This window comes from Magnolia sinica, chromosome 2 (assembly GCF_029962835.1).
Source record: "Magnolia sinica isolate HGM2019 chromosome 2, MsV1, whole genome shotgun sequence".
Taxonomy (NCBI): Eukaryota; Viridiplantae; Streptophyta; class Magnoliopsida; order Magnoliales; family Magnoliaceae; genus Magnolia; species Magnolia sinica.
Genome location: NC_080574.1, coordinates 139,416,723 through 139,533,754, shown reverse-complemented (window position 1 = coordinate 139,533,754; position 117,032 = coordinate 139,416,723). Strand labels below are relative to the sequence as shown.

Below are 117,032 nucleotides of genomic sequence, written 5' to 3'. Positions count from 1 at the left end.
CGTAGGGGTCCACCGTGATGTTTATTCGTCATCCAACCTGTTAATAAGGTCAAGGGAAAACATAAATATCAGCTTGATCCACAACATGTGTGGCCCCTGAGAAATTTTCAGCGGTAAGCTTTCAATCCCCACCACTTCCTGTGGTGTGGTCCACTTGAGCATTCAATCCGCTTCCTTTTTGGGCTGATGCCATAAAATGATCTGTCAAAATGGATGGATAGCATGGATAAAACATATACATCATGGTGGGCCTCATAGATCTGCTAATAGGACCGTCCGTCTCTAGCTAGGTCCCTGTGGGTTAGTACTTAGTACCCAATCCGCGCGCGTGGGCATGTTGGCGGGAAAGATTGCACCGAACCGCAGGTTTTGGTAGGTTCCCTGCAGGTTCATCTCTCTCTGTACATCTTTCTCATGGGAGCGAATCAGGTGCCGTGGGGCCCACCTTGATGTATCTATCCTGTATCCATACCGTCCATCCTTTTTTACCAGATCATTTTAGTACATGATCCAAAAAATGAAGCAGATCCAATTATCAGGTGGACTATACCATAGGAGATAGTGGTTATTGACCCTTAATGGGCTACAAAAGTTTTAAAGCAAGCTGACATTTGTTTTTACCCTTCGTCTAGGATTTTGTGACCTTATTAACAGATTGGATGGCAAATAAACACTACTAAAACATAAAGGCGCACCCTAAGAAGTTTTTAATGGTAGGGTATTCAATTACCACTGTTTCCTAAGGTATGGTCCACCTTATATTTGGATCTTCATCATTTTTGGAATCATGACCTAAAATGATCTGTAAAAACTGATGGACGGCATGGATACAGAATAGATACATCAAGGTGGGCCTCAGGGTAAGGGCAGCACCGTCTTGGGTGAGGTCGGGGTCTCACCTAATCCACTCACCTTTCTCATACGCTGCATCACACCCCATGAATGGATTGACCTGATTTTTTGACCAGATCATGTTCATGGGTGGGCCCATCTGATGAGCGACACGTGCGAGATGCCAATCGCGCATATGCCACAAATACTTACTCAATCGTTCTCAGCACGGATTCCCCTGAGCACCTGCCTTTATTTTCTAGCCACTTATTATTATTTTATCTAACTAATGCATAAAGCGCTAACTAGACTGATAGGCTCTACTTCCAATCATGTGTCTGCCATACACCACGAGTGGCCGCGATTAACAAACCCCTCAGTCGTACCAAAAAAAAGAAAAAATAAAACGAGTAAGACGCTTTGCGCCGTATGGTCGGGTTTTCGAGTGGGCCCCATGGTTTAATAATCCGGACTACGGTCTGTTCTATCTCAGTGGTAGATGGGCCATTCCTGAAAACTCTCCTAAATTTGAAGATCCTGGCCATCAATCTTGAGCCCTTTTTTTTTTTCTTCTCGTGCGCGTATTTCATAGGCCACGAGTTGAAAGGTTAGGATTTTCCTATCTCGTGAATATTTGGGTGGTAGATCATCCACGGTGATGATCAACCAACCAACGGTTCGGATTACTAAAGCGCATCCCCTACGTAACTGAAACCCATGCACAGTTTGCAAAGACCCTGGTCAAGGATCAGTCCTCCGTACCAACATGGCTAGATATTGCTGTCGACGTATCGTCAAAAGCTACTGTCTGGATTAGCTTTTGCAGATCGTGTTTTGGGGACCAGAATCCTATGCTACATCTTTTCTACGCAGTGCCTAAGACACCCAAAGCTCATTTGGGTCCACCGTGTTTTATATCTAAATCCACTCCGTAAATCAGCCTGAAACCCTCATTTTAACTGTCAATAAAAAATATCAGATTGATGAAATTCTCTAATAAGCTACACTGATGGGAACAATGTAAATTTCTCCTAAAATCTCTAAGTTCACTTGTCGTGGCCTGACTGGGTTTTGGATCAGGCTTATTTTTTGTATATTTAAGTCATCATTTTGATTTACACCTGATTAACAAGCTTGATGTCAGATTAACACCATCTGGGCCCCACACACAAACATGTTGTCGCAGTTTTCATCCCCATTATTCGATGTTGTGTGGCCCACTTGAATTTTGGATCTGAATTATTATCTTTTCATTTGTTCACATAAATGATGATAGAACGTAGTAGATGGAGTGGATTTTACATATGCAACATGGTGGACCCCACAGAGCTTGGAATGTTTTACGCGCTGTGTAAAACAGGTGTTTTCGTAGAGGAGTGTCCTTTCGTGGGGCGTTCGGGATCACCAAAAGCCAAAAGAAAAATGCTGAGCACTTTCGGTGAGTGGGGAAAGAAGGGGCCCCACAATCAAAAGCCCTCAAAGGATCAATCAATACCAGCCTTTCTTTCCTCGATACCTCTCTCAGTCTATCATCTTCACTACGGGAGCGGATTAGGTGCGACCCCAGCCTCACCCAAGACGGTATAGTGCTTACAGTAAGGCCCACCTTGATGTATGTTTTCTATATCTACGCCGTCCATCCGTTTTAACAGATCATTTTAGAGCATTCACCCAAAAATGAAAGAGATCCAATTGTCAGATAGACCATACCATAGGAAAAAGTGGTGATTGACTATTAATGGGTAACAGAAGTTTTGAATCAAGCTGAAATTTTTTTATGTCCCTTGATCCAGTTATATGTGACCTTATCAACAGGTTGGATGGCAAATAAACATTACGGAAACATCATTGTGGGCTCTAAGAAGTTTTAATGGTAGAGCGTTCATTACAACTATTTCCTATAGTATGGTCCACCTGAGATTTGGATCTCCTCATTTTTGGGCTCATGCCCTAAACTGATCTGGAAAAATGGATGGACGTCGTGGATATGGTATGTATACATCAAGGTGGGCCCCATGTTAAGTGCCTCATCGTCTTGGGTGAGCCCGGGCCGCACCTAATGCGCTCCCATCATTACTTTATTTCTACTCTCTTTTTACATTGAAACAATGAAAGTCCCTAAAAACCACTTGTACATGACATCAGTACCATCGAAACGAAGATCACTTGCTATTAAAACGAAAAAAAAGCTAATCCACTCATAAGGTGGGCCACACCTTTGGCATTAATGGAAAACCGACAGTCTGACTCGATACAGGTATGGCCCGCTAGCCTAAGAGAACTGATCACCTGCATGCAATAGTACCACAACTTGTGGTACTGCACCTCTTTCCTGCCAATATGCAACTTGTTTAGGAAATCAGGACCATGAAAAGATGGGCCTCTTCATGTAGATCATCTTTCTCGAAATTCGAGCTGATCGGCTCGCTTTGTGCGCTACAACTGTATGTCGACTCAGACCGTCAGTTATCCATGGATTTAAACAGTGTGTCCCACCTGATGATCGGACGGCCCTTTTTTTTTTTTTTTTTTTTCTTTCCATGTGATATTCACGGCGGGCCCTATTTTTTTCGTGGTACTGATTCCAATACAAGTGGTATGTTGGCGGGGAAAGATGGTACTGTACCAAAAGTTATTGTACTTTGGTTGGGGTGCGCTCCAGTAGTACACGTGGGACCTACTAGTGTATGAAGAAAATCCAACCTGTCCATCAGATCCTGGACCATGTGTTACACTACCATGCCGAAAGTGAGCCCGATCGAAAACTCAGGTGGGCAACACTATAAGGAAAGTTTTGGGGGAAGACGTCTACCTTTGATGTGCAGAAGGGTCCACCTTTATTTAAAACAAACTGATTGTTTTTTTCACCCTTCATCCAGATTATTTAAAAGGTCTGAATGGACTGGATGACATATAAATAACACAGTGGGCCACCCACGTAAATCATGGGTGGCGTTCCTTCCCATCGTTCCCTGTGCTATGGCCCATATGATTCCAGTACGGTAATTATTTTTTGGGACTAAAGGTAAGGTACGTTGGTCCATCCTATGGTCGGTTTAGATTTTGTGCATTCTTCATGTGGACTACACATCTCCTTGATACCACGGTAACTTACAGTGGTACTGATACCACTGGAACGCTCTCTCTTTGCCTGTGGCCTGTGGGTGCTCGTTATAGTAAATCGTGATTTTCGCAGGTGGGGTTTGTCGTTTTCACGGTACATTTCCGGACGCGGATTGGTACTACCCCGCCTTTTACGAGCTGGGGGATAGGATGGGGCTCTGAGGAGCCATTTTCATGTATGGGTTTTATCCGCACCGTCCATCCACTTTTCCATATCATTCTATATCAGGAGCCCAAAAATGAGGACGATCCAAGGCTCAAGTGGACCAAAACATGAATATTAGCTGGATCCAAAACGTCAATGGCTCCAACGTGCTTTCAACGGTTGGTGTGTGTGGTCCACTCGAGAGTTTGTCTCTACCTCATCTTTTAATCTAAAATGATATGGTAGTACGGTAGAGCCTCTTCCCTGATTTCCTACGCAATTGACAATTTGGCGGGAAAGATGTTACCGTACCACAAGTTGCGGTACCACTGTCTCACTTTCTGTAATGGGAGAATCCCATTCATCCAGGTCACACAATTATCAACTTCAACACTTTCTAGAGATAGAAAAATAAATGAGGCATTTTTGTAATTTCACATCATTAGATCACTAAAATATAAAAAGAGAGTGATTGCTGCAAGACACCATGGGACACACCTAATTGGGCCCACCTACGTGAGGCCAACGTGATCGGAATAATTCTATGGGCCCATCATATGGATGCTGCAATCGTCCATTGATATCGGCCGTCTGATTGGTAGGCTTCAAATGGACGGCTAAAACAATTAAGTAATAGTTCACAAGATTTTCTCTTGCCTTGGTGGTAGACTCACAAGAGTTCCACCACCGGGTCAAGGATTCGAATGCACCGGGTCAAGGATTCGAGTGCACGTAGGTGCGAAATCCTACAAGGGTGGTGAGTTTGTGAAAAAGAAAAGCTAAAAAAAGAAAGAAAGAAAAAAGGAAGAAGTAATAGTTCACATTCATGGTGGGGATGACTGGATGAATGGTCCAGATCACGCTCGAGTGACATGGATGAGCCTAAGCATTCTGTCACATGGGACGCAGCAATTTCTCTCACCATAAACTGTACGTTTTCCATTCCCCAAGATGATTTATTTGGTTGGGGGAAAGGATTCAATTTACAACTTTTTTTTTTGAGTTCCCAATGATTCGGTCGACATTGCACACGTGTAAAGGATCCGATCATTCCTGCTACAGTTCCATGTTTGAAATCACCAGTTAAAGAACATTAATCATCCAAGTGGGCGAATCCTGACAGTTGATATGGACTAAAGGTTAAAATAAAGTGGACAGTTCACAAGCTGGGCAATCTCCATAAGGGCCCGTTTGGCCGGGTGGATTGGAAGAGATTGAATGGCATTAGGGTGGATGGCATGGATTTCTAGGTAATGATGGTGTTGTCAGTGGATTGTCTGGAGATCCATGGGATTGGTATATCCCTGGATTGCTATATCCAGTCTGTTTGGCGCGCCCGGCCAATCCCGGTATTAAACCTTCTCATCCCTTCTAATCCCTCACACCAAACACGTCCCAGGCAAATTTGAAGGATCAGGGTGGATTTGATGGGATTTAAATGTAATGATAGTGTTGTCAGCGGATTGTCTTGAGATACATGGGATTGGGATCAGATCACCGATTCTGTTTGGCACGCCAAGCCAATCCCGGGATTTGACTTCCAATCCCTTGCAATACCATCCAATCCCTTCCAATCCGACCGGCCAAACGGGCCCTAAGTCTCTCCTCGTGATTGCATTAGATGGAATGATTTCATGTTTGGAAATATCGTAGTATTTTCATTGTCCAATTCTATATTTAGGATCAAATTCTCTTCTCTTGAAAGATAAATTAAAAGTATCAAATAAATCAAGTTTTAGTAGATTATGGAGTTCCAATCAATGGAACAAATTTCAGAATTGATGCAGGCCACCTATACACATGTGTAGCTTGAATGTCTCATATGTAGCAATCTATGTATGGACAACAAGGATAAAAAAACATGCATCAACGTGAGCCCATTGATATAATGAATTTCAAAATCAACCAAAAATCTTTATGGTATTTATTATTGGGACTGGATGAAATAATAACTAGATTAATTCATTCCTTCCCATGGTTTTCAAACGACGGATGAATGCAACGTAATGCAATTCCATTAGGCTTAATCTGACGTGCCCAATGGGCCGATTTTTCATAAATATAAAATATGCTAACAAAAGTTTATAAATTAATTTACACAACCACAAGAAAATGTACTTACAAGGGGAATTGAGGAGACAATGGTAAGAAAATAACACACCAATTTACACAAAAAATCTTCTCAATGAAGAAAGAAAAAATCATGGGGCTGCTAATCAACTCTACTATGAAAAAAATGAGATTATAATTTTTCTATAAATTATGTTCTCATACATACAATAACCCCTTCCACCCTAATCAATGGTTGGACCTAGGACCTATTTTAATTGTCTATTTATGTAATAGGTCTTGACTTAGATGACAAAAATAAAATGGATGAAGATCTTATATTCAAAGCTTTCAACCCTTCCATTATTTTACCCTTTTCATTAAAATATGGATGGTATGCTTAACCTTTGACTAATCAGAGGGTTAAAATATTTCAATTTCATACTTTTATTTTTAATCCCTAGCCTACATCAAGGCCCATGATATAAATGGTATGGGTAAATGAAAATCGCCCTACTCCAATAGCTAAAGTCCCCACACTTCAGCCCATTTCTTTTGGTTTGTTTGTTGAGAAATAAAGTTCTCACTTGCAGATCTCACCATCCAACTCTGCTCACATGGAATGTGAGTTGCTTATTATGTGTCAAAAATCAGGATCCTTTCACCGCGTGAGGATTATCTTCTTTTTAAGAATAGTCATTGAATTCATAAGAAAAGAAAATCTCTTAATTATTAAAAATAAAATTAGTATTATTGATGAAAAGTTGTTTATAATAACAACCATATGTAATAAGTAAAGAGATCATAGACTCTTAATCTTGACTCTCAGACAATTTTTCCAAAATAAAGTTTCGCAAAATAGTAAAAGACCTCTAATTCTATCTAAACTCTTAAGTATATCCTCAAATGACTAAATCAAATGCTATAATTGACAATCTATTTTTGAATTTTTTTTTTTTTTTTTTTAAAGGTAGCAAAAGTATATTTTAAAGACACACTGAAAGGCAAATGACTATACAAAGGGAATGCGATAACCATTCCAACTATTTACATGAAGAAAGAATAAATAACTCCTTTTCCATTTTTAAAATCCAAGGTCTATTCAATAACCTAACCTCATCAGTGGCTCAAGTTTCTAAAACACCTATTTCTTTCTTTCAAAATAGCTCAAAGTCCATTCAATAACCAATCTTCTGACTTTCGGCATGACCTAACCTCATCAGTGGTTCAAGTTTCTAAAACACCTATTTCTTTCTTTCAAAATAGCTCGAAGTCCTGCCAACAAAGCACAAACACCATGAAATTTGTATCTGTTTTTGAAATGCTCCCCCATGCCCACACAAAAAACATAGATCATTAGAAATCAAATAGGCCCAAGAAACCTTCGAAGTGATTGTATTTTGTGAAGTTCCTCCAAGGCCAAAGATATCTGTGTGTTGATCTGCCAGTATGTAAAGCTTGTTGTCAGCATTCTAAAGAGATAGACTGCACAAACATAATAACAGGATGCAGATTTATAGTTATCAGAAGTTAATAATCCAGTTGAATTGTCCATGATCCATCTGAATATATATATATATATATATATATATATATATATATATATATATATATATATATATATATATATATATATATAGGCTAGAAATCAATCAAATGCACAATTCGGGCTTGGACATCCTTGATGATAGAACTTGCCTAATTTCCGCAAGATACGAATCATACGATAGAGATGATGGCCCCCCATGAAAACATCCGGCATGTTGCGCACGAGGATTATGAAATTTGAATTGCTTGAGATTAAGGGTTCTCTTAATACCAAATGTACCAAAATGCAAATCTAAGTGAGATCCAGGCTGCACATCAGGTGGAGCTCATCATCAATTTATTTGTGATCGAGAAAACAGGCCAGTCCACTGCTCAGGTTGGCCACACGTCTGTGGTACTCAAAATGGGCCAATGTATACATTTTCTCCAACCGTTCATTTTTCTCATACACGTGTGAACCATATAGTGGGGATTAAACAGTTACCATTGAAATTTATTAAGAAGCCACAGAAGCTTTCGATCCAGTTGATATTTTTGTTTTCCCTTCATCCAGGTCTATATGAAATTATGAACGGTTGGATGGCAATTAACCATCACGTGGGCCCTAGGAAGGTTTCAACGGTAGGTATAATTACCATGCTGCTTCCTGTGGTGTGTTCCACTTGAGCCTTGTATCTGCCTCATTTTTGGGCTTACACCCTAAAATGTTATGAAAAAAATAGATGGACAGTGTGGATAAAACCCACACATCAGGGTGGTCCCCTCAAAGCCCCTGTCTATTCCAGCTAGAGAGAGGTGGGCTAGCCCTACTCCAACCCGCGTCCTAATTTGATACTCTCTCTGCGTATGACCCTTGATACTTCGGTCCTCAGGCAATATTAATTGGTTGAGCAATCTGCAATTCCAATTTGTCTTTTAAAACAAGACATCGGTTATTGTTCATTTTGAGCCGTCCAATAGCTGTCCAGCGGCCACTTGTTAGATGACAAAGTAAAAGTCAATAAGGAAAACGCTGGCTGACTATGCTTCGCTGAACAACTTTATGTAGATGAGATCCACACTGTCTATCAGGTGCACCACCCACCGGCTGTTTGTCCTCTATCAAAACATCATAGGGGTACAAAACTCAGGTGGACCTCACCATATGAAAGAGCATAAAGTCAGACTTAAAATGTTAAATTCACGGGGGGCCACGTAATTTTCAAAACAAAAACATGTTTTCAGTCCTGGTAATTCGCGTCAGATGAACAGATTGGATGACATATCCATAATGGCCTGCACTCAATCAATAGTAGGTGTCCATTCCAATTCCTTTTCATGGTGTGGCCCATCTGAGCTTTTGCCAGGTCTGATATTTTAGTTCCCGTCCGGGTCATTAAAAGCCCAGTATTAAAAACTTTCTAGAGTCGACAGTAACGTTTGATTGACTATTCGACCTGTTGATAAGGTGAAACAGACCTGGATAAAATAAAAAACACAAATATAAGATTGATCCAAGATTTATAGAAGGTTTCTAATGGTCGATAATCATTGTTTCCTACAGCGTGGTCCACCTAAAATTTATATCTGCTTCATTTTTGGGACCACAACCTTAAATAACCTGACAAAACAGATTGACGGCGTGGATATACAATGCATGCATCAAGGTGGGCCCTACTGTAAGGGTCACACCTACATCACTGGTTTTGGGGTCGCAGCCAAGTCGCGGTCGTTGACTGGGTGTATTCATGCACGTCAGCCCCATGTGCGACCTTTAAGTAGTTGGCACGCATCCGGCATATCATATGCGGTCAGGCTAGCAGGTCTTGTTCATGAGTAGGTCCGACAGTGGGCGGCCTGAGGCCTTACTAGCCTATTGTCAGCCCCACGTGGGGTTAGGTAATACCGGGCCTATTTAAATATTGATACTGCCGGCTAGTTCTGGCTCATTCTTAGTCCCATTCATGTTACACCTAAACTTATATCTATAATTTAGACAGTTAGTCTGAATTGTTTTCAAACTATATGTCGGTGGGAGAATCTGGACTGCCCTCTTGAGACCTCTGAGCACCTACCTAAGAAAAGAATAACGGAGACCCTATTTAAAGCGGGGACCCTCCAAAGCCAAAGTTAGGCTAAGAATTTGGGTCTAGTTGTGTTGAAAGATTTAGGGTGAGAGATCCTGCATATATTTTTATGTAGTTGGTCCTCTTATTTATAGTGTTTATAGGACAAGGTGGTCCACAATTTTAGGCATGATCTTAATTAGCTATTGGGCGAGATATGCGTGAGTGGTAAATGTGAGCAGTTATCTTGAAATTACGCAATGGATAGTTACATAAGTAATAGGTATCAACAATTACCCTAGAGCCCTGACAACCTGAATAAAGCCGGCCTGAACTAAGTCGAGTCAAACTTGTTGATCAATTAGAATTGGGCTGAGCACCGAGCTGAGTCAAGCTGAACCGAGTTGAACTCAACATTTAGTCCATCAAGGATTGTTTTAAAGGGGCATTTGGCGCATGGGTTTAAATTGAATTTGGTGGGAGTAGGTTTTAAGATCTCATGTAGATTTGGATCAAATTAATTTTTGGGCTCATACCATAAAAACCTTCTAGGGCCAACTGTGCGGTCCACTTGAGATTTGGATCAAACTCATTTTTAGGCTCATACCATAAAATGACATGGAAGAATGGGTGGACGGCATAGATGAAACACATACATCATGATGGGGCCCACAGAGCACCGACCGGTAGTGGTAAGATGAGTAGCCAATCCGTTTCCTAAACATGAAGTGCGATGGCCTCTAAGCCATGGGATTGGATGACCAATCCCTAGCACAATATAATCATTACATTTTGGTAATTTCATCTCACTTAAACCCATCTAATCCCATGCTAGTATTGGGAAGGATTAGGTTGGATGGGATTAAAAAAAAGTAATTATTACATATGGTAGGGATTGTCCCTTGTTACCATGTGATAAGCTTAATTCCATGCTATATTTGTAATATAGTGGTGCATTGCATTGAAATACCCGCCATCATTTGAAATTATTGAGAATAACACATGTATTATATCGAAATCGTTTGTCTATTTTATAACCTCATTTTATGGCATGGGCCTAAAAATGAGGCAAATCCAAAACTTATGTGGCCCCAAAGAAATTTTCAATGGTAGGTATTCAATCCCTGTTGCTTTCTATGGTGGGGTCCACTTGAGCTTTAGATCTACTTTATTTTTAGCCCATGCTCTAAAATGATCTTGAAAAATGGGTGGACGTGTGGATATAGCACACACATCATGGTGGGACCTACACAACTTGCTAACATTGAGTGGAATTAGCACATGACCCAATGCAATTCCATCTAATCTAATTCCAAGTTTTTCCATTCTTCCTAAACATTGAGTGGAATTGGCACAGTACCAAATGCAATTCCATCCCACCTAATTCCATCTAATACCATGCAGCAAACGCCTCTAAAGAGCTTGGGAGTTCTGTGTTAGTTGAACCGAGCTGAAGATTGGACTATCTTCCCATCAGCCCTGTCCACCCTCAATTGAGCTCTTCCTCAACTTCACCGAGTAAATCACCTCCTCAACTTATCCTCAGGGTAGTGAGCCCTATTAACTCTGCGTAAGAGGGCATAGGGTGTACGCTGGTCAGCCCTGAGGACGGTCGGAGCAAATAAGTTATAGTGCTTTCAGCTGCACTGAACACTTGCACAGTCCAGTCCATCGATCTGTAGTGGTCGATATATCCACCACATGTATATGCACTGTATACCACGTAAACATGAGGAGCGGATTAGCTGTTACCCCAACCGTGTGGGGTCTACCTTGATGTATTTGTTGTATATCTACTCTGTTTACCTGTTTTTACATCTAGATCTCAAATCTTAAGAAATCCAAATCTTAATGAATGACCATTAAAAATTCCGTGGGTGTAAAAAGTATTAGATCAAACTGAATCTTTGTATTTTCCCTTCGTCAGGCCTTCTTGATATCAACTGCTTGGATGGGAAATAACGATGGGCCCTTTGAAGATTTTAACGATGAGGCATTTGATCACCACTGTTTCTTATGGTGTGGTCCACCTTAGATCTGGATCTGTTATATTTTTGGGACCACGTGCTAAAATGGGTTGGAGAAACGGATGGACGTATGGATATGAAATATATTATCAAAGTAGGCCCCAAAGTAAGGGTAGCACACGTCACCGCTAATCGCTCCTGTGAACATGACACTGACGTTGTAAATATTAATTATTTATCAGTGTCCTTGGCTTGTTTGATTTTTGAAAACCCTTATAAATGCCCATAAATAAATAACGATTAATTGCATTTGTAATTCGTGCATCCTTTTCCCATGCGACGTTGACAAGTGCACCTTTGGAACATCGTCTGAGGTGGAAAATAGAAAAATAAAAAATAAAAAATTGTGGGGCCCATCGTAATGTATGTGACCTATTCCTGTGGAAACGGATTGGCTACTCCCCCTGCCACCGGCTCCGTGGCTGATGATAGGTGCTCTGTGGGTCCCACCATGATGTATGCATTTCATCCATTCCGTTCATCCATTTTTTTAGATCATTTTATAGCTTGCTTCAAAAAATGAGAGGGATGTAAATCTCGGGTGGACCACACCACATGAAAATAATAGTGATTGGATATCCACCATTAAAATCCTCCTAAGGCCCACTATACTGTTCATTTGACATCCAATCTGTTGATTAGGTCATATAGGCCCAGATGAAGAGAAAAAACAAAGATAAGCTTGATCAAAAACTTTTATTTCCCCAAAATGTTTTTAATGGTCAACCCTCATTTAACACTCTTCCTGTAATGTGGTCTACTCGAGATTTTGATATACCTCAGTTTTGGACTCGCACTATGAAATGATCTCTAAAAATAGATGGAGAATGAAACACATACATCATGGTGGGGGAGTAGCCAATCCGTTTCCTATTCCTATTGTTTATCATTTTTACCGGTTCATTTTGAGGTATGGGCTGGAAAATGAGACAAATTCTAAGCTAAGTAAACAACAATCGGGAGAAAGAGTATAAATTAAACACCTACCAATGAAAACTTATTGAGGCCCAGAAGTTTTGGATCAAATTGTTATTTGGGTTTTCCTTTTATTTGTCTTTAAAACTGTATGAACAAGTTAGATGAGAAGCAAATATTTACGTGGGCCTTAATAAAGAAATTTGTGTTCTCCCTTTACTTGTGTCTTTATGACCATTGTTTCAAGTGACGAGCTCAGCTTAAGCTGCAAGTGATGTGTTCCGCTTAAGCTGTCAATCTACCTCACCTTTTCTTTTCCTTGTAAATTTACTCTATCCAAACAAATATTGATTGCTGACCAACAATATCATTTAGGTGTCATTTGATCATTGAAAAATAAGATCCGAAAATCAATTTAAGTATTAAAAACTTAAAATATTAAATTATAAATTTAAAAATGTTTTAGTCAAAAATAAAAAGAAATTTTAATGTCCCATCACATTCAATACCTATCTTCCATTGTTGAGCTCCACCTTCAATGTGAACAGTCCACCACACGGAGCCTATATAAACAGTGAGAAAGCACCTCCTTTGACATGAACAGTAAAAGAGAAGTAAAAATGCCATAAATTAAAACGTTAAAAATAATTAATTATTAATACAAGTAGCTAACTTAAGTGAAAAATAACTTAATTACTTAATATAAGTAAAAAATAACTTATTCAGCTTGAGTGAGGGGGAGTAGCTGGAAAAAAATTAAAAACGTTTTTAATAAAAAATTAATATAGGTATTTAATAAATTGAATTTGCCAAATAATCTAAAGTGACGACAATCATTGAAAAATCATATTATAGGGATAGATGCCCCAAATATGTTTTATATATATATATATATATATATATATATATATATATATATATATATATATATATATAAAGCCCTTTTGTACCAGTCAATGATTCATTCTAATTACTAGTTAAGAATTTAGGATGTTGAAAATATCATACGACTCTTATAAATGCAAAAATTAAGTTTTTTATAAAAAAATTCTTTGATAACGAGTTTTATAAAGAAAACCCTTTTTTACCAGTCAACAATTTTTTCCATCCAATTGTTAAGAATTTAGAATGAATAATCAACGGCTTAAAATTCTAAAAAGAATCACTGAACTACCCCATCCAGGGCATGGAAAAAGGATAGCCATAGAAAATAGGCCAAATCAAGGATGGGTTAAATCGTCCCATCAGAGTCATTTTTGCACCGTAGCCCATCAAATGTGCTCCAGACATAATGGTCGGTTCAGATCAATCGATTGGAGTGTAAAACTGAACCCATCCAACTAGGAGCAGTACATAGTGTTCCCAGATAACTGGAGCATAACTCTAACGTGACACGTTTAAGGCACGTGTGGGTGGGAATTTCACGCGAGTCGCTATGGCAGGGCTTTTCTCTCACTTATATATAGAAGAAGAGGAGAGGCGTTGGGAGGAGCGAGCCCCTGCCTCTGAAATCCGGGCAGCGGCAGCGAGGCGAGGGAGGAGGGATGGGAGCCGAACAGCTACTGCCCGAATCCCTGCCCGGGAAAGTCGGCCAGCCTCCTCTCATCTTAGGACTCCAACCTTCTGCTCTTGTCGATCATGTCGCAAGGGTAGATTGGTCTTTGCTCGCTCAAATCCCTGGTGACAGAGGTGGCTCTCAGCAGGTATACGATACACACAATCATCGATCTGGACCGTCCATTCATTTAACAACACTACTGGCAAGCCATGATACAAAAATCAAACCGACTGGATGACCATTCGATCTGGACCGTCATGCTTGCGTGCTGTTGATCAGATAGTTAGGATTGTCCGGTTGGTGAGATCTCTGTATCGTGGCCATGGAACTGTTGTTTTTTTTTTGGCCCTCATTATTTACGAGATTGCCGATGCTTGCGTTACTTTTCATTAGTACTTTTGCGGTCTTGGAACAAAGTAAAAATCAACAGAACCCGTTTCAAATTACCTCTTTTTCTTTATTACTTCAATTCTGCTCTATGTTTTTCGCGTACTGAAACTGAGCAAGTGTTGATATTTTTGAATTCTTCGTTTCTTTCAGGGTCAAGTGTTTCTTTCCCTGATCCGTATGATGGAGTATATATTTTATTTATTTATTTTGTATTTTGTATTGGAATGTGGATTTTGATTCCCGTCTTAACTTTACGTCGCAATTGATAAACTCTTAAGTGGGGCCCACCGGTATGACTGTGCATTCAAGATCCAACGGATAGGGCTGATCTGGTAGATCAAAACTGTTGATTATGGCCCACAAAACAAGATTTTTTATTTTATTTTATTTTATTTTTTGATTTTATTTTATTTTTTTTATTTTTTGTGCCAAATCACACATGGTGGATGAGAGTGGTTTTGTTGGTTACGATGCTGCATTGCTGTTTCTTTCATTTACACTGCTTTCAGATATGCAATGGACTTTGGTTTCAATAATTAAGAACTCAAGATTCAACAAAGTGGAGGTGGATTGTCATAGTATTCTTTCAAAAATATGCGTTAGTCTCTGACTCTCTTGATGCCATTGCAGCTGTTTTTGTGTATAGTCCAACTTAAAATGGAAGTAATCACAATTCGGTACTAATTATTCACTTTCGATAAAAGGGACTGATGCAGCTTTGGATTTTTCAGTTTGTTGCAACTTAGTTATTGCAATCTATATTGATTTTATTCTTACATACAAATGCAGCATTAGATTTGGTTCCAGTTTTTCTTCCCCTTTTCAAGTTTTTCTTTTTCTTTTTGCTGCTATAAATAATTCCATACTTTATTTCCTTGCATGTTTGTTTTGAGGAAGGGTAATTGCACATCTTTTCGCATAAGAGTTTCCATGGGAACAAGTGGCAGATATAAACAGATCCAGATTCTGGACAAGTTGTCTGGCGGGCTATGTCATGCATAAGTGTTGGACTCTCTTAACACTGATTGTTACCAACCCCGTTTTAGTACTTCTTGTGATCAAGCGGTTAAGATAGCATGTTGGCTTGACCGTGGCCCATAGATGCCGTGCCGGTTGGATGAGTGGCTTTGTATATTAAACATGTACGTCATGTGGCGTTATTGAACTCTGTACGCCATGTGGCGTTATTGGACTCCGTATGGTTGTGTGTGCCCTGGAAAGCCAATCCAATCTTGTTTCTTGGAACTGGGTCATTAGTGATCCCTTTTGAATGCGGACATTGGTGACTTAGTTTTATGGAAACATGGACGTGATTTTGTTTAGTGGGTAGGTTACTGTAGGTTTCTTACGAAGTCTCTCTTAGGCCCTTGGGGAAAGAATAAAGTGGATACAACAACCATGATGGTTACACTGTTGTTGAGTACCTTAAACTCCACAACCACTCTCTCTAGTTTGGGCTACTAGGAGTGGTTTTTGGTTATCCTATGTGAACCCATGGTGAGTTGTGGAGATACCTCATTTCAATACTTGAGGTCTTGGTATTGATCCCTAGCGGGGGTGGCTAACATGGAGTTTGTGTACTGACATGGGTGGGTGTGTACTAACAAGCTAAACACCACACCACACCCCCCCTCCCCCCAGAGAGAAAAAAAACAACCCATGGTGAGTTTGGATGGATTGATCTCTACCATCGGGGACTTAGCTGCATATGCTCTTCACCACATGGGAATGCAGGTCTCTGCTGCATTGGGCATATTGCATCAAATCACCTACCAAGAGGCCTATTATGCGTGGCATGGTTGATTTGATCATGCACCAACCCTGACTTATCCTTAAACCTAAGGTTACAAAGGGACTTCGTGTTCCTAGTGTAATGGCTTCGGCATGCTTTTTGATGCGACAAAATGGTTGACACAGGGTCGTGACTGGGTATGTGCATTGAAATACAGTTGAAGTCTGACGTACTCCAACATGGGATTCATCAGTCACCCGTGAGTCCGTGACTTAGTTTGTGGCTTTATCTTGCCTATTAGATTCTCCATCAAGCTAAAACTAGCTGGCCATCGTCCCAAAATTATTTTCGGAAGGATTTACAATTGATTTCAATTGTTAGATCTTTTGATTTCGTTGTTAAAGTGTTTTAATCAAGCTTGATGGAAATTTAATGGTTGTTTTTTTTTTCGTTTTTGTTTTAATGCTCCATCTCTTCCACTAGCAGGTGATTTTATGTCAAGAGTGGATTCTATTGATAATGGAAGGATTTGGGTCCATTAGGGTGCATGGGATAGGCAAGCATATGGACGTTTGATGTTATAGGGCATACTGAAGTCTATAGGGTTAAGAATTCCATATTGTTTCCTAACTATGCTCCTACTGGGATACCCAGTCACCTCATGTATAGGAGCATGTCCCCAAGGGATAGGCATCCCTTGCTTGGACTTCCCATCAAGGAGGAGAAAGAAAGTGTTAATGGAAGGGGATATGGCCCACCTAGTGTTTGCTGTCTTGTTAGAGCTCAAATATTTTTTCATATAACTGATATGTACAAGAAATATTTTGTTAGAATAAAAAAATAAATAAATTACATTAGCACTGATGGATGGTTCCATGCTATTGCACGGCCATGTGATAATTTGACCATTCTCCTGGATCCATTTCCTCAAATACCTTCTATTGTGGATGGTTCATGATTTCTTCTCTTCTACCACAATCCTATAGTGTGATAAGAAGAAGAGTTTTTGCTTTTCCCCTCATTGGAGATAGATCAGGGAGAGATCTTTTTCATTGGAGAAGGAATGGCATAGAATCATCATGATATTGTTGCTAGAGAAGGTATGATATCAACCATTTGTTTTATTTCCTTTTTAGAAACTTAAGTGCATATGCATGGGGATAAGGGGTTTAACTATGGATTTTTGAAAGTTTATGCTTCTGCCTTCTGAAAATCCATCACTTTACTCTCTATAATGTAATTTTAGAAATGCCATTTTTCAAGAATATGGAATTTCATCAGTACACAACTCTTTAGCAGCCTGCAATTATCTTCCTTTGTCACAATCTAACATCATCTTAGGAGACCTTACTGTTGAAGTATTTATTTTATTTTATTTATTCCATTGTAATGCTGAATAGGTTGCAATCGAGGACCTGGAGCATATATTGAGTGAAGTGAAAGCCCACACTCTCCCATCGGTTGATGACCTCTCTCCTATAAGAACAATAGCTGGGGGTAGTGTTGCCAACACCATTCGTGGTCTGACTGTGGGCTTTGGTGTTTCATGTGGATTAATTGGGGCATGTGGGGATGACGAGCAGGGCCACTCGTTTGTCCATAACATGAGTATTAATGGTGTGAATCTTTCGAGATTGAGAATGAAGAATGGGCCAACTGGGCAGGTTTGCTGAATTCCAAATCTCATTGAAACCCATTGTTTGCTCTTTTCTTTCACTAGTTGGCTTCTCTGCAAGAAGTTTCTCATATCTACTAAATGCTCATCAGTGTGCTTGCTTGGTTGATGCTGTTGGCAATCGCACCATGCGACCCTGTCTATCTAATGCTGTTAAGCTTCAGGTATATGGGCTTTTGTTAATTCCATAAATGTATGTATTAAACACACTTACAAATCTTTGTAACTTGCTAACCTTGCAGCCAAACGAATTACTCCGGGAGGATTTTAAAGGTTCCAAGGTAATGTATTTTCTTTCCTCAGAATTTTAAAATTGAATCTTGGTTTTCTGAGACAATAACTATCGACGAGCCTTTCGTTGAATTACTGCAGTCGTTGATATGTCACTATGTGAACAGTGGCTGGCATTGCGATATGGATTTTATAATTTAGAACTGATTCGTACGGCAGTTAGAATTGCCAAACAAGAAGGGCTCTTTGTGTCCATGGATTTGGCCAGCTTTGAGGTATATTTCAAAGTTATTTGCACTTTCCTATTTGGTTTCTTCTTCTTCTTCTTCTTCTTCTTTTGGCCTATACAACCTGATTGTGGGATTAAGTATTGCATCTGATGTTATTTCGCAATTGTTGAATGTCGGCAGATGGTTCGAGACTTCAGGTCAACCCTTCTAGAGTTATTGGAGAGTGGCCTTATTGACCTTTGTTTTGCTAATGAGGATGAAGCAAGAGAGCTACTAAGGTGTAATATTCTTAGATTTTGATTGCCCTTTTGTTTATGCATATTTCGATACGGTTAAATATTCTCACTAAGAGAAAATAATAGAAGTCGTAGCATCTAATGCCACCAATCAGCAACTGCTTTATATTCATGCCACCATATTGTCTGAGCAATGTAACTTTTACACTGATGTCTGCCAGTTCTGGACCCAGATGTGAAGTCTTGGACACCAAGGAGCCCTAAAAGGCCAATGATTGACATGCATCTATGGTTGCATGACAATATTGCAAAATTGAGCTTTGCTAAGCCCACCTATGGGTACAAGGCAGATCCTGTACACACCACCTCACGTGCTCTCATGACATGAGGGCGTGAGATCCGATCCATCCATCAGAGGTGTACCAGTACATAGATAACCTGGATAAAAATCAGGTTGGTCTACAATTTATGAAACAAGTTATGAAAAACTATGCTGAGTTTTCTAGCATGTCCACCTGTTTCTAATATTATGGCCCACCTGCTGATTGGACCATATGTAGTTTTGGGGAAGAACATGTACATGGTGAAACAAACCTGATGAATGGCTTGGATGTTACACTGGTTTGCCAGGCTGGCACATGAGGTGGGGTGTACATGAGCTGCCTTGTGTCTGGGCTTAGCAAAGCTCCTAAAGATGTACTGTTATATAAATATCAGTTCAGAAAGCAGAGATACTGATGTTCTGAAAGATGGATCGGATCATAAAATCATACACGGGCTGTTGAGTCAAATAGCTAAATGGCAAGATCTTTTATTATATTCTATTATTAATAAAAGAAAATGAAGAAATTCTTAAAATATAGAAGAACAAGTAATGATAAAATCAACCGTAATCTAACATTTTGCGTCAAATGTTGGTCGGTCTGTAACATTGAATGGTATTTATATGCATCCATGATTTGTGCTAGTATCCATGCGATTTGGAGATTTGGTATTTACTAGTCATTTTGCTTCTCCAATGCTTCCAGGGGCGAGTCGAATGCTGATCCCGAGACTGCTCTGGGATTCTTGGCCAAACATTGTGAATGGGCTGTGGTGACCCTTGGGTCTAACGGATGCATTGCAAAACACAGGAAAGAGGTTTGTGTTATTTGGTATTTTAGTACACATTAGCAGCATGCACTTGTATATGCCTTTTGCCCTTGTGTAGTTATGAGCATAGCCACTTTATACATGTTTGTAATTTCAAGTTTCAAACTTCGAAACTCAACCTTGGTTCAACAAGGCCCAAATCTGAAGTGATTATTCAAAACTTATTTTATTGCTCAATCAAGTTTCAACCATTGTTCTAAAACTCTCTGACTTGACTTGAAACTCGGCCGAGTAAACTTGACTCAGTGAGATTTCGGCTCTAGGAAACTTTGTACGAGGTCTGACTCGTCATAGAGTTGGAGAGACTCGTGGAGTCAGCCAGATTGCTTGGTTGACTTGACATGACTCAACTGAGTCGAGCTGAGTCACTCGCCATAAATGTCAGGATTTATTGAAAATAAATATTTTGGAAGCAAGATTCCAACCCCAACATCACCTTTAAGCGAGGCGATGACCTTAACCAGTGAGATATCAATAGTGTTGTTACATTGAGTTACATTTTATATTGCTTTTACAAAATCTAACTATTTTAAATATCTCTCAACAATCCTATTATTTCAATTTATAATAATTAAATATTGAGTCGGGTTGATTCTTTGAGTCAACCCAACCCGGTTGAACATTGGGTCAAGTTTTCAGGTTTTTGAACTATGGTTTCAGATTGAAACTCCTTATGTAATCTAATTCTTTTCCACCTCTTTGAGTTTTTTTTTTTTTTTTTCCCCCTTTTTACTACTCAATCGAGCATTGTATTTTTTTTTTTGTTCCAATACTTTGATCCTAGGATTGAGTCAAGTTGATTTTTTATTTTTTATTTTTTATTTTTTATTTTTATTTTTAACACACCGAGCACTCAGTTGATTTCTTAAGGTAATTCTACACCTTCAGCTTTCAACGTGGGAAATATTTTTATAACTGTTTTCTTTTTGAAAGGTTATATAGTGTTTCATACTTCTATAGTGCTAGATAACGATGATAGTGTTTCAGATTGTTCGAGTTCCAGCCATTGGAGAAGCGCAAGCAACTGATGCAACTGGAGCGGGTGATCTCTTTGCAAGCGGGTTCTTGTACGGGTTGGTAAAAGGGCTGTCCCTTGAAGACTGTTGTAAAGTGGGTTCTTGCAGCGGTGGGTCTGTGATTCGGTCTCTGGGTGGTGAAGTAAGACCCGAGAACTGGCAATGGATGTATAAGCAGATGCAAATCAAAGGCCTTCCAGCTCCTGATCTCCCTAAGCAAATGAGATTTAAACCCTAATTTGTCGTTTTGGGCCACGGCATTGTTTCTTGCAGAGGGCAGCTAGTGTTGCATTTTGGGGTCTATAAGTACTAATAATTAGTAGGATCAAGTCAAGTGAGATGGGTAGAATCTCATGCGTTGTTGCCGCATGAAATCTTCTGTTTCAGGTCCCACTTCTGCTTTTGAATCTTGCGGTTCTGTAGACAATTTGCGCTATAAAATGGCTGGTTTGTACTTTCGTTTGTTCCTTTTGCTGTCCTTTTCCTGCTTGTGGTAACCCAGTGTTGATGATTTGAATTAGGAACTAATTTGTCGGAAGTAATACATTTTCACAGAGCTTGCTGTACTTAAGCCTTAATGATGGTGATGCCCTGTTCAGCACTCAGCAGGTGGCAGGCACATTCATGTCTGCAAGTAGTGTTTGATAAACATGTATTCTTGGACTCTTTGCTCTTTTGAATAGCCAATTACTCGAGCATGACCTTCCATGTGTGTGCTTGTTGCTCTCGTCAGCTTTTCTACTAATTGACCTTCACATGACCCTCTTTTGATTGCTTGCCTTTTTTTTTTTTTTATATTGACTGGGTGGGACCATGTTGTTAAATCAAGTGTATAGTTTTTAAATCAGGGAATGGATCGCTGATACAGGCTGGGCTGGTTTGTTTTGGGCCCATGACAAATTAAGGCCTTGAAGTTATTTCGTGGGCCGAACTTGGACAGACCTTCCCACAATTTCGTGAATGCTGGGGGGAGGGTGTGGCAGAGACTTTAGTGGGTCTCCATTCCTTGATCGAGGCTGTTCATCTAGTTTTCCAATTTGGATTGGTGAAACTGCATTAAAAAAAGGTATCAATCTAGCCACCTTACTGTTGGCTTGCGAAAGGACGGCTAAAAATAAATCTGCTCCGGGTCCATGCTCATGCGATAACTACTGGATAGATAGGATCGTTTGCCTGTTAGTTCATTTTTGGTCCATCCATGATCAACGGTGTGGCTCATTGGGCGAACAATCTGGATCACTGAAAGGTGGGTCCCATATGGAGTGCTGGCCAGGACAAAATTCTCATCAATGGGTCAAAAAAGCATTGACGGTTAAAAATTTAGGACCATCGGATGATGTTGTGCTCTCAACTTACCCGGGTGAATCATTCTATCTAGCCGGAGACGTGTGAGGTGGGCCATGTCCCCAAATTAACACAGTTGGATGATCCTAACCATTTGATCGTTAACTCCAATGTTATTAATTGGAAGGTTGGGATCATATATTGATAGAGATTAACGACCGGCTCCCATCCACATTGGAACCCATTGGATAATCCTAAGTGTTTGATTGTTGCCTTGGACAGTTAAAAAGATTTGGAACCAAGATCAGAAGTTTAACAGCAAAAGTTTATTGATTGGATGGCTAGGATCATCCCACGAGATAGAATATTTGATCCTGCCTGATACACTCTGGGAAAACGAGATTAATGGTCCGGATAACTAAAGTGGCCCACGATGTACATTTCTCATTTGGGGGCCGTATTATTGTAAACCCCACTTCTGAAGGGTAGTCTCGACATGGACATGATACAGAGGTTTCCATTACATGTACGCCCCCGGCTTCTGAGTTCATAGTCTCCAGACCGTTCATCCGCTGGATCCCACTTTGGATGGACCGTTCCTCAGAAATCTCCCCTATTGAAAGATCCTCGCGATGTATCTTAGGCCCCTTTCCACTGGCCATCTATTTGCACGTCCCAATTTTCACAAGGCAAAATGCGTGGTCACTTGGGAGTGTGGCTATTGGCTGATGTGGATGGAGGACTTCATGTGGAGTAGATCCACCCCGTCCATCATGTGTGCCACCCTGTCTTGGCCTAAGGCCATAAAATCAGGCCGATTAAAAACTTAGGTGGGCGACACCACTAGGAAAAGTTGAGATGAGAAGACTCACCATTAAAATCGTTCAAATTGAATGCGGGGTCGATCTTAGTTTGTATATGCAATCCATTCCACTGATCCGACGTGCTACTCCAGGATGGACAAAATCAGGACATTCCAACACTACCGTGGGCCGCATCACGTGAGTTTAAATCTTTTAGGCATGATTTTACACTGTTCCCAGTAATGTGACCTAACTATGTCTTGGATACTACTGATTCCTTGGATCCATGGTGAAAAATGTATCTTATCACCTGTTGGACGGGGTGGATCTCATATAAATTCTCCACCATTACGCATGTCCCAGCATCCATACAAAGAACCGATTTCAGTAGTCCGCGGTCTACAATACCCAGCCGCAAGGTTAAAAAGTGCGGAAAAAAAAAAAAAAAACCCCTCTTCACCTTGACATTTCACCTTCACCCCCTCCATTTTCTTGAAGCAAAAGAAATCCATACCTATTACAAAAGCCACAGCAGAAGAGGGAGGGAAAGCAGCCACACCGACGGCCACAACAAGAAAGGGATACAAAACAAAGAAGAAAGAAGAAGAAGAAGAAGAAGGTAGCAGCGCAGAAGAATCTAGAAGATGTTCCGAAATCAGTACGACACCGATGTGACGACGTGGAGCCCCGCTGGCCGTTTGTTCCAGGTGGAGTACGCGATGGAGGCCGTCAAGCAAGGATCGGCCGCGATCGGCCTTCGGTCGAAATCCCATGTCGTCCTCGCCAGCGTCAACAAGGCCAATTCCGAGCTGTCGTCTCACCAGAGGAAGATCTTCAAGGTCGACGACCACATTGGCGTTGCCATTGCCGGACTCACTGCCGATGGACGCGTCCTCTCCCGCTACCTCAGATCCGAATGCATCAACTACAGCTTTGTCTATGAATCTCCGCTCCCTGTCGGCCGCCTTGTCGTCCAGCTCGCCGACAAGGCTCAGGTCAGAAAAACCCTAACCCTAGATCTCCTTGATTTTGTAGGCCGCGGGAGTTCGGAATCAAGGTATAGCTGCAGCTCCCATTCAACAGAAGACAGAGCATAGCCATAGTTCAAAAACCTGAAAGATCAACTGACTCGATGTTCAGCTGGGTCGGGCGGACTTAAAGACTCTATATTTAGTAATTTATTAAAAACATTAGGATTACGAATAGGAGGCCGAGTTCCCTATTCATTCAGGAACTTGGTTTGTAGATGACGGGACTTGTGGTTGGTCCATTCAAGCCATTGATCTGATGGCCCCATGATGGATGGACAATTCCTAGAATATCCTCGCAATTGGTCAACTCTAACCGTTCCATTGTTGGCATGCAAATACATGGTGGAAAAGACCAAAGATTCGATGGCAAGGATCTTCCACTTTGGGAGATTTTGAGAGAATGGTCCATCCATGATGGGGGCTGTCAGATCAATGGTTTGGATGAACCAACCATGGGCCCCACATCTACTAACTAGCTTCCCTGCTCGGAATGAATTGGGAACTTGGCCTCTACAAATAGATACCTAAAATAGTTAGTATTAGCATTTAACTTAAAGAATATGAAGTAGAAACTCAAAGCGTCAAGCCACTTAATGACAGTCCTGGTTACTGATTCTCCCCATCAAACCTTAAAATTTTGTTAAAAATAACATTGTTACTCACTTAATGACTCAGTTCAAGACGTGTCAAATCAACTGAGTGGTTGAGTTGATTCGACAAGTCAGCATTGAGTCAGACCCAGGACTGAGTTTCCTAGCAACTTTCTTGAAATCTCGCCGGTTCAAGTTGACTGGGCTGAGTTTCTAGTCAAGTCAGCGAGTTTTAGATCTATGAAGACAAGTGGGCCCCATACTTTCCTCTTGTGCGAGTTCCATGGATTAAGCTAGATTTGTAGCTCTACAGGCTACCATAATTGGTTCCCCTCCTACTGAGATTCTTTTGTGGTTGGATTGGATTTGAGTGGTGCAAAGTGATAGGTCATTAATTTTTTTCAAAGGAAAATAGGAAAAAGAGGATTTGATTTTGAAAGATGGCATTGCACCAAATATCATAAAATTTCATGATTAGTCCATCTAATTTGACGCAAAATATCATGAAATTGGTGCAAGCAAATGCACCCTTAATTTGGTTTTTGGATTTGATGGTAAGGGTTTGATTAGGTTTTGAGGCTTAGGAGATGAGTATAGGATTTTATTTCTTGAATTCTGTAATGGTTGGATTGCTTATCAGTAAGAGAGTAAATGAGTTGAATTATGATTCGTCGCAAGTGACGAAAGTGCTTTTCTCTGGTCATGAAAATCAGGAACTAATGGCTTATATCAATAAACAAAATGTTTAGAGTATAGGATACTAGTGTAGCTTTCATACTATGGATAGCTACTTAAATGGATTCATGTTATCTGTTAAGATCTCGACAGATCTCTCCTCATCTCTTCTATATATTCCTGTTATTCTCAATAAAATACACAAATTACACGTTCCATGATGTTGTCTCTTGTGTTTAACACAAAAGTGATGAGATTTTATTCGAGTTTTTAGAAACTAAGATAGGATCGAAATGCATTTGGAAGTATATGTTTGCTATCCCCGCACACTCACTCTTCCCAGCCACCTTTACATGTGGCACATGTTTCAATATGACAAGTGTGAAAGACATCTGAGCAGTGCATGAGGTGGCCACTACCATGAAGATGGCCATATTCATTGATCAGTCTGATCCACTGTCAGGTGGGTCACCTCCATACCAAAAGAATGGGCAATTTAAATAAAAACTGTCAACAATCCACACTCAATATCCCATGTGGCCTGCATGGTAAGGCCATGTTATGCACCACTTCATTTTCCCATACCTGTCTGGGTTGACAAGCGCTGTGTAAAGGTGGTTGTAGGGAAAGCAAACCTTTTAGAAGTACTTCCAACTAGAAGATGATTACTGTGGACATGCATTTGTAATTTTGAAGTTGCAGGGTCCTTCCAACTAGGTGCGACTGCCACTTTGAATTGCACTTTGGATTCTCCCTGCTCCCGCCACCTTGAATTGCACTTTGGATTCTCCCTGCTCCTGCTTCCTGCCTATTTGTACTTCTTTACGTTTTGAAACAGACGCTTTCCAACTCCTGCACCCCAAATCTGTTTCTGCTTCATTTCAGGCTTCATTAAACTATATGTTTACTTATTAGATTGTGAGGATTCATTAGGAAAAAAAATGTGGCCAAATTTCAATACCGGATGCCATTCACAAGGGTTTTTCAGATATTTACCTTAGACTTATAGTTATCTTAGATTAGGCTAGATTGAGTTTCTCGAATTTTTTTAGAAGAACTGAATTGTGGGCCCGGCTCCTGGAATTTAAGTAGACTTTAGTTGAACTTTTCAAGTGAGAGTAAACATTATGTGAAGAAATTGCGATGCTGCTTGCATTGTATCCGTTGGCAAGTGCACTGAATAAATAATAGAATTCTAGGTTATATACTTGATATCCAAAATATAGAAGTTATAGAACAAATGTATCATATGATCTGATTAAATTGTGCTCAAATTGATAGAGGATTGAGGCTGGTCTGTGGCTCATCTCTAAGGCTGTCAATGGGCTTGGCCTGGGAAGAGCATGTTCAAAATGAATGGCCCTGTCCCAGCAAGGCCAGCCCAGCCCAACCAGTTGAAAATCTGGGCTCAAACCAAACTAGGTGTGGTCCTCCGTTGATAGCCCTACTTATCCTGGCTTGTCACCTAGCCAAATCAAAATCAACTTCGGACATGAACCAACTGTACCCCCAAACCATATCTACATTGTTATAGGGGACAGTAGGAAATAGGCTTGGTTTTCCTGGAGTCAGTGGGCATTTAGGCCTTAATGGGGGGTAATAATACCTTTTTCTTTGAGCCATTTATAGAGGTAACTCAAATGCAATCAAATGAACTTTTTCTCTAAACTCCGAATTGTGGAGGTTATATTTTGTAGTGGATGAGATAGAGAGGGACTGATTTTGAACTTTTGCTTTCTTGTCAACATTGAGAAAGACTTATGTCTGCCCCCTTGCCAGGGAGGGTGTTTGAAGGTCTTCCCTTTTGTATCGCGACTTCGCTGCCTCTTCTTTCATGCAAATTTGTACCATTTTTGTATTTTAAAAAAAGGCTTTTTTTATTAATGAAGTAGAATCGTATTGGTTTTAAGGAATGTTGCATGTACTAAATAGTGTTGTAATAGCGCTGGGATGTTGTACCTCTTTGTATGTTCTAACGACATCATATTATTGGTCTCTATAAAGAGGTCCAACCATAAAGATTGGCAACTTAGTAGAAATTTTTTTGGGAGATAACAGCCACTTTAAGTAGAAATGATGAATGGTTGAGCAAAATAAGCCCTGAATGGTTTGGGTTGCTAGCAGAACCAAAGCCCATGTTTCATTACTTGTGCTGGCTAAGTCAGCCATCATTCAGACCCATGTGCCTTTGTCAATGTCCCTTGGCGATGTAAGGACCTACCATCCAAGCCAGTTTTTCGAGGTGGTTTTTTGAGACCCGTCATTGTCGTAGGGTTCCTAGGTTCCATTTGTACTCAGCAGTTCCAGCAGTTGATTTCATTGTACTGGGGATGCTTGCCATATCTTTTAAAAGCTTTGACTGGGGGGGATTCTTTGGAGATTGGGGAATATACAGAGATCTCGCCCATTGAGTCAATCAATTCAATTGCTATTTTCAGAGCACAATCCCTGATCTTGTTGGCATGTTTGTAGATTCCCAGCTTTTACATGAGACACCTCATTCATCCGAGCAGGCTGATTTGGATTGACATGGCGTGTTGTGATTTTCTAAAATAGGCAGTTCTCAATTTATTTGAGGCTGCAATCTATTTGTTGACATGTTCCTTTTTCTGTATCTTTTTCTTATTAATGAATTTGCTATCTTTCAAAATAAAAATAAAAATTTGTTGACATGTCATGTTATGATTCTCCAAGGGTGTCTACCTCAGTTGCCTAGATAAGGAGGAACTTCAATCAATTTAATACTACTAGAACCCCTTGAGAGAACAGAGGATCAGTCGTGAGAACAGGCTTGTATCTCTTTAGCTCGTTTATCTCCACCAGTTTTCTTCGTAGTCAGTTTTTAGGTATCTTGTCGGCCTGCCTAACTCATCCTGTGTGTTGCCAGTAGAAGCCTTTTTGCTTTTGCCTTTTTGTTTTGTTTTGTTTAAAGTTTGTGGGAGAGAGTTTCGATCCTTGCGCTTGACAAGCTTTGTTTAGTGTGGGTAGCGGAACTGGTACTTCTGCTGTGTGATACCTGAAACCTGCTGTGGTGCTGAGTGTTTATTCAATTAATTAAGTTTTTTGAGGTTATGCATCAAATTCTGCCCCCTTGTCTATGGTTCCATCATGGGACCAAACTATTACACATACCTGCATACCTGCATGGTACCACCAGTGTGAACAAGGAATCCCTCATAGTATATAAAAACTTTAAAAAGAAGTGAAGGAAGTACCATTCCTCTCTTTAGCTAGGTTGGTCCATGTAATGGCATCTTAACCTCTAAATCAAGTGTTTTGATGAGTTGGTGCCATCATTGTCAAAAAAGGAAGTAGCAAGAGGGGCTGAGGCATACGATGGATTGTATGATAAGGAATTCTGTAAAACAGATATTCCTTTTGATAGGGATTTTCCGCCCTTTTTTTGCTTTAAAAAAATGTGATGGTAGTGATCTCCAAGATAATGAGAAACCCTTATAAGATATTGGCAAAAAATTTAGCTTCAAGATTTCGTACGGTTATAATTGAAGTGACCTCCAAATCGCAAGGGGCATTTGTAAATGGGCGTCAGATTGTGGATAGTGTGTTGATAGCACATGAAGTAATTGGTTCTTGTAACAAAAGGGGAGTAAAAGGAGTAATTTGCAAGTTGGATATTGACAAAGCATACGATCATGTTGATTGGGATTTTCTAGATTATATGTTGGGTCGATTGGGGTGTGGTCAGAAATGGCAATCTTGGATTCGGGTTTGTATGAAATTGGCAAAATTCTCGATCTTGGTAAATGGTTCCTCAAACAGTTTTTTACAAGCATCAAAAGGGCTACAACAAGGTGATCCTTTGTTGCCATACTTGTTTGTGGTGATAATGGATAGAGTGCGGTCGGTGTAGTGAAAGGTCTTAAAGTTGATAGTTCTCAGTTTCAAATATCTCATTTTCAATACGCGGATGATGCTTTGTTCATGTGCGAGACAAATGAATTAAAAATAGATAATTTGCGTGTGATAGTTGTTTGTTTTGAGGTGTTTTTGGGATTAAATCCGATAAAAGTGAACTTTTAGGAGTTGGTTTATCAAGGAAAGAGGTAGTCTCCTTTGCTTCGATTTTCAGGTGTTAGGGAAGGTTCATTTCCAACCACATATCTTGGACTACCGTTATGTATAGGAAAGCCAGCCAAACATCTATGGGATGAAGTTATTGAAAGATTTCAAAGTAAGCTATCAGTTTGGAGAAATAGACACATGTCTTTGGGGGGCAAGATTAATGCTGATTAAGGCAACAATGTCCAATTTATCGGTATATTATATGTCATTATTCAAGTGCCCAAAGGGGGTAGTCGATAAGCTTGAAAAGATTGGATTTCTTATAGAGGGGAGCGGAAGATAAACATAAGTTTCATCTTTTGAAGTGGGAAGAAGTATGCAAACCTTGGGATCGAGGGGGAGCTGGGTTGAGGGTTTTGGGAAAGTTGAATTTAGCTTTATTAGGTAAATGGGTGCAGAGATTTGGGGTCGAAGAGGGTGGCTTATGAAGGGAGGTAGTGAGTAGGAAATATGGCATTTAAGAGGGATCTTGGTGGATACAAACATCATCATTGTATAGAGCATCGTCCCTTCGGAAAGCGGTGGCCTTTTTAAAGGACAAGGTTTGGGAAGGAGTGGGGTTTACTTTGGGAAATGGTGAGGAGATAAGGTTCTGGGAAGATGTTTGGCTTGGGGAAAAAAGTAGAGGGAGAGTTTTCCCTTTTTAACAAGATTATCATTGGAGGAAAACTTGCCTGTGACGAGATGTTATTCTCTCTTTGGTGTGGAAGTTATTTGGGTCCCTCTTTGTAGGACGAATTTGTATGAAGAAGAGTTGGAGTATTTGTGATTATTGGAAGTTTTGAGTGATTTCTCAAAGGGACTCGATGAGATGGTTAGAAGAAAAGTCTGGCAGGTTTTCCGTCAAATCTTTGTACCGAAGGATTAGTCGCAGTTTAAATGATTCTGAGGTGAGTCACACAGCTTATCTATGGCAATATGACGCTCTCCCGAAGGTAGTGGCTTTGGCTTGGTTAGTGGGAAGAAATACAGTGTTTATGGTCGACAATTTGCACAAGAGAAGAATCCCCCTTCCGAACGTGTGTCTATTATGTTACCAAGACGAGGAATAGGTGGCTCATCTCTTCCTTCATTGCGACTTTGCCAAGAAGGTGTGAGATACTTTTCTTGGTAAATTTGGAGCTCAATGGGTTATGCTGGCTTCTATCGTTGTTTTCTTTTTGTCTTGGCATGAAGGGTGCATAGGAAAGATAAGAAAGAAGATATGGCATTTTTGTCTTTTGGCTAGGATCTAGGTAATATGGCAGAAGGAATAACCAGTGCTTCATGAACTGTATAGGTCTTTATTCTGAAGTCTGCAAGTCGGGAATAGAACTATTTTCAGAATGGGTGATCAAATCCAAAATTATAGTGGCGGATCAGTTCTTGACGATTGGGCAGCTTTGTAGCTTTTGTTTTTTCTTGTATTCTTTAGGCTTTTGGCCTCTTTAAAATAAATTCATCACTGTTCAAAAATAAAATAAAATGTAATGGTAGGGAAAGCAGTAGGATAGAAACGTATCTACAAAATTAAAGAGGAAAAGTAGAGACATATACCATATGAGGTGCATCATGGGTTTGGACTAGAGGGTCTTGGTGAAAGATGGTAGATTAGGAAAATGTAGAGAGAACTTGTAGAAACTTTTGAATGAGGATTTTGGCATGGGAAGTGCTGATGAAAAGAAAAACCAGCATAGGGAGAGAACTAGGAGCCTTGGACCTTGGGGGTTGAGAGTGCATGTGCATCATCATAAAATTCACATGAAGGAAATACAAGTGCCCTTGGTAATGAAGAAGGTAAAGGCCATGAGAAGTGGTGATATACCTGTATCAGTGTGGAAGATACTTGGTGAAGCTGGATTAGTTTCTCACTTTCTCTAGCGAGCTTTTTCAACAAAATTTTGTAAAGAAAGAAAATGTCAGGTGAATGGGGGAGAAGCATCGTGATACTTATTTGTAGGAACAATGGAGATGAACAAGTTACACCAATTATCATGGGATCAAACTTGCAAGTCACACTATGAAGCTTTGGGAAGAGTAGTGTGGAGCAAAGAGTAAGGTAAGAAACAAGGGTATTAGAGTATCAACTTAGCTTCAACTCCTAGCCTCCTACTTAGACAATTGACGGAAAAGTATAGACAGAAGAGGAAGGATATGTTGAAGAGTACATTAACGGTTTCTCCATCTTGGCGATACTGATAACACTGGTATTCTAAAAAATTCCAGGTATCGGTGATGTATCTCCAAGTATCACCAATGTATTGATACTGTGTAAATTTTAGGTTTCGCTTGCATTGCCAATGTATTGATATCGTCAATATTTTCGACTATGTAAATTCCAAGTGTCGCTTGTACTCCCAGTGTAATGGCGATATTTTGATAATATAGGCAATGTATTGATATCGCCAAAAATCTATTTATTACAAAAAAAAATCGTTTAAAAATTTTTAATGGGCGCATGATTGTATGCAGTGTTCAAATTGTCGACGATAATATCGATCATATCATGATATTATTGTTATCATAACATGGGCAATATCAAGACCATAGTCTTTTGTTTACTTTTCAGTTGTCAACGATTTTTCGGTGAAATATCATTTGTTGTTGATATTTTGAAATATCGATGGATGTTTGGATAGAAGGTTGGATGGTTGGATGGATAGATGGGATGGTTAGGCTAGTTTCTTACGACAACACATGCTTTTAGGTCTTCATTAAATGGAAACTTATTATGTATGCATTCTTTTTGCAATTTTTTATTCATAAATATGCAAATATGTGTATTTTAGCATCTCCTGAACTTTCACTAAAAAATTCCACCATTTTTTCATGTTCTCCTAATGTTTCCCCGCATTTCCAATTATTTGTGATATTGATATTATTTCCGTATCCCTGCTCAGCGAAGCTTGTAGTGATACCGATACTTTGAATGTTGATATCATCAAAGACACGTATGAGGTGGATTTTATATGAGTGAGAATGGCTTGTAGTTAGATGAGTTCTAAGTAGCAATAGGCCTTCCCCAGGGGTTCACATTAAGCCCTTACCTTTTGCAAAATATAAATAAAACAAATAAAATAAAATAAAAAGAAGAAAAGAAAAGAAAAGAAAAGAAGAAAAGTAGGAAAAAAGAAGAAGGATGAATTAACTGCTAATATTTATAATGATATCGCTTGGTATATGTTTTTTTTCCATTGATGTGGTGCTGCTAACATTGCACCATAATCTATTTTGTTATCTTAGCTCTATCTTTCAAAAGTATGGAGAGATCAAGGATGATGTCTCCGATAAATTTGAAATGGCTCGATGAAGTTGATATGTTCATGTGCACACACACACAAAATCTGGGTTCGTGTTTCATCCGATCTTAGGGGTTTTTATGTTTTTGTTTTTTTCAATAGTTTCACTTAGAAGAGAGATTTTCACCACAAAATAACTTCAGAATTTGTATTTTACCAAATTATGCCTGGACGATTAGAAATTATATGGAGATGCTTTTCAATGGAAGAAATTAACAAAATGCCCTTGTCTATTTTTTCTTTAAAAGGTAGTGAAGTCGATATTTGTGGGGCCCACATGGTATGTGTATAATATCCAACCCGTCCGACATATGCGTCCCACCATGGTGATTGCACAAACCAAAAATCTGGCTGATCGAATCATCAGATGGGCCACACTTGGATTTTTTTATACTTTTGGGTGATGTATATTATCTTTTACAGTTTGGGCACCTTATGATTGGATCAACCATATATTTGTTTTGTCTGATAAACATGGTGAGCTTCATCTGTTGGATGGGTTGGGTGTCAAACACATACCACATGAGCCCCACAATTCTCGATTCTCCACTTTTTAATGGAAAAAGAACAAGAGCATTTACGTAATTTCATTCCTCAAAAAGCACCTCCCCTAAATTTTGGTCATGGAAGACCTATATGGTAAAATCTGAAATTTAGAGGAATTTTACAGTAAAAGTCCCCTTAAAATCTAATGTATATACTTTTGGAAAGGTCGTACTGTATATAAGCATATTATGTCAAGCGCCTAGATCTATGAAGTAATGCTTAAGTCTATGTAATTCAACATTTTTAACACCTTCTCTAGGTTTCTTCTTTTATGTACTCTGTAACCTGTAGTATATGACTAATCATAAATTCACATTACTTGTACTCTTGTAGAGATGCTGTCCGTAGTCTGTAGACTGTAGAGTTGTTGAGAAGTGTCAAACTTGTACTCTTGTAGAGATGCTTCCCTGTACTCTCACATGAATTTTTAGTTTTTTTTTTCATACTCAAGTTGAATGGGTGAATTGGGAAAATTTCGGATTTTCCCTCAATTCCCTAATTTTTATCAAATTTGAAAATCGGAGATCGAAATTTATGATTGAGCATGTAAAACATGGAAAATCATGGATTAATAACTTCATTCCACAAATACCAAGCAATTTAAACAAGAGAAAACAGTTTAAACTCGCAAATTTTATCCTTTAAACAAAAAAAGAAAAAAAAAAAAAGAAAAGAAAAGAAAAGAAATTTTTTAATGTTTAGGTTTCTGGTACCACATGCTCTCCAATCTCAATTTATGCACTCAAATCCCTTTTCTCTCTAAACAAATGAGAAGGATTGGTTGAAATCCTCTTAACAACCTAACCCTTGCAAAAAAATTCAGAGAAAATTGTTTTTTTTTTTTTTTGGTGGATTTGTGGTGAATTTTCAAAATTTTCAGAAGTTAAGCGACGCAAGTGCAATATTGTCAATACATTTTGATATGGGTGATACATATCGATGATATCGGGGAACTTATAATACTGATATCTTCATAATATTGCAATTAGAGCTGTACACGAGTCGAACTGAGTCGAGCTTGGCCCAGCTCAGCTCGGCCAGCAGGCTACCCCAGCTCGAACTCGGCTCAGCTCGGTCTTCAAGGCTGATTGGCCAGCTTGGCTTGGCTCGATCAGTACTCGAGCCGAGTTCGAGTTCGAGCCTACGAGTTGAGTTTGAGTTTAGGTTTTAGGGTTTTTAATATACATACATACATACATATATACATACAAAATATTTATATTAAGTGGACCCGATCCGAGTTGAATCGATTCAAGTTCCGAGCCGAGTCAAACTCGGTCTGGCTCGGACTCGGCTCGAAATTTTTTTGAGCTCAAAAAATCAGCTCGACTCAGCTCGAACCCAGTTTCGAGTCGAGTCGAGTCTTGTCAAGCAAGTTAACCAAGCTAACTCGGTTCGTGTACAGCTCTAATTGCAATGCATTGATGTATCGCATTCGCAACATGTTGTCCGATACTAGGAAGTTTCTCAACTACAACCCAGTTTCTTATCAGCATTGTGCGATAGCGATAGTATCGGCCAATGCTATCGATATCGCAAATTCGCAATCACTGGCATCAGGTTAGCAGCTAGCGTGAAACTTCTGCCACAACTTTTATCGTGAATCCTGACAATAGGCGTAACAGGATTTGTGTACCTGACCCCAATTAGTTGGGATAAGGCTTTGATGACGATGATGACGGTGTGGTTGATATAGGCACCGATCTGGCCAATACTTGTTGCTGACATTTATGTTGATATTTTGAACCTTGGCTGGGACAATGCTATGATGATGGTCAGGTAAGGGAGGAATGTTGTTGTTGGCCTGTTAGGTAAGCAGATAATAATTGAACATTTGCAAAGAAATCATGAGAATTTTTGTTTTGAATTTCATTGGCAAAACGCCATTTTTAAATCTGACCACAAATAGCTGAGACAATGTGCTTGGAAAATATCCCTGTGATCCTACTTTGCTTGCTTGCCTGTCCTCTGGGGTGTGCGTACCTTTTGTGGCGCTGGGCGTTAGTATTGGGTGGGACAATATACAATGCCAATGTTGTCAATGTGAGCCTTTGTCATGGCTGGTCTCAGAGAGCCTGGGTAAAAGAAGAATGCGGAAGTCTGGTGGCCAGATGATCATCAAACTGTTGTCAATATACCCTGTGCCACCCCCAAACTGCTGGGAGAAGGCTAAGATGACGACGACGACTAAGACGATGCTGTAAAACCTTGCATCCCTCCTTGATGCTTCCAGAATCTGTCTGCAGTGTAATGTTCCATGCAGAAAAGAGCAGAGGCATATTGGCCGCCTTTAAAAGCATAATCTGAGCTGGCTGATTGTAACTTTGTGTTCTCTCAGTTGACAATGTAGAGGAGGAACTTGCTTATCAACTTAGCTGGTCAAGTTTATTGGGTTGTTCAGGATCCAAATACACACTATGTAGCAGTAGGCCATTTCAATGATGATCCCTACCCATTTTTTACAGGGCAGGCCAGCTTTTGGTTGGCTCCGCTTATTCAAACTCAAGACAGACTGATTAACTGAGTCAAGCTTATTTTTTTTTAATTGCATGTATAGGTTTCTCAATTATAACATTGGAGTTCTATTATAGGGGTGCAACTTGGTTGGGTTGGGTCAGGGGTCAACACGAGCCTAATCTGATCTCAAGAGGACTCAACCCACAACCCAACCTAACTGACATTCCAATCCAAACCAGAACCCTTCCAATCCAAATATATGTGACGCTATCCAAATTTGCTCAACCCGAACCCAACCTATTTTTTTTCAAATTGGGCTGGCTTTCTCCAACCTGAGGACCTTGACAACCCAACACAACCCAACCTGAACTCGGGTTGGGTCAATTGGGTTTGGTTAGTCTGAACCCAACTTGTGGCCCTTTTCTATATGTATGAATCATTTTGTGAGAGGGGTTTCTCATGCAGTATTACTAATTGATGGCAGGTTTGCACGCAACGATCTTGGAAGAGGCCCTATGGTGTGGGTCTGTTGGTTGCCGGTCTGGATGAATCTGGAGCTCACCTCTACTATAACTGCCCGAGTGGGAACTATTTTGAGTACCAGGCATTTGCCATCGGCTCACGCTCCCAAGCTGCAAAAACTTACTTGGAGCGCAAATTCGAGACTTTTGCGAACTGTTCCCGTGAGGACCTTATTAGAGATGCACTATTTGCAATCAAGGAAACACTACAGGGGGAAAAACTGACCAGCTCTATCTGCACGGTTGCCATTCTTGGAATCGGCGAGCCCTTTCAAATCATCGATCAGCAGACCATTCAGCAGTTGATTGACTCATTAGAGATAAGGGAGGAAGCGGGTGAACCGAGTGCTGCGATGCAGGAGGACAGGAGCCCGGAAGCAGCTCCGATGGAAATATGATGCTAGAAGGGTTTCTGTGCAAGATTCTTGAACAATATGTTTGATTCATGGCTGAGGGAAACAAGGTAAGGGAAACTGATATTTCTGTTAACAAAGTATTTCTCAGTGGTTTTTCTGTCATGTTTTAGGCATTTTTCTTACTTATAATCTGGGTTCCTAGCCATCTGCCAGGGAAACTGAATTCGACATTTTGTGTTTTGGAGGAAATACCATTCTCATGGATTAGATTCCAGCAGTGGGATATCATTTGATTGCTGCTGTTGTAGGCTTTGGGAAATTGAAATTGCTGCTTGCATGTGGACATCTTACATAGGAAAACTCTTGGAATGCGGTGATTATTGAGTTACAATGAGCATACCATTCTCATGGATTAGATTCCAGGAGTGGGATTTTATTTGATTGCTGCTGTTGTAGGCTTTGGGAAATTGAAATTGCTGCTTGCATGTGGACATCTTACATAGGAAAACTCTTGGAATGCAGTGATTATTGAGTTACAATGAGCTTCCTGCCAGGAGCTTTCTCTGACATTGATGCAAACCTCTCAAATATGTTTGGGGGGTACCTGTACCACTATTAGCTTATGGTGATACTGGGCATGGGGCCCTGCAAAACGGAATCCAAACCATCCATGATATGCGTCATCTCAGAGAGCCCCCAGATCCTATAAATCAAGGTTATGGATGAAGGGTCAAAAGAAAATTCAGGCGTTTTGCAACTTAGTTGGACCCCTGTGAAAGTCATTGCTGGAGCCCACCTTTGTTTAGATTGGGCTGTTTTTTTTTTTTTTTTTTTTTTAAAATATATTTTTTAATTTTTGTCATGAGGGTTTTCTGATGCGACGCATCTTACAGAGGTTGGATTCTGAGAGAACCTCACGTGGGCCATACATCTGCTCGGTACCAACCGGAGCACCTTCCTTTGTTTGGTCTTGCAAATAGAGTTTATTTAACTCGTGAACAACCTGTGTTTGGATGCAATTTTTTTTTTTTTTTTTTTTTTTTTAATTATTGAACTGCCAAGTACTAGTGTAACAAAGCAGAGATAACCAAATTGGAGTTTCTTTTATTAGCATTCATGGGCCTGGGCTCCAAACCATTGTTTTAAAAAAAACCAACCAGAAACTCAAATAAATGTCCAGCTGGGCCAGGTTGACTTGAAGACTGGACTCTATATAATTAATAATTGAATGTAAATTACTTTGCGTGATATAATTAATGTCGAACTTGTTGGACCTCTATCAAATGAGTAAAAAACCCAAAGTTGAACATGGATGAGGTGCCTGGCAGGCTGGTAGGAAAATGAGTCACAAGTTCCGAGTGCATTTTTAATATTTTGCTTAAATGGCAGATGAGCGGGCCAGTGAGTCCAGTCATGTTGAGTTGTCTGGTCAAATGAGTTCGAGAGACTCAGCTGAAGATCTCACTGGGTCAAGTTGACTTGGGCCAAATATCCAGTAGAGCTTTTGAGAATTGGAACTATACTGCAAATTGCAATTTACGTGGAAATGAAGTTTGGAGTTGAAAGGAATGCGACTGCAATTTAAAGGCTGAGGCGAAAGCGGCTTGTAACTCCTGGTCATGAGGCAAGGTTTGTGGGTTTTGTGCTTTTGGTCATCCTCTTTCAGGTTCGTTGGGGTATGGTCCTTGGGGCGAGCATTTTAGGCCTCTTTCTTGTGTTCTAAACAAAGTCGATATCCGAAAGGCACTCATCTTTTGGACTGTATTGAGCGCTAGATTTTCCAACTTCTCATGAGTAGCAACTGTGTCCGGATCCTCTGACAATGTCAGTGACAACAAACAGAGGATCCGGATTCATAAGCGATGGGTGTAGGGGCTTTTCTCATGTGGTGAGTGAAGTAGACTCTACTTAGGATGCAAGTAATGTGACATTGGAAAAGAATTCAAAGAATTACGCAATCTGATCGCCCATTGGATCTCTCAACTGTTCTGCTATCAGCAGATGATAGCGAGTGCCTATCTGAACAATCATTCTGTGGGCCTGTAGGCCCGTGATCATTACAAGGAGATTCTACAAATGCTATTCAATCCTCTGGTTTCTTGGTCCTCTTTTTGGAAGCATAGTGCCTTCTTTAGTGCCCTCACTTTCTTTCTCATCATTTCCCCACTAAAGCAGACAAGCTTGCGGTGACTCGGTCGCTAAAGGGCTATTTTGCACTCAATTCTTCTGCATTTGTTTTCTTTCAAGGGAAAGTGTTAAGGCCCTGCTTGCTATCCGGGAAATGAGGAAAATGACAATATAGTTTTGGAAATTTCATTAACTTGTTAAATTCATGGATTTGAATTTGGGTAAAGCCAAGAGTCCACTGTTTGGTAATCAAGTTACAAATCCAGGAATTTAAAGCATTAATTGCAATGTCAGAGCATTTATTACAATAGAACTTGTGCATATTTATAAAGTTTTCAGTTTTTACGGGGACTTTGATGTGCCTCAAAATCCTTGGTTTATGGGAGTGCGGTGGATTTCATAAATCTCTGACTCTAAACAGTCCTTATAATTGCTTTTAAAACGTTACCCTGCGAAGGGACCACTTACAGTTGCTTTTAAAACGTTACCCTTTTCAACTTCCTCCAGATATAGCTGAAAAGGGCAAACAAGAAACTTGGTTCTGTATTTATCTGTTACCATGGCTGTCGGATCCTCTCTATTATTACAAGTTCTGTTCTTCCTTTCCTTCCAAATCGACTATAGATGTGCAAAAATATTTGAAGGAAAATAAATCTTTCAGATTTTTATTTTTTATTTGGTGGGGATCACTTTTGTTTGTATATGTCATCCAATTCCTGCATCAAATGATGAAGGGACATCCTGAAAATCAAGTAATTTCAAAATCCACATGGCCACACCATGCGTTGGAGCTTTTAGACATGATTTCACATTGTTCCTTATGGTGTGGCCCAGTTGAATTTTATATCAGCCGGATTTTTGGGCCCCATGGTGAACATGGGGCAAACACGATGGACGGGGTGGATCTGATAAACCGTTCACATGGCCTGAAAGTCCGTACCCAAGTTGTGGTAGTATTGGTACCATGGGAGGGCATCTCATATATATTCTATATATACTGTTTGTACGTATGCATGTATGCATGGTGTCAAGTCGAGCCCCGTAAAGACATTTGGACTGGCCAATCGTAGGATCCGGACTATCCATTACATCCAGTGTACATTTCACTTGTACTAATTCAATCAAACATAAGGTCACACATGTGATCGATGGCATGTATTTGAATTTTTTGTGTATGATGCACTAGTATATCAAATTCTATTCAACTCAATGTTTGATTGAAGTGATAGTGTCCTATGCGTTGAGTTAGAGTGATCGGAGACTGGATGCAATGATCCAACTATCATTTTAATCACCGGTTGTGATCAATGATCAGACAATTTATGAAAGGGTAAGAGTAAGCCCTTCCGAATAAATTATTTTTATCTTATATTTATAAACTTAATGACTCCTTTTTTCAATATAATTTGTCACTATAGTTTAATAATAATAATAAAGAAAGAAGATATAAGTCAAAAGTATTATTTTAATATTTATAATAGTGGCACTCATGATCAGCTTAAAAGATGATGATTTATTTGTTGCCCAATTGCGGAGTGAGCTTTGTAGTAGGACAGTCGTGATGTATGGGATGGTCGTTTATTTATTAGTCGATTGAAGATCGGACCTCATGATGAGACAACCGATAAATGATGAATCTTTGATAATTTGTTCGTTGCTCAATCAAAACTAGGCTTCGTGGCGAGATAGTTGGTGATGTGACAGCATGTTTGTGATTTTAGAGGGAAGCAAGCACATAGTAAGATGGTCGTGAATTGATTATCCATTTGTCGTCTGGTATAGATCATGCTTTTTTGGTGAGATGGCTAACATATTCACTTGATATATAGAAGGAAAGCTTCGCAATATTCCATTCAAAATTGAGCGATCTTCTTTACAGTCCAACGGGATGTTGTAGATGAAAGGTGAAGAGATAAATTAAGAATTAAAACTAATTATAGCCTACGCCGTGAGCAGCGATTGGCTAAAATAAAATAAAAAGATAAATGTTCATAATGGGCAACGATGAAGCTAATTTTTTTTTTTTTAAAATAAAAATAATATTCATGATGGGCAAATAGATAAAATAAGGTTTGATTGTGTTTAGCGTGAGGCTTCGAGCTTTTCCATACATCTGTAGAATATTTTTGGCATGAATCTAACATTTAATGCCTTGATAACATTTTAATATTTAATATTGATAGACTTATTTTAACGAAACTCTTATATATATATATATATATATATAGAGAGAGAGAGAGAGAGAGAGAGAGAGAGAGCTTACATTTAATGATCTCTTACGTGCACGTTTCTCACTCTTCTTAAAATCATTTACATCATGTATGGTATGGTTGCTAGGTAGCTGTCTCCTGTACCTTTTGATCTGGGTGCGCTACATTGAGTATAAGCATTGACACCCACATCCATAGCTCAAATGGCAGATTGAGTGTAGATACCTCGTTTCAACACTTGAGGTCTTGGTATCGGTGCATACTGACAAGCTAACCCAGAAAGAAAAACACAAAACAAAAATAAACCAAGCGATGCTCTCCGTATACGAATAAGATTTTATTCATCATTTACCACATGATATCTATACATGATGACATTTCATAGGCCTTAGTAAGTGTGCCAAAAAAGGAACATAAACAGTGAGGATCATAAAACTGTCCATGACGAGCCATTGAAAACTACTTGATTGGACCTTTAATTATATATATGTGGTCTTCACCTTCTATTTTGTAAAATATTGATCAGGCGGTGGAATGGTCCGAACAGCTCTATTTTCTACCGGCAGCACATGAGATGCATGTCTGTCAAAGTATCCTGCTTAACTCCACAGACACCATCAGATCTTTTCCCGATGATCTATAGAAATGCTCACATCCAACCGATTGGACGGTAAGTTACCGTCCACCAAGCAGATAACTTCTAATCTATCATGTGCATGCGGCATCCAATCCGTTTAATAGGTTGGCCTCACCATAATGATTTCCCAGTGCAAAAATCAGCCCCGTCCACTCATCAGGCTGGCCCACCATACAAAATAATCGATAGGTGCTGATAAATAATATAATTGTCGTTCGGATGTTGAGTATATGGGGCTGACTTTTGCATAACTTGATCCTGATGGTGGAACAAACCTAGTGGACGGGTTGGATGTCGCACGCACATGACATGTTGAAAGTTATCTGCTTGACAGACGTTAACTGACCGTCCAACCGTTCGGATGTGACATCTCTGTATGGTATAAAATGTGCGTGTACGTGCATATGTATGTATGTGTGCATGTACAGTGCAGGTCTCACGTGCAAATAGCTGACTGTCCAACTACGGTCCAAGGAGCGAGTAATTGCCGATGCGTCATGATTGTACGATTTCCAACCGTCCATTATGCTGGCCACAAAATGAATATAGTCTAATACAAGAATCAGATCAATTAATTCTTCAGGTGGGCCACAGACGTACATTTATTGCACAAAAAAAAAAAAGCAGATTTAAAATATATCTAAGTACACATCTACCCAACTTTATATAAAGAACGGATCTAACTGTAGTAAGGCCTTAGAGTGTATGATAGTTTTGCACAATCTAAAAAATGGTGGTGACAATGCAAAGCTATCAAGAGCACCTAAATTGTGGATGGAACATGTTTTAAATCACACTGATTAAGCAATCCTAACCATCCAATTAATGGCAGATGGATGGTTCAAAAGTAAAGTAGTGAACGGTCCAAATTCGGAAGGGAAAAATCAGGGGTTGATACTATCCTATTCGGTGCATTCCTTTTTGGGTCAGCCATTTGGACAGTCTGGATTGGTATACAACTATGCCATGTGTACGGTTGAAGAATCTACGCCATTTTATAAAAAGAACCGTTGCCTCTCGCTAGTGACTTGCAACGATTACTTTCTGTAACTGAGAGTCACGTGGGTGTATCTTTTATAAGATCAACTCCGTCCATCACGTAAGATGCCTTATTTTCACTGTAGGATCCAAAATGGATGGTAAAAAAAATATTCACGTGGACCACGAAATAGGAAATTTTTTTGATGGGACACCTATAATTAGATTTTTGTAGGCCACAACGTTCTGTTTTTACGCCATCCAATCCATTCATCTGTTGTGCCTCATCAGGACGAGAGGAATAGCCAAGAATAACAGTATTCTAAAACTCAGATGGGCCATGCCACATGAATTTAGATATTTTACGTATATAATTTTACGGGATGGCCACCTGTGTATTGAATCAGCTTGAATTTTTGTCTTTAGGACCAAACAAGGGGTGGTGTGCCTGATGGACGGTGCAGATTTCATCCATGTTAAGTCTTTTCCCCACAATAACACTGGTAGTTTGTAGCTACCCCATGCGAGGAACGCATGCGTTTACTTTTCTATAATGGTGCGAAACAAACATAAGAGCCTAAACCCTGCAAGAGAACATCCACAACTGTCTGTCGTCTAAGATTACAAGTAAGGTGGGCCCCACTGATCAGTACATGAATACAACTCATTCCCTCAATAAACTAAGGGCCAAGCACTTATAAGTGCCTCCCACTATCTCGGGCCCACCTCAGATATCACGATATAATTTTTGGTAGCTGATTCCCTGCATTGAAAGGCACGGCGTTTTAGTGCCTCCAAACCGTGTAACACACGTGGGACACGTGTACGATGATGATCTGAACCGAACATCCTGTAGGATCAGCCATTGATTGGACTTTAATTAAATTTTTTTGTGATGGGAAATATCATAGCCGTCTGATAAATGAGCTTCTCCTCGCTTAGCCGTTGCTTATCTTTGTCTTTCTACGTTTGTTTGTTTACCTCCATTTGAAGGGCTGGGTTCGTGTAAACATTGTGATTTTTGGGGAATGGCCCATTCACCGTTTGAGATGAAAATTTGACAGTTTTGATCTCATTCATGTATGCCACGTGTTCAAAATGAAGACACAGGATTCACTTCTATTTTTAGGAGTTGGTGTGGTTGGAAAAGGTTGTCGCATTGACTCGGAGTCGGATGAGTCAACACGGACTATCGTATAAAACGACATTGAACTTTCCCTAGGAATCCACCCAATTCCAGCTAAATTCTCCGTATTTCTATTTATAAAAATTTTGATACTCTGGCAGAGTTGAGGGATGATACACAGGTACTTTGGAATTCCATACTTGGTATACAAGTAATTTAAAGTAAACTGACTAAATTATGGGTCCTGTACCCAAAACCTTGCTAATTTGATTATTTCACTATTTGATTGGTGGATCATGATTGGACGGTTAATAATGAAAATATCGAATGGTTGTATTTCAACAAACAAATGTCAAGAAATCAGTGGTTAGGATTGTTGAACCAACATGATCTTGGGATTTTGACTTAGAAACAGTGAGTTCCAAATTTTAGTCGGTTTAAGTTGAGTTAATTTATGCCACGTGTATGATTTCTGAGTGCCTGAGTATCAAGATTATATGCTACCGCCGGAGCATCAAACAGCTCCCCTATGCAAAGACGAGATTGGGGACGTAAGAAGCACGCGGTTAAATGAGTCAGATGACGTCCGGCCCGGTTTATGATCTAGATTAGCGCACCATACATGAAGGCTTGATTTCGGAGATCAGGACCATTCATTTGGTGGGCCCCACCATGAATGATCCGATTTATAAGAACAGCACTTATAAGATGATCCAAACCATCTTGTTTGTGGTCTGCAGATGGACAATTAGAAAAGAAGGGGGAAACCCTTTTTCTTTTTTCTTTTATAAGACTTAACTGATCTAATCTGAAATCTGCCAAGTCACTGACTCAAACTGCGCGAGTCATGACTCACTTTGATTTCGTTCCGAGTGGCAATTTTGTTATTTTATTCAAAACCGGAAAAAGGAAATTTCATGTGTGTACATTTGAGAGGGAAACGGATTGGGTGGGGACCCCAACACCACCAGCGCTGTGGGGCCCACCTTGAGAGATATGTTTTATATCCACTCTGTCCATCAGTTTTGCTAGCTCATTTTATGGCATGATCCCAAAAATGAAGAAGATCGGACGCTTAAGTGGACCACACCATAGGAAACAGTGATGATAATGAAACCCACCTTTGAAACCTCATGGGGCCAACAGTAATGTTTATTTTCCATCCAACCGTTTGATAAGGTCATACGGACCTTGATGAAGGGAAAACACAAATATCAGCTTGATCCAAAACTTACGTGGTCCCTGAGAAGTTTTTAATGGTGGGATTTCAATCATCACTCTTTTCAGGAGTGTGGTCCAGTTGAACTTTTGATCTACTTACGTTTTAGGCTCATTCCCTAAAATTATCTGGCAAAACCGATGGACCGTGTGGATAAAACACATGTACCAAGGTGGGCCAGAGTGCTGGTGTCACCGTCCAATCTGCTTCCATTTGGGAGTTTGAATGTGATTTGATGGGATGTGGACAACATGTAGGGCCAGCGAACCCTCTTTTAATAGATGGGCCAATAAAGAAGATTTTCTTTATGACTCAGCAAAGAGATATTCAGCTCCTTGAGACAACAAAGGGAGTTTGGTTATGCTGCGAGGAGTTGCATGATACTCGGCCTCTGTATCATACTTGACACGCAGGCACTGAGAAGCAGACTTCAGCTCAGGTAAAACCGACTGCATTGTGGAATCTACAGTCACAAAGCCACATTCCCAAGATCAGATTGTTTGAACAATCTCAACCTTTGATTCCTGGGCAATTGTTTTTGAGAATAGGACCACCGGATATTTTTTCACTTTTAACCATCAAATAAATCTCCACCAATCCAATGCTAAGATAATAAGGATCATGGTACACCTAAACTGGGTCCCATGATTTGGACCGTTCAATTTGAATTAATTGTATCCCATATGTACGATTTTTAAGTAATTCTTAAATGCTTGCGTATCATCCATGCCACTCCACCACAGTATTAAAGCTTTTCTCTTATGCTGTATGATGGGGTCTCAGAGACAGTGAACTGCACAGAGACCTAAAACAAGATACTGCCACCGTAAGTGGGCCCTTGATTTCATCAAAAAAATAAAGTAGCGGGCCATTGGCAAATTCCAAGTGCTCCGTACCTTTATTTTAAAAAATTATTATTTTTAAACCAAAGGAGGATACTGAGGTTGTTTGTGGGCCCTTGATAAAAACGCCCAAAGCTGGAGTTATATGATACTCTGGAAGCATATGACGATTGATAAGCAGGCACTGAGAATTTGTACACGTGGCATACATTAACTCAAACCAAAACAACTAAATTGTGGATACCACAGTATCTAACCTCTGAGTCGTGGAAACTTTTTTGTTGAAAAGGACCCTTGAATAAATATCAACCAATCAGATGGTCTGATAATCAAATAAGTGTGATTTTTGGTTCATCATACATCTAAACTGAAACCTATAACTTGGATAATTCGTTTGATTTATTTTTATTCTATGCATGTAATTTTTAAGTGACTGTGTATCATCCATCACAATCTGACAGAGTATCTATGTTTTTCTTATGTAGAGAATGTCCGCATATACGATGTATCTGCAAAAATTCGCGCAGCTGGGCTTATAGGAACATGATGTGTAACGTCATAGTCAAACATGGGAACAGTAATATGATACAGCAACGTTGCAGGTGTGGCCCACTTGATGAATGGCCTGGATATTGCCTACGTGTGAGAGTCCTACAAGAGAAGTGAGGTCGTGCAAATCACCGGAGCTTTCGGAGTACTCTCATATTTAAAGGTAGAAGACGGTTTCGGGGGCATTTGATGTGAAGGCGCCGCGTTTGGTGAGTTTGAAAGTTAGACAGTGGAATTATTGTGGAATCTCTTCCGCTCTCGCGATTCTCCTTTCGTTTTCAAAGTCGTTGGTCCTACACTCTCCGGCTTGGCTTTTGAAAAAAGAAAAAGAAATAAAACTAAGATTATAAATTTACCTAAATACCCTTAATTAATACATCGCCATTATCACTTGGGTTACCTACCTAAAGCCACATGGGCTAAAGAAGTCCATTACCCAGCCCGTCCCCACATGGTTAAAAAGTAAAAACCCAGCCACTTGGACTAGCTTTCCAGTCTCCAGTTGAGTTGGGACCCGCGGGTGGTGTGACTCCTACTAATCTAATTGGGTCCAATTGAGTCCAAGAGTCGGATGAGTAAAACATTAGGAGGCTAGGTTGACGCATTGCTGTCTAAGGGACGTTCCAAGTGCGACCAGCCTAGTTAGCCATCAGACCTTTGTCTTGAACATGTAGTGGCAAAAATTGATCTAGAATCCAATATTTGTCTCTCAAAGGTGAAAAACTAAGATTTAAAATATATCATTTGTTCTTCTAACGATAAACTTACATATGACAGGTGCACATTGCGCTTTTTTAAAATGTAATATATGTCCGGTCAATCATAGATATTCCAACCTTATTCTCACTTCTAAGAAGCCACCAATTCACCTCTAATAATATTTGATTAGTGTGAGTACTTTAATGTATGAATGGCATCTAGACCATTCATTAAATGCCCTAGGGTTTTAGGTGAGGATCCCAAAATTTTGTGTGGGTCGAGATAACGGAAATAGTGCAAGTGACCAAGGGCAATGCCCACCATAGAATCCAGATGGAATGTGCATATATTCAATCCAACCCATTCATCAAGTTTTCAACAAAAGATCAAGTGACACTGGATCCTTACTCTTGCTCGAGTGGTAGACTCTCAGGAGTTTCAACACCCGGTCAAGGGTTCGAGTAACTCTTGCTCAAGTGGTAGACTCTCAGGAGTTTCAACACCCGGTCAAGGGTTCGAGTATCCATAGGTGGTGACATTCCACTAGTGTGAGTGTGTGGGGGTGGGGGTGTGCGTGTGTTAAAAAAAAAAAGAAAAAAAGAAAAAAAGCGACACATGGAAATTTAGGCCATTCTCAAACTTAGGTGGACTAAAAGTATAGATTTTAGGAGTGGTTGTACATTGACCCGCGCAATGTCCTAGTTTTGCATTGGGATGATTCATGGGTTGTAGGGTGAACATGAAAAGGCACATCACATACACCCTTTAGAATTTACATAAACATCATTGTGGGGCCAATACAACTCAAAATTATCTTAATCAACATGCATTCGAACCTATGTGATGATTCCACATGTTAGGACCATGTCCTTATGGCCTCATGAAAGGGTGAGTTGAATTAGAGCTTGGATTGACATAAGATTGAATAGATGGTGTGGGTTGGGATATGTGCTTGTTGTACCTTATTTCTAGCTATTTTGAGAAACTCAATAGAAGGGTGGCACGTGGCATTGCATGAGAAATATGAAGTGGATAAAAATATTTTTAAAGATTTGGAATGTCTTTTGCAGGATTACAACTTGTGTAAATCTAATTGTACACATACGGGGATGATTGACGGAGTGTTGTAGTCGACATACAATAAATGCAATCGAGCTGTTAAAGATATTTAAAGAAGTATCTAGAGAAGAGAAGAATTTAGAAATATTTTTGGACTATTGTAACCATTGCAATAATAGAAGAATGATCTGTAATAAAATGTTATGGCAAAAATCTATAAATATCAGAGGAATGTGACAAAGAAAAAGATATATAAAAAAAAAAAAACCAACAAATAACAATTAATCAAATTTATCAATTTATCTTTTATTTCATTTTACCCTAGAAGTAATGATAATTCTTATACATAATCTTAAGTTGTAATATAAGTCTAAGTTCATATGCTGGATTTGTTCTCTATCCAATATCAAGCAGTTATTTCAAAAGATATATTATTGCAGTTGCTCTTAATGGCCGATTGTTAATTCTTCTTTTTATCTAATTTGCATTGATATTCTAAAAGTCATTTCTCATCCCTTTGACTATCATATGATTGTTATAAACTTTTGCAAGTGGTGAGTAAGCTACCAATCTTCTCATAATTTGATCAAATAGGTTTATAGTGGACATATATATCTGCTTATTTTGACGGTTAGGGTCAAAGTTGATTGGTTTGGATCGGGCTACTATATTGATTCCAACGCGACACAATAAAAAAACGGACCAAGTGACCAACAGTGCTAACATGGTTTGCTAGGCTCAACATGGGTGGATCATGCCCCCAAAGTTTCACAAAGGGGACGAAGCCTTTGGCCTGAAAATAGATGGTTAAGAAAAAAATGCAGTGATAGTCCCCACTCAACTGAACAAAGCCTCAGGATTAGAAGTCAAGATCTTCCACTCTTAAGATTTAAATGGTTCATCCACGTGGGTGCCGAATGATCTAGATCGTATAAGTCCTCTATTTTATATTTTTATCTTTGCGAAGCACAAATCTTGTTTATATCGCGGATGATTGCTTGCCATGATTTTTCGCAATAATGTTAGGACAATATGAAGTACTCCCATTACGGAGAGTTATTTGATACACTGACAGCGTATGACACTTGATACGCATGCTTGTACATGTAGCATACATGCACACAAATAAAACCTACTAAATCGTGAAACCCTTTGCCCATGAGTCATGATATCCTAGTAGATTAGTTAAACAATCCTAACCTCTGATTCGTGTACACCTATTTGTTGAGATAAGACTAGGGCTGTACACGAACCGGGCTAGCCCGGTTAACTCGCTCGACTCGGCCCGAAAAAACTTGACTCGGCCCTACCCGAAACTGAGTTCGGTCCGGGACGGGCCATTTTCTTCAACTCGAAACTGAGTTTGGGACGAGTTCGAACAGGTCCCAGTTCGGCCCGACTCGGTCCGAAACTTGACCCAACCTGGCCCGACTCGGCCGTTTACATATATATATATATATATATATATATATATATATATATATGTCCTAAATCCTTACCCTAATCATTTGAGACAGAGAAGTGAGAACATCGCCTGACCCGAAACCCTAAAACTCTCTCTCTCTCCCCCTCTCTAATCTCTCTCTCTCTCTCTCAATCTCTCTCTCTCTCTCTCTCTGTCTCGTCCCTCTCGTCTCTCCCTCTCTAATCTCTCTCTCTCTCTCTCAATCTCTCTCTTGACTTTTGGGATAGTTCACCGCTCATCTTTGAAGTGACAGTGACTCATCCACCTTACAAGTGTCATAGATTTACAGTAATCCAGGCCATCCAAATCGTGGGTCCCTTTGTAGATGGAGTAGGTCCGAAACTGGCCCGAACTCGCCCGATTGTTGACTGGGCCGAGTTCAGGCTAGACATGTTGGCCCGGTGACCGGGCCGGGCTGGGTTTGACTAGTGACCGGGTCGGGCCGGGTTGAGCCCAGTTCGACTCGGTTTGGCTCGATGTACACCCCTAGATAAGATCCTTGGATATTTTTCATTCTTAACTGCCCATTAAATGTCCACCAATCAGCTAATCAGACCATTGAATAAGCATAAGTTACTTTTCATGATACATCTAAACTGGGACTTAAAAATTGAACAGTCTAATTTGAATTACTTGTATGCCATGTATGCAATTTCTAATTACATTCCAAGTGCCTGAGTATCATCAATCTTACTCTTCAAAGAATTAAAGTTCATAAGGTGGTGAAATAATGGCACGTAGATCATTGCCATTATGGGAAATATTAGGCCAATATATGTCCTTAAAAGGGAAATTATTGTTTAGCCCATGGTAGTTGTTCTTTTGCTAATTATGAAATAAAAAAATCTAGCTAAGCAATTAAAAATAATCTCTACTAAATATGATACAAGTTATGGAGAGTCATGCAAATTTATTAGTGGATATGGGAGGGTTTTAAACTAAAATGAAAGGCATTTAGGTAATTTAATAAGGTGATGCCAAAGCCCAGATAGAAGAGATGATTAGAGAGAGAGAGAGAGAGAGAGAGAGAGAGAGAGAGAGAGGCAATAGGTCCGGTTCCGGTAGAGTTGGGTCAACATAAGCCTAACCAATTTTCACATGGTGGAATATATATCATTTTACTCCAATTAATTATATATTTTCTTCATTCTTATAATTTATGTGCATGCATGGAAAGGATGTGGCTGGGACTAATTCATTGGAAAAATTCATTGAGTTCTTTATAACCATATGGAATGAAGTATGATGTGAAATACATTGTGAGCCTTGACTTGTTTTGTTCTTTATATACCTAAACTATTGTGATAGTCAAGAGATAGTTGAAATAGCTTAATTTACAGTATGCTATTAATGGTGTCGCTTTTTCGTATGGTGAATCTCTATTACATAACATTGTCTCCACACATATGTAAGTGTATACATATGTACACATTGACTGGTTTTAGGAAGTAAATCTGTATTTATTTATTTGGTATTAGTTTGTATTTTATATGCTTGTTAAACATATCCTTATCCTTAAGAAAACTTCATATCCTAGTGAAAATTTGGTCGATTAATTTGATTCATTAATATGTGAGTTTTTTAAGTGGATTGTAGTAAGTTGGGTGATTGATCATGTTTTTATAAGAATTACAATTCTTTACAAATGATTTACAACCCTTATGTGTCTAGTTTTATATTAGAAATTGAAATGATTTATCAATATAGTTGTGTAAATTAGTTTTGCAAATTATTTTAATTAAATAATTAATTTTAAAATTATCATATGTATTGTTTTGTAAAATTAATAATTTAGATATATTTTTTTGATGATCAATCATGGTCATATGATGCGATAGAATTAAGATAATGGACTTCAATGTGATACATAAAAGGATATGGATATGATAGCATAGGAAAAGGTGATCATATATATGCATGCAATGTATATGTAGCATTTGACTAGTTAAAGTTCTGTGTAATTAAACCAGTATATTGTGAGTGCGTGTTTGTAGTTTAAATGGCTTACATTGATTGTCTCAAAAAAATCTCACTATGATAAGAAAAACTTGGTGGCAAAATGCTTATAAGTGCATAAATATATGAGAACAACTTATGAAACCATGCAAGGTTTATGCCTCAGGAAAGTTTCCTTAGCACATGAAGTAGAAACATAAGGATAGCCCGTTCAATAAAAGGAGAGAGAAATAGCAAGCGTAGATCGCCTTTCATTCTCTATAAAAGATAAGATTTATTTAAGTTTGTGTCAATGCATACATACTTAGAAATACATTTGATTTGATTCAATTTACTTTGCTTCCGCCATGTGCAAATACTTTCACTAAGTAGGTTAAGAATTCCAGCTCAAGCCGAGCCCAATTAAAATTCATCAAACCTAAGCTTGATCCGACACATTTTTTTAATTATTGGATCGAACTCAGCTAACTTGATCGACCCAACACCATTGCACTTGGTTTAAGAATGAATATGGCTAAAGGCATGCATGCTTTGCCTAATTAATGGATACACATAAACATGCATCCATTGTCCCTATGTATCTATACTTATCATCTATTAATTTGTGTTTAGTTATAGGTTGGGTTAAGTCATCATTTGGCTAACTCATTGGTACGCTATATGGATAGGGCTGAACCTAAGCTGGACCTATTTACTTAAACAGTCACATTTTTGAACCCACGACCAATCACCTACCCATTGCCTAATTAGCCCAAACTCACCTCTGAAGTGGGTCAGGCTAGCTAACCCATGGGCCGACCCAATCCATTGTCATGTAGGTACGTGCTGACATATGGTATTTTCGTTCATAACCATTGTTATATACTAAATGGATATTTATTTAAAAATAATTTGACCAAGCTTATAACAGTAACAATTTACAATATGACTTGTTACAAGGGGACATTAAACCATGATTTAAGTTACAAGTGATCATTTTGGTGCTGCACCATGAAGTGTGACATGGTTGTTATGAAAAGAATATAAGAAATCATCTCCTAATTATTAGTAAGATGCTAAGAAATTAATTATATGCCTACGTATAAATCTATCTTATTAAACAACACCAAGAACCAACCCAACCACATATAACCTTCCATCTGTTTCTTCCAATAGTTGGAAAATCCAAATAAATTCTACCAGTAGGAAGTCTCGCTCTGCCTTGTAGAAAGCTACATCCTATCAAACTCAATCTTGTTTTGAGTTACAAGTCATTGTGGGTATAATTTCTAGACCCCCGCTGCCCTTTATTTGACCCAATTAGTTTTTTTTTTTTTCCCTCACACACACCCCACATAGGAACTCGAACCCAGGATTTAAGGGCCTGTTTGGAACACATGATTAACTAGTATTGAATTGCATTAGATGGAATTAACACTTATTACACAATAATTATATGCCAGGATGCCATGGTATTAAGTGAAACTTACAATTGGTGGACTATGAAATTGTAAACAAACCAAATTGCACAATTGATGATCATTACTTGTATGTATATGCTACTCGGTTGTCACATGTAAAAGTTGTAACTGAATGGATGACGTAAATGAAACACGCTTCAATACGGGCGATGGATGGAATCGATTTAAAATTCACAAGAAATCTCATAGTTTCTCCTCATGGGACTGGTCAACGTGATACATGTATTAATTCAATCCTTTACATTATTTCCAATTGGGGATGGAATTTACATTTGATCCAATGTAATTCCATACAACCTAAGATTAGTCAATTTCAACAAAAAGTGTTCGTTCTTGCAATTTTATACTCGACATGCATCATATTAAAAAAAGTATTTTAAAAACTTTCAAATCAAAACAGGCCTGGCTTTACATTTAGGGGTTCAAAGTCGTGAAAGTGTCTCACGTGGCTGGTTCAAGTTGACTTAGGTTCAATCAGACCCTATTAGCCCAATTGAGTGTTAGACTTTATTTAAGACCAAATGACTTAGTCCGAATTACAATTGCAGAGTTTATGCTTAAGAGCATTGACTGAGCACAACATTACCAGTCCCACACCCATTTACAAGGCCATTTCATTCTATTGCACAAATAGACAAAGCATTAAATGTTTTAAAGGTTATAAAATAAATTTGACTGTAATCAAAGAAAATATTAAAATAGAAATAAATCAGATCAACCATGCAGCAGCACAAACACTACAAGAGCGTATGGTTCCCATTTTTCTATTGTCAACATAGCTGTATTCTGATTTTCCTTGGAATCCAGCTAATGTTTGATAAATCCTCTTTAATTAAATGCATGCAGAAAACATAACATTCCTGTTTGAATAAGTCCATTAGTAGGCCAAACGTTAAATAATCTCTGCCGATTGTGACATTCCTGTGTCTGTGTGATAGCAACATGACGTGTGGCAAACAGGTCCTGCTTTCCCTGTATGGAATTGGGTGAGTCTGGGGTTTGGTGGCTGTGGGGCCACCTTGATGTATGTGGTATAAATCCACACGGTCCACCAGTTTTTCCAGATCATTAAAAGCCCACCATTAAAAAATTCCTAAGGCCGACTGTAATTCTTCTTTGCCATCCAACCGGTTGAAAAGGAAGGTCAATGAGGCCTGAATGAAGGGAAAACACAAATAACAGTTCGATCCAAAATTATAGTGGTCCACAAGAAGTTTTTAATTGTCAATGAACACTTTTTGTTTGTTGTGGTGTGGTCCACTTGAGATTTGGATCTGCTTCATTTTTGAAACAATGCTATAAGATGAGCTGAAAAAACTGATAAATTGAGTGGATATAAAATACATACATCAAGGTGGGCCTCACAATCAGGGACTCACCCACTGAGCTATTTACTCGGGACTCACCTAATCCGCACCCTCGATGTTGACATGCATTGCCCGAAGAACACATCCTAGCACGATTTTGGAACTTCGAATATTTTTTTAATGGAAAAAAAATATAAAAATGCAGTGTTTTAAACGCCACCTAACTTTAGGTAGGTGAAAATCGAAAGCACGTGAGAGAGAAAATAGAAGCACATGAGGGGACAAAAAAAAAAAAAAAAACAAAGATCTCGAATGCTCATTCTAAAAAGGAAAAAAAGACCCATACATCCAACGTACGGATATCCAGATGGATGGCTTAGATCATCTAACAACTACCCTTGTGTGTCCCCCAGGGTGGAGTAGATCATAAGTGATGATGTTTTTAAAGAAAATGATCAGCGGTCCAAATTCAGTGGCGATATGGACTATATCAGATGATTAAGATCTTCTGTTAGATTTTGCTTTTAGCTGTGCCCATTCAACATTAGCCACACGATTTGAACAGTCCAGATTGATGCACGCATATGCCACTTCATGCGGTAGACTACCACTTCAATGGTACAGATGTCCTAAGCAAGTTGCATGCTGGCAGGAAAGATGCATTGTTTGCGGGATCTTTGTAACTGAACTTGCTTCACACGTGGCAGTAAGAAACCATACGTGTGAAAATTGCACCCCTTCACAAAGGAATCTCCTTTGTGTATAAGCTTAATATATTATCTCAAAAATTAAGATGCTCATTTCTTCAGGTGGGTCACAAGTGTACGTAGAACGTGGACCGTTCGTTTTCTTTCATGCACGTACGAACAGCCAGATGATTATATCTCCCTGTTTTTGAGGCATGACATCTGAAGAGCAGAGACCGTCTGATGAACAGATCTGTTCCTTCACACGCGCGATTTCTTATCACGTGTGGAGCTGGCTCAGTTACATAGTGCACTCGAGTTTTCATTGACCCGGACCGGAATTCTCTGCAACTCGTCACCACATGTGCGCGTAAAACACCCAGCTTGTGGGACCTACTATGATGTATACGTAAAATCCACTCCGTCCATCAGATTCTGTCCTCGATTCTATGGTCCAAAACAAAAACTCACCAAGATCTAAAACTCAGGTGGGCACACCACATGAAACAGTGGGGATGAGATACCAAACAAAGGTTTGCATGTGGGTCCAATATGGTGAGTCACCAGATGTAACTCACCAGGATTGAAAATAGAAAAATCATCGTGATCCAACCATTAGGTGGGCCATACCGTCTGCACTTAGAGGTTTTACGAGCAGTTTTTTTATGTTTTCCACTGATGTGTTCCATTAGAGTCTTTTATCAGTCTTATCTTTTGTTTGTACGGTTGAAATATGGTTCTCACGTGATGTACGTAGTGGATTCACGTATCAAACATTAGTGGACCCCATAGAGGTTGGGTGTTTCACGCAACTGCGTGAAAACAGGTGTTAAGGACGATTCCGGTCCCATTGATCCGGAGAACGGTTATTTGAAAAATCCGGGACATAAGTGTCATTTTCGAACACATTGATTCCGGATGCATTCCAAGCGCCTGCCCTTCTTTTCTCTACCTCTACCCCAGCCGATCATTTGAAACCCCGTCCCCCACTCCCTTAAAAAAATCGCCGATTCTTACAGAAACCTCCAGCAGCGTTCTCACTGTCCAGCAACATCCATTTTTGTTCCTTTCTTTTTTATTTTATCCCAAAAAATATATAAAAAATAAAAATAAAAAAGAAAATACATAAACACAAAAGCCAGCTTTCATTCCTCTCATTTCCAGAGAGATAGAGAGAGACAGACTGAGAGAGAGAGGGAGAGAGAGAGAGAGAGAGGGAGAGGGAGAGCGAGAAAAGCTCTCTTTCATGGCGGATTTCCAGCACCCTCTCTTCAGCAAGCGCTCATCTTCAACTCTCTCGAAGAAATCGCTCATCTCCAACGGCAATGGCTATGATGACGTCTTCGGTGGGCCACCGAAGTTCGCCATGCCGCCTTTTGCCGCCCGGATTGAAGACTATGGGGAGATTTTCGGGGGCTTCTCCGCTCCGAAGAGCTTGGCATCGACAATCCCGTATCTGGATTTCCCTGCCGAAGGAGAAGATGACGATGTCCCCTTTGACGTCCGCGGCTCGAATAAATTCGATTACACGCAAGTTTTCGGTGGTTTCGATGGTGGGGATTTCGCCGTTTCCTATGAGGAAATGTTTGCACAACCTAAAGGGGAGGAAACTTCTTCCACAAATTCAAGGTATGATTTCCCCCCTTTTTGCTTATTGTTTGCGTTGAACTTGAAGAGCAATCTCTGTTATATAGCATTTTTTTCCTTTTTTAGTTTTTGTTGATATTTACTGATTTTCCCTTTTATTTATGTTCCGTGTTTTAGTTGTTCGTTGAATTCCATTTTTAATTGTTTATGTTTCTAATTTGTTTTCTTTGTCGTGTTCATCTGATGGGAAGTTTAGAGCAAGTTGAGTAAATTTGGTTTTTGGGGGAGTTGTGTTTTCCTGCATTTCTGTCTGGGTACATGTTTGTAGTCGCATGAGATTTGAAAAGTGACTTAGAATCTCATGTTATCACAGCTTTGTTTACGCCCATATGCACCTTCCCATGTGGCTACATCATGCCAGGCTGGCAGCGGTGCACCGGGTCAGCTAATGTGGCAATGGTGATGAAATCAAACTAGAACATAACTATTCGAATACTTACCTACTTCGGTCTATTCCGCCGCTAAATGCTCCGATATATCTCCGATCAACTCATTAATCAGCATTTTTTTTTTTTTTTGGGGGGGGGGGGGGTGGGGGGGTATGGGGTAACAGAGGTTTTTGGATAGGTATGTGGAATTGCTCCACAAATGCTCAGTAGGGTCGCACCTAAGGGCTAATGGAAGAACCACTCTAGGTCTTGAATCCCATTGCAGGAAACAAAGAGAAAAAAAAAATTTCCTAATTTCATTCACTCAAAATTGTAATAATCTGTCCATTAAAAAAGTCCATATGTAATGCTTTATTGCCAAGTCATGAAGTAATACTATCAATAAAAGAATCAAGGCTGGAAGCCTATTGGTTAGGATAATTAGCTTCCTACTTGTATATCTATTTGTAACAAAAGGTAACCAGCAAATACGTTAAAGAAGGGTCCAAACAGAGTAAGAGCCCAACTATCACTAAATTCATACATTCATCAGTCCTGTAGAAGCCTGTAGACCCTATACATAACCATATGGGGTATGGCACGAAGTGGTTGTGCTAAGTTGTTTTGTGGGACTTGATTGTGTTGTCATGTGAGCCATGTTCATAATCATGTATTGGCAGGTTCTGTGCTTTTCTAAGGAGCCTACTACTCAGAGGGCGAACTTTCTTGTATTTGGGGTGTGACTTTGTGTGTAGCAGTTTGCTTGGAAAATTGCCCATCCATGACCCTACTTTGCGTGCTTGCCATTTGGGGCAAGCATGGAGTAGTTGGGGTAGGGTTAGTACTGGATGGGACTGTGTTGGCATGCGAGTGGCATCTCTGAGCCTTTGTCATTGTCATTGCTGGTTCCAAGAGCTTGCGTAAAAGAGGAAGGTTGATGTCTGATGGGTAACCGATCGTAGAACTTTTGCCAAGTAAAAGCCAACACCAATCGTTCTTGGGAAACTCAAGGCTTGGACTTGGCCTTTGATGGAACTTTTGGACTCATCTGAGTCCAGAAATTCATTCACTAAAGTAGAAAATATAGAAGAATAAAGGAAAAGCAGAATGAGGATTACTCTTTTTTTTTTTTTCCCCTTCTTCCTGTGTGTCATAGAAAAATTCAAGAACATGTCTTTATGAGTCATTTTGCACTATTTGTCCGCTGGGCGTGACATCACAAGTCCTTGCCATCCTCAGTCCCTCATAAAATCAGCAGTATAAATAAAATCATTATTTGGACTTGGCCTTCTATGGAATTTTGGCTCATGTGAGTCTCAAATTTCATTTACTAAAGTAGAAAATTTAGAAGAAGAAAGGAAAGGCAGAACAAGGATTACTCATTCTTTGTGGCATTGAAAAATTCAAGGACATGTCTTTATGAGTCTTTTGGGATCATTTGTACACCAGGCATAACATCACATGTCCTTGCCATCCTCAGTCCCTCGTAAAATCATCAGTATAAAATCATTACTTATGAATGATTATTTTTTCAAAAAATTTCGAATTCATTTGTTTTCTAATTCTATCCTTCCTGGTCTTTTTATCTGTCCTCCCCCTCTCTCTCTCTCTCTCTCTCTCTCTCTCTCTCTCTCTCTCTCTCTCTTACTAATGAAGTGGTCATTCTCAACAAAGAAAGGAAAAAAAAATCTGTAAGGAAGAATTAAAATTCTGAAGGGAACTGAGATTTCTTTCTTTAATTGCTTCAAATTCTATATTTGCAAATTGGCATCAAATGCACTGGATTCTCAAACACCATGTTAAGAACCGTGAGGAAGCCTAGCAGTGGCTGCTGTAATAATGAATTACAGTTTCTTGTTTCAGATCAGATTCGTTCAGTTGCTTGGTCAGTACTATATTTGTTATTGAATATCATGCGTCTTTTTTGCGAGCGCTGATCCAATGCTGTATATTTCCTTCATTTTCTTTTTTGAGTGTTATCTTTGGCTGTATTAAAAGACAAAACAGCTTAGCTACACATACATTTCAGTCATTTCAGTCCCTATCGGTTAGAATTTGATCGCAGTTTGTTTCATCTTCTTTTTATTTCCTGAATGTGCAGGACACCGGCCGAAATGGGATCCCAACAGCAGGCACCAATAGCTGTTTCCAGAGCACCTTCAGAAGATCATTACGTGGATCCCTTTGCTAGTTCAGAACAGAATAAGTTCCTGTCGAAGGGAGACTCTCATCATATATATGATGGCATGAAGCAATTCAATGTGTCATATAATAAGTCTAATCAAAGAAGCATAGAAGATTCAGTGAATGGGACAACACACATAGCTGAACTCCATGAGGTTTCTGGATTTACTTTTGTAGTTGATGCATGCTCCCCTCAAAACACAAAATGTGACAAACCTTTGCCCCAGGGAACCGATGATCCCAGTCTCAATATGGACTCTTCTGGGGGAACAATGGAGGAAAATCATTTCAAGGAAAACGCATCAGACATCCCTGCCCTCAGTAATATCATCAAGGCTTCTGGAAATGATCTCAAGGCAGAAAAGGAACAGCTCGACAGTAAATCCAGTGCTTCGGGGGTCAATCCTGCAGGTGAACAGTGTCAGTTACACAATTCGTGTGATAACCTGAAGCCCAGTGGTGATAGATCCTATCCTGAAAAAGTGTTTTTAACTGTCTCTGATATTAACCTTCGGACACAACCCTCTCGACTTCCACCTCCCTCAAGACCACCGCCAAAATTAAATAATAAGCAGGGAGATTCCCACAAAATGATGGACACAAACTTGAAGTCTTATCCAGCTGAAGCACATTTTTGGAAACCTCAGACCATGGGCGGAACTCGCCACTTCAGGGCTGCTTCTGAAACTTTCATACTTGAAGAGTCTGCCAAGGATAGTTCACCTCTTTTCTTTGATGTAGAGGTAGATGCAAGTTCAGATGCTGCAGCTTCTGCAGCTGCCATGAAAGAAGCTATGGAGAAAGCTCAAGCAAGGCTAAAGAGTGCAAAACTATCAATGGAAAGAAAAAGAGAGAAGTTTCAGAACATTGTGAAGCCTGGTTTAGATGAAGACAGAAGGTGTAAGGAAAGAAAGGAGGTCAAAGCTGCCCAAGAAAACTGTAAATTCGAGGAAGAGAGAGCAGGGGAATGGAAAGCAGAGAACCAGTTCTTTGAGCTGGTAAAAGATGTGAAGTTCAAAGCTTCTCAGGTGGTGCCCGAGCAGGAGAATAATGAGAAACTAAACACAATTGCAAAGGTTCATGAGCGCGAATTGAATGAGAAGAAAGCAGCTAAAGAAGCAAGTGGACTTGCAGATAGTGAGAAAATGAGAACACTTCAAGAGGCCAATGGGCAGGAAGAGAGCGATAAGAGACAGAAAGTAGCTAAAGAGGCTCCTGAGAGGGAGAAAATTGAGAAGAAACTAAAAGTAGGCCAAGCTGCTCATGAGCTGGAAGAAAATGCGAAGAAACTAAAAGCAGCCCAAGAGGCTCATGAGCAGGAAGAAAATGACAAACTAAAAGCTGCTCAGGAGGCCCCTAAGCTTGAAGCAGAGAAGAAATTAAAAGCAGCTCAAGAGGCTCGTGAACGTGAAGAAAATGAGAAGAAACTGAAAGCAGCACATGACGCTCGTGAAAGGGAAGAAAATGAGAAACTGAAAAAAGCTCTAGAGGCTCATGAAAGGGAAGAAAACGAGAAGAAACTGAAAGCAGCTCTCGAGGCTCGTGAGAGGGAAGAAAACGAGAAGAAACTGAAAGCAGCTCTAGAGGCTCGTGAGAGGGAAGAAAACGAGAAGAAACTAAAAGCAGCTCAAGAGGCTCGTGAGCGCGAAGAAAATGAGAAGAAACTAAAATTTGCTCAGGAGGCTCGTGAACGGGAAGAAAATGAGAAGAAACTGAAAGCAGCTCAAGCGGCTCGTGAGCGCGAAGAAAACGAGAAGAAACTGAGAGCAGCTCAAGTGGCTCGTGAGCGCGAAGAAAATGAGAAGAAACTGAAAGCAGCTCAAGCGGCTCGTGAGCGTGAAGAAAATGAGAAGAAACTGAAAGCAGCTCAGGAGGCTCGTGAACGGGAAGAAAATGAGAAGAAACTGAAAGCAGCTCAAGTGGCTCGTGAGCGCGAAGAAAACGAGAAGAAACTGAGAGCAGCTCAAGTGGCTCATGAGCGCGAAGAAAATGAGAAGAAACTGAAAGCAGCTCGTGAGCGTGAAGAAAATGAGAAGAAACTGAAAGCAGCTCAGGAGGCTCGTGAACGGGAAGAAAATGAGAAGAAACTGAAAGCAGCTCAAGCGGCTCGTGAGCGCGAAGAAAACGAGAAGAAACTGAGAGCAGCTCAAGTGGCTCGTGAGCGCGAAGAAAATGAGAAGAAACTGAAAGCAGCTCAAGCGGCTCGTGAGCGTGAAGAAAATGAGAAGAAACTGAAAGAAGCTCAAGCGGCTCGTGAGTGTGAAGAAAATGAGAAGAAACTAAAAGCAGCTCAAGCGGCTCGGGAGCGAGCAGAAAATGAGAAGAGACTAAAAGAAGATCAAGCGGCTTGGGAGCAAGCAGAAAATGAGAAGAAACTAAAAGAAACTCAAGCGGCTCGGGAGCGTGAAGAAAATGAAAAGAAACTAAAAGAAGCTCAAGCAGCTCGGGAGCGCGAAGAAAATGAAAAGAAGCTAAAAGCAGCTCAAGAGGCTCGTGAGCATGAAGAAAATGAAAAGAAGCTAAAAGCAGCTCAAGATGCTTGTGAGCGTGCGGAAAATGAGAAGAAACTAAAAGCAGCTCAAGAGGCTCGTGAGCGGGAGGAAAATGAGAAATGGCAAGCAGCTCAAGAGGGTCATGGGCACGAAGAAAATGAGAAGAGATTAAAAGCATCTCAAGCGTCTTGTGAACAGGGAGAAAGGGTGAAGAAATTAAAAATGGATCAAGGAGCTCATGAGCAGGAAGAAAATGAGAAAGCAGATCAAGAGGTTCATGAACAAGAAGAAAACGAGAAGAAATTAAACAGAGATCGTGGGCGTGAAAAGGAGGAACTGAAAGCAGTTCAAGAGGCTTTTGGGCAGAAAGAAAATGAGAAAAACCTAAAAGCAGCTCAAGAGGCTTGTGAAAGGGAGGAAAATGAGATGAGGCAAGAGGCAGCTCAAGAGGCTTATCAGTGGGAAGAAAATGAGAAGAAACTAAGAGCAGTTCAAGAGGCTCATGAGCGTGAAGAGGAGAAGAGGTTGAAAGCAGCTAAAGTGATCCACCTGCATGAAGATAATGAGAAGGAACTGAAAATGGGTAAAAAGGCATGTGAGCAGGACGGAAATACGAAGAAATTACAAACAGCTCAAGATACTAATAATCAGGAAGAAAATGGTAAGAAACTGAAAGCAATCCAAGAGGCCAGTGAAAATGGAGTGTATGAGAAGAAAATGGAAGCAGCTAGGGAGGTCTATCTGCGAGAAGATGGTGAAATGAAACTGAAAGCAGCCCAGATGGTGAGCAGGCAAGAAGAAAATAAGAAGAATTCAGAAGCAGAGCAAGAGGTCCATGAGTGGGAAGATGGGAAGAAACTAAATTTGGCTCATGAGGCCCATGGAGGCAAGGACGACGGGAAAATGAATATCCGAGAAACTCAAATGGCCCACAATCAGGAAGGAAATAAGAACAAATACAAAGCAGCTCAAGCAGTTTTCCAGTTGGGCGAAAATGGGAAGAAATTGGAAGCAGCTCAACGGGCTAGTGTGTTGGAAGGGAAAGAGAACATATCAAGAACAGCTCCATTTGTTACAGAGAATAAACTTACAGAACGAAAAGAGCAGAACGATAATGAAATTCATGGAACTGAGGATAAGGAAAAAGAAGAGAGAATGCGTCGAGAAAGAGAGCTGGAAATGGAGCGAGCAAGAAGAATAGAAGAAGAGAGGGACAGGGAAAGGGAAAGAGAAAAGGATAGAATTGCTGTTGAAAGAGCAACCCGTGAAGCTCGTGATAGGGCTTTCTTGGAAGCCCGAGAGAGGGCAGAAAGGGCCGCTGTGGAGAGAGCGACAGCTGAAGCTCGACAAAGAGCCATGGCAGAGGCCCGTGAAAGAGCAGAGAAGGCTTCAGCTGAAGCTCGTGAAAAATCATTAGCTGAGAAAGCTTCTGTGGAAGCTAGACTTAGGGCAGAGCGTGCAGCAGTTGAGAGAGCAACTGCAGAGGCTCGGGAGCGTGCTGTAGAAAGAGCTCTAGCTGAGAAGGCAAAACGGGCAGCTGCCACAGATTCTTCCAGCAGTACTTCACAGAGATATTCAAATTCCACAAATCAAGGTGGTATGCAATTCCATATTTGCTATTTTCTTGCATCTTTTTATACCATTGATTCTTCAGAGCTTTGTTTGCATTTTCTTGGGTGCTTTGCTTATGAATTATACTGTTCTGTCACAATGTAGCTTCCTACTCTAATGGAAAGCATCAAGGAGCTGAGGTTGAATCAGCCAAAAGATGTCAAGCAAGGTGGGAGAGAAATCAACGGACAGTCGAACGTGCGGTATGTGCCTTGTTCAAAACCTACATGTCTGGGAATGCACTTGACAGGTCTGCAACCTGTTTATATGATATTCCGTGTTATGAGTAATAGAGATAAAATATTTTTCTGTAGGTGATGTGGTTCTGTTTAATTTGGGAGACAAGCTTCTTGAATGGATTGAATGGAATTACTGTGAGCTACTGAGCTTACATTTTTTGTTTTCATTTCAAATTTCAGGCAAAAGCTCTTGCAGAGAAAAATATGCGTGACATTCTTGTTCAAAGGGAGCAAGCAGAGAGAAATGTAAAATATCTGTTCACAGTCCAGAAAACTCAAGGAATTACTGTTTGTCTTGCATTTCTTTCTGTCTGACCCAAATCAAATCATGATTGCAGAGATTAGCAGAAACTCTGGATGCTGATGTTAGAAGGTGGTCGAATGGAAAAGAAGGGAACTTACGTGCATTGCTCTCCACTCTGCAATATGTATGCAAGATTGTTCTGCAGTTGCTAATACTTAAAATTTATTATCTCTGTAACTGTTTTGATTACTGCTGCTTGGAGCTATCATTATCTAATTGTGTTGACACATGTCATGTGCGCGACTCCAAGTTGGTCCATGTGATGAAAAAAAAAAAAAAACCGGAAAGTAAATAAAATAAAAGAGGCAACGTCCCTATTTGACATACATGTGGGGACTACATGATGAGTAGACCAGCATGATTTTGGGAGAGATTATATAGTTAGTGAGGCTTGCCTGATGAGTGTGGAGTGCCGCAGATGTGGCATACATAGGCACATATTCCTATGTGTACACATGTGCATGTAGTTACGTGTGTTGGATTAGGAAACTTCCACGGTCTACTAGGGTATTATTATCACCTTAAAAGCAATGTTTTAAGACCCAGACAGACCCTAACCTGTTTTTGTGCGCAGTTTTACAATGTTTGTACTGGAAACTAGAGAAGGGACTTCAATTCCATTTCTTAACTGTAGCTGAATTGGCATGTAACGTCTGTATAGGCACCCAGAGAAGAGACTTCAATCCCATTTCTTAACTGTAGCTGAATTGGCATGTCCTAGTTTCCTGTGGCATAAATCAAGTCATCTTCCTCTTTTTTCTAGGTCCACCTCATACAGATAATTTGACTCCATCATATTGGTAGTTTTATGTCCAATCCAAACCGGGCCAACCAGTGGCATCATCATGGTGTTATAAATGGTGGACCAGACAGTTGGACCGGATGGCTGCCCGACCTGATGGTTGAACTGGTTGACCCAGATGATTTGAACAGTTTTCAATGGGTTTTCTAGTGTCACAGTCCTTTTCGTTGCTGAATATTCCATGAGATGATTGGCTAATATTTTTCACATCTCACAAATACCAATATTAATATTCAGTCTGCAATCTTGCCAGTCGATACATATGAATCTGTTGTTTGATCCTGTCTATATTTGTTGGCAGATCCTTGGGTCCGATAGTGGTTGGCAGCCCATTCCATTGACAGATGTTATAACAGCTGTTGCTGTAAAGAAAGCTTACAGGAAGGCCACTCTGTGTGTTCATCCCGACAAGGTGCAGCAAAGAGGTGCAAGCATTCAGCAGAAGTATATCTGTGAGAAAGTTTTTGATCTGCTAAAGGTGTGTTGCTTGCTTTCCTGTTTCCTCATTCCATATAATTTACTTGAATCCTCTTCATGTTGAAATTAAAATATTGAAAAATATCATAGCATCTAGATCTATACTACATATAATGCTAGTAGCTTTTGGACATTTTTGCCCCTACAATTAGTCGGAGGAGGGGGGGCGTTAACAAGTTGTTTTGAGGTGTGGCTGGCCCTTCAACCAAGGGGTATTTGTCTTATCAATCCATTGATTAGAGTAGGCCACTCCCACTTCTCTTCCTCTTTGTGTGTAGCCCACACATAAGCATGGTATGAGGGGGCATGCAACAAAGGCTCCACAGGGCCCACTGTGATGACTTGTAACATCCACACTGTACATCTGTAGAACTGGCTTATGTTAGGAAGACAACCTAAAAATGAGGCAGATCTAAAGGTCGAGTAGGCCGCTGGACCGGAAAAAAAGTGGCCATGCATTGCCACTGTCGAAACCCTTGTCTCTCAGTGCAGTGCGTTTTGGCACACCCTTTCCAACAAGGGTGCAAAACAACGTGGTATGGATCCCCTATAATCAGCTTAGAGGTGTTGTCTAAGAGTAGACAGTCATGTATCAGAGGTCCATTTGCATGAAGATGCTGATATCTTAGTCCATGAGCTTGCAGCATGCATTTGGTTATGCATTATAGGGGATGTTGAAGTCCCATATTTCCATCTGAATAACCTTTCCCCAAGCTTATATAGGTTCTTTTCTGTAGCTTCACAAGAAATGTATGTTACGCTGCTCGAGTCTTAGTCACATCTGTGTCCTATCTTGTGAGTCAAGCTCGGTCCAGTTCTATTTATTGCCTTCAGATACCTGCTGTGTTCTTCTTGCATCGGGTCATGAAAATCTACTTTGGGGCCAGCCCATTTGGCCATGGATAGATACATGAGCGAATCATGTTGCAATTATTAGTATTATCTATGCTAGTCAAGCTCGGTCTGGTTCTATTTATTGCCTTCAGATACCTGCTGTGTTCTACTTGCATCAGGTTTTGAAAATCTATTTTGGGGCCAGCGCTTTGGCCATGGTTAGACAGGAGCGAATCCTGTTGCAATTATTAGTATTATCTATGCTATATATAATGCAACTAGTGTGTGGCCAATTTTACCCCTGCAATTAGTTGTGGGGGAGGGTGATAACAAGTAGCCTTAGAGACTTTTCAAAAAAAAAAAAAAACAAGTAGCCTTAGAGACTTTAAAAAAAAAAAAAAACAAGTAGCCTTAGAGACTTTTCAAAAAAAAAAAAAAAACAAGTAGCCTTAAGAGTGTGGGTAGCTCTCTTCAACCTAGGGTTATTTTTGTCTTCTCAATTTGTTGATGAGGGTACGCCACTCCCACTTCTCTTCCTCGCGGTTAAGCCCACTCATAAGCGGTGTACGAGGGGACCATGCAACAAAGGCTCCTTGGGGCCCCCCATGATGACCATGTGATGGCCAAACTGTACATCAGTTGTAGAAGCTCATGTTAGGACGTCAGCCCAAAAATGAGGCAGATCTAAATCATGAGTGGGCCACAAAACAGAAAAAAGTGAGCATAGGTCGCCTACCATTAGAACCCTTCTCTCTGTCTCTCTCATTACCTTTTGTCACTTCTTCCGGATTAAACACAATTTCAGCAATTCATTTTGCTTGTACACCCAAATGGTGCGGCGTGTTTGGATATGTGGAATCCGACAGAAAAGAAAGGGGCAAAAAACAACAATAATCATCTAATGATGATTTCCATGAGAACTATTATGACATGGTTTTCAATTTTGATCACTTGTTTGGATAGCATGTGGAAATCTCAGATTCCTCTCACAGTTACTCACCTAGTTTCTTGTGCAAGAATCCAAATTATGGAAAAGTGCAATGATTTCTGGGTGGAATCCACCCTTTATTTTGCCATCCAAGCAACATAAAATTGTCATATCAAAGGAAAATCCCTTCTCTATTGTTTTGCATGGAATCCATTGTTTCCAAACATGGCCTTATTTGCTAGTTGGTTGTTGCTGCTTCCCATGGCACCAAAAGGCATTCATTAAAGCAGTAAGATGCTCTAGGTGTGATAATTTCTAAGGCAGTCTATGGACGACTGCATACTATCTTTCAGTTGGCCTGTCTTTCTGAGCCACCTCGAGAAACCACATTTTTTTACTTACCAGTTGATTTTGGCATGCGCTGGGTTGACTCAAAACTCAGGCAAGTTGACTCGACTGGGCAAGATCTCAAGCTGAGTCACATACACTGCGTGAACATTAGTAGAATGTCAATTGGGAAGGAGGGAATTGAACTCTCCACCTCTGCTACAGGAAAGATGGAAATTAACCAATGCACCATTGAGTGTTTAACAATAGCATTTGTATTTTATATTACTACGTTAAATATCTACTCATATCCGTAATTTTTTAAATATCGAGTTGAGTCGGGTAGGGTTGAGTTTTTGAGTCAACCTGACCTGGCTGAACATCAAGCCAAGTTTTCGGTTTTTGAACTATGGGTACAGCTTCGAGTTCTTTTGTACATGAGTATTAATAGAACCGGCGATTAGAGCATTTTACTGATCTTGTGTTTATTCTCAGGAGGCATGGAACAAGTTCAATTCAGAAGAGCGGTAGCAGATGCTGTTTAGGCCTGTGAAGCACCTGCCACTGATAATTTTCACCACAACCCATCTTGTAATTTTTCATTCTGGTAGCAGTCAACTAGTAATGTAAGCATTTTTTTTTTCTCACCCATCTATTTAGTTGGGAAAATCATTGTAGCTACATGAAACTGGTAGGTGGGTAATTCATCCATTGGGTGGTCTTGATGGATCAATGAGTCTGGGTGTTATCATGATCTGCGGTGTATAGTTGTTTATAAGTAGGACAGTTCTCTTCAGTTGTCAAAGGTTCCATTACCGTCAGTGCTGAACAATGGTTTTAAATATGATGAACTGGCAGTTCATTGGCATGCATTCTGCAGTGTGGGTCCCTCTCTAGCTCAGGTTGGGCTCTGGTTGCCCCTCAACCCAACCCAACCTGCCCGAGTTGCACCCCTAATCGTGGGTCATCTCTGCAATCACTTGCAGGAATTGCTTAAGCGTTTCTCATTAATATTGAGGAATGATAAGAGGTCAGGTCCACCAAAAACAAAGCACTTTCAGCTATGTTCCAGGTACATTTACAGTTTGAACCCACCTGGATACTCCAAACATCTCAGCATCACAAACCAGTATGTTATATTAGTGTTCTGTAAATGGACGGCTGAAGGAATATGGCTAATTTTGTTGGGGAAGAGAGGTCTACTTTACCGTGTCCTCGGCTTTCTGGGTTGACAGTTCTACTCATGTTGAGCCATACTTTGAAAATGGGCCATTTTATTAGTAGTCCATTGACACGCCAATATACATGCTGCCAATGATGAATTTACTATCCCTGTCATCAGGATTATGGGCCGCATGTGATGAATGGCCCAGGTCCCATGTATGCTACGGGCCATGGTTTCTGGAGCTTATCAGTTTGAACAAATAAGGCTCATGTGTCAGTGATCCATTTCATCCATGGTGAGGCCCGTGACATCAGTGGTTTGGATCAATGAATCATGTGACCCGATTCATTGGAACTGAAAGCTGCTACGGGCCTGTTTGGATTTGTTGAAATACAAAATTGAGCAAATGTCGAAATGATCGAAATCAAATGGTTTTTTTTTTTTTTTTCTTTTTTGTTGAAATACAAATTTACGGAAATGATTGAAATACAATGGTGTTTCCTTTAGTTTTTGTTTCTGTTTCTGTTTTTGTTTTTGTTTTTGTTTTTTTTTTGTTTTTTTGGTTTTTTAAATTTCTGGGAAACACCCATTTCATTTGAGTCTCGCTTGCTGAAAAATGACACCCCCGTGATTTTTTTTTTCCCGTTGTGCAGACAAACAAAAGGAAAGGACTTCCCGAGAAATTGAGGGAAATAAGAAGGAATACCCCTCTTTCTATGAAGTGCCTTGCAATGGTAGTCACGTGCCATTGCCCATCTTCACATGTGCCATAGCTAATTTTGTAGGTACCTCCCTTAAATGTGCAACGATCCATCTTCAAGTGCCTCATGTGTGCCAATGCGCCACATGTGCATCATGTACTATCATCCATCTTAAAGCTATAGACGTGCAATGTGTGCTACCTTCCAACTTTAAGTGACCTACCTTTCAATATTTTCGATAATATCCTAATGTGTTATTGACCTATCTTTCAATATGTCATATGCTCATAATATGCCATGTACAACATGTGCTATCCCTATCTTCAAACACTTTACATATGTCAAATATGTTAGTGAGCCACATGTACCCCATGGTCTCTATCTATGCTTTGTTGACCACCATCAAGTGCCCCCTATGTGCAAACGACTATTCTAATGCTTCACATGTCTCAAATGTTCCCAAATCCATCATAAGGACCATACCTATACCACATGTGCCAACCATCCATTGTTGAGACAGGATGTGAAACCACCCGATATGCTGTACCACATGTGCCAACCATCCATTGTTGAGACAGGATGTGAAACCACCCGATATGCAGCATGTGCCTGCCTTAACTTCAAGTACCCCACATGTGCAAATGTATACTGACATCCATCTTTAAGAGCTTTACATGCGCATGCTCCTTGCACATGGGATCCGGCTTCTTGTGATGTAACCGTTTCATAGCGAGTGACATCATGTAATGGGCCCCACGGTACCATTGCTGAGTCAAAGAAAAAAAAATGCGATTTATCTTGTTTTTATATCATACACCGAGGAATAATATGTTCTTCACCCTCAGTATCTTCAGTTCTCAGTGGGGACCATAATTCAAAGATCCTGACCATTGATCTAATGGACCTAACAGTTATCCCATGAGACAATCCCGACCTTTGTTAATGGCCTGCGAATGATCACATTCGACTGGGAAAAGGCCATAGATTGGATGCAAACCAGGTATGTGAACATCCCTGTCCAAAAATCAGGCTCGTCCGCTCATCTAATAGGCCAGACGTTTATGAAAAGAAGTGGATAGGGCAGGACATGCCGACGGTGGGCTCCACATGATGGTGGTGCGGATCTCAGTCAAATGTGCAACGGTTGACACGTGTGCTATCTCACCCTTGAGTTTCTCCACCTACCTTACTTTGCACCTAAGAAATGAATCGCCACGTAGCTACCTACCACTAATAAAGCACCACGTGCGTGGAACTTTTTTAAGATCTACTCCGTCCATCAATTACTCTGCATCATATCCACCCTCTAACAAAAAAATCACGGTGATTGACAACTCAAGTAGGCCACACCATAGGAAACGGATGGGATGGGATTGCCACTACTAGTTTCGTATAGGGCCCACCATGGTGTTTATATTCCATCCAATCCATTCATCTGATGTATCTCATCGAGATGAAATGATTTCCCAAAATTCACATTATTCTAAGACTCTGGTGTGTCATATCACAAGATTTAGAGGCCGTTGGTTGATTCTAAACTGGTTAAGTTCTGAATAAGCCTGATTTTTTGAATCAAGGTCAAAACAGGGGTGGCCCACCTGATAGACGGATTAGATTTCATCCATGTATTCCCCATTTTAGAGAAAGGTACCCCAGGTAGGTGAGTAGACCAGGTATGAAGTAACTTTCCAAATAAAATAAAGCCGCAAGGAACGACTTGGCTCTCATACACATTAAATAAACACAAATAAAAAAAAGCCATAAATAATAATTAAATCAGACCCGTTCAACCAAAACCGTGTTTAAATTCACCACACATTCCTATTCATCGTCATCGCCCTCTCCATCATCAACCATCACCTCTAATCTTTCGTTGTCCCTGATTGGAACTCTAGGCAGCGATTCTGCTGAAAAGTGCAGTCTCTTGGCAATGTATAGATCGTCGATTTTCAAGAAGAGCCGTCGTGGGTACGAGCGGCTGGGCGACGACAGTGCCTCACTACTATCTGATCTGAAGAGCCCGAGTGTTGTAATTGAAGAGAAGGGAAATGAAGAAGTGGCTGTACGAATGGCTAGTGTAACAAAGAATCATACATGGAAGATGACAGATTCAAATGTGGTTAAGCTGTCCACAAAGGTAATAAAGAGTCATCCATTGCTCAGTTATTTTCATGCGTCCCGCCGGAAGAAGGCGACCACATTGAAGCCGGAATTCATAAGGTATCTGGAGTATGTGAAGGAAGGTGGGGTATGGGATCCTCATTCAAATAGGCCTATTATGTATTTCAAATGACTTCTTTAGAATATTTGCAGTATTGTCTCTTTTTTGTAATTATATTGAATTTGAATGGAGAATAAATGGTAACTGGAACGAAGGAATTGATAGGACAAAAATACATCCTTTTTCTTGTGTCTTTTCATGCATGTGTGATATGTGATGGGACTTTTTTGTTTTTACATGTTTTGAGCCTTGTGTATGTTGCAAATCCTGCCTGTGTTTAGGGTGCGTTTGGATGAATGATTTTATTGGATTGTGAAAATTCAGCTCAATTGAGATGAACAACAAGATCGTAGCAGCTACGTTCCCTAACATATGTAGTAAGGAAGTAGTAGCCTGGGAATTGAATTCCAGTTGCATTGCTTTCAACTCCAACTTGAAATAAGCCTAGTTGGGATTTGGTTGCTGCTGGGCTCAGACCAGACCCAATCATTCAAATCTGAGCCCATTAGTACTATTCAAGAGGTTTGAGGAAGACATTGGGTCAGGTAGGGGCAAGTAGTAGGTTGACCCATATGCTTAATAGGTCTAATTGTCAAGCCCAAACCTGAACCACGTCGGCCTACAACAGACCTACAAATGAACAATGGAGCAACTGCACCCATTGCCAAGAGTATTTGTCCCTCAGTAAGTAGCAATTTGGCCACTTCCACTTGTGGGTCCCATTGATTGGAATTCCAATTGATGGTGCATCCAAACCAGGGCTGTCAATTGACTGGACCACACCAGGAAAAATCAAAGTTTTTGAGTGTGCCTGGCCTGATTAGTTCACTATTCTATCTGAAGCCAATCCCAGGCCCATTCCGTTGTCAGCTGTAGCCTGTAGTCCAAAGGCAAACTTAGGAATGAAGGAATGCGCAAGACTTTAATGAGCTTTGCACACAAGCCCAATACTCCTTTATGACCCTGGCGTGTAAATGGACCTTTGTAAGCCTCTAAAATATCTTTTAGGCCATGTCCAATGCCTCTGTTAGTCCTAAACATATGACCTGCTATCAGGAAAAGAATTGCAATAGCTAAATGATGGAGTGCGATATCCGTCAGCCATATTCCCCTGTTACTGGATTTAATCCTTCATGAAAACTAAGAAATTCTGCCTATTTTGACCAATTCAAGATAAAAAAAATATATAGTTCTAAGTCCTTGTCCAATGTGAAAGACTTTTTCTTAATGTCCTTCTATATTAGGTAACCAAATGAGGTTGCTGCCCGTGAGGCTTGTTAAAAATGGACTTTGGTGATGTGACCCGCCATGTCAATGGCTCGAGGACATGATTGAAAGACTCGTTGACTCGGACAGACTCGATCAATGCTGAGTTGAGTTGCAACTCATTTGAGTCGACTCAAGACTCCATTGGACCTAATCTGGTTCAACACTACAAGTCACTTGAATGATTCGCCCCCGACTCAGGTGATCACTCATGGTATCAAACCAAATCAGGTCTGACTGAGTCCGAGTCGACTCGGATGAGTCACATCCAACTCGTACGAGAATCTTAGAACCAAGCTCCTGGATCAAACGGTTAATGGATCAGCATATGAAAGAATGAGATGATTTAAGTTGAAGGCTTTAAAAGACAAAGGCACAGCTCAAAAAGTCATAGATAGAAATAGAAAGAAAAATATTTGATTATTTACAATGTTAATTGAAGATAAGGTCCTTGATAGACCGAAATGGCAGAACAAGATTCGTGGCACGGCCCATAATTAGTAGGGATAAGGCACATATGATGGTGACATGAAGCTTTAGGTAAAAGATATTTCATCACATTGATTTTTAGATACAAGTACATATGACCATGTCTCATGTGCATTAATAATAAAAATCAGTTAGACAACTCATCTGACCGTCCAAAAATTAATGCAAGATATGGGCCATGCTTGCGGGATAATTAGCTTATTTATAGTTTGTTAAGGCAATTTTTGCAGGAACCAAGAAAAATAAAAATGCATAGCTTCCATATGAGTTGTAGTGGGATATGTGCATGAAAACCTTCCCATGTATGTAATTGTATTTGGAATCCTTTAGTATCCACATCACCTATTTGGACCATTCATTACTTCTAATGGTTCAGATATGCTATCCTGATTCCAGTAAGTTCAAATGCAACTATGTGCATGGTAAGGTTTCAATGCACTTAGCTTGCTTGATCATTACTCATTGATGATAGCATTTTCTAATATAAAAAAAGTTAGGTGAAACAGCTTAGCGGGTGAGAGTTCTTGATAGCTGGTTGTCTTACTTTATAAACCCTATTAGGATAAAATATAAAATAAAAAATAAAAGAAGAAGGTAATAATGTCCTTGTTGGCATGGGCTAGAACAACACGTTCCTAGCACATGCCATTGTCTATTTTCAAATAACTCACTTGTGCAATATATATCATCATTAATCTTCGTTCGTAGCACATGCTATTGTCTATTTGCAAATAAATCACATGTGCAATATGTATCATCATTAATCTTCAAGCGCCTTATATGTGCTAATGTACATACCAGTAATAACATCATTATGCTTACACCTTTAAGAACCCACCCATGCATCAATGACTAGTCCTGTAAATATTATTTTTTATTTTTGGGCAAAGATGGACAGTTTCGCTAATGATTTTATTAATTAAAGAAAATGAATAAAAGGAAGGGGACATATCTATCCGAAGTCGAAAAAATGGAGAATGATACTGAAAGCATCCCCATCTAATGCCACACAAATTCATGGAATCTAAAAAGAAAGAAGACACGTTGCTCACGGGGAATCTCATTTGAATCATTAACATATGCTCGGAAGTGCGACTGTCTTATTCTATTTGCTACCAAACATGCCCAAAATATGGAAATTGCATCTTAGGTGTATTGAAAACAATAGCTTCCAAATGGGTGAGTGGGGATCATCTATATTGAAGGCATAGGAAAATTCGGGGCAGATTAAGGGAGACCCCGGATCCAACTTGGTGACTGTGGAGCTCACACTGATGTATGTGCCTTAAATCCACACCGTCCAACCATTTTCACAGCTCATTTTAGGGCATGAACCTCAAAAATGAAGCAGATGCAAATCTTAGGTGGACACACCACAAGAAACAATTGTGATTAAATCCCCACCATTAAAAACTTCACAAAACACTTTTTTTCTCTCAGCATTGGAGTGTCTTCCCATACAACCCAACTTTTAATGTGTAAGACTTCTCTGCCTCACCTTGATTTAAGTGTTAGATCCACATGGTCTATTAATTTTTTTCCAAATTAGTCGAGAGCATGAGCCCAAACATTAGGTACATCCAAAGCTTAAGTGGACCACACCACAGAAGATAGTAGGGATTGAAATGACTAATGTTGAAACCTTTCTGGGTCAAATGTGTGGTTTATTTGCCATCTAACTTCTTCATAAGGTCAAACAAACCTGGATGAGGTAAAAACACAAAAATCAGCTTGATTATAGCCTTTTATGGCCGGAGAAGTTTCCAACAATAAGAGTCTAATTCCCACTGTTTCTTGTAATGTGTCCCACTTAGCCTTATATCTATCTCATTTTTGGTCTCATTCCCTAAAATATATGGAATAAATGGATTGATGATATTGATCTAATGCATACATCATGATGAGGCCATGGAAGAAACTTTGGGTTTCTTCTCTTCCCAACAAGGAACATAATTCCTTGACGTGTAAAATTTAGGTTTTCTTAGATCCCCATCTTTGATAATTTTTTCAGATCATTCTTGGATATAAGCCTGAAAACAAGGAAGATCCAAAGATCAAGTGGACCACACCACAGGAAATATTAGGAATTGATGCAAATGTTGAAAACATATTGGGGCCACATAAAGCTATGATCAAGTTGATATTTGTCTTTTACCTTTATCCAGGCATGGATCACATTTCAACAGGTTAAATAGCCAGTAAGCCTCGCGGTTGGCCTAGAAAGGTTTCAAGGATACTTTGTTCAATCCCCATTGCTTCTTATGTTATGGTCTACTTAAGCTTTGAATGTATTTCATTTTTGGGCTCATGATTTAAAATTATCTGAAAAAATTGATGGATGGTATGGGTCTAACACAAATCATGGTGGTCTTGGAGAAGTTCCACACGTTAAAAGTTGTGTCCCAACAATCTATCCATGAGAGAGAAATTCCATGTATTGACCAATGACAAGCGCCGGGTTGGAAATTTCCTATGCTTTCAACGCAGACATTCTGCGCTCGGTGTTGAGAGTCATCTTTACAGAACTTCCAAACATGCTATAAGTGGCACATGGACAGGATTGCCCCCAAAGGTTTTCACAGGAGGCTCCCGGGAAGTTAGGTGGGGCTCTGTGTGATGTTTGTGAGAAAACTATCATGCCCATCTATTTTTTTGGACCATTCTAGGACATGAGACAAAAATAAAGCGGATCCAAAACTCAAGTAGGTGATACAATATGAAATGATGGGATTCAAGAGGAAATAATGGAGATTGAAGTACTATAGTTGAAACATTCATATGACCACAAAAGTTCCGTTTCAAGCTAAGTTTTTGATGTTTTTAGTTCATCGAAGGGGAATAATATTATAAACTGTTCGGATGACATATAAACATCAAGGTGGAACCCATAAGGTTTCCACGGTTGGCATTTCTTCCCCCACTTTCCCCTCTCATTTGGCACGAGTTTTGAAATGAACCAGCAAAATGGATGAATAAGGGTAATTTCTCATAAACATCCCAGTGACCTTTCGCTGGAACTTCTTGAGATGGAAACTAAATGGGGCCCACCATGATGTTTATGAGATATTCACACCGTCCTCTGTTTTTTTTCACATCATATTAAGAAAAGGGCCCAAAATTAAGCAAATCCAATACTCAAGGGGTCAGCTACCGGCGGATCCGAGTCGAGTCGAGCCGTGCTAAGCTTGTTTCGGTTCGACTCGTGTACAACTCCAGTAAGCAGAGATATCCATAGTAACCCAATCCTATGGGCCCATTGTCATGTTTGTATTTTATTCACCTTGTCTATGTATTTCCACCTATATGATTTTGGGAGATCACTTTAGGGCATGATCCAAACCCGAATAAACCACACAGCAGGAATGGTCGAAATAATGACATCACATTTGAAACCTTTTTAAGGCTGCCCATAATATTTATTTACCATCATTTACCATCCAACATATTTATAAGGTCATATAATCATGAATGATATATATATATATATATATATATATATATATATAGATATATATATATATATATATATAATCATGAATGAGATATATATATATATATATATATGCCTGATTTAAAATTTGTGGCTTCAGTGAGTTTTCAACAGTAGGCATTCAGTTCCCATTATTTGAATTATGGCATTTTAAGACTCATGTTGAATTTGAACGTGGCGTGGTCCACTTACGTTTTGAAATTGACTGACTTTTAAGATCCATGGTGAAAATGAGATGGCACACCTGATGGGCCCGGTAGATCTTATGCATGGTGATCGGATCCACGGTTAGATGTCGAGTCAGTCATGAGTCTTAGATTTGACTGAATTTTAGGTTGAATGGTTAAAAGGAGACAAAAAGCTGAGGCATGTTTGTCCCACGTGGCAATGAGTTAGCTGCAAAGTCCAGCTCTCCACGTGCCTACTCAAGTCCATTGGATAACACGGTCTACCGTTTACAGTCCATCCGCTTGTGGGCCACGGATGAGAAGACATATCTGCAGGCCCCACCTAATGACCTGAATTTCTTGGAAGCGGATTGGCTGGTGTACCTCACACCCTCTATATAGCTGCTGAATTGACGTAAGTAAGTGCCGTGAGTATGATCATGAGGTATGTGTTATATTCAAACCGTACATCCATTTGACAAGCTCATCTTAAGGCTTGAGACGAACAATAAGACAGATATAATTATCAAGTGGACCACACTGCAAAAAGCAGTAGGCGATTGAATGTCTACCATTGAAATCCTTTTAGGGGTCCTAGAAGTTTTGGATCAATATGAAATTTGTTTTTCCCCTTCATTCATGTCTTCGTGACCTTATGAACAGATTGGATGGAAAATAAACGTTATGATGGCCCCTATGAATGTTTTAACAGTGAAAGTCATTATCTCCGCTGCTATTTGTGGTATGGTCTATATGATCTTTGAATATGATTCATTTTTTGCATAATGCTCTAAAATGATCTCTAAAAATAGATGAACCGCATAGATATAATAAATACATCAGTGTAGGGCCCATATAACTTTGATCTCCTTTGAACCGTTTGTACAACTTAGGGCCTGTTTGGCCGGATGGATTACATGGGCTTAGGTGGGAAGGAATTGCATTGGTCCTGTGCCAATTCCACTCCACGTTTGGGAAGAGTGGAAAAGCTTGGAAGTAGGCTAGATGGAATCGTATCGGGTCCTGCTAATATCACCCAATGTTAGCAAGTTGTGTAGGTCCCACCATGATGTGTGGGCTATATCTACACCGTCCACCCATTTTTCGAGATCATTTTAGAGCAAGGGCCAAAAAATAAGTAGATCAAAAGCTCAAATGGACCCCACCATAGAAAGCAATGGGGATTGAATACTTACCATTGAAAACTTCTTTGGGGCCACATAAGTTTTGGATCTGCCTCATTTGTAGGCCCATGCAACAAAATGAGGTTGCAAAACAAATGAACGGTTCAGATATAACACATGTATGTTGTTGTCAATAGTTTCAAATGATGGTGGGTATCTCCTTTCAATGTACCACCGTATTACAAACAAAAAAGGAATTAAGCTTATCCCATGGTATGCCATGGGTAATAATGATATTTTTTTAATCCCATCCCACTTAATACCGTGGGATCAGTCCGGCTAAACAGGCCCTTAGAGCTCCAGGAGAGTCAGTGCTCGTCTTCGCATAACACGTACCTACAGCAGCTATATAGCTGGTGTGTGGTACACCAGCCAATCCGCTTCCAATTTCTTTTGGGTCAGCATGCTGCGAATCTCCTCTTCAATCTCCACGTGCCAACTGTCAAGGCCAGATTTCGGATCAAGTACTGCCTCATTTTCAACGAGATGATGCACACTTTTTACGCCGAAAATGCGATTGGACAGCAAACTTCTATTACATATGAGCCGCACAAAAAACAGAGCGGGTATGAGAGGGCTGTAGCAAAGTATATGCGCATGCAGTATCTCACCCGTGAGTCAAATCAGTGGCTCAAATGGTACATGATAGCTGCGTAAGACACTAAAGGCCTGTTTGGGCAAACTGCTTTCGTACTGAGCTGTATAGAATTACCATGCCAGTTGCATTTAATCCCGTCAATGGATGGTCTGGTTATTTGGGTGTAGGCGCCAATTTCATACCCAGGCAACTGTTCTGTTTGGGTGTCATGGTACTGCAACCATCCCACTAACTAATGCTCTTTGGGTAACTTAGGAATTGCTGTTTGGGTAACGCAAGAATTGCTTCCACAATCCGTTAGTACAACTATTATGATGTTTGAGAGTGGAAACGGATTGGCTACTCCCCCTGACACCAGCATTTGAACCTGCAGTCAACTAATACCAACCATTTGTACCTTTCATTTGGTCAATCTAACTCACTTTGGGCCAGCTTTGAAAATTACATACCAAACCTAGTAGCAAAACTATTTGAATCCATACGTCTGTCCCTTTTTACCTTGACCATCCATCTCCTGACGATTTAGATCAGATGGTTTGCATAGTATAACTATGATGGTTCTATAAAATCACATCCAGTCAAAGATAGCTCCCACTGATTGGATGCTTGAGATGGGTCATTGGAACTGTTCTCGCGAAATGATCTTGTCATCCATATTTGCGATGGTTAGCACCATCGAGTTGGTGCAATATTTTTAAGATGTCTGCAATATGATATGGACTGTCGAGTTCAAATGTGCAAGTCCCACAAGCACCTCACTTCCTTATACCACACTACATGTCAATATGTATACATGGTTAACATGAAAAATATCAAAATAAAAACTTCCAGCCATTGTAGGAAATTACACCGCTGTCATCATTTTTATGAGATGAATAATATATTCTAATCATATTAAGATCGAGTCAATGGGTAAGATAATGAAACAGACCTGCGCACAGAATTTACGATTCAGATTGAAACAGAAATGTGGCAGATGAGTGGTCTAGGATCCATGAAAATGGAGAAGAAAAAAAAACAAAAAAATAGTGGGAAACAAAATAAAATAAAAACATAAAAAAATAGAACTGGCAACATGCAAAAGAAACCCGCTCCTCAGCACTAAAACAACAACAAATTCACATGTCTACTATCATAGTAAGGTGGGGCAGTCTTTGTAGCAACTGGATTGTCTTCTAAACCATTCCATACTTTAGGCATGGATTCGGATTCCTGGCTAAATCCTTTGGTGAACCTGTAAAGAGTTTAATACGAAAATGAATATAATATGAATAGGTACTCAACCTAAAATCATGATGCCAATGTGCAGACTCTGTACCTGTCCGTAATGATAATGCAAGGAAGAGAACACCATACTCTCAGTCAAATGTACTTTCATATACTTCTACCAAAAAGCTGAGATTTACCTGTTCATGTCCGAGTGATGTAAGTACATTATGACTACACACAAGGAGACGATTGCCTATATGCAAAGGGCATTACTACTCACTGTTAAATTCACCTGTGTCAAAATTGATGTGGTTGTTACCCTCCATGCAAACAACTATCGCCTACACACAAAAACACCTTCCTTAGGAAATGATACAGTAATCCAATCCGGGTTTCAAGTAGTCATACCTGGCCCTTGGGAAACAGTGTTCGAAATACTGGTCTTCATTCGTTTGGAATTCATACTAATGTAGATTAACAAAGATATGGATAAAAGAAAGGATGAATGCATGCAATTCTATCACAATTTACATTTAATCTACATATAATGAGATTTGTAGTTAAGATGCAGTTATACATGCCATATAAAAGTGTTCGAGGATAAAATATCTTGTCTACCAAAATTTGAACAGCAAGTGGTGCAACACTTACTGAAACTACAGTTTAATTATTATATATAATATGAAGAATAGAACCAAGATGGCAACTACTAATGCTGCCACCGCTTCCCCGACTTTCAGGGTGGCATCATCTGTTTGTGTACTCTTGCACATCATAGTTCTTGGAATTTCTCGGATAGAATTCCGAGCATCTGTACGTGAATCTACCTCACCACATCGCCTGTTACTTAATCCACTACTTGAACTTGTATAGTTTGCATTCCACCATGTTGCGCATCTTGGAATGTTTTGAATGATCGATGTCTGGCACCGCTATATCCCTCCACATGCAGTCGTGCCTCATCCCAGGACATATATATCCCCGGCCGTCATCCATTGATTACGACATAATATTTACTGTTACCCATCTGCATTCACATAAATATGACCAGGATACGAGAAAATGTATGTTATAAAATTCATAGATGAAAGCATGTAAAGACGATAGATTGATAAAATGGCATTTTAGCAACATCAAAAATATGTAAATGCAAGCATATGGTATAGTGTGTAAGTATCCAACAAACATTTCAAACGGAAATTCAAAAAAGAAAAAAACAAACAAACCCAAATGGATCAGTATATAGTTATTACAAAACCGGCAAATAGAAATTTCTGTTTCGATGCATAATAAAAGTATTTTAATCTATCAAGAAGAACCCCCACCAATCCCTCCATTCAAATCAGATAAAGTTTTTTTCAACCAATCGGCCCTCCGTTCCATGCGAAGACTTACGAAAAAGGACGCTAGCTGCTTATCCCGAGTCAACATCTGACCAACCTCTATAAACTTTGTGTTGGTCAATCCCTGAACCTCCTCGAGGATATCCAGCACTTTACTAGTGCGGTTTACCTCTTTCCCAAGTCCAAAGTTTCGCATTGCATCTGCCACACCATCCAGGGAACTGTCAAGGACGTTACAGGGACGAGTAGAATGCATCCATTTCGTAGACGCACTCCCACCACGACTACTCTCAGAGTCAATCGCTCGGTTGGGAGTGCTGCGGAATGAACGATTTTCTGTTACCCAATGAGAATCATTTGAAAAATTATAATTCCTAGTCGAATCTTCGAGATGATCCTCGGAAAGATCAATAGGTACATCCGTCTCATTGTCCAGCTCAATCCAAGCGTCATTCAAATCTCACTGAATACGAGAGGAAGACGTAGCCATATTTCTGCTTCCCTGAGCGTAGCCGCCTATTGCATGCACCGAACCAACAATCGCCGCTAAATCGTCCATTCGCTCAATCTACTTTCCACGTAACCTTTCTGCTCTTGGATGCGACTACAATCAAGAAAGAGATTAGTTTAGTAAACATATTTTATACAATCCTAATTTGTAATATAAGGGGTTATACGCAATGATTACCTTTAGATACTTATCCTAGACCTCGTCGGGTGCGGTTATTATCATACGCTCGCTATCCCAACCAAAACCACTTGCGGCTAACATGTCCTTCAGATCGTTGTACTCATGCTTGTGATACCGCATTCGATTTTGAACGTTTTGCCAGTTCACCGTAATTTGCATCCTCCTAGACACCTTCGCAACGGCCTCATTATATGCCTCATTCTTAAAACCGTTATCTGCTTTCCGGCCTAGAGATATCTGTTCAAGTAAAGCGTTGAATAATATATGATCCATGGTCCGGATCCATTTGATTTTTGCCGCGCGTGACAGCGGCTCAGCAAGCGATTTAATTATCTTCTTGCGTGGAGAGAATCTTGTCGGCAGAACTAGAGTTCTTATTGGGGACTGTGTCGGAGTTTGTGTATCTCTTACAGAATAGCCAGACATGTCACCTAGTGCATCAATTAACAAACAGTTAAAAACCAACTTACATAATAATGGAGTTCAATATTATACTATCAACTATGTATTATTGAAAGAGCAATTAATCGTATCGAGCAAATATATACGTAAAAAAATGACAGACTTCATCTCGACCGTCTTCTCTCTCATATGTGTGTGTGTGTGCGCGTGTTTGTTTGCCAATCACATCAGTTAATGCATTTTTAAAATAAAAGGACCCTATGTAGTCCTACTATTTGTTTGCACGTCTGTCCACATTCGCTCCGCAATTTGATCTCGAACATTGATCCACGCAAATTTCTCCTGTTGTGTCACTTGCACTAGCCACTGCCGCTCATCCATTGTTGATACCTCATTTGGTGTAGGATTGCTCTCTGCATCCCCCACGGTTATACCAGCATCCTCCAAATCTTGTCCAGTTTCGTCTTCTTGACGAATGAAATTATGTAGTATACAACAAGCTACTATAATCTTCATCTGAGTTTTAAATAGATATTGTGTAGCTGTCTTCAAGATAGGAAACCGCCCCTTCATTACCCCAAAATAACGTTCAACTGCGTTTTGCAATTGTGCGTGTCGGTAATTGAACAACTCCTTGTTCATGGATGCTCTCCCAATTCGATATTCGTGCAGGTGGTATCAAACACCGTGATAAGGTGCCTGAACCCAGGTGAGTGAGCGTATCCTGCGTCGATGATGAAATACATTCTTACATTACATAAGAGTTAGGGTGATGGGGGTTAGTGTGTTGAGAATGATGCTTAGGGTGAAGAATATTATATATTATTTATGAAGAAACAATTACCGTTTGATACAATTAGTGGATCATCACTTCGGGTCAGAGCGTTATATAGGACCTGTGCATCCGCAGCGGAACCCTCCCATCCAGCTAGCATGTATAAGAATGTCATGTTAAAAGAACAAGTAATAAGTACATTCTGAGACATAATACCCTTTCGGTTACGAAAGCTTGGGTGTTGGGATGATTTCACATAAGTGGAAATATGTGTCCCGTCTATTGCACCAACACAATCCTATCGTTGATGACATCGAGTTTCACTTATAAGATAATATGACAAAATATTAGTTTATTTCAAAATCAAAATGGAAAATGGCATCCTATGAGGAAAATGTTACCTGAAAATAAGTTTGCCGGTAAGGATTCGATTGAATCTCCGAGGGGGTCTCAGTACCCGCCTGCTTAACAAAATCAGGGTACAAGGACACTATCGCATTAAGGATACGATGAAAGTGATGACTTACCGTTTCACCTGAACATATAAATTTGTGTTCTATTACATGATTACGCACGTTATGTCCTATAGTATGGAGGAAGATAACTACTTGCTCCTCCAGACAAATGTGTCAAGTATCGCGTAAGTGCGTTCTGTCATACAGTACGTTACATAATGAAAAGAAACCTTATCGTTTCATCCTCAACTACGTAAAACAATCACTGTCACTTGCACACACGATTGAGTTTATAAACCTTGCCCGCTCGTTATCCCCTTGACGTGCCGATTCTCCTAACATATAGTGACGACAATATTTACCAACAACAGCTATGCATGCGGCCACAGCTTGGACCACCATGGTCTCAGCTACTTCTTCTTCATCGTTGCTATCCATCTCCTAAATCTCACATATACTTGCGGATATAAGATACTATATGATCACCTTTAGTAGCCCTATGTAAAACTTATAATTAAGCACGTAAACCCTTAGGAGGCCCCACAAAGTATAACGAAAATGCTCAACAAATATACAGTGGGTATTGACAAATCGTATACCAACAATGAGTAAAAAGGTTAAAGCTCATAGGTTTTTGTCGAAGGAAAGTGAAACTGAAAGCAGACCCACACACGGACAGATATACAGAACAAATATTCAGAAGGTATATAATGATAGCCAATTAACCAGCATGGTGAATAACATCATTTCAGTAAAAGATGGTCCAACAATCAGAAGGAATTGAGTAATATCCAATCAATATATATATATATATATATATCATGTAACAGTCAACTGTGATTTAAATTATACATTCACTAACATCATGTGCTTGTACAGCTCATAGCAAATTCATACACTCAGGTGGATCAGGTCTTTGTTACATAATCAATTTGTTGTAACCAAGCAACATATTTATATTCTTCAAAAAAAAATCTAGCTTTTAATCTATCACACTTTTTCTTTTTAAATATTGAATTTCTAAAATTTCAATTATCAAGCAGCAAGTCTTTGATCATGACATGTTCTCGGCGGATGACATCATGGGAGAAGCTGAGAATGATATCCAGCCATTGGTCACAGCAGCCACAGCATATAGAGACATATCCATGATAATATGCAAGTAAGGAAATGGTTGAAATCGAATGACAATGCGCTCATCAATGATAGTATCATCAACATTGTCAATGGGAAGGTAAGACATGAGGTATTACTCTCAGTCAAATGTGGAATGTGGAGAACTACAGCTAGAATTGGAATGGATTCCATTTCTTCAATGAGTCCAATGATCATTGTTTATATACTATTGTTTGATGACTGGAGATCCCACTTGAACGATTTGATGATCCAAACCTTTCATTCATCAGTAGGCTCTCGAAATGGATCATACACCAAAAATTGGATATAAGTTCAGACTCTGGGCAGTAATTTTCATAGAGCTGTGTGTTTCAACTCTGAGGTAAATGTGTTCAAGAACCCATCTGGTACACAGATGTGAGAGAGTGTGTGTGTGTGTATTTGACCATTCAAAAATAATAATAAACTGTTATTATGGAGCTGATATTTATGAGATTTGGTGTTCCAGAACTTATTAATGTCACAATGGTATGGAGTTTAATATTATAGCCTTCAAGGTTTCCACTAGGTTCCAATTTGGATCATACTACTGCATTTTCATCAGGTTCCAGTTTGAAATTCTGGGTCTTATTGCTGCATTTCCACCAGGTTCCAGCTCGAAAATCTGGATCCTACTGCTGTTTTGCATCATTCTTCTCTAAGTATTAAGATGTTTGCATTTTTTTCTTCAAAATTGGAACCCAATCCCAAGTAACCTTAAGGCCATGTTTGGATACAAGGAATCCATGGGAAAAGAAAGGAAATGTAGAAGGTTTTTCTTTGATGTAACAATCTAGTTTCCTTATTTAGATTACACGCTTTACATACACTGATTCTAAAATCTTGGGGGCCAAAAAAGAAAAAAAAACATTCATCACGAGAAGAAAAGAAAAACCAAATGGAATTGCCAACAAACACAGTCAAGCTCCAACCACAAGAACTCTGCGAAATTCTGCAGTTCCTAAACAGAATCATCACATGGACATCTAACAATTCAAAAAGAATCTCCACAATCAAAATCTAATTCTATGTGAATTACTATAATAACTAAAATATAATCAAAATGTTAAAAAGTGTATGACAGTACCTAAAAACTATTTGAATTCCAACGACATCGATCAGAGGTATTTAGCATGATGAAATCCTACTTGTTGCAATCTCACAGGGCTAAATTATCACAGATTGAATTTAATTTAGCATGAAAACATAGTGTATCTATCTGTAAATGGTATAAATTAAAATCACAATGCATGAAAGCAGAATTCTCTTACCTGTGGCATGTACAGGATCTGTATTATACTCAATGAAATTACAAGGATAATGGAAATCAACGGGAGACTTTCCAAGACAGTTATAGTTACAACCCATACCTAAGTTCATCAAAATCAATGGGCACTTTCCAAGAAAGTCATGGTTACAAAATGTAAGTTTATAAAATCAACTACTCATTTCACTCCATTTTCAGAGCTTTTCTCATCTGGGTTTTCTTCCTTGAGCTTGTCTTGTTAGAAAGACAGAGAGAGACAGAGGGAGAGAGATGGAAGGAAAGGAGGAAGATGTGAAGCTAGGAGCAAACAAGTTCTCAGAGAGACAACCTATAGGGACATCAGCACAGAGCCAAGACAAAGAATATAAGGAACCACCACCAGCACCCTTGTTTGAGCTTAGTGAGCTCAAATCATGGTCATTTTGGAGGGTTGGGATTGCAAAGTTCATTGCTACCTTCCTATTCCTCTATATCACCATCACCATCATCACTGTCACGAGTGTCAAAAGGGCACCTAACATGTGTGCCAGTGTGGGAATTCAGGGTATTGCATGGGCCTTTGGTGGCATGATCTTTGCCTTGGTCTACTGTATGGCTGGGATTTCAGGTGGACACATAAACCCAACTGTGACCTTTGGGCTGCTGCTGGCCAGGAAGTTGTCCGTGACAAGGGCTATTTTCTACATGGTGATGCAGTGCTTGGGAGCAATCTGTGGGGTTGGTGTGGTTAAAGGGTTCGAAAAGAACCGTTACCAGTTGTTGGGTGAGGGAGCCAATGTTATGAACCATGGCTACACCAAGGGAGATGGTTTGGGTGCAGAGGTTATAAGCACCTTTGTGCTTGTTTACGTTGTCTTCTCTGCTACTGATGCCAAGAGAAATGCCAGAGATTCTCATGTGCCTATCCTTGCACTACTTCCAATTGGGCTTGCAGTGTTCCTGGTGCACTTGGCTATAGTCCCCATTACTGGAACTGGCATCAACCTAGCCAGGAGTCTTGGAGATGCTGTCATCTTCAATAAGGGCCATGCTTGGGATGATCATTGGATATTTTGGGTAGGACCTTTCATTGGAGCAGCGCTTGCAGCAGTGTACCATCAGATTGTGATAAGGACAATCCCATTCAAAGCCAGAGGCTAGATTCTCTATCATCATCATATCACTCTCTTCTTGGGTTTTCTTTCTTTTGAATTTTCCTTGTATATTTTCTTTCTTTTTGGATAGATGATGTGTGGTGTTGATTAAAAATGATGATTATGTGTGTAAATTAAGAAGGTTGTGTTGTCTAGTTTGTTGCCAAATAAAAAATCAACAACTCATTTTTCAAGAAAGTCATGGTTACAACTCATATGCAAGTTCATCAAAATCAATGAGTCACTTTCCAAGAAAGTCATGGTTATCACTCATCATCTACCTGTCTACTAACATTAAAAAATAATATTTTGGTACGTTAGCTAAGATTGCTTGCCTCTACAATGCACACCCATCTAGGCCCCTCTCATATGCCACTGTGGCAGATAAGTGCAGTATCCCATCTTTCCATAAGGTGAGTCTAATGGTGGCATAAATGCTCTCACCAAAAAATCAGTACATTGATGGGGCCTATGATTAAGTGACATGTAGTTTTTCATTTTATAAAAATCAGGCCTATGATTCAGTGAACCATGATATTTTAGGTCCACACATGCACAAAAATCATGCACACACAATGATCCAGCAGCATTAGTGCCCCACTAATCAGCATCAAGAAATTCATGGTCTTGCATCTCCAACCATTGAAGACATTTGCGTGAATCAAGCGAGCATTTTATGGAACAAAATTTTATATGATCACATGGGCATGAAATCCTTTTCCCATCAACAATACAATGTGTTGTGGCCCCACACATAATTGTTGTAGAATAAGCACCTGTCATTTCTGGTCAATTTTATAAGAATGTATAAACAGTGATGAATGTTAAATAACAGTTTCTTCCAAGCAAAAAAAGAGAAGGAATAAAGTAGTTTGAAATGCCCTATGCAGCCTATAAATATAAACACATCCAACCTTGCAGCCTATAAATCCCACATTTTCAAACTCATTGTCTCTCCATACGGTCTCTGTGCTAACAAGATCTGGGCATTGGTTAACTCCAATGAAAGAAATCATTTTCTATGAATAACATACACCAACTATAGAAGCTGATCTACAGGTACAAAGACCGTTAACATGTAAAATGCTATGAAAATTTCAATTACAGCCTGATCGATTTTCGAAGACATGAAATTGAACATTTAAACTCTTCGGCATATGCAAACAAATTGAAACCGAAGGGGATTTGTATACCCAGATTTGCCCTTAGAAATTTGCCCCAAAGTGAATGAGAATCATGTACGGCATGTCTTCTATGTAATTATGAAAAAGAATAATACCATCCATTTTATGAAAATGGAAGCTATAATACCATCCATTTTATGAAAACCTTAGGAAATAGATAAACAGGACAACAAAAATATCAATACACCACCACACTTTAATCAATGAAGATGATTGGTATGAAGTACCTGGATTGCGAAGTAGGAGAACACCACAACGTCAAGATCCCGCTGGTCACAGCTCTGCCATGCAAACCAAGAAAAGAAGTGATTAAGATCGTATGCACAAACCACTTTCGTGAGAGGGCCATATAGACGATTTTCATCATCAATACCTGATCACCCACAACATGCGGCTATTGGGGCCTCACCATTCAAGTACGAAATAGATGGGAAAAAATCCTAAGACAATGATCTCAGAGGCCCTGTTGGCCGATGAGTATTTTGGGGAGATTAAGCTCTAGGATGCCTCCCTCTTACAAGAACAAACAGAATCCGGAAAGGAATTTTAGAAAAACCTACCTCACAATCATTTATCCAGCAGCACGCCCTTACAATACCTCTCTACCCAACGAGCTCCGTGACGAACATGCATCCATCTATATAACATCGATTTCGCGCCAAAAATCTCTGGCCAATCATCTCTCCCGCCAACGCGAGGGATTGAGAAATCTCATCCGTCGTCCGTATAATGGACTGTGAAATCGCAGAGGGATGGGATTGATGTGAGAGAGCCGACAACGAATCCAAGGAGGGATATCGCAATCACTCCATATCTCCCACGAATACAGCGCAGGACAGATGACTTCCTACAGACGACGCCGCCCAAACAGGAAGAGGGGTAGGCTAGGAGGGATTTGACAATCCTATCCCACCTAATCCCCTTTAATACACCGAAAGCGTTTTGCCCAAACAGGCCCTAAGTGCCTCTTTGGACAGTGGTGTTATTGTTAAAAGGGATGTCTTAAATTTGAAAAGTTCTGAAAAAAGTTTGACAAATTGAAATAAGTTCGATTCAAAATCCAGCAACAATGTTTCTCAAATTTTTAAGGTCTTCGATCAGTCGAGGGACAGTCTCGACTAGTCGAAGCCCAGGCTCGCCAGTCGAAGGTTACGTATATGGTGCGCGGATTTTGCGCGGACTATATAAATTTGAAGCGGTTTCAGAGAGGTGCATAAGTGGAGTTTCATAAACTATAAAAAAGAGTCCCTAGGGCCATTCTAGGAGAGGCTAAGGCTTTCTAAATGTATTCAAGGGTATCTAGAAAGGGTTCTAGGGTTTCAAAGGGTATAGCAAGGGTGAGATTCGAGGTTGTTCGAATCGGGTAAGTCCTTTCTCTTTGTAATTTATGCTTTGGAATTCTGTCGCTTTTTGCCATGATTTTTTCCCGAAAGGGTTTTCCATGTTAAATCTTTGTGTTCTCTTCTGTTTGCTTGGTGTCATTGGATTGTTATCCTATATCCATCTTTATGTGATTCCACAGCACAAATCTCAACAAGAATTAAGTTGTATTAAATGAGATTAAAATTAAGTTTGTAGGCTTTGAAAAACGAGCCTTGTGTTGAAAAGTGTGAGATGAGATTACTAATCGCACGGATGATGGATTTTTGCTTCATCCCGTCAATCCAAATGCAATTTGAAAGTAAATCTCATGATTTATTTTTTAATGCATACATTCTAAACATAGTATTAGAAAACATGGGCCGAATACACTCAATCTAGAGACAATGCCTTATACATGCATTTGTTGTAAATTTTACAATTCCATTCACTTTAATCCCACCTGATGTAGCTGGCCAAATAGGCCCTAAAGCTCCATTAGGACCACCATGCTGTTTATAAAAACCCACTCCCTTGATTACATGAAAACACTTACTCAAAATATACATAAAAATATAAGCATGATGAAATACTTATAATAGCAAAGAAAATAGAAATAATAAAAAATTACCCTACAACTCTTTAAAATCATGCTGTGTAGTCTGCTAAAGTCGTAGATTATTAGATTGTAAATTTGTACAAATCTGTATATTGATTTTGATTAGATTTTAAGATTTATAATTAATAATTGTATAGCCTTTATTATTATTAAATTAGAAGCTTGTTAAAAATAGTCTGTAATTCTCTGTCTTAAGCTTGTAAAAAATAATTTATCTATTTTATATTAAAAGAGGCATTCCTTTTTTAATGAAAATTATGAAAGAAATTTCTTTAATTTTATATGTTATCAGAGCCAACTCATAACTTGATTTTGTATCTTTACTTCTCACTATGAATTATCTGTTATAAACGCATTTGACGAAATATGCATACTAACCATATTCAGACCTATAGTCTTGTATAGCACACTTGAATTGTAGATTTGGCTCGCAGCCTGCCATCCATTTTGTGGGGCCACAGGAAGCCTGTTGTATCGTACAGAATCACCTAATCTGCAGTTCATTTTGTCGTCTCATTTTAGACATGCATGGAAAAACGAAGCAGATCTAAATTTAAGGTGGACCACATGACAAGAAACAGCAGTACCTGGCTATTCAAAACCTTTCTATGGCCCACAAAAGTTTTGGATCAAGCTCGTACCGTGTGACTTTATACAAAAAAGCATTATTGTGGGCTTCAGAAATTTTTTAATTCAATTATCATTATTTCCAATGGTGTGGTTCACATGATATTTAGATCTGCTTTATTTTTTAATACCAATGATTAAAAAAAACTGATGGAAAGATCTGATACTCACGTAATCAACGCCGGTAAAACGTGTTGCAGCTTCCCTGTCCACGTGAACGGACTGGGTCTTACCCGGGTAACACGTTAGTAAGTGTTATTCATAACGTTGGGCCCACCTTGATGATTTGTTATAAATCCACGTCGTCCATCTGCTTTTCCAGGCCATTTTAGGACTTGGTTCAAAAATTAAGTAGATCCAAATCTCAGATGGACCACACCGCTGAAAACGGTGGTTATTGAACGACTCCCATTCAAAACTTCTCTAAGCCAACCTTAAGCAGATCAGTAATGTTTATTTGCCATCCAACCCGTTGATGAGTTCAAATAGACCTTGATGAAGGGACAATGCATAGATCGGCTTGATCCAAAACTTATGGCCTATAAAAAGTTTTTAATGGTCATTCGCCAAATTTTCCAATGGTGTGGTCCACCGGAGATTTGGATCTGCTTAATTTTTGAGATAGCATCCTAGAAAATTCTGAAAAACGGATGGACGGTGTGGATATACACCACATTCATCAAGGCGGGCTCCATACGATAAGCGTAACACCCACTAAGGTCTTACCGGGTAACCCCTAATCTGCTTCTACGGTCCACAGAAACGGATCACGTGGACGCAGGGTAGCCAAAGCAGATATCTTCTGGTAAGAAAACGAGCAACGTGGCGTCCAAACCTTCCAGTGAATGTGAGTAATCCTACGGAGATTCGCTCGAGCGATTCGCTTCTACATCATGGGGCCAGCCGTGATGCGTGTGTAACATCTGATTCGTCCATCAGATTCGCTGCATCATGTTCGGAGGTGAACCCTGAACTCAGGCCCAAGAAAAGAAAAACTCAAGTGAGCCAAACCACACGGAACGTTCCGTGGGAACGAGGACACCACCATCTAAAGCTTCGGTGGGTTCCAGTAAGATTTCAATGGTACACGTCATCATCTTAAATGTACACTTGGTGTGTTCCACTTGAGGTTGTGAAAGTTCTGATTTTTTGTTAAGATCGTAAGATGGCTTTTTGGAGATGATGGACGGAGTGGATTTTACACGAATATCACGGAGGGCCAAAGAGCTTTTTGTACGCCCGCGTAATGCGGAAGGACACGTGTCCTAAGCTGACGGCGAATCGCCTAGTATTAGGATTAATTTAGAGGCTGATTAGCTGTACGGCTCAGCTCGGCTCGGGTTGGAGCCGTGTACGTAGATGGGAGCAATGGGGCCCACCAATGTCTTGCGTGTCTAGACAGGGTCCAGTTTCTGCCCCCAAACGCGGACGCGTGTACCACGCACCTATACACGCGTACAGGTGCCGAACTCGCATGAACGTGGACATGACGTTGGCCCACCCCTTAAGATGGTCTGGCTTGAAGATCTGGGCGGTTAACTCACCAGGCAGGCAACTCCTGTACGGCTGACTAAGCTTTCCACCGTTCATATCCAATTGTACTGAAATATTCAGATTGTACATTTACGCAGAGCCATGTACTTGAGGAGCCATCTTGCATATCGGTCATCTCGCTATGTGCCATTTCCATTTCAGCCATCTATCTGTAACCGTTCTGACCAAACGGCTAGGATCGTCCGAAATGTTCGAATTTGGCATGGAAGCCTGTGTTGATTCTAAACATCTATCCGACGGTTAAGATCGTCCCATAAGTACAATAGTGAAGTCCAAGACAATCATTGTGGGCCAGGGATTTAATGCGTGTTCATGGCGAACACAATTTAGGAGGACCAGATTCACCTACGACACCTGTTATCGAAGTGCCTACAACGCTTATCTCTGTGGGGCCCACCATGTTTTGAATATAAAATCCACTCCGTTCATAAGGTGAATCCCCTTATTTTAACCATATATGAATTTAGAACCTAAGAAAAATAAAATAAAATGCATATCAACCACACAGTAAGGAACAAAGTAAAATAACGCCTAAAACCTCTAACTTCACGTGGTGACGGTGTTGCCCACATGAGTCTTTGATCAGGTTGAGTTTTTGGTATCAGTTTGCTAACCTTATGGATCGGTTGGATAGCATATAAGATCCATCGTGGGCCCCATAGATCATCGAGAAGCTTTCCATGGTGTGTGTCCCATCCCTTTTGTTTCCTGTAGATTATGCTAATTGTTGTCCCCCTCCCCCAACATAGAGATTCACAGCTGATGGACGGACTGGATGTTAGACACAACACGGTGGGCCCCGCAAACTGAGGTCTTATAGACCCCGATTGCATTAGGTGCAAGAGACGAGAGATACTTCCACACTTTCAAAGATATTTCTACAGCTAAGCCCCCACGCGAGAAGTCAGCTAAGGCACACGCCACCGGATATTGCATCGTGGTAGACAGGTCCAGTATCCTAGCCATCCATTAGAATTCACCTTTTAAATGCCCAAAAACTAAGTCAGTCTGGTCGTCAGGTGGGCCACACGTTTACTTTGAATCTGTATCATCCGTTCAGTTTCTTAAGCTAAACGATACTTACACCACGATTTTATTCTAGTTTTTGTAATTTAATTTGTAGCCTACGGTTAAGAGGCGACTCGTTTAGTTATTCGTTGCTTGGGATACACCCAAATCGGGCTGAATTCTCTAATTGTGTTGGGCACTCTCGGTTTAAAATTCTTGTAATTCAAAAGTAACTATGCACTTTAGTTACATAATAAATTTATTAGGGTTTGAGTTTAATTACTATATTAACTATAATATCACTAATTATGGTACATATGTGATGTTTGATATAATAATTATATTAATTATATACTTTTCCTGAAAATGATGAAATTCCAAGTACTGTATAGGCTGCAAGTATAGGATTATAACCCTAAACATGGGTTTGAAACTCCTGAGAGTCTACCACCGAGGCAAGGATAAGGACCCTACCAACCCTATTAGTTGGATACTACTTAGATGATTGTGTTGATTTTACTGCTCATTTATATCTTATAATATAGATTAAAAATATATATCCATTTTATTGAAGTTTTGCTTCTTTTTATTATTATTATTTAAGATGTGTTTGGTTGCCCAAATATCATGAAACACACCAATGGATACAATACTGTACACACATATTCATTTGCATGTATAGCTATCTTTAACTCCACTTTTTTGTGGAAACCATACTGACCAGTTTTGTCTTCCGCAATTGTTTGTCACGAGAATTCTAGGTGATTTTCATGTTTTGATGTTTTTTTTTTTTTTCATGGCTATTATTAGAAAAATAGCAGTAAATATAACATGTTATAATTTAGTAAACATTTTTAAAATTTAAGGGCATGTTTGTAAGCTAAAGAACATTTGTATAAAAAATTTAACTATTGGAACTAAATTGTCCAAATTAATTAGCTTGGATAGAACTTTTTCTCTACGCTTCAACATTTTCATTTAGATTGTCCATCCAATCAATCTCAACTGTTCATTAATTTGAGAACATTCATAAGCTGTATATATAATTTTCAAATGGATACGCATATGCATCTTTGATTCAGCCTTATTTCTACAGCCATCCGTTTTCAAAGCCATGCATGGATGTTTATAATTGCCTCAGGCAAAAGTGATTCTTTACAGTCATAAGCATTCCATCATGGCCTCTAACAAATAAATTGATCAAACTGTTTTTTGGACGTATTTAATGTAAATGATCTTGGCCATCCATATTAAAGATCATTGATTAAATGGTTCGTATTTGTTGTTTCCACGAGATGTTTTCATGGTAGTGGATGGTACATCTGCTGAATCTAATGAACAGTCTAGAACAATGGATTGGAGGGTCCAAGAAACCCTGTGCAACTAAGAGCACTATAACTTACAATGCTGTGAGAGCACCGGAGATCTCTCGAAATGAATTATCTTATCTCTTAAACAGGTTTACTTTATAATCACAGTAAATTAAAAAAACAACGAGATTTTGAAAATATATCCATATTATCACGATAATATGGCCACATGAATATCTATCGAAAACATAGAGATATATTGAAAATCTAGGCGAATTTGGGAAGCGGTTTGCGTACCGAGTAACTCAGTACCCTGAGCGTACTGAATAAACTCTGTGGGGCTCTTAATTCATGCATTTTATTCAACCTATTCATCCATTTTACTAGATAATTTTAGTTTTTAAACCCAAAAACGAAGCCTATAGAAATATCGAGTGGACCACACCAACTTAAACCATTCGAATTGAACTTCTATTGTTGAAAAGTTCTTAGGGGCCACAGAAGTTTTAGATCAAGCTTATATTTGTTTTTTCCCCTTCATCCATTTCTTTTTGATCTTATGAACAGGTTGGATGAAAAATAAACATTACTGCGTGACTCAGAAAGGTTTCAACGGTGGAAACCAAAACTTCCACTGTTTCATGTGGTATGGTCCAGTTGAGGTGTGGATATACTTCAATTTTGATCTAAACGCCTAAAATGATCTCTAAAAATGGATGGACAGCGTGGATAAACTACACGCATTCACGGTGGGCCAACAGACTTTACTCAGTGCGATAAGAGCGTACTGAGTAACTCAGTACGTACGCAATCCGATATCGCGAATTTGTCACGGGTAAGTAGAAATCCTCCGAGCCGAAATTTTCCGTATTGTCATTTTCGCCGAATGGCGGTTTGCAAAATACGAGTATTGTATCTTTCATTACATCTATGAAAGAATCTCTGATTCCATCGGCTTCGTTCCATCATCACGTGCGTAGCTGAGAATACCCACCCATCGGCTCTCTCTCTATCTCCTCTCTCTCTCTTTCCTTTCTAAATCCCAATTCCTTGGCTACGATCTCTCTCTCTCTCTCTCTCTCTCTCTCTCTCCTGTTTAAATCCTGAATCTCTGGCCACTCAACCCACTCCCCAACATACACAAGAAGGCTCCCTCTCTCTTGCTCTCTCTGCAGCTGATAAAGGCGGCTTAGGAAGTCGGAGGTAAGCTGTTGGTAGAGAATTTCAAGAGACATTGATGTTTTTTTTTTTTTTTTCCAGTTCTGTAGTGTTGTTTGGTTGTATCAATTCAGGATTTGGGGAAAATGAGTAAAAAAACAACAATCCTTCCCGTTTTTCGTTAAAGAGACAAACCAGAAATTTGAACATTTTGAACTAGTCTTGTCTGTGTTTATCTATCTATTTAATGTGCTCAGATCACTATAATTTCGAATGCTCCTTGTAGCATAGGCGTACTTGGACAATTCAATCGATCGATCTGGACTGTCCATTCTGTACAGACCAACTTTCATGGGCTAATGTGCGAAAATTGCACCAATTGGATGATTCTAACCATCTGATCACTTAACATGGACGGTCAGTAGCCTGCATATATGTGCCTTGTTTGTTGAATTGAGTTCTTCCGTCTCATATCTGCTAAAACCAGAGGGGGCTGATCTTTGTTATTCTGACAGAAGATGAGTTGTTGATGTTAGTATTTCTTTGAATTTCACTGGCATGCTTTTTCTCTGTTTGAAAATTGCTCTTGTGAATTATGATACAAGCTCAAGTGCAATCTTTAAATTACACATGGCAGATGTGTGATGTTTGAGGATCGTGGGTCTGGTGGTCCATCACATGGATGGGCAGAGCCCCAATATGGAAGTGATTGGTTATCCTAACAATCTAATCTTTATGAAGGGGGTTTCTTTTGACAGTGGCTGTTGCTAATCTTTTTCTTTGTTTTGTGCATCCGTCCATTTTGAGATCATTGCTCTGATGGTTCACATAGTTCAAGCACGTTAGTTTTCTATCTACAGCCCATACACATGATAGCCTGCAATGCAGTGATTCTGATCATCATGTTAGAGGTGCTACATGTGAAGAGGAGAAGTTTCAGTGCCATTCCTTGTATTGTTTATGCTGAGAGTTGGATGTTTTTGTTGATTTTTCTTGCATGTGTTTGCTTGTTGTTTTTACTGAAGGTTATCCTGAAAAAGACTCTTGCTTTTCCCATTTGTACTCTTATCTTTCGGATGTCTGATTTGGTTTCTTCTGGTTTCTGCTGAGATGGGGGAGTTTTTTGTCCATGTAAAGTAGAGGTAGCGAATTGAGTTAAAGATGGTAGGAGAAAATGCACCTGACTGTTTGATATAGCCCTAATTTTGTATTGACCAATGTTTAGAAACTTGTTGATATGGTCAGAACTTGGCCAGTTCCTTTCTATCTTTCGAGTTGACAATCTACTGAGTTGAATTTTGAGGTTTTAATCGTCTCAGTTGAGTCAAATTCAGAAATTGAAAAGACCTATTTCGATTCATGGGCGGACACTTTTTGCTATCTAAAGTTGAAGTTTTTCTGTGTTGACTCTAAACTTGCTGAGTAGTTGATTCAGTTGTTTGCATTTAATGAAATACATCGCGACTAAATAATTAGGACTCACTACTCAAAGATGGATAGACAGATAGATAGAGTGCGCTACGATTGTTGTCTTTTTTTGTTTTGTTTTTTTTTTTGAAAGGCGATGATTTATTATTGCTGGGCAGAAAATAATACAGAATATGAAAGGATAAAATACAAAAGGCAGAAAAACTATCCTAAAGCTTTAAAAGCTACCACCCATTCTACCATATTTGCTTTAGCCCTCTTGAAAACATCCGATACCCAACTGCTTCTTTTTGTGAAACACCTGTTGTTCCTCTCCTCCTATAATACCCAGATCCCAACCACCAAAGTAATCTTCCACACTTCTTTCCTTTCGTTTCCAATTCCTCCCCCATGCCAAGCCCTAAAAAAGCCTTCGATACATCCTGGCAATACCCAGTACCCAAATCTGCATTAAAATAAATAAAAAATAAAAAATAAAAAACCCAAAATTCTCTTGCAGAAGGACAATACAGAAATAAGTTTAGGTGGTCCTCTGATTCTTCATCTTGCATACACATTAAACATACATTTGGCAAAATCATCTGATGCTTTCGAAGATTATCCACCGTAAGGAGCTTGTTTCTGTACTACCAACCATGCCTAGGCCACCACTTTAGGGGGAGCTTTATAATGCCACATAATGCCACAAAAACGACGTATGGCTAATTTAATATTCTGAAGAAGCCCCAGAAATGAACTAGGAAAATTATTTGACTAAGAATCTTCTGGATTTCTCTTTCATCCACAGCATAGAGTTCCGCCTGCCCACCATTGGAGCAACTAGTTGAAGCCTTTCTAACAATCTTATCATCTCTTCCACTTCTACTTCAACAGTTTCCTTCTACATCTTCCCAAAAGAGGCTTATCTCCCAACTAAACAACCTCCCAAAAACCAAAGCTACTGCCATGTCCAAAAAAGAAACCAACCCGTTCCTCAAATTTCTGCCTTAGGCTTGCTAAAGCTTTCCAAGCCTCCGACGCTCTATATAGAGAAGAATCTCTAATCCATCTACCTCCTTCCTCTTTCCCTGTATTTCTTAACTATAACTTGTTTACATAGATGACTGTCCTCCCCACATAGACAGCGTAACTATTTTCCCTGAAATGCCAGGTTAATTGTTTCCAAACTTCTAATGCCTGCTCCCCCTTCCTGAAAAGGCTTGCATACCTCCTTCTACTTCATCAAATGAATTTGTGCTTTTCTGTAGCTCCTTCCCATAAGAAGTTTCTTGTACATTTATCCAAACAGCATAGCATTGACTTTGGACATTTGAACAGTGACATGAAATAGACCGGGAGATTTGATGTTGCCACCTTTAGCAACATTAGACAACCTTATATAGATAGATGTCTTTTTTTTTTTTCCCCTAGTAGATAGCTTCTGTTAGAATCTTCCACTACCTTGTCCATGGCCAATCAAAGTATATGCGGGCAAGTTTTCCTTGCCCATACGTGTGAGATTAGGGGGTCTAAGGTGATGATTTTGTACATATAGTTTCACTTGCAAAGAAGATCTGCCTATTAATCCATGGTTTTTCCTTACTACTACTATTAATGATTGGAGAAACTCTACTCTTCGCGTTCTTTGATCTGTATAAACGACAGTTATTTCTCTTTCCATCTTTTAAAAAAAAAAAGGTGAATGGGTTTTACTCTTCAGAAACCATTTTTGCAAAATGCTAGAATTTATATCACACAAATGCTGGAAGTTGAGGCTTATAATATCTAATTGTAATTCTTTTGTGTTTACTTTCAGATGTTTTGCAACTACCCGCTTGTGGCGTAAGCAATATTGCAGAAGAGAACTGACTGTTGCTTGGCAAACTGTATGTAATCTGACCACTGCCTAGTGAGCTTTTGAAGGGGTGACTCTGTGTGCTTTAAATTATTATTATTATTATTTTTTTATAGTAATCATTACAGATCGTGCCTTTTTAAAACATGTGATGAATGATGTCAAATCTAGGGAATCAATGCACCCTTACCAGTCGCAGTGGATGGCCCATTGGATGCGGACAAGCTGTAGTTCTTCATCATCACAGGTTCATGGGCATTGTACCATTCGTGATGAGTGCAATGAAGAAGATCGAGATGCTAAACGAGGGTGGTTGACCATTCAAAATGCAGAACATATGAATGAAAGGGGTGTGGGCGATATTTCTAAATCCAACAATATATGGAGATGCATACAAGGGGGCTTAGAGGTAGCATCTGAAGGTCCCCAATTTGCAAAAGAGGTGGTAACTGAAACCAGAAAAATTGAGATCACAAATGAATCGCTGATGACAAACTCAAAAAAAGTAGTCTCTCCTAATTGGAAAGCGACGCAATTGGATTCCTTATCTATTCGCAAGCAATCTGGATCTTCTGTGGATCTGGAAAATTCCAAGACATTTACCCTTCCATACATAACAGGTACACGATCAGAAAGGTGGGCCATTCCAAAGTTTGACTTGAACCAAAAAATGGAGATGCTTGAGAACACAGATATGGCTATCTGCAACAGAGAACCTTCTAGGCCTCAAATTGATGTCGAATCAAGATATGTGAGTGTAGATGTTGGCACAAGCCGATCCCATTTAGTGCCTGTAGCATTAACCCAACCTCCAAGTGATGTAGGATTTGTGTCAAAAGAACATCATCACGAAGCAGAAGGTATAACACAAACTCGTCGGCAGCAGATGAAACCATATAATTTTCTTGACGGAAAAGCCTCACTAGTTTTGGGGCCTTGGCAGGACGATTTTATAGGATTGACTTCCAATTCTGCACTACATGGATTTAAATCCATTGAACAAAATATGAAGTGCTGTACAAGTAGACAAGGAAAAAAGGATAATCTTGCAAATGATTGTTTCATTCAAATGGAGCATGAACTCGGTAACTCCTGCGGCCATTCTACTTTTTTGGCTTATGATACGAAAATGGGCAAAAGATTTAATTCTAATAGTTCTGGAAGTCTATTTTCAGGGGAGAAAGATCGGGCCCAGAAAATTAACGGGGATCCTTTAAAAGGTGATTTCCATTTCCCAATCCTTGTTGAGGAACAGGATAGAAGCATTAAAAATCAGTCTTTTACTGGATCACTTCCAGGCCACAGCACTACTTCTCAAGGGATAACTGCGTTGGAAGATTCAAAATGCGGGCATCACTTGTTACATAGAATGCCGACATGCCCCCTTCATGACGTGGACATGTCGAGAATATGTACCACTGCGGAGGAAGCAGCAGGAGGCCCACCAAAGTTCTCGAAGGCAACCCATCATCCGTTGATTATGAAGAAAACTGATGTCAACTTGTTCAAGGGAGAAAAGGTGCTCACAGAGTCGATGGTGTCTACTCAATCCAAAGGAAACAGTTCCAGTGAAATTCTTGGGCTGCCTCCTATCTTCCCTTGCTATGATAAGCAAGAAGCATTGTCTCGATATTGCGGGAATTTGATCAATTGTGAAGGCAGGGATGATGGGAATGCTGCCAATATCGGTTTTTCATGCATACAAAATGAATCCTCAGCTGAAACTGATACCATGCCTTTTGATGCTTATCAATCAAGAAACTCTCCTGCAGGTAGGCCTTAAACTGCAATCTCTCTAGCCATGATTTTGTTTAGGGTGTTTTTGGATGCTCTATCAATTGAATTGCTGTAATCCGCCCAATAAAGTGGAAATGATCAAATTGAAGTGACCTTCCTTGCATTAATACTACCTGGTTGGGCTCCAAACTGCAAGTGGTTACTTGGATTTGTAAAGGGGAAGTAACTGCAATTCCAGGGCTGTACCTCATTATGAATACTTGGTAACCGTATTGCATATTTTGCCCTTTCCTCTTGTTTGAGCTGATGTTAGTCAATTCAATTCAATTGTGCATCCAAATGCAACCTATATGATATTCAAGTCCTGAATTTGATTGGAAACGTATGTGATCTTCTAGATATTACTTTATCAATGCCATTTTAAATTGCATGCATATTATACTTTGCTCATGTATTCTTCCTACATTGTGCTTTGCAGGGGTGACTTCTTCCCAATTGCATAAGGTACGATTCATCCTTTCATAAGTAAAAGCTATCAACCACGTAGTTTTCCATTTTTTGTTGTATTTGATTGAAGTGGAGGGCTTGGTTTGAAACTACTGGTGTCTGTCCCTGACTCGCTCAGATCTGGAACTGAGTTGTATTGTTGAAACCAATACGATTCATTTGAGACGGGTATAGTCAGAAAATCAATAACAGAAGATATCAAAATTTATTTTAAAAATAAAAATAGAAAACCTAGAAAAATTAGAAAATAATCTGAAAATTGGGAAAATAGAAAAAAATAAATTTATCACACACTTTTTAGATGAAATGGAAAATATATAAACCTTAAAGTGCCTTCTTCCTAGAAGATTTGGCTTGAAAATTGAGAGCGATGGTCTTGAAATGGAAGGCAGTAGACACCCTGGAATCTGGTTTCCTCTCCTCCCCAAAACCTTTAAAAAAAAGGTGTAAAATGAGGATTTTCGAAAGAAACTCACCTTGATATACTCTTTGGGTAAGTCACACTTTGTTACTCATAACGAGTAACAACGCAGATGAAATTGGGTCAACTCAGTGTGACTCAGACCGATTCCGGACAAGTTGGACCGAGTTGGCAGATTTTCTGGTTGCGGACCTCTGTATCATCCTGGCCACAGCCAAAACCAATATGACTCAGACAAAATTGAGTTGTATCAGACAATATTTTAAACCGCAGCGCAGTCAAACGTATGTGTTCTTTAGCTGACGTGCTTTAAAATGCTTCATATTAGTGCCTAACAATTCTTAGGCCTTAGATCTGTGAGTCGTATCAAATCGAATCATATTTTTGGATTGTAGATCATATCTAAAACATAATTAAACAAGAAACTTAAAAATATAGGAGAATAGATACAAAAAAATCAACCTTGTTTTACAATTGAAGATTTAGTTAATCTGATACGTAATATCGGGTATGATTTATTTAATCTGTTACATAATATTGCGTATCATTAGTGTTACATTTTCTTCTTCTTCTTCCCATATCCAGCCCGTAGTGACCGGGAAACAAGTTTCCCCTTGTAAATGCCAGCATTTCTTGCTTCCTGTTTCCCACATTCATTTCATGCTTTTTGCCAACAACTATTACAACTTTTGTGAAATGAGATGTCTCATGGATCAGTTTTCTTGTCATTTCTCTTATCTGTTTCTCAGTCTAGTATCAATCACCCAAACTAATCAAATATATGAAAGTAGCCATTCTTAGTATGTTACTTGCATCTTAATCTCATCACCCTTGAATCCATGAAATGGAACTGACTTATAACTCATATCTCTCATTCAGGTCTTATGTAGAATCTTCATTTTTTTCAAGGGAGTTCAATTAAATCATAGGATTTGATTCGTACATTTCATAATTTTAATAATATTAACCATGTCTACCACAACTAACACAGTATCTTACAGGGTGTGATGATGGGCCGAAATACAGGAAAGTCTCAGGAATCATTGTGTTCTCCAAGCAAAGAAGCAGGAATCAAATGTGCAGAATCTGATATACCTGATATGAATGAAGCGATTTCCATCAATTTAGTTCAAGCGGACCATGTGGACAACAGGGAGTTGAGCTCATCGAGGACTGAGAGCTTGGATGTTGAACACCTTCTTTCCCATTTGGAGCAGCCCGGGAATTCAAATATCAGTCCCCAGCAATGTGGAGCACTAGAACTGGATCCAAGCAGCAGATGGGTTAAGCGTCTTAGATCGAGTACCTCAGATTCTCTTGCCTTTGGTACAAAGAGCTTAAAAATAGGAGACACATCATCCAGGGAAAAAGTAAACAAACTGTTTTGCAGAATAATTAATAACAGCAAAACAAACTCTGAACCCACATCGGGTAAATGTCTTGGGAGGGGCTCATCTCTGCCATCAGACAAGGCCATGGTGTTATTGAGAAATAGAGAGTCTTCTTCAGCAGATTCAGTGAAGGACCATCTGGATCTAAGCGCATCATATTCTTGGATCCAGAGATGGTGTCGGAATCGAGAAGGGAGGCCCCAAGAGTTACCCAAATCACAGGTGGTGTGCAAGCCAGACAGTTCAAAGGCAGTGTTGAAAGAGTTTCGAGGTAAGCAATTTCCGAGCATTGCGGCAATGGCTTTGATGAGGAAGGCAGTGAACAATTTCCATCCATGCGAGTTCAGGAAAAAGGGGTCTTTCGTGGTTTGGAATTCTGATGGGTTTTGAGAATTTTGAGTACTCTAATGCTGAGTATAGACTGGTGAGAGATGACCAGTTGAGTTTTCACTTAAACTCACTGATGGTGGAAGAGGTATTGATGTGAAAACTTGAATCGCATTGTCGGTGAGATTGGTCATTAGACAAGAAGAAGACACGCTACTGCAATTCATCGATGAGAAAATCGGAAATCGGGGTTGGGAGGTTTCAGTGCTCAGGTCCTGCATTGGTATTTATCCTAGCTCTTCCATTTTTATTCTTGAATTTCTCAATTGTGGACACGATTCTAGATTTCCTTTCTTGGTCACATTTCAAAAATTCACACTTCTAACTCCCAGCCTTCGAATGCTGATAAAAAGAAAATCCCCATCTTCAAATTCCTTGCATTGCTTCTTTTGGGTACATTTCAACTTTCTGGTTTGTTGCCTTTAAAAGCACAGTAAATAATCTATAAATTATACAAATTGAGCTGCCAAGCTAGATGCATTTGGTTATGATTGGCTGAGAGGAGTTCTTCTGTTTAGTTTCAATAAAGAGTCATCTCCCCTACCTGTAATTGGATTAAATTCAGTGTAGATCAGGAAACAGAAACCGGCAATTGAAGAAGAGCAAAATGGAAATTGTGCCCTATTTCAAATGAAACCCAATTTAAATTGAAAACAGGCATTCTGATTGGAAAGTGCAGAAACCCCAATCTGCACTGAGCAGAACGTAGAAAGCCCACCAAACCTGCTATAAATGGAAAATGACTTTGTTTGTTCAGTGTTCATAATGCTTGATGCAGATATGTAGCCTCCAAACTTGCCCTAAAATCATGTTGGGTTCACTGTTCTTGGAATTTAAATGAATGGCCTCTACTGAAAAGTAATTATTTCTTCACTTTCTGTTTGATTGTGCAGATTTCCTGCCATTTCAGCTAAATGTATCCTTTATACCTCTGTTACAAGGTACGTGTGGTGTCTTACTTTGCCATGGTTTGTCAGCCTGTTCTATTATTATGGGGCTTTGCTTTTGAATGCTTTTCTATAGCCGGTTTCCTTGCCATGTACAGTATATTCCTCTGAAGGTTTTGTTCGAGTAAATGAATGTAGGATCGTTTGAATATTGTGTTTTGTTGTGATAACATTTAATGCAATGTATCATAGTCCATCTGATTTCAAACTTTTCTCAAGTCTTTGAATTACAATGCTTTGCTCCTCAAACTTCCAAACCTCTTCAAAGGCATACCTAAACTCAACCTTATATAGAGGAATTATATGGTCCTCACCACAAGCATATGCATATTGTCCTCGGGTCTCATGTCCCTACAAATGGCGCCCCCATGGTTTAGTTGTCCACACATTTTATTTGATGGGACCCCTGAAGTCTCCCAAATGGGACAACCCTAATCCTTCAATTAGTGGCCTGAAAAATGTTTTGTAAAAACTAAAAAAATGGTTGACATTCCATGGAAAAAAGGCCAAATGTTGGATGTATAGGATCTCTGATCTTGGGAATTTTTGGGGCACAGTCCATTCACAGTGGGGCTCATAAGATCATGGTCCACAGCCAAAACTACACGCCTCTCTTGTGTAAACTCAAGGCAGGAGGACTAATGCAGGGGCATTTTCACACTGGGCTCGAGTGGGGTAGCCTGTGAGATGTGGGGACACACTCAGAGTAGGCGGCGTGTGTGAGGCGGGCCCATGTGAACTGGGGGCTACGAAGAGGTTCGGCCAACATCCTAGCCTATGGGATGTGGGGCCTGAGCTATAAAATAAAAAGATTGATTCACCACTCTCTATTAGTTCGAACTTTTATAGCAAGTAGTTAATTGTCCTACATCAAAGTGGCATCAGAGTGAGAGGTTTCGTGTTTGAGACTCGGTAGTATTTTTGTAGCACTCTTCCCATTATACAGATTTTTGGCAGCATTATATCCGAGGAATCTTATGATCCTGAGAAGTTGATTCCCTGAATTTGGGGAACGTGATTCCATAATCCATTCTGTTGATATGATGGGCCACACCATGGATAGGTGATTTCACATAAACACAGCTTCAATCTTTGGTCTGAGACGTGTTTTAAGAAGGAAATAAAAAAGTTTGCAGCAGCAGTTCATACTCAATGCAGAAAAGACTGCAAACTTGGAATCTTGTAACTCCATTCTTGGCATTCCTTATCATGGATGAGGCACATCAGATCAACGGTTTAGATGATTCGGATGAGGGAACTACACACATGTAATGGTGCAGCTTATCAAACTAGCAGGTATCTCTTGGGTGAACATGGCCCACCGTTTGGCCATGTCCCACACCATGCTACTAGTTTCAGGACACTGTTTCAATGGTAAGGTTCTGCATGATGAATTAGGTTTTTTTTGGTTATGGCCATAGACATTGAGACCCGATCGATGAGCGGCTCGAATCTTGCACACGTTTGTGATGCTCATGCCTTTGTGGACGTTTTGGAAGGACTGCGAAATCTTGGGGTGGGGCTTATGGTTTGTTGATCCAGACCGTTAATCTGTTGGGCTCCAACGTGGATGGACCATCCCCAAAAATCTTCCTAATTATAAGATCTAGATGTCTAGGCTGTGGCCTTTTTCCCATTCAATCGCAGTATTTTTTAGTACCATCTGTCGGGCCTGTAAACAGGATCAAATCAATGGTTTAGATTGTTCTGCGGGAGATTTTGGGATGTGATTTATCAACGGTGGGGCGTATATGATGAATGATCTTGGTCAATGGTCATGTTTCCTTCTTGTGCATGGACTGGCTGCCTCAGTAAAATACCAGGCCCAAGCCCAATATCGGCCTAACATAGAAAGCCCAGCCCAGGGCAGAGTTCCGTCTGGCCTAACCCAGCCCGCCTGTTGAACATGTAGTTATCAGTGGGCCAAAATGGGGCCCAGACCAGCAGAATCAAGATTGCAAACTTCACTGCCTTTGGATTCCTCCCAAGCACATTTGCAGCCCTACCATTGCATTTTTCTACAGAGCACTTGGCCCGCATGATATAGCAAGTGGGCCACCTGTCTCTCACTGTAATCTGGGCCATACATTTGGGGACCCTTCCTTGATAAAGAAAGATCCAAAACATTGGTGAGGAAATCGTGACCGCTATGATAGAGGTGTTTTAGAAAGATGATCTGTCTGCATTGTGCCACGCCGGTTATAAAAACGATTAGCCCAGATATTGATTGGGCTTAAGCTAGGCCCAATCTCGGCCCGAGTACATGCAGTTAGCGCTCAGCGCTCATGCTTGAGTAATCCAGACCGTTGATATGATGGAAGCGGATTAGGTGAGACCGGGCCTCACCCAAGACAGTGCGGCCCTTACCATGTGCCCACCTTGACGTATTTATTCTATATCCACACCGTCCATCCGTTTTACCATATCATTTTAGGGCATTAACCCAAAAATGAAGAAGATACAAACCATCTTCCTTATTTTTGGGATAATGCCCTAGAAAGATCCGGTCGGATGGTCGGTGTGGATACAAAATGCATACATCAAGGTGGGCCCTACGGTAAGGGTCGCACCTTATTGGGTGAGGCGGGGGTCTCACCCAATCCGCTCCCTGATGTGATGGCCCTACCATCGATGGGTGATTTATCATAGATCATGTACGTTAGAAGATCCTAATGCTTGGATCTGTCCTACAAATAAATGGTAAAAAATAAAATGTCCACATTCAATTGAAATAGGCCAGAGATTGAACGGATGTCATCTTCTAACATGGGAGATATATATATATATATATATATATATATATATATATATATCCCCTTCATGGATGGGAACATTAAATCAACGGTCTAGATGACCGATAGATATATGACTAAGTAAATATCGTTGGACCCATATCATGTTTGAAGCATGCGAGGGAGCCAAACACGTTCCTTTCACGAGGAAAAGGATTGAGGTTTTTTAGAATGCGTTAGGACGTACGTCGAAGTACTCTCAGGTGCTGGCAAAGTATCTGCCACACATGTTGCCGTCTCATTTTTGAATGCGATGGTCGTTGATACGTCTTACATTAATTCAAGTTAAACTGCTTAAATTGTGGGGTCTACTGTAGATAGGTCTCCATCCAAAAATTATGCTGGTTGGATGATCCTAAGGCCATTTGTTTGTTGAATTTGGACGGTTGATAATGATTTATTTGAACAGTCCATTGAATGCATGCCAATCACCCAATAAGAAAATTGAACCAGCCTAATTTCCATACAATGTTTCTACTGTTAGTTATACAGCAGTTCAAGAGAACTGGAATTATTTGCTAGTCTGATTGTGTGCCATAGTTGATACACTAGCGCCAAGAAATTCAACATGTGGCATAAAGTGTAGACGCGGATTGCATGCCACCCCACGGCCGGAAGTTCCTGCAGTCCGATGCTAGGTGTGGCCCGCCGTAATGGAAGCGAATTGGCTGGTGTACCTTACACCAACTGTATGGCTGCTGTATGTGCGTGTCGTGCGAAGACGAGCATTGACGCTCTTCTAACTCCGTGTTGTACGAACGATTCAGAGGAGATCAAAGTTTTATGGCCCTACGGTGATGTATTTATTATATCTACACTGTTTATCTATTTTTAAAGATTATTTCAGAGCATTATCCAAAAAAAAAAGAACCATATCCAAATATCATCTGGACCACACCATAAATAATAGCAGAGATAATGATTTTCACAATTAGAAAATTTGTAGCACTCACCATAATGTTTATTTTCCATCCGATCTGTTCATAAGGTCACAAATACTTGAATGAAGAGAAAAAGCAAATTTCATGATAATTCAAAACTTCCTTGACCCCAAAAAGGGTTTCATTGGTAGACGTTCACTCTCCCACTACTTTTTGAAGCGTGGTCTGGGTTATAATTCTATCTGTCTTATTTTTCATCTCAAACATTAAGATGAGCTTGCCAAATGGATGGACGGTTTGGATATAACAGATAATTCGTGATCAAACCTACTGGACTTGCTAATGTCAATAAAGCAACTATATAGCTGGTGTAAGGTACACCAGCCAATCTGCTTGCCGCCGTAATGTGGATGCCATCCATTTTGCCGGAAATTGGATTGCGTACTGAGTTACTCAGTATGCTCTTATTATATTGAGTAAAATCATTCAGGCCCACCTTAAATGTATTTGGTCTTTGCTTTTATTATATTGAGTAAAATCATTCAGGCCCACCTTAAATGTATTTGGTCTTTCCACACTGTCCATCCATTTTTCCAATTAATTTAAAGGATTGAGCCCAAATTTGAAGCATATCCAAATACCAAATGGATCATACACGAGAAACAGCAGGGACAGTGATTCCACTGCTAAAACCTTGTTATGGCTCATAGTGATGTTTATTTGTCATCTAACCTATTCATAAGATCATATAGGCATGGATGAAGACATGGATGAACGGAAAACACAAATATAAGCTTGATCCAAAACTTCCGTTGGCCCTAAGAAATTTTCAATCGTAGAAGTTCAATTCAACTTTTTCCTATGGTGTAGTCCATTTAAACATTGTATATGCTTTATTTTTGGGCTCAAGCCCTAAATTTATCTGGGAAAATGGATGGACGGAGCGGATAAAATATATAAATAATAGTGGACCGCACGGAGTTTCCTCAGTATGCTAACCGCAGTGAGTTACTCACTACACAATCTGCTTCCGTTTTGCCGGAAGCGGATTGGTTGGTGTACAACATAGCAGGTACGTGTCATGCGAGGACGCTCCTCAAGCTACGAGTTGTAAGAACCGTTCTAAGGAGATCAAAGTTATGTGAGCCCTATAGTGATGTATTTATTATATCTAAACTGTTCATCTATTTTTTAGAGTTCATTTTAGAGCATATCTAAAAAAACTATATCTAAACTGTTCATTTATTTTTTAGAGTTCATTTTAGAGCATATCCAAAAAAACTAATCATATCCAAAGATCACCTGGACCACACCACAAATAGTAGTAGAGATAATGATTTTCACTATTAAACAATTCATAGGTCTCACTATAACGTTATTTCCCATCCAATCTGCTCATAAAGTCAAAGGGACCTGAACTAAGAGGAAAAACAAATTTTATATTGATCCAAAACTTATGTCACTCCAAAAAAGTTTCAATGGTAGATATTTAATCCCCAGCTGCCTTTTGCAGTGTGTTCCACTTGATAGTTAGTTCTATCTTACTTTTAGTATCAAGCTTTAAGACGAGTTCGCGAAATGAATAGGCAGTTTGGATATAAGACATACGTGGTGAGACTCACAAAACTTGTTAACGTAAATAGAGAAGTTATATAGCTGGTGTGTAGTACACTAGCCAATCCGCTTCCCGTTTTGCCAACTCATGTCAGGATGTGAGATCAAAAACGATCCAAGACTTAGGTGGTCCACGCCGAGAGGAAATATTGGAGATTGAACACTCACCGTTGAAATAATCACAGGCGGCAGAAGTTTTGCACAGACCCTTTAAAAAAAAAAAAAAAAATTTAAGTTCATCCTGGTGGGAAAGACCTTATGAATGGTTTGGATGGCACCTAAACATCAAGGTGGACCACTGAAGGTTTCAATATTAGGTATTTTACCTCAAATATCTTTTCCTTGTCGCGTGGCATACTTGAGCACTGGATCAACCTCATTTTAAGGTTCATGTACTAACATAATCTGTCAAAAACCGATAGATGGGGTGGATTCCTCACAAACATCACAGTGGGCCCCACGTACCTTCTGACTGCAGGGACTTCCTGCTGTTGGGGTCGCAGCCAATCTGCGTCCGTTGTTGAATTCGGACGTTAGGCTATTTTTAGTCTCAACCGTTGATTAAAAATATTAGCCAATGCGCCACTTACCCATATAAGAATCATTTGAACTTTCGGTTTATATTCCATCTAAACCAGGACCACGATTTGGACGGCTTAATTTGAGTTATCTGTATTCCACATATACAATTTCTGGTGCCTGCGTATCAACCATTCCAGTCCGCCGGAGTATCAAAAAGAGTATCCGATGCCAACATTTGTAGGTAAGCAAATTACGGAGCACTCAATTTCTGTGCACATGCGACACGTGCAATGAGTTCATTTGTTGGAATCTACGACAGCTGGTGTCATCTCACCATCATGCTTTTAATTGATGATCATGACCTTTGAACGTCGGAATTGAATACGAGCCATCAAATATTCATTTTCACAAATAATCACTCGACGGACGGAAATGAAGGCCACACTCAAATTTCTGTGCACATGCGACACGTGCAATGAGTTCATTTGTTGGAATCTACGACAGCTGGTGTCATCTCACCATCATGCTTATAATTGATGATCCTGACCTTTGAACGATCGGAATTGAATACGAGCCATCAAATATTCATTTTCACAAATAATCACCCGACGGATGGAAATGAAGGCCACACTCACATCACGGTGGGCCTCACAAAGCTTTTCGGTGGCAGGCTTGTTCGAGGTAACAAATTCGTGTCCCCACATCCATTGATTTTTATGGATGGGCCCTTTGGTTTGCCGTTGCTGTCATTTCGTCTCGTCTTTTCATTGTTTGGCGTGGCTCAGGAAAGTGGGTGCGCATTTCACTCCCCCATGAATTCTTCTGAAGAATCTAAGCTAAAGTTCGCCGGGTGATCATTGCCGCCTGCTTCTGGATCGCCTGTGTGGTAACTCCTTTCAACCTCTCTACACCAAATGCTGTCTACTCGCTCGCGTGACTTCAGCGTACGGTTACCGTTCATGTACGTACCAATGTGGCTAGTTTGTAAGATCCTGTCCGTTCATTAGGCAGGGCGCACTGTCAGCAAGAAATTATCTCAAATTCAGAGTGACCCAAAAGCCAGAAAATTCAAAAAAGCATGTTCGATATGAACTGCTTTTATGGTTTTTCTTTAACCGTCCATTTTAGACATCTATAATTAGTGCTCGGGTCTGATTATTGGGCTACGGAATACTCAGACCCATGTCAGACATAATGAATGGACCGCATACGTGCCACGTTGACATGGGTCGGGAAAGCAGCCTGTTCATCTCGAACCCGGATTGGGTACTACGGCCGCTTGATCCAAGATCGGCACAGGCGGGGGCTCTGAGGGGCCCACCTTGATGTATGGGTTTTATCCACACTGTTCATCCATTTTTCCATATCATTTTAGGATATTATTTAAAGAATGAGGAAGATCCTAAGCTCGAATGGACCACACCAAAGGAAGCAGCGGTGGTAATGAGGCCCACCGTTGAAACCTTCCCAGGCCTACTGTAGTGTTTATTTTCCATCCAACCTGTTCATAAGGTTACATTGACCTGGATGAAGGGAAAAATATATATATATCAGCTTGATAAAAAAAATTCTTTGCTCTCAATAAGTATTTAATGGTATGCGTTCAATCCCTACCGTGTGGTCCACATGAGCCTTGGATATGCCTTATTTTTTGTGTGATAACTAAAATGATATGAAAAAAAATGTATGGACGGTGTGGATGGATGAAATACATAAATCACGGTGGCCCCTTAGACCCCCTGCCTATGCCGATCTGGGGACATAGGTGGTAGTACCCAATCCACGCCGTTCATCTCACACGAAACAGTACGCAGCGTGACTGTCGATGTTTTGACGAGGAATGCTGCGTTATGCGGTATCGCGAGAGGTGGATGGGACTCGGCAGTACCATTATAAACATCGAACACGTGTGAGATCGTGGCCGGTCGTAAAAAATATGGCAGTGTGGGTCTAATGTCAAAAGAAGGAAAACAAACGGATGGTTTAAATGATTTGGCTACGGACAAAATTCAACGTGAATGTATGGCCCATCTGATGGTCGAATCTATGTGAATTCCTGATTTTAGGAGGTAGGATCCACCTAATGAACGGATTGGATCTTTTACATGTTGACAAGATACTGCGGTCAGAAGCGAGTACCCAAAATGCACTCGCATCACCTCGTGTAGATACTCTTGTGAATCTACGACCACCAAGGCATGAGTCAGGTCCCAAACACCCCACACACTCACACCATGGTGAAACTCGTGTTGAACTTATAAGGGGTTGTTAAGAAGAAAACGACCAGCAATCCAAGTTAAATGGTGAATTTTTTACAGTTCTAATTAGCATCCAACGTGTGTGATTTTCTTGACACGTTCTATCCACGGGGAGGCCACAATTTGGACGGTTGAGATTGACTGATGTGATGTGTATGGTGGACGGCTCATTGATGAAGTGGATCATTGAATTTGATATGGACATACAACAACAAGGGCTTTCTAACCCTCTTTATTCATCAGTGACTAGCTTTTCTTATACGTGGCAAATGCATACGAGATCTGGACCGATCATCAGGTTGGCTGTTCCTTTGGCAGACCACAACGATCCTGTGATCCTAACCATTCTTTTAACGGACTTTGGTGGGCCCATCTGATTATATACCGCATCCAATGGTATTACTTGTTTTCCTGTGGACAGGTGAATAAAGTGATAGCACTGCAGGAAATAGTGGGGATGAAAACGCCAACCATTGAGCCTGTACAAGGCACATCATTATTTTTATATGCCATCCAACCCTTTCACAAGACAAGCTATATATCACCAGCTATGATATAGGCTTTGAGGAAAAAGTCATGCTAAGGGACATTCACGCCAACCACCATTGACAGAGATTTAGAGAGAAAATGATGTAGAGCTGGTGGCCGACAGTTTCATGGCCAAGATGTATCAGAAAAGGCCCGCTCAACGACAAAAGTGATTCGGACCATCGGACTTTAGATGAGCATATGTCATAATCTAGAATAAGTTATTGGGCGTAAAATATATGATTTTGGGTAGAACGAGCTACTTTAGCCAACTAACCCCGCTATACCGGGTTGCACATGCCGGATTTGCAAAATACCCTCCGATCGATGGTCATCTCCCTATTTTAAATTTGTTTTTACTATAAATAGTAAGTATTAGTTTGATTATAACTCTTCATACGTCGAGCTTTAGGAGTTGTGCCTAATGTGAAAAGAGTTTAGAATAATTAGGAGAACAGTTTAGTGAAGTCAAATAGGACACTTACTATTTTTGGCCGATAACCTTGCGCATTAGTAGACATCGCGACCGTCTATAAATAGTAAGTTTACTATTTATTGTAAGTTGTGAATTCTAAGAGTTTTAGTTGTAATTTACTTCTAATTTCTCTCCCATGGTTTCCCTATTTAAAGGGTTATGAACTCATTTATTTGGATCATCAATCAATTTCGAATTTTATAGAATTTATTTTCTATTTTGCTTACTTTCTTTCTCCTGGATTCGAGAAGCCTCTGTGAGGAGTCCAGAGAAATTCTATGAATTCGGAATAGTTATCCTCTTGAGAAAGACGGCGCTCGACCTCATCACGTTCATCCATGCGTTAGCAAACAACCCAAGTAATGGGTATGAGCATCCAATATCAGAAATATATCCGAGAGGAATACTTGTATGCTCTATCCCAACAATTTAAGTGTCACAGGTGTAATTAACATGGTCATCAATCCAATCAATGCCCATCTATAGCAAATGGCTAACCTAGCCACTAATTCGGGGAGAAAGACGAAGACCTATCAGATTCTAAGAAGAGAAGGATGAATAAAGTGGATGAGCAAACTTATAAAGGTTAATGAGTCTCTCTCTTTATGATTTACAACATGAATTAAGGATGAGGATCCACACTAACATGATATCTTCGAGACTGTGTATGATCAATCATAATATGTATGATGTATTTAAGTTATGGACAGAGCTAATAGCAAGGACATATTATCTAAGCTAATGATAGACAAGTTATCAATTGGACCAAAAATCACCATTTTTTATATAAAATCGACCACCATCTATCTCAAGTGTGTAAAATCTTGAATGTACAAGGAAAAAAACGAAATTCAAAATTTTATTAATCAATAATTATCGGACTTCCCAATTACATTACTTATAAAGAAAATCAAAACCCTAATTAAGTGTCCTAATATGACTAAAGTAAAATTTATCCTAAATAGTAAAATTTACTAAAAATAGAAAGTTCTAATTTAATTATAAGGTATGATTCCTGTTATGATTTGAAACAAATTCTAAGAACATTACATATGCTAAAACTCTAAAATGAAGAAGGTACGTCCAAATTAAAATTTAATAAAAATAGTAAGTTTTGCTAAAACTAAGATTTTGAATTGGAATGAAGCTTTTTCTTATGAAATGGAGTAATGTAAGCTGCTCATAGGACCAATTGTCTCCAAATGACATGTTATAGTTAAAATTCATAAGTTGTGCGTCTCGTGACGATACTCAAATAAAAAGTTATAAATGATTTATGATTTACACGACAATTTTTTCTTATTCAGAATGAATTTCTTCAATCTGAATGCACTTGGGGCCTAATAACATCATGCCTTACATATGACTGAGCCTAGATTTGATGTACTATATATGCTTTCATTCAGACTTCTTTCGGTCTATTGTGCTAAGAATAGGTCCGCGGCTCGTTTTACATTAACAATCAACTTAATTGAGAAAGGCAATGAAATTAAGATAACAAAGTGATACCAAGTTTCAATATATATATATATATTTATCAATGAATATTATAAAGATGAAGTTGTGTGTAATGTGATTAGCATGAAAACATGCAATATGAGTGAAAATGGATATCGCGTATCATCACCTTTATAAGTAAGGAAAACAACCCAAAACTTTCTAAGTAGAGGGGTAGTCTTTCCTATCGGTCAATGGCCTAGAGCTCATAATTAGTCTAGAAAAATTAATGACAGAGAGAACTCATAGAAATTATTTCAAAAGATTCCCAAATGGATTATTGACGATTTACCTTAGAAAAGAGCACCCACAAGTACAATTATACAACAAGTGTAAGGATAAGAAGTTCAAACCAAATCAAATAGTTACAAAGATTAGATTAGTGACCATTCATATGTTGTTGATTTTCTTAAGAGTATGATATGATTGCGTTCATAATTGTAAATTGATTCAAGTGTTGAGCACCAGCAAGTCGTACATCATCGCTGATTAACTCGAGAACGAATTCTTTTTAACTAGAGGGGACTGATGTTGGACAGGTTGAAGATGACTCAATAAAGAGTTAAGAGTCCCGTAATTTAAGCGGAAAGAACTCAGATTGAAAAACAAGGGCATTACTTTGTATTTATCGGGTTGTAGTTCAGAGTTTTTCTTTTAGTAATCTAAATGTCATTTATAAGTTTTGATAGAATTAATATCTTTTTTACCACTTGTGATAATTTTTATCATTTTTAAGAAGCTTCTAGTTAAAATTGAATTTAGGGTTTCTTTCAATTATATAAGCATATTAAATACAATGCAAGCAACACTTTTTTATTTTTATTAATAATATTAATTAGAGATTTCTCTCTTTGTGAAAAGGCCATTTTTAAGAAAAAGACAGTGATCACCTCTTCATCAATACCCGCACCAAGTGTAATGATTTTTATAAGATCTTAGAGGTTAATGGCATGATAATGTGATAATGGAAAAAAGAAGGGAATAAAGAAAAAAGTGGCAGTTCATAGACAACAAATCATGATTAGCTTCTAAGATCATGATCCTACAGCTGGTGCGTCATAGACAACAGATCATGACCGTGCCATGATACATATTGGAAAGCCATTAACTGCGAGGAGTCGTGGGGTCCATCTAGCACGTCTGTTCTGGATAGAAAGTGGTGGGCCACAGTACCATCCAATGCAATGAAATGTATTTGCACCCTTTAAACCATGTATATATGAATTATGCATTGGATGAAAAGAAATAAATCAATGAGATGTCCGGCGCCTTTTGCTCAGAAATTATACAATGGAGATTTCTAATACGCGTAGCAACGTGATCTCTATTTTCTTATGTATTTTGGTTGGACAACAATTCACATTTTATAAATTCATAATGATAATGGTTGGAACATTAATCTGACCATTTCTGTCGCCATCTCCAGCCAACCAATCAATGTTCACTTCCAATAGGGTAGAGATGATCAATCCCAAACCACTATCCGTTGGAGATAGGATCTGAACAGTCGAAGGTGCCCATCTCAGTAAGGAAAGAAAAAATTTCAATTTCCAAAACGGTTTTGTAAAGCCATTCATCCCAACATTCAATAGTTTATCTAATGAAATAAGCATATAATTTCCAATTTTGATATAAACATAGGCAATTGATGCCCATGTTCCCGTGAGCCCAAAAAATAGTGCATATCAAAAGCTCAAGTGGGCCACACCACAATGATGTCCATTGTTGAAACCTTCCTAAGGCCCACCATGATGTTTATTTACCATCTAAGTAACCTGTTTATAATGTCACGCAGTCTAGATGAAAGGAAAAAAAAAAATCAGCTAAATCCAAAACTTTCATGCCGCCAAGAAGTTTTCAATTTTAGGGGTTTAATTGTCACCGCTTTGTGGTGTGGGCTTTGGATCTACATCGATTTTGGGCTCATGTCCTAAAATAAACTCTCAAAATGGATAGGCAGTGTGGATATAACACATAAAACATAGTGGGCCCCATAGAAGATGGTGACATCAGCACACCATGGAGGTCGATAGTGTATGGCACACCAGGAAATCCGCTTCCCTTTTCTACATAGGGTGCATGCATCAAATGAAGATGGGAGCATGTTACTTGCCAGGACAAGGAAGATACACTTCACATGCACTCACAAGACGATCATTTGGATGTAGGTTACCACATATGTAAGCACCATACACATGGTTTTGCCGCCTGAAACAGAACAAG

At 39.7% G+C, this 117,032-nt stretch overlaps 6 protein-coding genes across 14 annotated transcripts; all 6 read left to right on the top strand.

The window, feature by feature from the left end:
• The first annotated feature begins 14,153 nt into the window (after positions 1–14,153).
• LOC131237948 (uncharacterized) lies at positions 14,154–21,469 on the top strand. The gene is made up of 8 exons (XM_058236057.1): positions 14,154–14,386; positions 17,764–18,027; positions 18,131–18,202; positions 18,281–18,319; positions 18,437–18,544; positions 18,680–18,777; positions 19,764–19,875; positions 20,875–21,469. Exons 1-8 carry the CDS (start codon positions 14,228–14,230, stop codon positions 21,139–21,141), a joined length of 1,119 nt encoding a protein of 372 aa, XP_058092040.1. The 5' UTR covers positions 14,154–14,227; the 3' UTR covers positions 21,142–21,469.
• A 1,985-nt stretch (positions 21,470–23,454) lies between these two features.
• On the top strand, positions 23,455–36,870 carry LOC131237947 (proteasome subunit alpha type-1-A-like). Its single transcript, XM_058236056.1, has 2 exons — positions 23,455–23,985; positions 36,135–36,870. Exons 1-2 carry the CDS (start codon positions 23,635–23,637, stop codon positions 36,567–36,569), a joined length of 786 nt encoding a protein of 261 aa, XP_058092039.1. The 5' UTR covers positions 23,455–23,634; the 3' UTR covers positions 36,570–36,870.
• An 18,984-nt stretch (positions 36,871–55,854) lies between these two features.
• LOC131237946 (auxilin-like protein 1) lies at positions 55,855–67,796 on the top strand. Of its 3 annotated transcripts, XM_058236055.1 has the most exons (8): positions 55,863–56,476; positions 58,964–61,940; positions 61,989–63,132; positions 63,255–63,352; positions 63,569–63,634; positions 63,727–63,816; positions 64,796–64,972; positions 67,556–67,796. In XM_058236055.1, the coding sequence occupies exons 1-8, from the start codon at positions 56,094–56,096 to the stop codon at positions 67,589–67,591; spliced, it is 4,971 nt and encodes a 1,656-aa protein (XP_058092038.1). In that variant the 5' UTR covers positions 55,863–56,093; the 3' UTR covers positions 67,592–67,796. The 3 variants fall into 3 exon arrangements, 2 of the variants coding, with proteins under 2 accessions (XP_058092038.1, XP_058092037.1); XM_058236054.1 differs by having other exon boundaries at positions 55,864–56,476; positions 58,964–63,132; XR_009167464.1 differs by lacking the exon at positions 67,556–67,796 and having other exon boundaries at positions 55,855–56,476; positions 58,964–63,132; positions 63,255–63,399; positions 64,796–64,845.
• A 1,900-nt stretch (positions 67,797–69,696) lies between these two features.
• LOC131230748 (uncharacterized) lies at positions 69,697–71,342 on the top strand. Its single transcript, XM_058226709.1, has one exon. The coding sequence runs from the start codon at positions 70,857–70,859 to the stop codon at positions 71,217–71,219; it is 363 nt and encodes a 120-aa protein (XP_058082692.1). The 5' UTR covers positions 69,697–70,856; the 3' UTR covers positions 71,220–71,342.
• Positions 71,343–85,832: 14,490 nt separating this feature from the next.
• LOC131237945 (probable aquaporin PIP1-4) lies at positions 85,833–86,939 on the top strand. Its single transcript, XM_058236052.1, has one exon. It carries the CDS (start codon positions 85,909–85,911, stop codon positions 86,776–86,778), a length of 870 nt encoding a protein of 289 aa, XP_058092035.1. The 5' UTR covers positions 85,833–85,908; the 3' UTR covers positions 86,779–86,939.
• Positions 86,940–95,381: 8,442 nt separating this feature from the next.
• LOC131237943 (uncharacterized) lies at positions 95,382–104,452 on the top strand. Of its 7 annotated transcripts, none has more exons than XM_058236047.1 (5): positions 95,382–95,635; positions 98,814–98,883; positions 99,024–100,624; positions 101,068–101,093; positions 102,519–103,783. In XM_058236047.1, exons 3-5 carry the CDS (start codon positions 99,031–99,033, stop codon positions 103,296–103,298), a joined length of 2,400 nt encoding a protein of 799 aa, XP_058092030.1. In that variant the 5' UTR covers positions 95,382–95,635; positions 98,814–98,883; positions 99,024–99,030; the 3' UTR covers positions 103,299–103,783. The 7 variants fall into 7 exon arrangements, 6 of the variants coding, with proteins under 6 accessions (XP_058092030.1, XP_058092031.1, XP_058092034.1 ...); XM_058236048.1 differs by lacking the exon at positions 95,382–95,635 and adding an exon at positions 96,116–96,501; XM_058236051.1 differs by lacking the exons at positions 95,382–95,635; positions 98,814–98,883 and having other exon boundaries at positions 99,008–99,937; positions 100,028–100,072; positions 100,151–100,624.
• The last annotated feature ends 12,580 nt before the right edge of the window (positions 104,453–117,032 follow it).

What these genes read in the sequence shown, in the direction of transcription:
- LOC131230748 (XM_058226709.1), top strand. Translation starts at nt 70,857, where the DNA reads ATGTATAGATCGTCGATTTTCAAGAAGAGCCGTCGTGGGTACGAGCGG.
- LOC131237945 (XM_058236052.1), top strand. Translation starts at nt 85,909, where the DNA reads ATGGAAGGAAAGGAGGAAGATGTGAAGCTAGGAGCAAACAAGTTCTCA.
- LOC131237946 (XM_058236054.1), top strand. Translation starts at nt 56,094, where the DNA reads ATGGCGGATTTCCAGCACCCTCTCTTCAGCAAGCGCTCATCTTCAACT. An exon ending in TTCAAATTCCACAAATCAAG is followed by an intron (nt 63,133 to 63,254) that starts GTGGTATGCAAT and finishes GTCACAATGTAG; the next exon opens with CTTCCTACTCTAATGGAAAG. An exon ending in AAGTTTTTGATCTGCTAAAG is followed by an intron (nt 64,973 to 67,555) that starts GTGTGTTGCTTG and finishes GTTTATTCTCAG; the next exon opens with GAGGCATGGAACAAGTTCAA.
- LOC131237943 (XM_058236047.1), top strand. Translation starts at nt 99,031, where the DNA reads ATGCACCCTTACCAGTCGCAGTGGATGGCCCATTGGATGCGGACAAGC. An exon ending in ATCAAGAAACTCTCCTGCAG is followed by an intron (nt 100,625 to 101,067) that starts GTAGGCCTTAAA and finishes TGTGCTTTGCAG; the next exon opens with GGGTGACTTCTTCCCAATTG. An exon ending in CTTCTTCCCAATTGCATAAG is followed by an intron (nt 101,094 to 102,518) that starts GTACGATTCATC and finishes AGTATCTTACAG; the next exon opens with GGTGTGATGATGGGCCGAAA.
- LOC131237947 (XM_058236056.1), top strand. Translation starts at nt 23,635, where the DNA reads ATGTTCCGAAATCAGTACGACACCGATGTGACGACGTGGAGCCCCGCT. An exon ending in AGCTCGCCGACAAGGCTCAG is followed by an intron (nt 23,986 to 36,134) that starts GTCAGAAAAACC and finishes AATTGATGGCAG; the next exon opens with GTTTGCACGCAACGATCTTG.
- LOC131237948 (XM_058236057.1), top strand. Translation starts at nt 14,228, where the DNA reads ATGGGAGCCGAACAGCTACTGCCCGAATCCCTGCCCGGGAAAGTCGGC. An exon ending in AGAATGGGCCAACTGGGCAG is followed by an intron (nt 18,028 to 18,130) that starts GTTTGCTGAATT and finishes AATGCTCATCAG; the next exon opens with TGTGCTTGCTTGGTTGATGC. An exon ending in AGGATTTTAAAGGTTCCAAG is followed by an intron (nt 18,320 to 18,436) that starts GTAATGTATTTT and finishes CTATGTGAACAG; the next exon opens with TGGCTGGCATTGCGATATGG.